This window comes from Cupressus sempervirens, chromosome 7 (assembly GCF_028749045.1).
Source record: "Cupressus sempervirens isolate cs-2001-9-10 chromosome 7, ASM2874904v1, whole genome shotgun sequence".
NCBI classification, from domain to species: Eukaryota; Viridiplantae; Streptophyta; class Pinopsida; order Cupressales; family Cupressaceae; genus Cupressus; species Cupressus sempervirens.
In genome coordinates, this window is record NC_143124.1 from 28,255,274 (window position 1) to 28,399,452 (window position 144,179).

The following is a 144,179-nucleotide window of genomic DNA, read 5'->3' on the forward strand; positions in this document are numbered from 1 at the left end:
ACTTCCAAAGGACTTGGGATTTGTGGATGAATAAGGATGATATGATTGGTTTAGATGTATAGATGGGTGAAAAGTCATCAAGGATGAGTGTCTTTGTTGATCTTGAGGTATTATAGGAGAGCTAGGAGTGGAAAGTGTAGGAGATGAAGGAACATAAGGTCCCAATATAGATGGAAGGTTTGAAAGCTTTCACTCTAATGGATGAGGACCAAGGATAGAATTAGGATATGCAAATGGATAGTGAAAAGGGATATCAACAACTTTAGAGTGAGCAAAATGGTCAAATCCATCAATAGACTCATGAGTACCTCTGATAGGAACAACATTTTTAATAGAAGCACTTGAAGCTTGAGCACAATTTTGAAGTTGATGTGGAGAAGTAGAACATGAGGGGATGCTTTGATCTTGACAAGTAGCTTTGGATAGCATATGAAGAGAACTATTCTCATCATTTTCAGAAAGCTCAAGGGAGATAATGGAAGTGGTATCTTCATCATACTTTGGGGATGGAAAAGACATAGGATACGGAGGGGTGAAATTTTGAAGATGAAAGGTGCTTGATCTTGATCTTTCTTGACATTTATAGCTTTTTCTTTTTGAGAGTCCTCTTGACATGGAGCCACTTCTAAGGACAAGGAAGAATGAAGAGTGAATGGAGTAGTGCTTGGATTAGGCATAGTAGTGCATGAAGGTTGAGGATGTTTAGAATTAGTAGCATGGAAAAGGTTTGCAGCCAAGTGAAGGTTAGTGATGGGGACACAACCCAAGAAAAAAATGGACACAACAGAAAGGGAAAATTATATTAACTAAGAAAATAAGCTATTACAAATAGTACAGAGAAAAAAAACTTCAAAGCATGCCCTAAGGGCTTACAATAGCATAAATCTGGAGATAAATTCTCCTTACAGTACCTCCTCTCAAACTCCACTCTGAACTGCCTTTTACAATGCCAGAAATCTCCTTAAATAGACCCTGGAGGGTTAAGGACTAGGAGTACATTCTAGAAAGTGCTACTAGGCATCCACCGACAAAATAGAAGGTTCCAGAAGCTGCGTTAGAAGTCAATGCAAATCTAGAAGAATCCAGAAACGGTAATCGAACTTTCGGGAGGCATAACTTTTGAACCGTAGCTCCGATTGACAAACCGTTTACATTTTCGGAAAGCTCTTGAAGCACTCTATAGCCCTATGGACAAGATTTGCTCGTCCCCCATTTTTTGACCCTTTTCAAGGTCATTTAATACCCCAAACCTGACTTTGAAGCATTCTTAGGAGGTCTCCAAAACTCGAAAAATTGTAATAACTTTCAAACTGTGGGGCCTATTGACCTGATTCTTTTTCTGGAATGCTCTAAATTATGATTACATTCATCTGGCCAATTCAAACCTTCTAGTTTACCAAAATGATGGCCCAAATACATGCTCCTATTTTTTTGAGATTTTCAAACGCACTGATAGTGGAACTGTGAGAGTTGGAACCTTTATTTGACCCAAATGGGTATCCAAAAATGAAAGCACATCAAACAGAAACTAAGTCTAAGTGCATTTTTTTTTTTTTTGGTGACATAGGATTGCCCTTATACCTATGGATGCTCCTGCATCAGTTAGCTTGAGTTTCTTTTAGAGGTAGCCCTTGAGGATACACGTAGTCAATGTGGAAAGCATTAGGTTCTTTGTTTGATGGAGGAATGTTGGAAAGCTTTGAAGTGTTGGGAGATGCATGAGTGTTGGAAGAAGTGGAGGTATCAAGGAAACCATCACTAGACATAGGTTCATTAATATGATCTTTCTCAAGAAAAGTATCCTCATCACATGAGTCATTCGAGGTATCAATAATTTCATTATCAAGAAGATCTTGGATTTTATGTTTCAGCTCAATGCAATATGAAGTACTATGCTCATTATGTCAATGATAAGCACAATAGATATCCAAGAATGGGTTTCCATATGAGCTAGACTTAGGTAACCTGATGAGCTTGGTGCTAAGAAGTTTTTGCAAAGTGTCATCATAAGAATCTTCCAAGGGAGAAAAAGTTCTATTAAAAGTATGTCTAGAGTCCTTTTGTTTTTTCTCAAGTGAATGGTATGCATCCATGTCTTCATCATTATCTTGGTTAAAGATAGGTCCATCATGAAATTTTGGCATGGGCTCAAAGGAGGTATCACTTGTTCTCTAAAGAGGTCTTTAGATCTAGAAGATGAAGACATTTGATGTCTTGAAATAGAGCATGTAGACCTAGAAGAAGAGGATGATCTCAAAGAAGGTGACTCACATGCATGTAAAGACCTTAAGGAAGATTCATGTAATGATGCAATCTTCTCCTCTAACCTTTTCTCAAGTTTAGACTTCATTTTTGTCATGCGCTTAGAGAGATGAAGGTAAGAAAGATCATTTGTCTCTTCTAGTTCTTTGTATTATGCATATAGATCTTGAAACTCTTTAGTGACATGGAGGATATCATGATCATCTAGATTTGGTTGAGATTTGGTAGCATGAGCTTTGAATTCCATTGTGGTAGATGGATAATCAAGCATGAAGGAGACTAGAGGAAGCTAATAAGGTGACACGAGATAACTTGATGTCCAAACTAGAGAGGTAGATTATTCACTTGCCAATATAGTAAAGATAGAATAAAGTGACTTGTCAAGAAAGTGTCCAAGTTACTTATAACACTAGTGACTCAAGTCAAGAGCTAGGCAAGAAGCCAAATAGCAAAGTAGATAGAGCAAGTGGGGTAACAAGTGAACAACTTTCCCAACCCAAGAGTGTAGTCAAGAAATCAAGGTAACCATTTTAGCAAAAGGATAACTAGCAAGCATGCATAGACCATGAAGACAAAAAGACCAAGAGCACTAAGACCAAAGAGCCACTTTAAGCATGTTTAAGCACTAGAGACATAACAAATCATAGCCAAATGATGAAACTCCCCTTAGCAAGCAACACAAGAAAATGTTTGCATTTGATGTTTTGACTTAGTTGACAAAGTTTGACAATAGTTGATAGCATAGAAAATAGTGACACATGGAGTAGTCTTCAAACAATCAAGCAAGGGACAAAGCAACCTTGCATGATACAAGCATATTTGAGGTCTCAAAATAATTCCCTAGAATTATTGTCATGTGTATGTTCAAAATATTTTCACAGGTATACCACATTCGAGAACACATCAAGCAATATCTACCTAAAGGACATGGTTCATTACTCAACAACTTGGCCCATGCTTGATGCTCCTTTGCCTCACACCAAGTGGTTGCCCACAAGAGATATTGGCTTTGTCATGGAAATGCCATAAGCATAACCAAGGGAACACAGATGGTGAGTGTAAAATCTTGGGGTGATCCGGGTATTCCACTAGGATCGATCCTTGCACCAAAAAGTTGAGCAGCTAAAAAAAGGTAGTTACTAACTTAGAGTGTTTAGATAGGGCTCTCATTCATAGTGTTCCTCTTGCTCCCAATTACGGGACACCTCACCTTGCGATGAGTGATCGATCTCGCAACCACAAGAGTACCTTAAGCATTCTTTCCTAGTGATCTCACTATGGTTGAAATCCCATAAGCGATCACACTAGGTGAAGATGAACACTATGTCTACCAAAGTTTTGTGTTCTTGGTAGCCTTGAGTTTATAGTGGGTTGGAAGAACTAGGTAATCGACTTCTCCCCACTTGGGTCATTCCTCTCAGGTTGTCCAAGAGAAAGCCCTCTAAAGGATCCTAACTACCACAAAATGGATCCACTCTCAAGGGTCAAGATTTTTGATTCACCTCAAAGGTGAAGAGCATACTCTCCTACCTTGATTGCTTCTCCCAAACACACCAAGAAGATTTAGTTACCTCTTACTCTTGAAACCAAATGGTAAGTCAAGATTTCTGATTCACCACAAGGGTGAAGAGCATACTCTCCTATCACCAAAAGATTCCAATCGTAAGTTTTAATGTGCCTAAAAAAAATAACTAGTATATGCCACACATGTAAAAATTAAAGAACAAGCAAAATTGGGTTTTTATGCGTTGGGTAGCCCTGCAAAATCATTAGTAGCCCTTGTACATTTGAAGCTTTGACATGCGTTCTTTTTATGCAATGTTTCAATTTTTTCACAAAGATGGCAACCTGCAATCACAACTTGTTAGCACCACAAGTTATTGTGAAATAACATTAAAAAATTGCAATGCAAACTAATCACAAATGCTCTCATTTTTACTCTTTGCTTTTGACCTAGTCAACAAGATTAAACTTTTTGGCTATGATTTCGGATCCAAAAATAGAAATGAAAATAAGAGACCCCTAATAAAAATTAGAGAGCTTTCCAAAAATGCAAGAAATTCAAAAAAACCTCTTCATTTGTGCCCTAGGGTTCCATTTTGTCAAAATAGGCTAGATTTATCAAATCGAGTTTTTGATCCCTAATACAACCTCAAAAGTCAAAACACAAAGAAAGCACCCCTCTTAGAATTCAAAACCCTTTCTAAAAATGTAAGTTTTTCTAAAAAATGCACTAATTTTCAATCAACAACGGATTTTTATGAAAAATAAAGAAAAAATCATAACTCCTGCAAATGATGTCAAAATTCTCTAAAACTTGGATTGAGACATGTTGGACACATACCCAACTTGTAAAAAACATTTCAGAACCAAACTCCAAGTGGTTCAAAAGATATGATCAAATCTTTAAACTAACTAGATTTTTGGCCTTCAAACCAATCTACTTATGGGTTGGCCTTAAAACCAAAGTGATAATTCTACAAAAGCACTTGATTAGATCCAATATGCTGCTATAAAAAATCAAAGATAAGAAATGAAAGAAAATGGAGCTAGAAACTTGATTCAAGCCACACGATGGGTGCCAAAAATGTATATTAGAAAAGGTGCACTTCTCTAAACCATTCTATTCTCCATAGATTGGAAAACTTGAATGTCGACTTAGAGCTCCCTAGTCATGGAGTGCAAGGGGCTTACAAATGAGCATATAAGAGCTCTCAGCTGAGCCTTAGAAACACAACCCTTGCTAGTAAACCACAAAATGGGAGATTCTTTAGACAAGAGCAAGAGTGCTAGTGTCAAAGAGCTCTTGGATCATGCAATGCAAAAATGAAACTATATTAGGATGAGATGTGCAATGCAAGCTATGCTAAAATGAGACGGGAATGTTACAAATCCAACTATTAAGCTATGTGATCTAACTATTTGCAAAGAAACTGCACTAACATGCAATATGATCTTAAGACTAATATGAAGTGGATGAAAGAATGAGACAAGAAATGAGAAGTTCTACACAAAGCTCCAAAAAAACCTGTTAGAAAACCTGCAACATAACAATATTCAAAATGAGGATGGATCGTTTGAGGGGGAAAGCTCTCTCCCTTTTAAAGCTGTATGGACGGTGGAGATCAAGATGAAGATGGTGGATGATCAATGGTGGAATTCAAAAAGAGGAGTGATCCATGTGCACACACAAATTAACCAATAGAATATAAGTTGACTTGTCATATAAGACAAAAGTCACAAAGCCTTTTCTTTTAATTGCAAAATAGAAAAAGGACTTTATGTGTGCACTTTAAGTGGGTTAGAAGAATGGGGTCTTTTATTTAATTAAAAGGGGACATGTTCTTTTAATCAAATAATGAACTTAGGATAGCATAGTCAAACTATAGGTTATAATTAAATAAATTGATTATTAGCAATTTGGTCTAGGTAAATGATTAAATTTATTTAGCCAAAATGTTGAAAAGGGGGCTAATAGTCTAGATGACCATTTTTAGGTGAATACAATAATAAGTATCACTCCAAAGCCAATCGTTGTGTCATGAGAGGACATGTCTCATGTCCATTCATGACATGATTGTTGGTATAACAAATAGTTAACATAAAATATAAACCTATTTAGCAAACAAAACACGATCAAGACAAAATCATCATCAATATGGACATAGATAGACCATCTTGCTCAATTTTATTATGTCTTAATGGAATGACTTAATCATTTCCTAGTCGATGTTATGCAAGATAACATTAGTCATTCATTAAGAGAAAATATAACTAGAAGTACAAATTTTTACATACTTAGTTTGATACGAATAGTTTCAATAATTGCTTGTGTGAATAGAAGGTATGCTAATTCTTGTATTTGATGGAAGCTATAATATATATAAGGGACACTTAGATAAAAGGGTTTAACACATATAACATTAGAAACATAATTAATATCAAAAAATACAATACCAATTGAAAAATCTTGGTACTAAGGGTTCTATTAGAAGTTCATGGTTTTTGTATAAACATGAATAATTGTTGAGGTTGACTATTATAGCCCTAGACTTGTTGGATAAGGTTGATTAAGAAAAAAATTCATAATTGAGGAAAGTAAGCATGGTTGTGGTGTCTTACGTGATTTTGATTTGTTTGTTTACATAATTAATATTGAAAAATATGATACCAATTAAAGAATCTTGGTATTAAGGGTTTAACTTGTTTATGGTGGTTGGAATGCACAATATATAATTCTCATTTTTTTTTCACAAATAACATTAGAAACATATTTAATATTGAAAAAATACAATACCAATTGAAAAATCTTGGTTTGTATAAACATGAGTAATTATTGATGTAGACTAACTATTAAGCAAAGTGTCAATTTGAGAAAGCATGGTTGGGATGTCTTACATATTGTGATATTGCTGTCATGATTTGATTGTGTAGCTTGAGTCAAACTCATCAACTCATATTTCATGAGTCGTGATATTCACATGAATCCAACTCTTATTAAGACTAAATGGAGCACAACACTCATTGGATCTAGGTGATGCTCATAGACGTGAAGCAACGAGACTTCCCAGGATGGGTGACATCTTGGGAAGTCCTGGCACTTCACCTCTCTGAGCATTGGTTTGAGATGGTTGGGATGTCTTACATATTGTGATTTTGCTGCTACTAGGATTTAACTGTGTAGCATGAGTCAAACTCATTCACCCATATCATGAATAGTGATTCACATGAATCCATCTCTCATAAGACTACATGGAACACATAGCACTCATTGGATCTAGGTGGTGCTCACAGATGTGAAGCACAGAGACTTCCTAGGATAAGTGACCTCCTATGAAGTCCTGGCACTTCACCTCCCTGAGCATTGGTTTGAGATGGTTGGGATGTCTTACATATTGTGATTTTGCTGCTACCAGGATTTAACCATGTAGCACGAGTCAAACTCATTCACCCATATCATGAATAGTGATTCACATGAATCCATCTCTCATAAGACTAAATGGAACACACAACACTCATTGGATCCAGGTGGTGCTCACAGATGTGAAGCACAGAGACTTCCTAGGATAGGTGACCTCCTGTGAAGGCTTGGCTCATTGGATCTAGGTGGTGCTCACAGATGTGAAGCACAGAGACTTCCTAGTATAAGTGACCTCCTGCGAAGGCCTGACGCTTTACTCTAATGAGCACTACTCATGAAATATGGGTCAACAAATTTGACTAAAAAACTACACATTTAAATCCTAATAGCAATATTATAATTATGTGGAAAAATATCTCCTACTTATCAATGCCTTATTTTTTTGTTGACATAGAATGTACCTAGGAACTTTGAGACTTGTTTAACTTGTCTATGTTGGTTGGAATGCAAAATTACATAATTCTCATTTATTTTTTCACAAATAACATCGAAAACAGATTAAATATTGAAAATATAATAATAACAATTGAAAAATCTAGGTAAGCACATGTAGGATTCATAATTGAGGAGAGGTAGCATGGTTTCATAATTTTTATTTGTTTGCCCACATTGTTTAGCACAATGTAGCTAGGAACTTTGATGTAAAAAGACTCATTGAATGCAAAAATTACATAATTTTCATTTATTTTTTCATAAAGTCAATTTTGCGTTTTGCGTTTTAGTTGTTCTTTGGTACCAAAAAAAAAACATAATCATCATACAATAAATTTTTGGGAGCTTTGATCTAAGCTCTAGAAAAATTGTTTGTGAGTGAGCACACTATTTACATTGACAATTATTTTTATAATCCCTATTCTATTTTTATTTTTGTTAAAAATTGGAAACTGGAAAAAAAATTGATTTTTATAATTTTTCAATTTCTTCTTCCAAAAAAAGCATAAATTTGTTTTCTTACAATCCATAAAAAATTATATATATTTGTTTCTTCCCCTGTCAAACATGTTTTATTTGTTTGCCCACATTGTTTAGCACAATAATTACATAATTTTCATTTATTTTTTCATAAAGTCAATTTTGCGTTTTGCGTTTTAGTTGTTCTTCGGTACAAAAAAAATAAAAATAATCATCATATAATAAATTTTTGGGAGCTTTAGAAACAAATTAAGAACCATGTTCTAAATCTGATGTCAAAGAAGAAGAGAAGAGCACCAAATTTGATGTCAAATTTTAACGAAAAATACTGTTGTTCTTTTCTAGTACTTATAAAATACATGTTTTTAAACAATAACATGCATTATTATTAGCAATGACAATAATACTCCTAAAGAAGGATTGAAATTGTCATTGTTAAGACATACCTTTAAGTTGAACAATTAAGAGATCAAGTGTATGAAAGTATCGAACCATGTGCTCTTCGCCTACTACATGATTTAGGTGGCCAAAATAAATGAATTTCTCATCACACTTCAGGATCCTTAACATCAAATCTCTAGGTTCTTTTGATCTAAGCACACTATTTACATTGACAATTATTTTTATAATCCCTATTCTATTTTTATTTTTGTTAAAAATTGGAAACTGGAAAAAAAAATTGATCTTTATAATTTTTCAATTTCTTCTTCCAAAAAAAGCATAAATTTGTTTTCTTACGATCCATATAAAATTATATATTTGTTTCTTCCCCTGTCAAACATGTTTTATTTGCTTCTTTCCCTGTTTCTCCCCAAGACGCCCCCTTTCATAGAAAAGCTTGAACAAATTGCCATACATTCTCGATCAGTGAAATTTTTACATCAGTGAACTTCGATCACGAGCAGTGTTTATAAACCAACAGGGATTGCATTATTGCGGCAGACATCAATTGATATAGACAGTCAGAGAGACTCGAGAGAGGGCGCTACACAAAAGATTGTCAAGTACAGGGGAAAAATGTATGGACAAAAATAACGAGATTCGCAAATTGGGCGCGCATCTGAGTCCCTGGAGGATGTGCTATGTTCTCAATTATATTCAGCGGATGCGAAATAGATACTTTTTAATGTCTAGCACTCTTTGGGATGTCTGGAGCTCCTAATACTTGCAATAATCTGAGGGTACACATCATCTGAGGTGATTATATATGACAGAGTATAGCACAGAGGTGTAGTAGCTTTTATTAGATTTTCAAACAGGGTTATAACATCCAGCAATATTTACAAACAATCTGACCTCATCAGTTAGAGAATGATGGAACACTAAGGGTGATCCCAAATTATTAAAATTATCGTCGTCGGGTGTCTCATAAAAGCATTTTCTTATTCAATCTGGTCCACTTTGGATACTGTGGAATCATTCAAAAATAAAAAATAAGTTCACTTATCGTAAGATCCTGTAGGGTGATTAGAAATGTACAACAGTTTTTTCTTGTTTCTACAGACTGGAAAATTCAGATTAATTAATATCAGGGTAGTATCCCATCAATTTTTACAAAATGCGATCACCAGTTGCAAACTGCTGCTGAGCTAGCCAGTAAATTGGAGGTTTATAAACGCCAGGGAATGTATATATATGGCAGACATCACTATTGACAGCCAATACCTTAAAAGGCACTGTTGGATGCGCACCTGGAACCCTGGAGAATGTAAGTAAGATACTTCTAGTAGTTTTTGTAAAGTCTAGAGCTCCGAAAACATTTCAAAATCTGAGGGTGTCGACTCCTACGGCCCTGCTGCAGAAGCCACTGTGTTCCAGAGCTTCTTACCGGCTTCTTGTCGCCCAGACTCAAACCACTTCAACCCACACAATACCTTAAAAGGCACTACACTGAAGATTACTAGAACACCCATTTGGAGAATGCTGTTGAGCTAACGAATTACCGACGAACTGGTGGCGTTTATAAACGCCAGGGGATGTATTTTTGTGGCAGACATCAATAGATATTGACAGTCAATGCCTTAAAAGAGGTGCTACACTAAAGCTGTTAGAACGCAAAATAATATGGACAAAAATAGAATGAAATGTACAAGTTGGATGCGCACCTGGAACCCTGGAGAATGTGAGTAAGATAATTCTAGTAGTTTTTGTAAAATCTAGAGCTCCGAAAACATTTCAAAATCTGAGGGTCTCGTCTCCTACGGCCCTGCTGCAGAAGCCACTGTGTTCCAGAGCTTCTTACTGGCTGCTTGTTGCCCAGACTCAAACCACTTCAACCCACACACCTCATGTTCATGCCCTCTGTATGTATCCACAATGTTTCTTTAACGAATATGACAATATTTCTTAAAAGCACCCCCGGCAATATCTGTACTGGTTCTAGTGGTCTTTGGAGTGTCTGGAGCACCAAATACTTGCCAAAATCTGAGGGTCTCATCCCCTGCTGCAGAAGCCACTGTATACCCATCTGGACTCTGAGAAACATAGAGCTTGTTATTATTAGCTGCTAATTAAAAAACAAACAAGCGGGAGAAAGAGTTGGAAAGCTTTTCATCTGAGTCTTGATTGAATAATGAATTTTCATAGAAGCTTCCTTTAATATTCAATCTGATGAGAGTGCAAAGATTTGATTGAGTGAATAAACAATAAATGTATCAAGGAAGCTTCTAATTAAAAGAGAGCTTTTTCCAGAAGCATGGCAAATCAATGTGCAACTGTAGTTACCTGTGCTAGATATAGAACTCTAGAAGTGTGGGCAGTAAGATCAGCCATTTTCACCATGGATGGATACTTCCACAATGTGAGCTGATTTTGGCTATAGCCATGAGAGCTGAGCAGCTCCCTCTGGTGCTTACTCCACAAGAGGGCACACACCTGAGAGCCAGTATCCACGGAATTAAGGCAGGAACCAGTGTGGGTATTCCACATTTTAATGCACCTATCCGCAGTTCCTCCTCCAGATGCCAAAAGATTGCTCTGAAATGGGCACCAGGCCAATGCCTTTACTGCAGCATTGTGAGCATCCAAACGGTGAGTGGCCATGCTCCTCCTTTGATCCCAAATGTGAAGCAGATTGTCATTTCCTCCACTGGCCAGTTGTTGCCCTGACTCAGACCACTTCAACCCACACACCTCCTGCTCATGCCCATTGTATGTATCCACAATGTGCTCCCGTATCCGTACATCATGGTTCAAAATCTTGGCATCTAGACCTCCAGACGTGAGAATTGAATGTTGGCCCTGATTCCACGCTAGGGATCCCACTCTTGCAGTGTGCCCTTTCAATGTCCTCAGCTGCCGATTGCTCTCCGTGTCCCATATCTGCACATTGCAGTTACTCATACCCACCGCAATGTGTCTCCCGTCACATGCCCAATTAACACTTGTTACGGGGCCTTCCTCCTCAGTCATGCTCATCAGCTCTGAAATAAGGCCCGTGGAGGCATCCCACAGATACACTGTGTCCCCTAGCGCTATGGCTAATACGTTTTTCTCACCCCAGTCCATGAGATTCAAGTAGTAATCATCCACAATCTCTGGAGCATCCAGAGTCCTCTCCGGGCACTGTGACAACATAGATCTTATCAGAAACCCCTCTAAGAGAAGATGAAAATTAAACCACTGTATTGAGACTAACGTATGAGGGTTTAAGAAATAATAAAAACACTGACACTATTTCTGCATAATGAATTGGTTTAGCAAATAGTAAAAACGCACATAATGGTTTTGCCTAATGAGTTCGCCTCCAACAAGCAACTCTACTACCATTATAAATTTTATAGAGTATCAAATCAGCGTCCCCCATTTTCTAGGCAACTTATAAAACCATATGGTTTGAAAATATACGCGGACAACAATTAAAGCTTTGAGCCACTGTACATTCAGGAAATAGTTTGTCTTAAGCAAATCCAGGGCCTAGTTTACAACTTTTACGATATCTAACTAGGCAATAGCTAGGCAACCTATAAAACCATATGGTTTGAAAATATACGCAGACACCATTTTGAAGTATAGAGTCACTGAACATTCAGGGATTAGTATGTGCTTAAGCAAATCCAGGGCCCGGTTTACAACTTTAACCAAATCTGGGGCTTGGTTTACAACTTTTACCATATGCAAACCTCCAAAACCGTGGATATCGTTCGACTTCTCAAATCATCTAGGGCTTGGTTTAGAATTTTTATCATTGTAAACCCCAAAATCATTTTGAAACCATTGTATACCACTGGTTTGCAACTTTTAAAGATAGAATGAGAATAAGCCTTGCACTAACTTAAAGAATTGAACTGTCGAACCTAATGAATGAGAAATTTTATGGTTTAGAAATTTTATCATTGTAAACCCCAAAATCATTTTGAAACCATTGTATACCACTGGTTTGCAACTTTTAAAGATAGAATGAGAATAAGCCTTGCACTAACTTAAAGAATTGAACTGTCGAGCCTAATGAATGAGAAATTTTATGGTTTAGAATTTTTATCACTGTAAACCCCAAAATCAATTTGTAACCATTGTATACCACTGGTTTGCAACTCTTAGAGATAGAATGAGAAGAAGCCTTGCACTAACTTAAAGAATTGAACTGTCGAGCCCAGTGAATGTCTTTATCCTAAGCAAATGCAAAACTTAATAAAGCTAGCATGAAAACTGCAAATAATAAAGCTAGCATGAAAACAGCAAATAATAAAGCTAGCATGATCTCTCAAGCCCCGTCAGAGAACGATTTTGGTTATGCAAGCTTGAAAACCATGATAACCCCAGAGGATGTTGCTGCGAATACTGAGCATGACTACAAATAATAAAACTAGAATAGAAATCCTTGCATTACCTAAAAAATTCACTAAAAACTGGACAGGACTCTGTAAAGAATAAACCTTAACCAACTGTACAAATCACCATTACAGTCCAACTTCAACAGGACAATGAACAATTACTAAAACCAGCAAACGGAAACATGATTTCTGGATCCATAATGGTTTATCATAGGTTTCTGGATCTTGATTGTGTTGAAAAAAATTAAGTCGACATTTCAGGTAACACCATAAACCATCACGAGAGAGCTCAAGACGGTTTACAGAATGTGATCCAAAACATTAACAATTTTTTTGGCACAGTCAAGATCGAGATGCATACGATAATCTCAACTGTGTTAGAAAAGTTTGAATCAATATTTTAGGTCACCCACTGTGAACCATCAGCAAGGCAAAAGAGAGTTCAAGATGATTCTAAACCTTAACTAAAAAATATTAACAAAGTCAAGATCCAGAAGGATATGATAAATATAACCATGATAGTAAATGGTAAATTGTAAGGTCCAACAATCTCTTGTACCTGCGGAATATATCGATGTGTTCTGGATTTGGGCTGAAAAGGAGGAGGAGGAGCAGACGAGTAAAGGGTACTGATGGCTTCTTGTGCTGGAGGGGGTTTGTTTTGAAAAGCGAGAATCCTGGATTTGGGAAACATTGTTGCGGAGAGATGTTTCCTGTAAGCTTCTCTAGAGGCATATGGACTATCAGGGCAAGTATTGTTTTCTTTTTCCTCGTCATTTAGGGATACCCGAGCCACATCCAAATCGCTGGAAGTCCGATCTGGAATAAATCTATCACTCTGCACATTAACGACAACCATTAGTTCTACTCCTGAACCCTAAAATCATTAACATTTCTCATTAGAAAACATTTATACTCACATTGTGCCTGATCAGGTGACTTCCCGTATTAGAATTTTCTTGCATCGGATGCCTCTGCCTTTCCTCAATCCTCCTGAAAGCCTTCTTTGGGGATTCCATAGCCATCCTATCCTGCAAAACTAAACAAACCTACAACCGAAAAGGAAAAAGAAAGAGAGAGAGAATAAATACAGACCTATACAAAAAGGAAAGAATGAAAGATTTTTAATAGAGTCCGCAAGGCAAAAGTATGCGACCCCTGAACACCCCAGAATAGGGTATACAAGTAAGAATGAGCTGATATCCTGCCGGAGAAGCTGTTTCACAACCCAGCACTTGTAAGCACTCGCAACAAATAACTCTTCGAGTCACGAGTTTTAAGGAGGGTTACACATGACATATATACACGACCTCGCAAACGGTCACAAAAATGGAAATTATTTTTTATTCTGTTTTAAATCCGGAGATGCATACGTTTAGGCCCAACGGTCATCTTTGATTCTTCCACATAGTTGGTCGGCTTGTCGATTTTATATATATTTTAAGTTTATTATTCAGAGCTAAAAGATTTTCACAATATTATTATTTTAATTTTAATTTTTTTTTATAATAGTAGGTTTAATTAAAATAGGAATCCAGTTCTCATAATAGCATATGATTATTGTTGATTAAGTTATTTATGCTAATTGTAAATGGTTTAATTTGGTACTAATAAGAAGTTTTTGTAGATGAGTGATTTCAATGGTATTTTTATTATCTTTCATTTGTGTCTATATCAATAATTTGGAATATATTATAAACATTTGATGCGTTCTTTTTATGATGAGGTTAGAGTCGTATTATAGATATCGTGATATGGTGATATCAATATTTACTTATCATATTCCTCGATATGTTAGCAATGTAGAGAGTAGATTTGAAGTTGTTTCATAATCTTGATCTATTTTATAGAAGAGCATATACGATTATTTACTTTAAAAGATCTTTGTAAAAAATATCATTTATCAAGTATTTATTCTAATACAAATGTGAAGTTATCTTAAACTTTAAATGTAATTTTATAGTCACTAATTATAGTAAATACCTTGAATATGGATGAATTCATTTTGATTCAAGTGATGTGGGTTCTTATGTAGATTAAATGCCTACTAGAAACAAATGGTGTCCCAAGGACTGTAAAGGTTGGAAAGGAAACAATAGAGTACACCTTGGTTATTAAAAATCAACATGGAATTTCAAAAATATTGTAAGATTGCAACCATAATGTGCATAACAATTTTCACTCCCCCAAAAGAAAACAAGAAACATGAACTTTCTAGTACATTCACTAATACATTTCCCCCTAATTTTTTACCTCAATTTTCGACCAAAGGCCATATTGGCCTATGAATGTTTTATTTTATTTTTTGTCCAATTTGGTCAAAATTTAGACCAAATCAGGGTTTCCCAATTTGGTCAAAGTTTCTACCATATCAGGTTTAATAATAGCAAGCAAAAAAGAAAGCTAACATCAAAACATTTTATTTTTCATAGGTCATGTTTGTTCAATGAGCTCTAGAACCACCACATCTCTCATCCCAACCAGTGTACTCAGTTGAAGCAATAGAAGGGTGAATTCACTAAGGCCCGATAGAATTGTAGGAGATGGGATAGGAAGAGATGCTTGCACTGGTGGATTTGTATCTGCATATAGTTCTGGCTCTCAAACTTGTAGGATGCAATGACACTATAGTTGGGATGCTTCTTTTCATGGCAACTATAGTTGATTAATCTTGCCCTACCCCTACCCTATAGGTTCAGTCTAGTGGCCATCAATTTTTTGACTCCATCTGAACTACCATGGCAATAACATACCCAAGAGTTCCTTTTGCCCCACCCCTAAAATAGATTAATTGATTATTGAAAATTATAGGGTAGGGGGACCATACCACACCATGGCCCTATCATTTTTTAGACAACTTTGGGCAGCGATAATCATTCTAGTTCATCGATACTTCCTACCCCAAATCTAGTCTTATAAGAGCACATGAGACATTTGAGGTAAGAGCCAACCATTTTCCATCGACCAATCCACTTAGATTTATGTTTATTGCATTTGAGGTAGTGGTTTTCATTTTGCATTGGAGATTTTCCTATTTATGGTTGCATTTATCATATGGTTTGTAGGTTATATTTCTCGTATGGTTGCCATTGCAGATGTTTGTTTTGAATTTGTTCATGATAGTCCATAGCCAATGTGTCGCCAATTTTATATAAATCTAACATGAGTGATGCCCATGGTCTATCTCCATCTGGCGCAAAAGATCTCCCCACACGAATTGTAAGCTTAGACGGTAATCTTTGAAATCATGACAATCTCTGTAAATAATTTATGTGAACTAGATTCACTTTATGACAACCTACACCTATTCTCATTCACATTCACTCATCTCCGATTACAAACTCAAAATATTGATTACATCAGTAGTACATTTCCTCTTGTTTTTCCACCAAAACTTTTGACCAAAGGCCATATTGGCCTATGATTTCATTTAAAAAAAAAAAAATCATCTCTGTGTTGGTTGAAATTTTGACCAAACTAGGGTTTTATGCTTGAGGTTGTCAAAATTTTGACCAACTCGGGTTCATAACAAAAAAAGAGAAAATTTCAGCTTCGCAGTAGAGATGGCAACAGGATGGGGACCAACCAACGATAGAGGGATCATGCAAGCATGAGAAACTCACCATATTCAGAGCCCTTACAATTGATGCTTTCTCCACCATTGGTCCTTCTGAAGCTCTTGTCTTTGCTATAGGCATAGTTAGGTCAATGGTTGGATTTGGATCTCCTCCTAAGATCTGCTGGGAGCCCCGGCTTTGGGACAGGACTAGAGCTAGGAATATAGCTTTTAGTTCCTTGAGTCGATCATTACTTGCATCTACCTACCTGAGCCCTTCTATCAGTACCTCAATCACCTATGGCCATTCTCTCTATTCATGTGAAGTTACTCGAGCAACCAAAGGTTGTGATGATAAGTGTTTAAGTCAATAACGATGAGTTCTAGGTATGGAGTTATGTTTATAATGCCTAAGTCAAAATCAGAGTCAATCTTCTCCATTTTTTCATTATTTCCTTGGTACAATTCTAACAAATATTGAATCCCTTGCTTCTTATAGCCTTCCCCCTATGTGATGAATTCAATCCATTATTATACATGGATTGCCCCATAAATGTGGGAGCTTTTTGAGGTAAAACATTTGAAGTTGAGATCGAATAGGGTTGTTTTCTCATATGACTTTCTCTTGTTTCTCGATCATGGAGGAGGGACAAAAAAAGTGGTATGGAACTTAGGAACAGAGATGGGGATAGGAGCTCCCACTGCCTAGGCTGAGCCAGGTCCAGTTTGACCAGTCGAATCAAGAAGTCTCCTACTGTCTGGGGTTCGAGCATATGGGGTTATGGATGATTCTATGGGTGAACAAGAGACTATACATTTCTTTTACATTCTCTTCATTTGGAGCCATCAGATGCCCAATTTGGTTAAAAAATATAGGCAATTACAACAAGTTTTCCCTTGCATCCCAATTTAGCAATACACACATTCCCTTTTGATTTACTAGAGAGATTTGATTTCTGCCTACTTTTTGATGAGATTTAAAAGATTCCTATTATTTGAGAATCTACATGATAAATTTTAAGCCATGATTTTCCAACCCAAGGATAATGCATATAATGAAAATATAGCTCTTAATTAAGTAAGGTTCAACGTGCAAATTTAAGGTTTTGTTTCACAATGGCTCTGTTGGGATCTTTATTGTCATATAAGGATCGAACATCAGAGTTCCAATCTTTGATGGAAAAGCTGAAGAAAACTCAAATCCTTGATGGAAATGAATATGCCAGGGCCTCTACAGCTGCAAATTCTATTGGCTCATATTTCAAGAAATGGGCTTCCAAAATTGGACTTGGTATTCATGAGACTTCTCAAAAGATCGCCAGGCTTGCCAAGAGTAAGTAATATTGGCCTATTTGAAAATATAATAATTTGTAGTGGCTATTAATGCTTTCTTTTTGGGGTCTATATCTATCCTGGATCATCTTCAGACATGTCAGACTTGTAGTTATATTTACTTAATTTTGTTTGGTTGGAGTCAACTCTAGATGTGCAGTAGGGGCTTGGAATGCCATTTTGGATTAGGGTACCGGAGAAAATGATTAACAGTATGACAATCTTATATGTTCATATAATTTCTAGGGATGGTGGTAGTAAATATTTAAGAGTATGATAGTCTTATATGTTCATATGAGTTCCAAGAGATGTTAGTAATGGGATGGGTCCTCAGCAGGGAAAATTGAACAGGTTTTTAGTTCTGTATTCGCTTCTAGGTTTGATTGTGTATTTTTTTTAACATCAACGTTTCGGATCATACTCTATGATCCATCATCAGGATGATAAAGAGAGCTAAGAAACAGAATGATTTTCAAAGAACATTTTTTTTTGTATATGTCAAGTTCAAAAATAATAAATGCAAGATTTTCATTGTCCATATAAAAGTAATTTGGTGAGACCATGTAGACTTAGTTTACATCAACATTTTGTAATCCATCTTCTCGTGTTCAATCTTCTTCACATCTACATATTTTCATGATGAAAAATTACGTAGTTATATGGTATAGCTAAAGTCTATTGATTACATCCAGATATATTTTAGAAGAGGAACAACAAAATTTAAACATTTCTAGTAATATTCGTCATTTCTCTTAATTCCACCTTTGGAATAAGAATTTAGCAGATGTATATGGGGTTTTTTCTTCTAGAAGGGATATTGTTTTTCATTGTAGGAGGCCTACTCCAATCCTCATTGCAAGACTCTTTGTTTTAACCACTTAAATCATCTATAGCATGAAAGATGATGATCCCCTAAGGTTTATCTATCTCTTCTTGGCAGAATCTATTCTATCTTGCTTCTTTAGGTTTCTTTTTGGGAGAAAACATTTTGTATGTGGGTATTTAACATGGCTTATTAGAACCATCCTTTTCATCCACCTATGCTATGTGTAATGGAAATGCTAATTTAAATAAATAAAATATTAATGCATGAGTTTAAAAATAAAGTAGGAACTCCCATTGTGCAGATTGTTAGATCCCATCAGTGAATAGTTTACAAATATCACACATATATATGAGTAATCTAGAAAACTGAAAGTGACAAATGCTTCTTTATTCTTTAAGTATTAAAAGCCATTTCAATTTCCCTCGGTGTCATACTTAGGATATCCTCTTGGCCAAACTACTAAGAAAGATTGCAAAAAAATCCCACCACCATTTATCCATCCTCAAGCATTTCTCTATGGATGTGCATACATGACATACTACAATATTTATAGTTGTGTCTATGGAAAGGTACTTTTCCAGCTAGTGAGATTGTACAACATGAGCATCGAAGTTCACAACTCACATCCCTAATTCCTACACTGCTTGGTTGAGCAGAACTAGTATATCCAGAGTTGTTGCCAAGCACTGAAAATCTCTTCATAGTAGTTGTAGCTCATTTTTCTCTCTCTATCACTTGTGCCTTCAATAATTCTTGTAGAAAACAAATATACATTTTTAGAACCCATCAACCTTTATGTCATTCACAAATTTTAAGTCTCAAGATGATTTGATGACATTTGACAACAACCTCTTGAAATGCCTGTGAATTCATGTTAGGCAATGTCTTTCCTTTCTGAAGAAGGTAGGAAACACCATCTTGTCCATAATACACAATTGTAGAAGTTGCTTGTTCATTCAATGATTTTTCCTATAGTAGAAATATCACCCTTAACTAAGAAAAGACAAAAATAATATATCATAAGAGTAATATTTCACTATAAAATAGAGTAAGCAGGACTAAGTATAAAGTTCAATTCTTTCCTAGCTTGTTTTATTCAGTACTAAGTGTAAGTCTAGATTATGAAAAATGTGTTCATTAATGTTGGAGATAATAATGAGCCCTCTTTGCTTCAGAAGTTAAAAAGGGAGGGCAGTCTAAAAATTTCCATCCAGTCCTTAATGGAATAAAAGGCTAATAGAAATGAAATTATATTTGACCACAAGGCCAATGTACCTATTCCTTCTCTTTTTCTTTATGCAATCTCTTCATCTCCTTTGCTTTAGCTTTCCTCTTGGCATCTTTGTCAACCTATAAATGTAATAGGTTAGAGAGGATTCTATCTAGAAAATCAGATCATAGAGAATATTAAAAGACAATCCATAATATTGGTACAAGATGGTGTAATCTATTTTCCAATTGTGATTAATAAAAGACTTATAGGCATGTAGAAACTTGGAGAATTTCAACATAGCATAACTCAATGAGGTTTTTTGAATGCTAAATGAAAATAGAATCAATAAAACTTAAAAACAAAAATCTAAGGCATCACTAAAATCATCAAAGCCAAAGGGATACAATTTAACCAACATTGGAAGTGTATCGACTTATTGCTTAGCAATATTAAGGCATGAAGAAAAATAAAAAATGTAGTTGAGTGGCTAAAGAAAAATAGGAAGAAGACCTTGCAATAATATCATTGTTACCAAAGAGATCTTCATATGACTACAACCACATGTATAGTGGGTGCATAACAAATTCAGCAATGCACTATCCCCAAGAGAGACTTAGTCTTTAACTCAAAGAATTTTAATCTAAGTTCAAGGACCAAATTGACCCATGGAATGCATTCCAAGGTGAGAAAACATAGGAAAATAGAGTAGTGTAAACCTGAGATGTTGAAGTAGGACTCCAAACCGACCTCCACGCTAGTCAACATATCTAACCTCTCAATGGGCCAAACCCCTGAAGGTAACCTTCACTAATAACCTCTAGTGACACATCTTATATGTTTCTGTCTTATACATATGTATCATTGGTTAATATATATCTAGTTTTGGGCAACTCTAGTCTATATCAACAAGATTATAATCTTTGGATCCTCTATGCTCCTTTCCATCCATATGGTTGTTTTTTTTTAAAAACCATCTTTTCTAAGTGATCTTCACCTAGAGTCTTTTTTGTTTTACTCTTCATAAGTTTATTTTTATTGAAAAAGAAAATAGAATATTTTCCTTTCCACCACAAAGAGGTCAACAAAATAAAGCCATCATATGATGACTAGAGTTATGTAGAAATTTCAAACAAGTAGGATCAAAGACCATTGAACTTATGGGAAGAACAAAAACTAAAGTTGCATTGACATGATTAGCTATAAAGAATGCTCCAAGAAGGAACCAATCATCTTTGAGTAAAAGAAGCATGTTTCTGTGTTTCCTTGAAAAATGTAGTTATGGTTTTTCAGAGGTCTACTAGACAATTTTTGAAGCTGGTGCATTTCACATTAAACAAAACTCTAGCTGTTGGAAATGATTGAAAAGATCATGAATGAAGAATAGTGGAACTGGTAAAGAATGTTTTCAATCATTGTTTTGTCATTGATGTCAAACTTGCTATTTGCAGGAATGAAAATTTCTTAAGTGATCTAAATACTATCAATTGGTTGATTGAGAAGGAGGAGGCAATCAATAAGATGTAACTAGAGCACCTAGAGAAAGGTTGAAGTTATGATGTTGTAATGAAGTATAAGGATCAGCTAAGCCATTAATGAAATAGTGTATTGATGACATACTCTAAGACACAAGGAATGGACACACTAAGGCACATCAAAGATGTAAGGTTTAACTAAGTCATTTGTAATGCATAACTAAGTTCATTTGTGAGAGCCGAGCAAGCTAGTTAGTGTCGAGAAAATTCTCAGTTGAAGCCGAGCAAGTTCAACTTCAGTGTGTGCCGAGAAATTCTTTAGGTGCTGAGAAAGATCATTCAAGTGCCGAGTAACACAAGATTGTTCAAGTGCCGAGTAACTCAAGAAATTTCTTCAAGTGTCAAGCATCAGTAAATGTAGTAGAAGCCGAGTAACTCGGTTAATTTCGAGCATCAGTAAACTAATGATGCCAAGTTGCTGCATTATTTGTTAAATCAAAAGATTCACCAAATCAGTAATGATAAGTTTTTTACATTGAATTTTGTGAATTAGTTGGATGATAAGGATGATGAGTAGATGTCATAGAATTTTATGTAAACCATGCAAACCAATTCAAGGCCAATGCTGATGGACTTATCATGAAGTTTCTGGAAGAAACAATTTGGAGGGAAAATAATATCGTTCTCTCAGATCAAATCAAATTGATGAGTGGGAAGATTTGAGTGAGAAATGTAGAACAAAAATTCTTTATAAGGAGTTATAGTCAGAAGATCAAAGTGTGGTAGTGGTCGTGGTCATGTGAAGAAGCCAAAAGAAGGTTAGTGTGAAGTGTCAAGAAGATGACACAATGAGGAGTAAGCACAGAGCATCAAGACTCTGAGTTGATCAAGTGACCATAGAGTGCATTGGCATAACGAGTGGAAGAACTCAAGGAGACAGATCTTGAAGGGTGAACAAGTTGTCAGCATTGCAAGGAAGAAAATCCAAGCAAAGAAAAGAACTGAAGATAGATCTAAAATTTGCAAGGTTAGAGTTGCAATCTTTATTAGGTCAAAACCTTTCTAATACTTTCTTACCATTGTATTAGACATTGAAATCCTAAATTTCTAGGTTAGCTTAGTAGCTAGGTGGATAAGCCTCAAGAAAAGGATAGAAGATCCTCAAGAGAAGGATAAGAGATCCTCAGGAGAAGGATAAGAGATCCTCAGGAGGAGGATAGGAGATCCTTAGAGAGGGATAAAAGATCCTTTTGAGAAGGTGACTGTAAATCCCATGGACTTGGGTGGGCCTAACAACTCTATGTAAGTCCTTTAATAGGGTGACATTCTAAGTTGAATGTTCTTAAGTCCTCTAACATGGCACACTCCTAACAGGGTGTAGAAATCCTTTAACAGGGTCACATTTGACTATGTGTAAAGCCTTTAACAGGGAAAACCATTAGAAGTGGTTGAAATCAATTGCGCAATTTTTTTGTGGGTGTCATCCCCACCCCAGTTTTACCTTCTTATTCCTGCAAGGTTTCTGGGTCACCAAAATCCTTTGTGTTATGATGTGATGCATGTTTACTTTTCATGATTGTTTAATGTTTAATTGCATGCATGATAATTTCAATTATATGCCATTAAGGATTTTACAAAAAAATTGTATTGGAAATTATTGGACCTTGAATAACTAATTCACCCCCCCTCTCAATTATTCTAAAAGAATTCCAACACCAGCATCTTAAAATTCATTTAAATTGATCTGCAAAATTCACATTACCGGCTTTGTTGCTTGGGCAGCTTCAGTTTCTACTGCCAATGGACTTGGCACATTGGCCAAATGCCAATCCCACATATCAGGATATGCAACCATGAAATGTCAAAATAGATTTCTTATATCCTTGTCTGATGCTAATACATATGGTGTCTAACCTCTCTCATCTTTAATGCAATGGTCATTGCCTTACTCCAATAGCTCAAGAACATGTGATGTGTTACTAGACTTTACTGCTTCATGGAGTGGGGTTAATTGGTTTACCATTGTTGTGTTACTGACATTACTAACATCAAAAATGCATAAACCATCCAAATGTTCTGTCTCAGAAGAAAATCCAAGAATTATTTCCTTTTGTATTTTCTTCTTGTTTTTTATTTTAATTTCAATTACCACTTTCTAAATTCTCTTTCTCTCTATCTGAGCTTGTAGTTGGTTCTTGTGGTTGTTTGGGAACTTGGTTCTTTGCTCTTTCAGGGAGGTGTACAAATGTCAATTAACTGTAGATCTTGTTTGCTTCTTTCAGTGTTGGTCTATGTGTGATAAAGGGTATATGTCTAACACAAGTATCACAATAACTCAAAGGTGGGTTTTCACCAACGAAAAAGATCCAACCATTGCTTGAAGGAGCATGAATATATATGCTCAATACTAAGTCCAAGTAACATTTCCACATAGGAAGAAACTCTAGAATTTCTTGTAAAGAAACAATCATATAAGAAGATTACTTTGCAATATTTTACCAGAGAAGTGACAAAAACATAAAAAGAAAACTATTACAATTTAACAAAATAGAAATTGTTGATTCAATAATCACATAAAAGTGATGGGAGGTTTCTTGATATGCAAGCAACAAGAAACAATATTTTTGTTGGTTTTATTCTAAATGGACTTCTTGCAAGTTTGATTCTCCATGCGATTGTTTTGTATAAACTTGCTTGGCCATTTCCCGTTAATTTAGTTTAAGTGCATTGGTTTGTAGCAAAAGGAGTGGCATGGTTAGCTGAATTCTAGGAGTTGATATTGAATTTAAACTTGCTTGAACTACCTAAGAATAGTGACTATGCTAGTTAATAATTGAAAATCTTCAAGCTTATGGAGGGAGGCAATGATTGCCAAGATTTCACACATATTACTGATGATTGTTATAGTAATATCAAATATGGTTGCTCCATTCACATGGAATGTTAGTAATGTTCTGATGTATGAAGATGCAAACCCCATCAATAACCACCTAGAACACACTTAAAATACTTAAAGCAATCCTTTAGTATAGAAAAAAAGATGAATTCAACATCATACAAACAAAACCAGATTTAAAAAAAAAATCCAAACTTGCAATATCATTTGACAACAATATGCCAAGCCTATTGGTTTCATATTACATCATTCCAATCTAATTTGGGCTTGAATCATAGACCTACAATAATGGTGTATTTGCAGCAACCAATGGCTTCCAAATGCTTTCCTTCAAGCTCCCCAATCTCCACCATCAAATCTGTAAATAAATTAAATCACCCTCCTCTATTTCCTTCATCACCTTCCATTTTATCTCATTTACCACAATTTAAGTTCCACTTGCTTCACATTCAATTTTGAATTTGGATTTCAATTTGGAATCTCCATTCAGAGTTTGACTTCTTACAAAACCTCTTACAACATGCTAAAATTAGTTGTCCATGGAAGGCTACCTTGTCATGGTAAATTGATGTTGTATTAAATAGAGGAGATTAAAGCTCCTTATCTAGATTTACAAAGAGAATGTTTCTAAAAGAAACAATTTGAACTAAAGATAGAAATAAAAACTACCTAATAAACTAAAGAGTAACTAAGCTGACTGTTAAAGAAACATTACATTATTTTAATACCCTCCCCTAATGGTCATCGTTTAATTGTTGTCTTTTGATCACAAATTCTTAAGGACACTCTATTACTATTGACCCTCTTTAGATTTGCAAAGTTGTAATTGCCAAGAACCCATTCTATTGAAGTTGGTTGTGATAAAGATTATCTTGATCTCTTATTTGTCTATGTTTGATCTACTGCTCATATACCTCTGGTGCCTTTTTTGGTTTCAGATTTTGTGCTTGTAAATGATAGGATCTCAGATAGAAATAATATAATTCTTAGACAATTTGTATTTTATACTTGTACTTGATCTTTTTTGTGTGCAGCAGGTCTGCAACTTTCGTTGGTCTTCAATGCTAGATGAAAATAATCTTTATATTGAATGTCAAGTACTGATTAGGTGGTATTTGATAATCTGCAATATATATGTATGTATGTATGTATGTATGTATGTATGTATGACTGTTGATCCTGGGACTACAAGTATGATTGTTATTGATATTGCTTTGTCCCATCAATGAGTGAATATATATAACACATGAGGGGTCATGTCCCTATAGGGGCATGACCATTGGTCAATAATCCAACCAGTGCATAAGACTAATCTTCCAATGACTAATCATGTCCAATAATATCATTTAATACAACACTTCATATATATCAATGGTAAGATGAAATGGAGCTTGATACGTGATCAGTGATAACACAGATGTCTCAATATCAATACAACATGATATGACTCGGTGACAGTAACAAGTAAAGCTCGATCTAAATCATAAACATGTCTTCTCTAAGAATTTTTTGCAAAACTTCTTAGAAACATACTCCACAAGAAGAAATTGAGAATTGCTTGGAAAAGCCATCTGATTCTAATTTGCCTTCAACAACAATGGTTGGTTCTATGAGGGCACCCCTTTGCCTAATTTTTGAATAGCAACAGAAACTGGCAGGTCTCTGTATAGAGAATTTCTCTAGTTCTCAAAGATTTGATGGAACTCCCACCAAAACCAAAGGGAAGGTTGTGGAAAGGTTGATGATTCAAAGTTACCTTCTTTTACATCACCACAAAAGAATGGATCTATACCATCCTCAACTACAAATGTGAATAAAAGAAATAGGTTTAGCTAGGCACAAAGACATGAAACCAATATCACTAATGGGAGGCTGTCTCCACTTCCATGGAACAATCGTAGTGAAATATCTGGAGACACAAATTTTACTCCTCAGTCTTTAAATAATGCATTTGGAATTGAGGAAAACCATGCAAATGGGAATGCAATTCAATCTAGTAGAGGGTTTGTTGTTGGCAATGGAGGTTCTAATAATGCAACTCCTTACCCTATAAAAACTAGAGGGAAGGTATCATCGAATCATTTAGACTACGATTCTATTAGTAGTACACCTACAAAAAGTGTCTCAAGAGCACTCAACAATGGAGCTTCTATTGGCATGGCCACCAACATTTTTAGATTTCCTACTTCTCAGAACTCGGCTAGAAGAATTGGTCATGCATGTAAAACTCTTGTTGTGGCATCAGCAACACCTACAGTGGTAAATACAGTTGAAGTGCCACATTTTGAACTCAAAGAAGATCCTTCATTTTGGATGGATCACAATGTGTAGGTGATGAATCTATTTTTTCTTCTTCCCATTAAGCAGAGTCTTTAGGTTGAAAAGTGAAACTTTATTTTCAACTTACATCTCTAGCTATTTGTAATTCTAGTTTTATTTCTTTCTGTAGGTTTTACTTCGAATAAAACCTCTTAAATAGTGAAAAAGTAGCTTCTCAAGGGTATAGTTGGTGTTTGAAGCAAGAGAGTGCCCAAAGTATTACTTTTCTTGGTCGTCTTGAAACATGTTTCACATTTGATCATGTTGTTTGTGAAACAACAACACAGGCATACTACATACAGATATAATCACATATCTGATTGGACATCTTATGATTACAATCTCATTTGAAAATTGTTCTGATCATAAGAGATGCTATTTAAAGTGCTTGGTTTTCCAATGGTGGAAAATTGCATGTCAGTTTACAATAACTGTATGTTTGCTTATGGTCAAGTGTGTTTTGGATCTTCTCAATGTTTATGACTCACAATTGTATGCCATTATTTTTGACACATAGTTATGTGATATTTTATCAGATGGTATTTTAATGTTGTATAACACATATTCATGTAATTTTCTTTCATTCATGCTAACTTATGAGATATTTTTGTGTAGACAGGAAGTGGAAAAACACATAAAATGCTTGGTGATATAAATGAATTAGACTAGAGACCAAGTGGAAATTGTGGAGTGACTCCTCAAATTTTTGAGTACTTATTTGCAAGGATTAGAGTTGTAATCTTTTTTGTTCTTTAATTTTCAACATTTTAATTTTTTTATTTAATTTGTATAGTTGTGTGAATGCCTAGCATAATTGCTTTCCATGTGAATGTAGGAAGAAGAAATCCATGTGCACAAGAAGTTGAGATATGTTTGCAAATGCTCTTTTCTTGAAATTTATAATAAATAGATAATAGACCTATTGGAGCCTTCATCAATTAATTTACAAGTAAACCACCAATTTATAATGTTTTAACGAGTTTTCTTCTGTTAAATGCTAACATTTTTAGAAATTATTCCTCTTCAAAGAAGCATCTACTTTTTTGGACATCATTTATCGCTTTTACGACATTCAATGCCATGCTTTTATTGAAGTTTCATTAGCTAGTCCACAAAAGAAATGGTTGAGTTCTGGTTCACCCAACCAAATAAATTTTCTTCTTTAAACAATATGTTTTGCATTTGTGATCATGTTCCATAGGACTCTATTTTCTAACATGCAAAAATTATTTTTCTTTGTACAGTTGCAAGAAGATGTTAGAAAAGGTGTACACATTGATAATCTTATAGAGATTGAAGTTAAAAGTGTATAGGATTTTGTTCAGCTTTTGTTTTTGGTACACTATATATTTCATTGTAAATTTAACCTAATCAAATTTTGGTTATGATAATAGTTTAATCAGTTTGCAACTTACTCTAAATATTGTTATGATTTCTTTATGATTGATAGGGAGCATCAAATAGAAAGGTTGCATCAACTAATATGAATTGTGAGAGTAGTTATACTAATGACCAATCTTTTTGTAGCATGTGGCAATCATTTGATGAAGACTAATCATTGAAAAACTACTAATGCTTGTTTGTAGGACGTTGTTGAAGACCTTGTGTGTTTGTCAAAACCATGTGTGTGGATTTCCTAGATTAGATAATACTTCATTTGGTGCATAAAATGAACTTTTTCTTTTCTTCTTGGCATGTTTATGATGTTTAAAACCCTTGGGGTTACATGGATGTATCCTCTCCCCTCGCCATTTGTAGATCTTGGGTGTAAGAGAAATCCATGTTACTTCTATAGGAAGCCTGCCTTAAACCAAGGTACTCGATATTAGGTATGCCAGGGGACGACTTTAGAGCGCTAATGGGCCAAAAGCCAAGTCAGCATTCTAGCCACTATATAAAACTTGATTATGGTGAAAGCCATGTCGGTAGTATTGCTGAGTGATAGCTCTCCTCCAATACCCTTGTGGTGCACCAAGCCCCGATTCTCAGGGTTGGGAGACCTTCTGAGGAAGTTTATCATTCACTTGCTAAATAGAATGCCCTTACTAAAAACCATGTTTTAGTGGCCAAAATCCTTTCTATCCACTAGCTCAAGGGGTCACCTATGCCTGTTAAGACATCCTACATTCTCACAGTCCTTAGTAGAGATAACAGTCCCTTGGGAAGTCATGCCTCTTGGGAAGCGGATCTTGGTAGCCTTGAGAAGTGAGTGCACTATAAGGGGGAGCCTGTGGTACCAAGATCCTAGGTTTTCTACTCTAGATAAGCATGGATAAACTTAGGTTCAAGTAGGAATTCAATGGATACAGTTGTAAAGCCTAGGTTGTGGTGTGTTTGTTCACTTTTAACAATAGCTATTCTTGTCTTAATGTGTCTTGTGTGTGTGTAAAAAATTAATCAAGATAAAAGTGAAGATTCAAATTTATACCTTGTCAAAACATCAAACATTATCAAAATGTTGCAACTCTTGTCAAAACTTTTTAAACTTTGGTCCAATACATTCAAGGCTTAGAAAACATGGTAACTTGTGATCCTAAATGTGCTTGGCATAATGTAGGTTTCATCCTTGCATATATTCCACTTGCATTCACCCTAGTTTAAGCCTCATACTTGCATCATATAGGCTTCATCTTACATTTTTTATTCCCCACTTAGTATCCTTCATCATTCATATTGCATTCATTAGGGTTTAGTGTGCATCCCTTAGTCTTTGCATTTCCACCTCAAAATCTGCACTTTGCATTTTGCCTCTTGCATCTTTGCATACTGAACCCTCATCTTTGCATGATTTAACCATCATTCTAGGTGTTCTAATAATCATTTTGAACCTTCATTATGGTCTTAGCATTGTCCTCTACTATCTAGCTCACTATGACATCAAGATGGAAATCACAACACCTAAAATTGCCTTAGTTTCAACCTAGCTTCCCAACTGCACTCTAAAACTATCAACTATGCCCAAACTAGCCCCAACTGCACCATATGTGGAGTTGGTACTATTTTAGTTCACTTGGTAGTATGAGAACCCAGTTTGGGCTTCTAGACAACATTTAGAGGCTTCAGAGGTGTCCATAAGTGCTTGGATAGGTCTGCTTGCATTAACATGACCTAATCTACATTCTACACATCCTTGTCTTCATTTACTTCAATTAGGACATCAATCCCTAGGTTTTGACCTTTATTGTGCATCTCCTAATCCATTAGAACACCATCCCTAGCATCCTAGCTTCCTAGCATAGAAACTTGACAACCATCCTACTCAAAATCAACAACCACTCAATCTAGTCTCCTAAATGTGCCCTAAAACTACCAACTACACCCAAATTAGGCCCAACTACACCATAGGCATAGTTGGCACTATTGGAGTGTACTTGGTGTTGTCAAAGCACAGTTGGGCACCTCTATGACCATTTTAGGCCTTGAAACTACATTTTAGGACCCTAAAACTACATGTAGATGCCACTATAGGTCCTCATTCTACATCTCACCCAAAATGACATCTTGCACCCAAAACCTAATTTTACATATTAGGAAATGTCCATATTGTGTATTCAATTAGCATAACCACCATTTTGAGTCACCTAAATGTGATTTAGAACCTAAAATATTTGAATTTAGTCAAAAAATCTAAACAAAAGTGTGGACCCTAGAGTATTTCTTTGTGTCAAATAGATAATGGATCTTGACTGTGGTCATCTTATCATTTTCTTTGGTCAAATTCTATCCATGTGAAGATAGATTTAAATTTTTTATTTTGATCTTATCACTTTTTGTCTTTTTTTGGTCAAGATCCAAAATCTATTGTCATAACATTAAACTCTTAGGTTAATACCTTGTAAAGATTTCACCTAAGTTCAAAACCTTGTATATACCCTTATCATTAGCATATTCACATTCATAGTCTCCATAAACATCATTTTGACTTACCCTAGTGGTATATCCCCCTCACCTTGCATTTTTCAAAAACCCTAGCATCATTTCCAATATCAAACCCTATCAACTTGTCTATCAACCAATTTGTCTCCTTGGTCACTTATCCTCATTTTGCATAACCCAAACATCATTATCAACCTTAGGACACCATCCCTTGCATATTCCACCTTGCATGCACCAACCTCTAGCATCATTACCAAGTCCTTGGTCCAACCCTAATCTCCATCTTGCATAGCATAGGGTCATTTTCATCTCCTTTAGTCAACCTTCAAAGTGTCATTCACATTTGCATTTGCATAGTTTCCCTAGGAAATTTTCAACTTGCATATCAAAACCCTAGTTCATTTGGCACTTTCCTAGGTTTCATAACATCCCTAAACACCTAAAAATCAAAAAAACACTCATATCTTGCATACCCACATCCTAAGTATTAAGTTTTGACCTATTTTACCAATTGCACCCCTATGTTACCAACTGCACACTTCAAGTGCATAGTTGATAGTTTTAGAGTGTAGTTGGTAGTTTAGAGCACACTTGGTAATTAGAGGTTTCATTCTAGATTCTAGAACCCTAATCTACACTTCCATAGCCTTCATAACATCCCAAAACCCTAGAAAACACTCAAAACCACCCATATCATTCATTTTTTGCATTTTAGGCACCTTGGCATCTTTGTTTACCAACTGCATACCTTCTGCTTACCAACTACTTACCTTCAAGGCCCTAGGTGCACCAAGGGAACACTTGGTACTATTTTAGTGTAGTTGTTAGTTTAGGTGCACACTTGGGAGGCAGACAGTCCATTTACATTTTTCTCCACTGCATTTGTATCCTTAGGTATCATGCCAACACTCCCTAGGACACAGTCAACTTAGAGACCCAAAGAACTTTATCAACCCCTATTTTCTGTGGCACCAACCCAACCAAAACCTCATCCAAGAAAAAAGAATAGCAAGAAAACCCAATAAACATTTGACAAAGACCAAATTGAGGCATTACAACCTTTACTTGCAAACCCCTTAAACATGTATTTGCAAGATCACCATAATCAAGAGATGATGCAAAAAATCGTAAACAATGCATCTACCATGAGGTTTCCTTCAAAAAACTCCCCTACACATGAGATGGTTGAATGGAGTCCAAAATTTGAACCTATATTCATGCTGATATCACCTAGAGGTGGAAGTGTACCAACCACACCTGAGGATGAGCAAACACACTCCTTTGAATTTAGCAAACCCAACACAAGTACCTTCAACTCTAGTACATTGAACACACAACAAGGTATTGTACAACTAAGTGATGACTCTAATGTTGATTATGGAATCATTGATGAAGAAATTGCTAGGGCATGTGAAGAAATTTTTTTTTGCAAGAACTTCAAACTTTTGGTTTCCCAAGAAATTGTCAAGTTTAACCCAACCTTGGAGGGACCTAAGTCCAAACATCAAACCAACACAAAAATTGAAAACATACAACCCATGATTGATTTTGACTTAGATGAGGGAAAACAACCTTTGGAGTTTTCAAACACAATAAAGGAACCTATAAGGTTCCATCAAGAATCAACCATCAAAATCCTCCAAACTACATTTGAACACATCAACATTAATCCCTTGTTTGATGAACCACAACCAATGAAGGGAAACACGAATCTTCCTAAGTATCCCAAGTGGACATTAAGACTTGATCTCAATCACATGATACAACAACAAGATGTGCCTAAAGACACTTCTACTCTGATGATGCCAAACATACCTCATTTGGAGGAAAATCAACAAAGTACACCTTTGCTCCTAACTTTGCCAAGTGTTATTATGTCCAATGTTATGGAGCCTCCCAAAAGTACAACATGTGAAACAACAACTACAGTAATCCCTATTGATGCACAAAGAAAAGTCTTATTGACATTACGCCTATTCCCAAAAGAAATGCACCTCATTTTCAAGTCAATATGATGTCCCAAATAGAAACCTCTAACACACAAAGGTGCCAAAGCAACAATACCAACATGGTGATCAATTCTCAAGGACATAACCAACTACCTCGACAACATCAACCTGCAATAGTGCAAGGACTTAATGTTTCCAAAAGACATTCAACATATCAACATCAACATCAACCACAATAGCAACAACCACAAGTGGTACAAGCATCTAACATCCCTAACACACAATCTAACATAAAACCACTTGACTTTCATGCAATGTATCGACAACAAATCCAACAAAAACAAGGCATGTTTGCTAAACAACAAGAGCAACTCAAACAATAGTTGGAATACCAAAGATGCCTTGAGCAAAAAATTGTACCAACAACATTTGTTACAACAACAACATGTGCCACAACAACCTCAACAGATTCCTCTACAACAAAAATCACATACATGATCTCACATACAACCAATAGAGGTATCACAACAACCACCACAACAAATGGCACAACAAAAACACATGGCACATCAATCATAGTCAATACTGCAACAAGTGCCACATCAAATACTACAACAAGTACCCCAAAATGTATCACAATAGGGACCCTTTTCTCTTCGAGGTACTAACATACCTCCATCACCTAGTGACACATCACCAAACTCATCAGACACAAAAATATCAGAACTGAGTAGACATAGTTCTCGCCATAGCAAACAGTCTACTCATAGGCACAAAAGACTTGAAGGGAAAATTATTACGCAAAACCTTAACGAAGAATTGCTACAACAATTCAAATAGCTTTCCAAACAAATTGAGGCATTGGGAGTCCAAAAGAAATAGGCTCTATATATAGAGAGGGACCTACCTCCTAATCCATTTGATAAAATTCTGTATATGCCTCCATTCCCAAAACACTTTGAGGCTCCAAGGTTCAAAAAATACTGAGGAAAAGGAAACCCTATTGATCACATCTAAGAATTCTATGCTTCTTGTATTGAACTAAGTGATGAGTCCACCTACCTCATGAGATTGTTCCTCATTCTCTTGGTGGGCCTGCACTTGAATGGTACTCCAAACTTCCTTGTACTATCAAATCTTGGTCGGAGTTGGTAGACAAATTCATCTCCCACTTTGCCTTTAACATTACAAATGAGGTAACACTCTCTGATTCGTGTTCAACTAAACAAAAGATAGGAGAACCATTTATCACATTCTTACTATGTTGGAGAAGCTTAGTCAATCAATGTTCACTAGACATTATTGAAGAACAACACGTTAACCTATTCATTGAAAACTTAGTCCCCGACTTAATGTACAAACTCAAAATCAAAATTCCAAGCATCATTTCTAAACTAATGAAAAAAGGGGCTAGTATTGAAGATGCTCTTATCCATAACGAAATCCTCAAGAAAAAAAAGGAAAACACAAAAACCAATTCATCTAATGAAAAGGCAAAGTTTTTCTCCAAAAACAAGAATGTGACTCATGATGGCATTGTGGATGCCCATACAATTAGCACAATACAACCTCAACTAACTTTGAAAGGTGCAAACCCTGCAAATTGACAAAATCCCAATCAAACATCACCTCCATAATAGAAAACTGAGACTTCCACATAGGATGGAACTCGAAAGCATCCTAAAATAAAAGATAGAAAATTCACACCATTTGGGATACCTCTTGAAATTGCAATTCAACAATTATTCAGTATTAACTTCCTATAGTTACCCCTAATCAAATATGAGCCACTAACTAAAGCTTCTTGGTGAGATGACAAAAAGTTCTATGATTACCATCGCACTAAAGGACATAAAACCTGATCATGATTCCAACTAAAGCATGCAATACACGATCTCATTGATGATGGTGTAATCACAATTGATCCATCACTACTAGCATCCAACTCTGATCACACTATCTTCAAAGATCCTTTGGGTAATCACAAAAAAGAGAAACCCTCCAGTTCAAACTCTAACTCACAAGGTAATGTGAACTACATGTGCACTAGATATGACTACACCATTAACTGTTTTAATGAGTTAGATTCCCACATATCCACATTCACCTTAAAGGTTGAAGACCATAATTGTGCTATCACTACATGTCATACTAAGATCACTCTACCTAGAGCCCCATCTAGACCTACTACTTCTACTAGACCTGCACCCCCTAATAGACCTACTACTCCTACTTCATTTGATGATAGCCTTGTTGAATAGCTCAACAAGACCCCTACACAAATATCCATCTTGGACCTACTATGTGCATCTCCACAACATCAGAATATCTTGGATCAAGCCCTTAAAGAGTCAATAGTCCCAGATAACATCAATGTTGCTGAGTTCCAAGCCATGGTGGGGAATCTATCTGCATCACAACATATCACCTTTTCACCTCGAGATATTCTTAGGATAGATCCAACCACAATGATCCTCTTCACTTGGAAGTCCTTTTCCATAATGTTAGGGCCAAATGTCTCTTAATAGATGGAGGAGCAGGGCTAAATATTTATACACTTAAAGTAGTCAAAGGTTTAGGTTTATTCTAAAAATGATGTGTATCCCTCTTGAAGGATCACAATCAAAGCCTATGATGATGGTGAATGCTATGGGGGTAATCATCTTACCTATCAGAGTTGGTCCAGCTACTAAGAACACTTTATTCTAAGTCCTAGATATAGAAATGAACTGCAACATGATACTAGGCCACCCATGGATCCATGCTATGAAAGTAGTGCCTTCTACATACCACTAGTGCTTAAAATTCTCCTATAATAATGTAGAGGTTATCATTCCTATTGATCTAGCTCCCTTTCAATTCTATGCTAATCTTAGAGGAACCACCGCATACTAGGTCTTAAAAAACCATGAAGCAAATCCACTCGAGTCCTCCAAGTATGTTGATCCTTCCACACTCACAACCACATTCAAAGGAAAGATCAAAATCCAAGACCAATTTTGTAGTAAGTACTCCATGGCACATGCCTTTTACATTGGGAAACTTCCTTTATCTCCCAAGTCATATGGTAAACCTTAGCTTATATAGAACAAGCCTAAGTTTGCATTTCAAAAGAAACCTTCTCTGTCTTTCACTAGTGGAGGTGGACTACATGAAGAACATGTGTATGAAAATACCTCTACATGGATTGAAAAGGCTAAAGTAGAACAAGAACTTACTCCTATATCCCTTGAGAAGTATGGACCTAGATTCACCATCATGCAAAAAAATGGATATGATAGATCTAGTGGCCTAGGATCTCAAAAGTAGGGCATTGTTTAACCCATCACTACATCAGGATGACCTCGTAGCTTGGGACTTGGATTCAAAATACTGAGTCATCCTCATCTAAGGATGTGAATGCTTCAAATGATAACAAGGCATCTGAGAACACCCAACCCGGACCCACCCAATCTGTATCCAACATTGATGATCCTCCTACCTCCCTTGGTCTTGATCATATGTTTGCTAACCCCAATAGTCTATTGGTGGAAGATAAACATGTAAATACACCTATCACTCAAACCAATTCTTCACCTTCGATTGAAACATTCTAGGATCCAAGCCCTCTTACTTTTGAACATGATCCTAATGATATCACTGAAGTGAATATCCATACATATGCCTTGGACCAAAGCTTATTCAACATTGATGATTGCATTTCCATAGTTTTCCTTGAGCTTATTGATTGGGATCAACAAGAACAACCAACATTTGACCAGTTTGAAAATGATGACGCCATTGTAGAATTCTTTGAGCTCCATGAAGATTTACCACAAGGTGATCACAAGTCTAGATTTTCCATTGATCTAAACATTATGGCATATTTTGGGGAGTCAACTCCATCTTCAAGTCACAAAATTGAGAAAATAGAAAAAAAAAGACAAAAGTAGGTCTCTTGGTGAAAACTAAAAGGCACCATTAGACCATGAAAAAGTTAAAATAAAGGACATATTCGAGGGTGAAAACCTCTTTGAGGCACCCAAGGATGGAATATTGGACACACTCCCATTGAAGGAAAGATCAATGTTACTTGTGGAAATGACAAAAGAGATAAATCTGGGAACCCCGAACAATCCCAAGGTCATACATTTTATAGCCTCATTATCATTAGAGGGAAAAGATGAATTTCTCAGATTCTTTCTAGAGAGGCAAATCAATTTTGCTTGGTCTTATGTAGACATGCCCAGATTAGGTCCTGAACTAGTCCTTCATCACTTACCACTAAAACTAGGAGTGAAACAAGTAAAACAAAATTTGAGAAAGATGCATCCTCAAGTGGCCCTCCTTGTTAAAGCTAAATTGAAGAAATTATTGGATGCTAGCTTCACAAGACCCATTGACTATGCTGAATGGATATCTAATCTAGTATCAGTAAGAAAAAAATCTAGGGGCATCAAGATATGCAATGACTTCTGTGATCTTAACAAGGCATGTTCCAAGGATGATTTTCCTTTACCAAATATAGATATCATTGTAGACATGACAACTGGGTATGAGATGTTATCACTAATGGATGGCTTTTCTAGCTACAATTAGATAAGAATAGCCCCTGAAGATCAACACAAAACAACTTTTACATGCCCTTAAGGAACATAGTGCTGGAATATTATGCCATTTGTTCTTAAAAATGCCAGGGCAACATATCAAAGAGCAATGACTACCATCTTCCATGATTTCATGCACATCCTCATGGAAGACTATGTTGATGACTTACTTTGCTAATCCTATAAAAGAAAGGATCATTTGGGCCCTCCTAGATGAAATATTCAATAGAATGGAAAGCTATAAGCTCCATCTAAATCGAAAAAAGTGTGTATTCTGGGTTGTTTCTAGAAAATTCCTAGGATACATTGTTTCTCAATGAGACATTGAAGTAGATCTCGAGAAAGTAAAAGCAATAATTGACATGCCTCCTCCAAAAAATCTAAAAGCCTTAAGAGGACTACAAGGAACATTATAGTCTATCAGTAGATTCATTGCACAACTGGTAGATAAGTGTCACTCCTTTCAACACCTCTTATGTAAGGGAGTATCCTTTCAATGGAACAAGTAGTGTCAAGAATCCTTCCAATAGCTCAAAGAGTATCTTCTACATCCACCAATTTTAATGGCTCCTATTCTAGGAAAACTATTCATTCTCTACATATCTACTATAGACACCACATTAGGAGCTCTCTTGGCACAAAATGATGAACAAGGAAGAGAGCGAGCCATATATTACATCAACAGAGCACTTGTGGGCTATTAACTAAATTATTCACTCATTGAATGAGCTTATGTTGCTATTGTCTTTGTAGCCTAAAAGCTAAGACATTAAATGCTACATAAGAAAAAAATGCTTGTTTCTAAGATTTACCCAGTAAAGTATCTCCTAAGCAAGGCCGCTCTCACAAGATGCTTAGCCAAATGGGTCATGATCCTTAGTGAATTTGACATAGAATATGTAGACATAAAGGCAATCAAAGGGCAAGTGATAGAAGATCAGTTAGTCAAAGTAGCTATGAATGATGATCATCCCATGTTGATAGACTTTCCAGATGAAGCCATATTTAACATGGATATAGCTAATGAATGGAAGCTTCACTTTGATGGATCACATACACAAAATAGTTCAAGAGCTGGCATTATGTTTATGACTCACCAAGGAGACATAATCTCCAAGTCATATAGGATAGCATTCCATTGTACCAACAACATAGTGGAATATGAGGCAATGATTATAGGACTCAAGATAGCTATCCAATGGAACATTCAACATTTACAAATTTTTGGTGATTCCTAGTTGGTCATCCACCAAGTCAATGATGACTATGAAACCAAAGATGATAAGTTAATGCCATAGAAGTAGATGGAAAACTTCCTTAAGTCTAAATTTGTCACTATCTCTTTCTATCAACTACCAATAATACACAACAAACAAGTTGATGCTATGGCTACCATTGCTTTTATGATTGATATACCTCAAAATGTGGAATGTTGTGAATTCCTTATGGAGAAACTTTTGATTCCAACATTCAAGCTCCCTCAATCTGAGTTTCGTTGTGAACTTGTTGGTCCCAATTCTCCTTGGTATCAAGAAATTTATGATTATCTACATGCCCAAATCCTACCACCCAACTTATCCAAAAATGGCGGTCAAGCCTTTATCCATCAAGCTGCTAGATACATCATCATTAGTGACACCCTTTACAAAAAATCCTTTGACCAAAACATGCATAGATGCCTTGACTCACAAGAAGCTAAAACTATCTTACACGAGGTTCACAAAGGTATATGTGGAGCCCATTTCAATGGTCTAAGTCCAGCCAAGAAACTTATTAGAGCTACATATTATTGGCCAACCATGGAACAAGATGCCCATGATTTTGCCAAAACCTATCATAAATGTCAGATACATAGCAATCTAATCCATGCACCAACACAAGAATTGTAGCCAGTCATATCTCCATAGCCCTTTTCCTAATGAGAATTTGATCTTATTGGAGCTATTTCTCCTCCATCCTTTGATGGTCATAAATTCATTATCATAGCAAAAAAATATTTTACCAAGTGGGTTGAAGCTATCCCTTTGACTTTCACTACTAGAAAGTAGATTTCAAGGTTTATTTTAAACTACATCATATGTCGATATGGAGTACCCTTAGCTATTATTACTAACCATGGTATTTCATTTCAAAAGAAGGATGTGGACAAGCTCTATGAGAAGTACAACATCTACAATGGATATTCTAGTATTTATGATCCACAGGTCAATGGCCAAGTCAAAAGCATCTAATAAGATCATTATTAAGATTTTGTAGAAGACTATCAATGATTTTCGTCAAGACTGCCACCTTTAATTAAATCTAGCTCTGTGGGCCTATGAAATGAGTGTGCATGCTCCCACTGGTGCAACACCATACTCTCTTGTCTATGGAACTAAGGCCATACTTCCCATATAAGTTGAAATTCCATCATTGAGAGTGTCCCTACAAGATGTTGTTGATGATGAAAACTATCACATATCCAGACTCCATGACCTAGAAATGCTTGATGAATAGAGATAAGCTACCTTAATACATCTCCAAGCTCACTAAAATTGACTCAAATAGAGCTATAACAAGAAAGTTCAAGGTCATCATTTTGAGATCAGTGATTTAGTCCTAAAGATGAACTACAAGACTTAGAAACATAGAGAAAAACAAGGCAAATTTGAACTGAATTGGGAAGGATCTTATGTCGTTACTACATCATTTGGGTCTGGAGTATATCAACTTGCAACTCCAGAGGGTGAACCACTACCCATGTCCATCAACAACATGCATCTTTGCAAGTATTACACTTGATCCTACCTAGAAGTCTTGAAAAAATATCAAAAAACTTAAAAAAAAAAAGTCTTGAAAAAATATTGAGAAAAAAGCGAAAAATCATGAAAAAGGAAAAAGAAAAAAAGTGAAAAAAGTCATGAAAAAATGGATGCCTCGATGAAAACTTGACAAATAGGCATCTTGGCACAAAAATTTGAGAAAAGAGAAAAATTCCATCCAAAAGTCAAAACCTAGCAAACAAGCACTTTGGGAAAGTATCATGGTGAAAACTTGGCAAACAGGCACCATGTGTAATCAGTTGTTGCTCCTCAATCTATCAGAATTCCATCTAGTTTTCTCCCCTTTTTCTATTCCTTCATCACATCCTTCATCTTGCAAGACATCACTGGCTCCTCAACCATGACTCATGAACTGGTTAATATCCATTGTTATCTTACCTACTGCATCACCAGTCTTTACATACTCTGTCATTGGCCTTTGTACATAGTTTGCATCTTGTCTAGGAGCATTTTACCTACATGGTGCATGAGTTTGAACTTGAACTAGGTGCATATCTCTAAATTTTTTTAATCCATTGGACCTATCACATAATGGATTGGAGCTAACACTTGTATATGCTTTTATGATCCTAAAAAAATCATAAAACATTCAAATACAATCCTAAAAGAATCCTAAAAATTGAAATACAATCCTAAAAAAATCCTAAAAATTCAAATATGATCCTAAAAAAATTATAAAAACCATAAAATTTCCTAAAAAAAGCACTAAAAAGCATAAAATGTCTTGAAAAAATCCATAAAAATCATAAAATGTCCTAAAGTAAACACTAAAAATTGTAAAAAGTCCTTAAGAAACCAGTCACACAAAAATATCAAATATCCCCAAAAATCCTAAAAATCACAAAACCCATCAAAAATTTGTAATAAACCTTGTAAATAACCATCCATTTTTCATAAAAACTCACACTTTTGCACATTGAAACTCAAAGCACTACAGTTTGATGACAATCACACTATCTGAGCAATGTGACCCGATAATCAATCCAAGTTGTCATTATGAACCTATCAATTGAATCAAAAATCAAAACCATGACATGATTAACCTATCAAACACTATCTTAAGACTTAAAAAACTAAAAAAAAAGTAATAATGGACAAGAATAGTTGTTGTCTCACACTGTTTAGTGAGTGTTTTATTTTTGCTTTGTTTTTCTTCAATCATGATCCTATGCTAATAGATGATATAAACTGATCTATGAGAGTGGCTAGGATGTCTCATTGTCATCTTTTATTTTCTATCTATTTAAATGTACCTTTCAGATTCTAGGGCATGTATATATGCCTTAGGAAGGACAAGGTCATTTTTTGTCTACATCATGCTTGTTTATGCAAAAGGTTTGTATTTTGCGCTCTGGCCCTTTATGCCATGATGCATTGCATTCCATTTTCCATATCAAAATAAAGCTCCATTTGAGATGTAGTGCACTTTACAAAAGAAAAAGTCTTCTCATCATACCAACAATTCCTCATCTCAAACTCCTCCATCTTTGGTGTCTTCTTCATCTGTCGCCTTGGTCTCGTACTCTGATACATCAAAAGCATTATTGTCCTACATTCCTACACATGTCAAAAGTCAAAAATGATCCAAATAAATATATCTTTACATTAAAATGGCATTTATATTATCTTCACATTTCATTTGCATTCATTTTACATGTCATTTGCATTCATTTTACATATCATTTGCATTCATTTCATATCATTTTACATTTCATTTACATTCATTTCATATCATTCACATTTCAGTAAGCATTCATACATGAGAAAAACATGTGGCAAAAATAAAGATGGCATTTCCTAAGCATAGCATGTGATAAACCAATGCACGATGTCATCATATAAAAGCCCACATAAAAAAAATAAATGCATCCATATAAAACATATAAAACATATGCATAAACCATCTCATAAAGTCATCATAACATAGTTGCATCTCATAAGTGTCTCAAAAGAATTAGAGTATGTGATCATGGTCTGCATCAATACTAATCACTCATAGGTGTGAACCATGAAAGAGCATAATATAAAACCAAAGGGAAAAATAGAGAATCCCCTCTATACACGAGCATGTTAGTGTCACCCAGTGTTGTCCCTAGCCTCGTGACCTCTATCCGACCTTGAGGACAATCCCTCTGCTATCTGTGGTGGCCTCATTTGTCCTATGTGTCTGATGGGAGTGAGATCTTGATGCACAAAAAATCTCTACTCTCTACCTTGGTGGTACTAGTCTCTCATACTGATCCCACAAGTACCATCCCTCCATGTGTACCCTACTCATCATCATCACCATCTCTCAGAAGTTCACATCTTTGATGCTACTAATAAACTCCTGAGACTCCTGCACTACCATCTTTTCCCTACACACTGCGACATCTCTCACATCCATAGCCCTATCCCTCTCTCCTATCACTATGTCCCTCTCTGTTACAACGTAGTCCAACTGACTCAATAGACCTCTAATCACCTCCATTAGCTCTAACTTGCTCTACCTTACCTGTATCGGTACTAGTGTCCTATCGGTATAGTCCACGGGATCCCCCTCCATATCCATTGTAGCTGCACTTACACCTACATCATCCTCATCACCTCCCTCACCACCATCATCCCTGCCACCACCTCCAACACCATCCCCACCCTCACTATCTCCACCCTCGTCATCATCATCTCCCTCATCCTCTCCCTTAGCATCCTCCTCATCATCTCCCTCATCCTCTCCCTCAGCATCCCCATCATCACCCCTCGCATCCTCCTCAACATCCTCTCTATCCTCATCTCCATCCTCCCATCATCATCCTCATCTCCCCCCTCCTCATCATTGTTCTCATCTCCTCCCTCCTCATTATTCCCCCTCATCCTACTCTACCTGAGACCTCACTCATGGTACTAGTATTGTTGTATTTGTCAAAGGCCCAGGACGATGCTATGTAAACCATTTGTCATATGCTATATCTACTACATCTATTGTCACTCCCCATATCCTTAGCCATAACTCCTCTATTGATGCATATGCCACTTGTGTCCTGATGGGTGCTCCCCACTCTTGGACCTTTGTTTTGGATCAGGAAAATAATGCTAGATTGATTCGTACATTCTGTATCTCACCAAACTATCTTTGTACCCACTTTGGTAGGCACATCTCTATCACCAGTGCCCAATCAATGTGTTCCCTATAAGATAGTGCTCCTACCTGTAGTATAATAGGTGAATATCATCATCATCCCATTTGGGGCAATCTCTATAAGGTCTCTAGATGAACTGTGTCATAGTGTCTAGTTGACGTTAGAAATACTTTGCATATCCTAGTTGTCCCCATGCTAGTATGCCTCTATCTATGTATGCATATGGCATGTCGTCTACTAACTCTCTCTCAACAAGTGGCCAAAATATTGCAATGTGCTTACAAGCCTAGATCTATAACAATGTGCATCTGGTACTAAATATCAAACCACCTCTGTAGGCTGTCTAATGTAGATAGTAATATAACATCCTTAACATGCATGGGCCTTAGGAAAACATTGTCCCCTCCATGATCATCCACTCAAACACCCGACCCCATTTGACAAGAAATCCATGTCCTCACCTATCCAGTATCAATAGCCCACCGATCACCCAAAAAATCACTGCTATCAACTGCTCATAGTGTGCCACTAATAGGTCCCATCCAATATCATAATCATAGATGCCTAGCTCTGCATCTCCACATCCAAACAATGGGTGTAATGCTACTTGTCTAGTTGTTGGGTCATACACTACTAACTCCCTATGAATTGGTATCCTTAGGATGCACCATGCATCCTCAAGGGTCACTATAGCCTCTCCCATTGGTAGATGGAATGAACTCATCTCTGAGTGCCATCTCTCAGTGAATGTTGTTAGCAGGGCTGTGTTGCCCCTCACCTCCAGCATAAAAGTAAAATGATATAACCCCAAGCCAACCAAGATCCCCTACTCACCAACTATCATCTAGTTAAGTAACACAAGACTCTATGGCCTATGTCCCCTCATCTATAATAGGGGTAGCTCCTCCTACATAATCATATAGCTTATGTCAACCTTCTATGGTTTTTTATCTAGTTTGCCCTACTTTTGAGCCAAGTTTGACCTAGTTTGACTTTTTTATAAGCATGTTTGACTAAGTTGACTTATGTTTTGGAACTCTTTCTAGGGTTTTCAACATGTTTACCAAGTTTGGGGTCATTTTGAGCTCATTTGCATCATTTTTACCCTATCCCTATTCATTTGTCAGCCTTTCTCCTCTTCTAAGCTAAGTTTGACTAGGTTTGACTTTTTTCTAACCATCTTAACCTTAGTTAAACTATGTTTTTAACTCTTCCTAGGGTTTTGAATATGTGCTTCAAGTTTTGGGTCATTTCAAGTTTGTTTGTACCCTTTCAACCCCTTTGCACTATTCTCTGTCAGCATTTACCTAAGTTTGACCTACATCTTTCCTAAGTTTGACCATTTTAACCACATTTTACTACATCTTAACACATTTTTTATTCCCCCCTAGGGTTATACTAGTCCACCCCAATTTTTAGGTCAATCCAAGCTTATCTGGACCTCGTTCAGACCCTTGGAGCATCCTAGGGTGTAGTTGGGGCTCCCAACTATGCCCATGGTGCACCTAGTCATACCAAGTGTACTTAGTGTGCACTTGGGCATGCTAAGTGTGCTCACTATGTAGTTGGATGCATTATGAGCACAACTGGGATGTTTGGATGCCCTAACCTAGCCCTGAGACCCCCATTTGACCTCACTTGACCTTGAATGAATTGTAGGTGCCTAAAAAGCATGGAAAAGCATGAAAAGGCATAAAAAACACAAAGACGACCTTAATGTACTCACTAAAGGTCCTGCATCTACTTGTTGTTGAAAGGTCTGCACTTGTTCACCACAAAGTTTCTTCTTGGGTAGCCAGTCCATTCTCCTTGCTCCAAAGCTCTTTTCTCCCAAAAGTGAAGGTGAAAATGTCTTTCAAAACCCTTTGCAAGCCTTTTTATAGTGTGTTTCTACCTAGATGGATGTACAAGAGGCCTTTTTTGTGTTGGTTACGATGCTCTTTTACACTCTAGAGCCCTTAACTTTCACATTTTAGCTTTGATTTTTGATCCATTAGTTGTTATGGTTTTTTTTTCTCGTTGTTGATGAAATCAACCTATCATATGCCTATGTTGGTCAATATCTTGAGGGGTAATAAATATATACCACCATTACTAGGGCATGTTTTCATGACTTTTTCATTAGCATTTTTTGACACAATGCTCTAAATCATATTTTTATCCAAGAGGGGCAAAATGTGGACACCCAAAAATGGTTTGCATCTATGGTTTTATCACTTCTTCATACCAATTGATCCCATTTTCTTATTCCACTAATTCTGATCTTTTGGCCCGCTTGATTATATCTCAACAATGTTTTTCATCATTCGTATCCTCTTTTACATCAATTTCATGTCATTTTGAAACCATTTCAAATCAACTCAGAATCACCTAGAATAAGTCCTAATCAACTTGAAACATGTCAAACATCCCAATTCTATCATGACGTGTCCAATCTTAGGTATTACTATGACTTTCAGTGCCTTGGAAACCTATCAATCTATCAAATCTTATCAATCTAACCTTAGTACTTTTATGGCTCTTAGCGCTAGGTCAAACTATCATTCACATCATCCGATCTTTGACATTGTCGAGTCTCTCAATGTTAGATCATAGCATTTTCAACCATTTAATAACATTGGTAGCATCTATCGATGTTAGTATGATCAATCCTATCAACCAATCTTGATCCTGTAGCATTTTACAATGCCAGTTAAATGTTATATATCTTTAATTCATGTCATGTGTCCTTGGCATGCTATCAATTTCAATCAATCGATCAATTTGACCATGGGTTTTCTCTACTCATCATCATCTTAGTCAATCTCCACTATTGTCACATTTCATCAAAGGATACTATCACACTTATTTAATCAAATTGGCCAATCATTTACTAACTCTCTTTATAGGATTAAATAACCCATAATTTAATCCAATGTCATTACTAATTATTCTTCAACTAACCTCCTCAATTAATAGATATTTTATTAATTAATTGGTTCATCATTCAGAAACCATGGAAATTCTTAATTTCCTAAATCACATTTTCCACCATTAATTCCATTTTCACTAATTTATATTTGTGTGGAATAAGGGATTTTTAATTCAAATATTCCACAAAATATTGACATCATCATGACACATGGGTGTGATACCTTGGGGATTCTCCTTTGACACTTGGCTAAGATATGTCATAATCTAATATTCTTATTTTGTTATGCACATCCATATTTGGCTTCCATTGTCACAGAATCTTTGATTTATGTAGGTTTGAGGTGTCATATGATGTGTCATAGATTCTCTTCCATCTTTAGCCCAATTTGACTTCCAAGCATCATACAATCCAACATTTTGCATCTTGTGTCATATGCATCATGGATTCTCCAAGGAATCTCTCTCCATGTCACATATCCAAGGTGACAATTCCAATGCTCTCATCCTTCATGTTGACTACAAAATGAGCATTCTTCCTCTCATTTATGGTCCCTAGTTTTTGGTCTTTTTCTCCATCTCTCATGAAAAAATCACATCTTCTAGTATTCTCATAGCATCATCACTATCTTAGGCTTTTGCTTCAACATTGTGTGCGCTATAGGCAATTTGGAACTACATCATATGGAGAAGAAAGAAGGACATGGGAGGTACAAATGGAAGAGGGTGTTTCTAACCTTGTGTTTCTACCTTGCTATCAATTTGGCTTTCATGGTAAACTAGAGGGTGTCAATATATGTTTAGTGAGTTTGTGATTTTCTCATAGTATGTTAGACATTAGCCCAATTTTTGGTCCTATAACACCAATATGTAGAGATGCTGATCTGTAGAGATGATAATCTACTGAGATAATAGAATGTCTTTGCAGACAACATTGCATCCTAATAGAGATGACAATGTATGGGTTTTGATAGTGAGTGATGAGTTTTTGTGAAATATGAAAGTGGAATAGGGAGGTGGGTCCCACTGGGTGTGCCAAAATGTATGCATGAAAATCTAATCTATTAGGAGCATGTGTAAACAAGCAAACATTAGTTTTAACATGTGCATATGAAAGATTAGAAATAAATTGAAATACAACTAAAAAAAGCTTGAGTTTAACAACTTATGCAACCTCAAAGTAGCTCAACAAGGCTGCCCATAAGAGGCCTTGTTGGTGTTCTTAAGTGTTTAAGGGATGTGGATGTGCTCCCCAAAATATAACTATGAATCCCAATGATATGAAAATGCAATAATGAATGTAAAACTATGTTAAATGATCAAGAATACCTCAAAACATGGCTATGGAAAGAACCATTCTTGAGAGGATTCAAAGAGGTGAGTGATAGATGTAAGAAATCAAAACTAAGTTGACAATACAAATGATAATGAGCTAACAATATTAAGACTAGAATGTAATCAACTATCAAAGGTTAGCTGTACACATTAAAATCTCTAAAAGCTTTACAGCTAAACTAGCATGATAACAATGCAAATGAGGGAGATGAAAAAAACTTGAGACAAGGGCTCTATTTATAGATTTGAGAGAGGCCTTGGGGAGTTGGCATCTATCCGACATCCACATAGGTGCCATAAGGGAGACACATAGGCTAAGGATACAAGCCATGCAAAGGTCACTACAAGCCTTTTTAGTGAAAGTGGTGGCTCAAGGTTTGCTCACACATGTGTGAGAAACCTTGGATAGAAGAAAAAGGGGACAAATGTGTAAGAGGTTTGGAAGGTGTGAATAATAAAATAGAAGCTTTGAGTTTCTCACACATGTCTGAGCAAACACTTAGGAGCTAAAAGGTGTTTATGATAATTAATAGATAGGCTTAGAAGGATGAGAGTGATGGGTGTAGGCTACGTTTAGGAAGGGATTATGATTAAATTAAACAAGATTTAACTTAATCACAAGATTATAGAATTTTAATAAAGTGGAGGGAATTAAATAAATTAAAATTTATTTAAAGAGGATTTATTTAGCACTATGCATTAAATGAATTTAATACATTAGAGGGGATGTATTTAAATTAAATTTAAATACATAGGAAAATGAACATATTTAATTGAATAAGTAGACGAATATGAAAAATATAATTAATTAATTATAATGTCATAGGAAATATTAAATAAATTGATATAGTGTTTAGGAAAATTTTAAATTTCTACAGGTTCAACATAACTTAGTAATTATTTTGTAACCAAAATAATTCGTAAAATTGTACGGTTCTATTTGCTGCTATAGTCTATTCTTCACTATTAAATACCTGCACTATTAATCTTAGTATAACTTGCACCCTACTATCCATACAAATCTGTACATTGGAACACATCATCATGACAGTGTCACAAAGCTTCCCTCAACTATGCATAAGCTAACTCTCAATGCATCATCCTTATTTATAAGATCTTTACTCTGAACTACTGCAAGTAGTCTTAGACATTTTTTTGTCTCTAAACACATACATGAAATGCTAAACATATGTTGCTATAAATGACAACCATTATGACATATAACCAACCATATTTGCAATAAGTTACTATGGCTTGGTTGACTCTAGCATCACTCAAAATTTTTACTCTTTTACTCTATTGCTTGGTCATGCTTTACATGAATGATATATCTTGGCTTGTACTGTAAAGACTTGAAAATTAACATTGTTGGATATAATCATTTAATTCTATGTTGTCTTTGATGTTACGCAAAATTCAAGTATATATCAAGTAATTAGTGTATGCCGAGCTCACTTGGGAGTCAAAGGATGTTGCATTATATGCCAAGCATTTCAATGTTAACCAAGTTCAGAGTGAGTGTTAACCAAGCTCACTCAACTACCAAAGGGAGTTTGTAGTAAGACAATGTCTACTGAGCTCACTTGACAACAAAAGAAAAGTTGGCATGGAACCAGTGTTAATCAAGATCACTTAGTTACCAAAGGAAGTCTAAATGAAAATTATTTCTAAAGTTGGGTCTGCTAACAAAGGATTTTCCTATATCAGCTTAGTTGGTTAGTTCTAGCTCACTCATGGGATGAATTTCATTTATTTGAAATTGTATTCAAGCCAATCTAACAAGGCAATACATATAAATATAAGGTCTAGTTGAGGATTGAATTGAGAAAGAGAAGAAGTAGAAGCATGTGATTGAAAAGATAAATTAAGGGAGTGAATTAGGAGTTGACCGAGCTGCAAAGAACATTATGTTCAAAGAGGATCAAGTAATCAAGCTAGAATAGAGATCTAAAATCAACAAATATAGTTGCATCATAAATTAGGTCATATCATTATTAAACCTTAATAATTATAGTAGTGAATCAAATCTCCTAGCAAAGTTAGCTTAACAACTATTTACCAAGTCCCACAACAAGGTGGCATTTGTAGATTGAAGTGTCTAAAGACCTCTAACAAGGCCACTCCTAACAAGTTGGACTAAATCCTTTAATAGGGTCACACCTAATAGTGTTTTCTATAAACTTTAATAGGGTTGGTTCCTAACAGGGCTCACTTCAAAAGAGTGAGAAATAGTAACTAGTTGCAATTGGTGGTTTTTTCCAAATTAGGTTTCCACATTAAATCTCGGTGTCTCTTGTGTTCATCTTATTTTCTTTATTATTGTACAATTAAGTTAATTAAAGATAATCACACTTAATATAATAAGATCAGCATGTTTAGTGTTAACAAAGTAACAATGCATATATTTAGTATTAACTGAGTGTTTACCAAGTGACAAACATTCTTAGTGTAAATCGAGTTACAACAATATTTCGATTTCAGTAGAGTTCTATTTTGTTTTGTATTGATGTCTTAAGGGATCTAGGATTTATTTTTGTACTAACTAATTTAACCCTCCCCTCTTAGTAACTCCTTTTACATTTCCAATAAAAATGATATAAAAAATCACTTTGGCTTATCAAAGTCTATCTAATCAAATGTCCATTGTGACTTTTTTTTCATAACTCAGCCTTTCCTCTAGGTGCATTTTCATGAGAAATATTTAAAATCCTCTTCATCAATCAAATAGATATGACATTTAGATTAGATAGAAATATTTCTCTTTTTGAAATATGGCTAGATAAGATGAGTTAGGGTTTTCATTTATGGCAACATATATCTTAGGATGTAATGACAATATATATTGTTGAAGATTCTACAGTCAGAGATAGAAAATTGTCAAAGTATGAAACAATTTTATTGACAACATAGAGATTATTTTTGGTATAGCGAAGGCTATAGAGATATTTGGCATGTGAAAAGTTAAGGGAATGTATATCATAGTGTTATGATGATGTACCTAATTTTGTAGGTAAGTACAGGTAGTACATGCTAATACCAATAAAGATAGTGTGTACAGTAGAACATAATACAATAGGAAAAGAGGTATAAAGTGTTAAGGAATTATTTAGGTCATGGAATAATTACTTACATTTATAGGGAAAATATCTTAGATGTTTACCCTAGGTGAGTGTAACATGTTTTTGCATCAAGCTGACTACACAAAGAGTTTTATGAAATAAAATGGTATAAGTAAAGAGTTACTTTATGCAAAGTATGTAAGATGTGCGATATGTGATATATCTGAGAATGTGAAGTAAATGATGTATATGTGAACTATGTATATGAAATTCAAAGTTATATGAGAGATCTATGATGCAAATTTTGATGACATATCAGGCTAAAAAAAGTACAACAATCAACTATAGAGAGGTTTTTGTAGCTATCTCATTTGTATAAAGGCATTATACTATATAATTGCATGATAGGGCAGTGAGCTCTTCTTTCATATAGTTGTAATTGTTATACCAAATCCTAACAAGGTTGAGGATTTTAATAGGCCCTAGTCCTATAACAAGAACCAAGACACTATATGTAATTCATAGACTCCTAATAGGGTAAATATCCGTAACAAGATTCTTTTTTTAGTGAATCATTTTGTAGGTACCATCCCCACCAAGGTTTTCCCTTGGCCAAGGTTTCCCTAGTTAATAGATAATGGTGTTATGAGTTCTCTTTGTGTATGGTTTTATTTAATATTCAATATTGTTGGTTTAATTTCATATGGATGTTGTAAAGTAATTAATAATATCTAGTTGTAGGAAAAAGTTCATAGAATACTGATTCACCCCCCTCCTCTCAGTATTATCTATTTCTAACAATTGGTATCAAAGCTTAGTTACTTAGAAGAGGCTTAATAACTTGATTAATATCCTTATGGATATGGAATAGATAAAGAAAAATATTGAAGAAGCCCTTGAGAAAATTGATCTTCTTACAGAAGAAAGGGACAACTTGAAAGATATGTATGAAGATGCAAAAGATTACAATGTTGTACTAAAAGATAAGATTGATCATCATAAAAATATAAAGGAATCAAAAGTGAAGACTAATGATAGTGATAAAGTAGTAACCCTGAAGAAAGGAAATGAGATGTTGAAACATGAGTTGAAAATTGTTGAACTAGAGTCTTAAGAAGGATGACAATAATATTGAACCAGATTTGAAATTTAAGAATGTAGACCTAAGATCCCATCTAACTCAAGTAATATCCAAATTAGGTTCCATAAGAAAAGGGCATGTAGAATAAGAAAAGTACAATACCATTATGAAAGGATAATTAACACAAGCTAAAAATAGTTAGAGAATCTTTGCTCCAATAGTGAGAAAATTGATGAACAACTATTTTTTTAGAGATATTCTTATGATAATAAATGTATTGACTATTTTATTAGAGAGAAATGAGCCAAGAAAATTGAAGATAGGAAGGAATCAGATCCAGTTGTTGAAATCCCCAAGCCTAAAAAAGCTGATTAGAGTAGGATTGAATCAAGAATATATAGAGAAGTATCTAAATAAGTTGAGCAAGTTGATCTATCTAAGAAACATGAAGAATCTAAGAAAATAGAGCAAGTTGGATCACCTAAGGAGGCTAGAGATGAATTCAAAGGTAGATGTTTTATATGAAATGAAGTTGGTCATATGAAGAGAGATTGAATGGGTAAAATCTTTCAAACCTATTATTAATTTCTATCGTTATAATTGTCATGGATTTGGACATAAAGTAGTATATTGTAAGAAACCTAAGTTTGATAATAATGGAAATAGTAGAATGTTTAGGAATACTGACCTTGTAGGTAATGAAAGAAGGAAATCACAAAGTAGATCCAATGATGGAGATAGATCTAATGGAGAAAGGAACTATGTTGTATATTACAAATGTAACAATCTTGGAGACACTAAAAGGAATTGTAGAGCACCAGATAATTAGAATGGAACCAATTAGAGAAGGAATGCACTTGTATGTTAGTTATGCAATAACTTTGGACACACAACAAGATTTTGTAGAATGGATAGAATAAATTTCAATAGAAATCCTAATTAAAAAAGGAACAACAACATAAATGATAGAAGAAATGATAATGATAGCAATAATAGTTAGAAGGAAACACTCAAAGAGCATGCTAAAGAACTTAGAAGGAAGCACTCAAAGAGCATGTTGAAGAATTCAAGGAAGTATTTCTGAGAGAAAATAATTTAGAAAGTTCACATATAGTTTTAGAAGAATAATTCTTTAATGCACTTGAAGAAATAATGAAATCAAACATAGTGTGTAATTGAACTTATTAAGCACCTTTTATCAAAATAGAGCATAAAAAATATTGGGACTCAAAATTGAAGCCACAATTTTGAGTACCATTGAAAAAATTAAGCCTTATAAGTACTTTTTAATGCAAGTGTACATGACTATACTTGTGAGGCCTAAGAGGTGTTCAATGTTTCTAAAACCTTGCATTCAGTATATCTATGTGTTCCATGATGATAAACTACCATTCTGAGTCATTTGGTGAAGTCCCATTTTGAGCAATGTCCAAATCTGCATTTTTGCCTATGTTAAATAGTGACAAAAGGTTGTGTTTGCATTTGAATATCTCACAACTAGTAATATTTCATGAATCACTACTTTGAAAGTATCTAATATCTATACGAGAGAGCCTATGTTTTAGATTTGATTCATTTTGAATCTGTTTGACTAGGTTTTGAATCCCTCAAAGTTGGTTGTTTATCAATGTCATGCTAATGTGAATTGTTCTAAATTTTTGGAAGCCCTATTTGACTTGCTATAACTTTGACCCAGTTGACCAAAATGAAAAAATTCCTTTTGCATGATATTTTAGAAGTTAGAGACTTACCATGCTTCAACTTTGAGCTTGTGACAAATCCATTTGATCAGTTTTCAAATGTGATTCCAAATGCAAATTGTAACTTTTTACTTCATAAAGTCTAGATTGGTCAGTATCCTTGTTCAAGATGTTGTAACTTGAGATCCATCATAGGTAAGATCAAATGGATTGTATTAATATCTTTTCCTCTAAAAATACTTTAAGTGTGCCAATTTTTAAGTCTTGACATATCCATCTGTACACTTTCACAAGTCCATTTTGTTTGCAAAAACTGCTTTGCTACCAGTGTTTCTAGTCCACAAATTTGAATAGCCCACTTTGACTACTTGCCATTTGTGTCCTATTATTTTTCATGAGCCCTAATTGTATATTCATATTTTCCTCATGATAGTGAATCCATGTCGTAGTTTTCATTCCCCCAAATGTCAGTTTGCCCAGTTTTAAGAGCCAAAACAAAAGGTGTTTTATGGTTTTTTGACATATTGTATTGTAGGAAGTTCTAAAAGGGCAAGTTTGATAGTCAATATCTTTTGACTAAGAATTTTTCATGAGATGAGATTCAATAGGGTAAGAGCATGTGGAATAGAGAGTCATTGTGTTAGATTTTATAACCTGCCAGGTGATTTTGTCAGTTTTTAAGGCTAATCAAAGAACCTCCTAGCACAAAGTCAACAAATTACAAGAAAGTGATAAAATAAATTTTTGTTGGAAATTCAGTGATGGATTTTGTTTTGGATTTGTAACAGATGTTCTATAGATCAATTTGAAAGTTTAAGTGGTTGGAAACATTTTTTTATAGCCAGACCCCATTTGGAGCCTGGTTATTTCCACCACATTAATAAAAATAAGTGACAAAAAGATGTCATCTTCCCTGTCAGTATCTATATTATGAGAAGAAGATTTGTTTACCTCTTGGAAGGTATGCAATTCAAAGATATCTTGACTTCCTTCCAAATGTAGTTCCCTTTGCAAGTAAACTCGAAGGTAGAGGTCGGAAGATTATACAAATCGATGTACTAATTTTAAACTAAAAAAATGAAGGTGCAATTATAGTTGTTGCACAAGACGGTGATGAAAAATAATTTTAAAACGGTGGATGAAGTTGTTGTGGGTGCTCTCGATATTATATGATAACTTGTAGTTAACTTAGTCACTTGACCATGCCATTTCTTTGAAGTTAAAACATCAGGAGAGGCTGGAGTTGGAATGCAGAAAGTATTAAGAAGTAAAAATTTTCATATGAGAATATGAAGCATCTATTGTAGGCATGAATCCTCCAAGTCCCATGTGGAGTTTGGTATGCTAATGAAGAGACATTTTAGCAAAAAAAAACAAAAAGGGGAAACCACCATTTGCAAAACATAAATAGGGCACAAGGAGCTCCCCAATTTGAAGAAGGCAGGTGCAAAATGACATTGAGGCAACATGTGAAGATTTCACACTCTCCACATCCAATTTTGTGGCAAAAAAGCTCCACATGCATTGAAAGTTGGAAGACTATGTGGGAAAAGGATAGAGGACATTGCAATTTTTTAAGCTAGTTTGGACATTTTTTTGGTTTTGTTAGGCCAAGATTTTAATGATATGTGTCTCAAATACTGCACCATATTCATGTTTCTCACCATGTATAAGCTTCATAGCATGTCTCCCAACAAAGTTATAGAGTGGATGGCAATATTTTGAAGCAAAGAGATCTTGTATATTGTGAAAGTTTTTGAGGATATGTGACAAGAGATTTTTATTGAAGGAATTGAACTTGGAATTCACGTACATGACCCATACATTAAGTTCACATAAAGCAAAGAAAAAGAAATGAAGTAGAGCCAATGTGTCTAGATAATCTAGGTTTCTTTGTATATACTTAATATATTTTCTCCCACATTCTTTGCTTGAGAGAAGTTTCTTTTGTTTAAATATTGAATCACAAAAACATTAAGTGTTTAATAAGACACTGGCTTTTGTAAGCCGCAGGTTGTGAGTGGAGCCCACTACTAGGCTGGAGGTGACCACAAAGCATATTTTGAACAAATATCCTGACAAGAGGTATGATGTGGAAAAGTGCCAAAATACTTGAGGATTCTTGTGATCACCATGTCACCACCAGAAAATAGGATGGTCTTGTTGGTAGCGCCATGGTGACCTCCTAAAAAGTTGAGAAATCTAGTAGATGGAGTTGTGGGGCATACCAAGACAAGTGGCATCGTGTGAATGACAAGTGACATAGAGGAAAAATGCCAAAAAACTTGAGGATTCCGGTGGTCGCCATGTTGCCACTAGAAAATGGGAGGTTACACTAACAAGTGACATGGCGACCACCCAAAAAACCTATAAATTTGACAAGAGTTGGTAAAGGCTGTGGGACTTAGCAGTGGTCAGAGGACCAATAGCATGATGCCAAGTGGCACTATTGAAGTTGCCAAGGGAGATATAAGGGAAATTTTAAAAATAATATCTTTTCTAGTTTGAATGATTAAATTGAGAATTTGAAAATTTTGCTTAAAATGTTATTTTCCATAGTTTGGACTATAGAATTTTAATTTTTTTTTTCAAATTCATCCATTTAAAATGATAGTTCATGGTTGGGAGCCTAAAAATTCAAATGGCCACCAGGGGGCATTTTTCATCCAAAATATGCACTCCAATATACTGTTGGAACTGGAACAAGATGAATTTTCCAAATATGAGGTTAGATTTTGCACAAATGTTCACTAGTTTAGTATATAGGTAGATTTGTATTCTCTAGAGCATTCTTAGTAGAGTAGGCATAATTCATCATTGAGCATCAAAATCAATTGGAAGGAAAATATTGAAGTTTATTGAAGCCTAAGTGAATTTTGAAAAAGTTTTTCTTACCTCTAGAGGTCATTTTAACTAATTTTTTCCTTTTCCTTGATTTGAGATCTGACATCAAAAGCAGTTATTGTTCCATCAAGTATTTGAGATATTGTATGCTTTTGGGAGGCCAAAGGGTAGATAAGATAAGATAAGATAAGATAAATTTATTAATGTCCAACAAAAGACCACAACATGGGTCTATGGGACTGGAAGCTTACAACAAGGAAAAAGCAGACAAACGAAGCACCAAACGATGTCCAAAAAAGAAAGAACAAGCACAACAAAAGAAGAAGAAAGCAAGAAACATCATGGAAAAGATTAGGTATTTGTCTTCACAGGGAAAAAGTCCAATAGTGACTGATCTGTGTGGCTACCAGAAGCCCTGTGATGAAGCTGAGTGCTACAAGAGGAGTGTCGCTTGCAAAAAGGTCCCTTGCAAGGTCTCACTGATCTAGAATTAAGGGTCTCACCGATATAGTTAGGGAAACTGTATGGTTGCTTCACACCCTGAGATAGAGTTAAGGGTGAGAAGAAGTTCATAATAAGATGTGCCTGGGTCTGACTCCTAGGAAATGAAAGCTATAAAGTATGGTCATGAAGCTATAAGGACTCGTAGAGATAGAGTGCAATGCAACGCTGATCGGTGTACCTAAAGAAATTTGAGAGGGATCTGTAATCTCTAAATAGATAGTAAAATCTCCCTCTAATCTCGTAGTATATGGGGCATTTGAAAAGAAAATGAATCTTAGATTCTTCCTCTGCTAAGGTACAAAGTGTACACACTCAATCCTCTCTAGCAATATGGTGATCGACCTGAATCCAGAGTTTGTGCAAGCCCACCCTAAAGGAGCTAAGGGAGATATGCAGGGTGTGAGTCCAGTATCTATGTAAGTACTTAGGGTGTACAATCATCCCATCTTGAATAACTAAGAAGTGCTTAGCGTAGAAAGCCATCCTTGGATGTAGTCCCCCTAGAGGATCCACCTAGGTCCATGTGATATACTTCTTGTAAATGTCAAGTCTAACATGCCCGTTCAACTCCTACCGAGAAGGGAGTAGATGAGCAGGGGCATCCAATGAGAATTGGTAGGGAGGAAGATGATCAATGTCGATCACCACTAAACTTAGTAGGATAGTAGCCTGAGCATACCAACCATAGGCTCTAGTGGCAGGATCAATGTCATCAATAGCAATTGAGGAGCAGTAGGCTAAATAAGGGTATCTGTGTTGGCCTTCCTCTGAGTCAGCAAAGCCACAAAGACGGTGGAGAAACTAGATCAAGTAAAAAATGGTTGCAAGTCTAAATGGGTGAGCACCAAACTCGGCCAAAATAATACTGTGGGGGGTAGAATCGTGACATCTGATAATCCAATAGAGGAGCATAATCTGGGTATGCTCGATCATGGCCCAATTTGAGTCTAAAAGAGAAGGACCCCAAACCATCGAACCATAGAGCACTGTGGATCTTACTAAGGAATCTAGGAGGGATAACTTAGACAATGTATCCTAAAAGTGGTGTCTGAAGTACTATCTTTCAAGCATGGCAAGGGAACCCATCCCTTTACTGATCCGAGGCTAAATAGCTGATCTCAAGCTAAAATGAGATCAAGAAAACTTAACCCCAAGGTATGTGTAAGATGATGTAATCTCAACTTCCTGACCTTGGAAGTGAAAATGGAGATGTGAAGTCTTCAGACTATTGAAGACCATAACCTGAGTCTTCTCAAGGTTCACAACTAGCTGTCTCATATCACAAAAAGATGCAAGTCTATCTAAAAGCCTTTGAAGACCCTCAAGAGAGGAAGCAAGAAGAACCACATCATTAGCAAAGAGAACGATGGAGATCAATACCTGGTGTAGATGACAACCATCATGTGGAAGCGAGGAGTCACTAAGAAAAGCCTTGAGTTCATCAATGTAGATCCCGAACAAGGTGGGTGAGAGAGGGAAGCCCTGCTTCACCCCAATGGTGCTCTAGATAGGATCAGAGAGGCCCTCTATGGTCCTGAGTCTACCAATCATAGTCTCATATAACCTCATAATAGACGTTAATAAGATCTTAGAAATACCAATATCTCTCAGTCTCTGAAAAAGGGCTACTCTGGGGATGGAATAAAAAGCCTTACAAAAATCCACAAAACAACAGTAGATTTTCTTCGAGTGATGTCAAGCCTCCTCGATAATAGCTTGTAGAGTAAAGATATGATCTATGGTCTGGTAGTCTATCCTGAATCCTGCTTGACCCTTAGCCCTGTAATTCCTCCTATCAAGCTCACTGGATAAAATAGTATTCAAAGTTGTAGCATAAAGTTTGGCAAATGTATTCCCAATCATGATGGTCCTATAGTTTCTAGGATCAGAGGTCAGCTAAGACTTATGGATCGGGTGAATAATGTGTCTCGACCAAGAGTCCAAAAAACCAAAACAAATCACTCTATTAAAGAGTGTAGAGAGATAAGGGCCCAAGATAGTGGTACCAAGTTTGAAGAGCTCTACTTGAAAACCCTCCTCATCAGCTGCCCTACTACATCTCATAAGTATGATGGCCTCATAAATTTTGGAGGTGGAGAATAAGTGACAATGCGGGAGTAGGCTGGGAAGGGGGGCGAGCTAACCCAGGATGTCATACAACATGGATATATGGGAAGCAAGGAGATGAAGGTTAGGGGTGGACTGGGGTTGGCTACATCTAGGGAACATGATGCACCAAAATAACTTGGGATACTGAATAAGTGTGTTTCGGAGGGATCTACCCTGTGAAGCAATAAATAATCACTTCTTATGATGAAGAAAGTGTTTGTAAGAGAGCTATAAATTGGTGAAAGCAGAGGAATGAGTATCAAAAGCCAAGTGCAAGGAGCAGTGAAAAGTTTTAAAGTCATCATCAAACCACTAATTCATGGGACAAGTATTTTGTCGAGCTGATCTGTAAGTGTTGGAAATGGAGCGATGAGGGATAGAGAGGAGAGACAACTCCCAAATTGTTGTAGCTAGTGAGTGAAACATGGTGGACACCTGACTGTGATTTGTGAAGCTAGTTGGGCAAAGGAATATTCTCAAATGGAAAATGAAGAGGTCTTGATCACTATCCTCAAAACAAAAATGAGTGTGGGAGCAGAATTGGGTAGGGTGAGTAGAGATGGGTGATAAAGGGTGGGAAGAAACATAGACCGAAATGCTAAGAAGGGCATAATCAGCCAAGGGAAGATAGGAGATAGTAAAATTTTGGTTGGAGGGGAGGAAGGAAGCAACAACAAGGATGTAATCCACCACACTCGCACCCCCACTATGAGGCCAACACGTAAAAAGCTCAGAACTCGAGAAACAAGAGAGGTCATTCAGAATCATCAAATTGGAGGACTCATAGAGTTGGAGAAGGTGGTGACCATAACAAGTTAGAGGTCCACTATGATCCTTGGATAAATGCTAAAGCCCCATACTAGTAAGATCCCTCTCAGTAGTACAAATCAAATCGGACCCAGAGTCATATTGGGGGGTCTAGAGATCTTTAGTTCATGCATTAAAATTTCCTAAGATGATGATGTCACCCATAGCTCCAAACTTGGAGATGCTCTCAAATAGGTCTAAAAAAGGGTTCCCATCCTCAACACTGTGAATGGCATAAGGTGAAGTAGTCAGCGGGAAGTAACAAACAACAATGAAGATATCTTTTTTACAGTGACTGGTACCTCCAACTCGGATCCACATAAATCTAGCATAAGGTTCAGAAAGAACCAATGTGGTATTACTAAATAGATCATCTCTAATCAAACAAGAAACTCCACCAGAACCATGCACACCACCCGAAGCTCATACCTCCTCTCTACAAATTGAAAGCCATCGACACCCTATGTAACCTGGAAGGGGCGAAGCAGGACTCTCATGAGTCTCAATAATAGCTTACAAATCAGCATCCCCAATTGCATCATGAAGTAAGCCTGGCAAAGACCATAGGGAACCATTGCCATTCCAACAGTTGACAAGCAAAGAGCCAATGGAGGGTTTAGACTTGCCAAACTGTTGGTGCTCAGACTGTCATTTGGCTTGGGTAGGTCTCTCATCCCAACCCTTGGGAGGTGAGTCACGAATAACTACCTTTAGATTCCTTATAATTGCCCATTTCCCATTACTCCTTTCTTCTACCACAAGACTCCTAGAGTGCTTTAGTTCAGCTACCTATGATTTTGTGAGGTCCTCATCAAGAAATATCTTTGTGGGAAGAAGGAAGAGCTTCTTCTTTGCCTTGAGAGCTTGTAGTTGACCACCCAGTGAGAGAAACCTAAGAAAAAGGGTGCCATCATGTCCGAACCATGCTCTGTCTAATGTAATATCTAAAATACCCAGTTGCTCATTAAGAAATGAGTAGCCTATGGGGAGAGGATCAATGGAGGATGAAGGAAGACCTATAACCCGAAGGTTGAGTTCCCTAAAGCACCTAACTTGATCTTTTGCCAACTTCTCTTGGACAATTTTTTCAACCACTAGCAGAGGCATAGTGCTGGAGTTTTTGCAAGTAGAGGCCCAAGTTTTAATTTGCTGCTCTGTTTCAGTCAAAAGAGATGATTGTTTTTTAACAACCTCGGTCTACTTATCCTTGAGGTTTCCAATGTCTCCGAAGTCTTCAATAATGGAGTTGATATCTTTTGTAATGCCTACCGTTTGTGTGGCAAAAGTTTTAGAAACGTCTTGGATGCGTGAAGAATTAGCTACAACCTGTTGGTTCAAGTCATTTAATGATTGAAATAGGGAGTGAATAGTATCTTGGAGAGTTTGATTCACTGATTTGAACTTTTTGAGCTGCACTAAAAGACCTTGGGAAACTATTGAGAGAGAAAGAGTTTTGACTTTCAGAGCTGCATTATCCTTCTCTAATAATGCCAAGTGATCAACTATCTGCTGTAATGTTGCTGGATTGGGTGGGGGGTCCATGATTCAAAACAATACTAAACAATATATGAATAAACAATACTAGGTTGTATTTGAATAAAATAAAGCATAAATGTTACTAGACATTCTGTCAAACAAATCATGTACAAACTATCTTGTGGAGTAGGTACGCACTGATTACAACTTCTCCATACTTTACTCTACTTTCACGTTCACTGCCATAACCTCCTTGCCTAACGTGAAGTTTAGACGCCCAAATACTGATGAAGACTAACTCCTATGAGCTATGAAGTGACCCACACAAGCAATCCCAAATGGTTCTCGTGAATCCTAAAGTAACCTACGACTCCAAAATTTCATACCAATCATTGGTCCAATCTAATATCCTTCTACTGGTGTTCAACAACCTGATGGTTCTCGTGAATCCTAAGAGGATGGCAAGCAACCTGACACTGAATTACTAGGTTCCACATGCACGATGCTTTTCTTTCTCCACAATAATGGCAAGGAAAAGACAAAAGCCCAATCACCACTGATTTGATTTACCAGTTGCAGAGAGAGATTAGAGAGATTCTTTCAACTTCTTAAGGAAGTTTTCCAAGTCGACACATGTCAAATATAAAGCATATCATTGAATTCATTCCTCTATATCATTCTCTTTCTTTCTTATTGTAAGGGTTCCAACTTTCACTATAAGACCATTGTAGGTTGAAAAATATTGGAAAGGTTTAGGAGTTGGAAATTGAAGTAGAAATGGTTTCTAGAATTGATGAAATTTGAATGGAAAGTATTTGGGATGTGTTGGTTCCAGAACATAAAGCTATGCTTTGGATGTGATACCCCCTTCCCATCCCATTAGTTTCTCATTTCCATCATTTTCTCTCTTGTATGACAACATATTTTTATTGTACAATCTAGTTTATTAGGTATGTTGTGAGTCAATTTCATCCATTTTCATGTATTAATTCAAGGAAATCAATACAAAGAATACTAGGTGTTGAGTTTCATTTTAGATCTTGTCTCCTTTATCAGTGATTTGCAATGTTTTATGATCTTTGAACAAAGAGTCTAGGTCATAGTTGTAGTACCTTAAGGTTGTATGTTGTTTAATTGTTGGTTATAATTCAAGGATTTATATAAATTATTTAGGGTTGCAAGTTTATTGCGGAGGATGTTAGGTAAGAATGAGATTTGGATTGAACATTGATATCTAATTTACAAGGTAAATGGATAGATCTAGAGTCTTGGCATAGGATAAGTGTCTTAGATGTCCAAAATGCATGAGAGAGATTTGTGTATTACCCAATGGATGAGGCACTGATTAGCTTTAGGATCATTAGTTTGTTGTCCATACTTGGTTTTCATCTACTTTCCCCACCCACAAAAAACCAAATCAAATTCAAATCATCTTTATGTTTTATGTTTGAAGATCTAGAACATGATGCTCTCACTCAACTTATGAATCACATTGTCTTGCACTTAGCTATTGTAGATCTATGTTATTGCATGAGTTAATAGGAGAAATAAGGGCTAAATGTTTTGTTAATAAATTCAAGAATATGTTTAGCACTGGTACCATATAAATTGAATTTTTGATCCACCCACCTTGGTTTTCGAAAGCCTAAATTAGAAGAGGGGTCTAGCCTTATAGTTGGCTCACTGCTTGAAATGGTATGTTTAAGATATGAGTTAGCTGCTCCTAGATGTATCTTGTTCTCATTGGGGTAATTTGGAACTGCATTTGTTTCAAAACACCAACAAGAAAGATGGAACATAAGTTAGAAGTCAAGTTGAGAGTTGGAAAGTTGATAGGAGGTAGTAATGACCCTCATAAAGCTTTGGTTAAGAGTGCAAGTCATTTGATGATCAAATAAAGGAGAATGCTAAATAAGTTTACTAATTAAGAGTAGCATTTTCAAAAAATTTAAAAGTTTGATTTAAAAAGTATTTTGAGTATCATTCAATCATGTGAAGAGTTAAGGAGCATTTCTGAGCAATTTGATAGCGAATTGAAGATGAAGTTGAAGCGTTGATATTGTGAAGTTGAAAGTACCCTAGTTTTGTGAAATTTAGGTATTTTGTGAAGTTTCCAAAGTATTTGAATCAATTAAAATGATGAATCCCATAGTCAATGATTTTAGTAAAAGGCCTATATATGTATTCAGGAAACATCTATTCATTTCCCAAGTAGATAATCTCTTAGGAGCATTTTTCTAGTTCTGGCATATGTTCTTCATGTGGAGGATGCCAATTCATATATCCATTATAAATTTGAGAGCATTGGAGACAATGATATACATAAGTATCTTGACTTAGTGTGTCATGGTGATTTGTCATTGAAGCAAGTGTTCACATACTTTGAAGAATTAAATATTGTGACCCACATGTTCTCACCAAACAATGGAGCAGAATTATTTCAAGTCACATTCATGAAGGAATGATTTAGATTGGAAAGGTACCTATCATGATTGATAATGATATGATTCATAGGTTAACTATTTTGTGTAATGAGGGCAACAACCTATAAAGTGAAAATAATTTAAAGAAGATGGTAGAGACAAATCTGAAGAATAAATTAGATGATAGAAACATGAGGATTGACCTAATTAAGTAGAAAGATGTTAGAGTGATGAACAAGATCATAGGATACAAGATGAACCACATTTCAAGATTGAACTCTATACTTTTTGGTTTCCTATAGGCAACATATATGATGACAGTTGAGAAGGAGAAAGTCAGTATGTGTGACATATTGAGACACTAGTTGTTGGATAATATTGAGAAGCTTAAGAAAAATAGAAGTATAGTATTTAGGTTTGAATCATTATTGATTTACCTATTCTTCTTGGTGAGGAGGAAATTCCATGGTATGCTAGATAGGGAAAGGGATAACATGAATCACTACTCCATGAGCGTGGTGACACACCATTATAGAAGAAAATTAGAGAAAAAAGATTATGAAAGACATTAGTAGAATGATGGGAGAATTTCAACTGTGATGAAGTAGAGGTATAGAATACCACCCTCACTAGTAGAAAAGTACAAGGAGGACATATGTTTCATGGTTAAAAAAGATGTGACTTGCATGGAGGTAGTTATTCCAAGAGTCAAGCTCATAGACCCCATGGGTTATGAATTGAGTGAATAAATCATTGTAGGGTATGTGAAGGTCATACTCAAGTTTGAGGTAGACAAGGACACTGCTATATGGGGTACTTGTGCTGAAAAGATTAGAGAAGTAGATAGAAAAATCTACAACAAAGAAATCAAGAAGAACGTTGAGAAGAAGATAAAATCTATTCTCAAGGTATCACAAATGACAAGGCATGAATTCAATGAGATTAAGGGTATAACCTTGGAGATAAAGGCTAGTAGACATTCTAAAGTATTGGTAGCTACTCCTATTGGCATTGCAACACCTTAAAAGGGATTAATAGTAGAAGGATCTACTTTACAGATACCTAGTATTCCTTATACTATAGTTTCTTAGGTACAACCTACTATTGTACAACCCTTGAAGAAAAATAATGAAGAGGAGGTACAAATTGTTGAAGAAAAATCATCTACTCCTTTGTCCATGAGAAATTCAGAGAGACTAACCAAGGTGAAATAAGAAGTTGAATCACTTAGTAAGAAAAGAACCAAGAAACTATATAGTCACCCTGGAAAGAAGAGAAAGACACTACGAATGGTTGAATCTGACAAATCTGAAGATGAAGAGGATAAAGCTACTAAATATGTAGTTGGTGAAGCAAGGACTACCATAAGAAATAAGCCTTGGAAGCCAAAGGTAGAGAACTTGAACATGCAATTTTTTAATGATAATAATCTCATTTAGTTGAATAAGTTTTATAGCATGTATAGTAATATGGATAGAATCTAGTTAGAAAATGTAGTAGTAAGAAAAAAATATTTGGTGAAGATATGAAAATAAGAGAAAACATGATCAAGAAACTTTGTGAAGTCAATGATGATGAAGAATTATAATATATTATTAAGGGATTTGAGCCCTTATTGTGATATAAAAGAAGACATATTCTTTTGGTGGGAGGAAGCCATGAAGAAGTAAACAAAGATGAAAGAAGCCACTATCAAATATATGACTTTTGTTCCAAAGAAAGAGAGCAAAGTCAGGGGGAGCCAACCTTATATCTTTAAATAGAGTACTCCACCATCAACAACAGTGGAAGCCAATGCCACTCAAATGGAAGATCTATCTTTGTAGTTCTCCATTAGAAAAGACACAATTCAAATTAGTACTACAAGTGTAATTGAAAAAATAGCAGAAGATCCTTTCAAGGATCTTGGGCTAAATATTGTTGACAATATTACAAATTACTCCAGTTTAGATGAGGATGAAGAGAAGATAAAGATCAAGCCTGTAGAGAAGAAGAGGAAAGTAGATGAAAGGAGAGAAGAAGAAAATAAAAAGAACCAAAGGATGGAAGATAAAAATGAACAAAAAGAAGAGGAGAAAAAGAAGAAAGAACAAGAAGAGAAGAAAATAAGGGATCAGGAAGAAAAAAAGAAGAAAGAAGAAGCAAAGAAGAAAAAGAAGGAAGAATAAGTTGTGAAGAAGAAGATGGTAGAGGAAGATAAGAAGAGAAAAGAGAAAGAAGCAAAGAAGAAGAAATAAGTAGAAGAGGAAACGAAGAAAAATGAAGAAGAAGAGGAATAAAAGAAAAAGGACAAAGATATCAAAAGAAAAGAAGAAGAGAAGAAGAAAGAGGATGAGGAACAAAGGAAGAATAAGGCAGATAAAGATGAGAAGCCATGTGCACCCAACACATCTCTCACCCTAGCTACTCTTATAGGTTAAGATGATGCAGGAGCATCCTAGGATTGCTGGCAATATTGTAGGATTGTGTGGTTTGACCTTGGGGTTGGTAGACTTGGAAAAAGAGTGGTGCTTGGTCACTATTGGGTGTAATATTTACTAAGGTTCTTAGTCATTGAAGGGACATAGTCATTGAAAGTGCTTGACATATACTATTGCATACTATTTCTTGACAATGCTTATGGGAGCTTGATGATGCTTGTGGTTTTGCTAATGCTCGATAGTGTGGCTTGTGTGATGGATTTCTTAAGGATTTGCTTGGGTGAGATCAATGCAATCCTAGGACTTAGTCACTGAATTTTATGGTATAGTTTTCATCACTAGGCATTTTTAAGGCACATGAAATGTCAATACAACCCTTACTAGAAATATAACCACAAGAATATGAATATGACATTATTCATATTTTTTTAGGAAGTAGATGTAAGCATTAAGAAACAAGTAGCCAAAATTACCATAATATCTTTTCTTCTTGAATTAGCAAGCAAACATAAGAAACATAGCATAAGCTTTAGGATGACCAAAATATTTCTTGCATGCAAGCAAACTAGATATGTGAGAGATTCAAATAGATAACATTCAACAAGTTTACAAACATCTAGAGATCTTCATTGATGCATACATGATAAGAAATGGTTAAATACTAAGCTAAATACGAGAGTAAACTAACAAGTATGAAATATTACAACCATGCTACTTAGTATATGTTATTTAATCTAACATGCAAAGATGAAATATGCTAAATGATCCAAATGTCTAGAATGCTCAAAAGAAATACATGAATGCATGCAGTAAAATAATAAAAGTTAAGCTAAAATGCAAGATTAAACTAACAAGGATGAAATAGTACAACCATACTAATTAATTTATGTTGTTTAATCTAACATGCAAAGATGGAAAATTCTAAAGGATAAAAAAACTTTAAATTCTTAAGATAATTGTAGAATGAAAATGAAAAGCATCATAAATCCACCAAGTGCATGCTAAAAGAATATTAGATAGAGGATATAAGATTTTATCAATGATAATGAAACTCTAGCCCTAAGAATGTAAGATCAAAGATAGAAGTTTTATTTCATTCTTCATAAGTGTTATTCCATCCATGAAAGAGAAAAATCTGAAAAATAAAATGAGGAGATGCAAATTATCAAAAAATTAAAAATTAAAATCTTGATGCCAAGAAGGCCCCATGGTGGGCACCAGAAATGTATGTACTAAAATGAGACAACACACACTTCAACATGGTCATTCTATGTCTGAATTCATCCAAGAATGAATATTAGATTATTCATCTTGAATGGTATGAACATGCCAACTTGTTTTCTTCTATCTAGCAAGAGTTTAAATTCTCTTGGAACCAAGATATCTTGTGACTAGAGACTGTACTAGAATGAGGATTCAAGAGAATGAATGCATGATCTATATTTTTGTATTTTCAATGTACATAATAATGTAGCCAATCTAAATGAATAGGTAAAGAAAGTATTAATATAGACAAGTAAATTAAATTCTTATTTAACATGGATGCAACTAAAATATAGAATGAGAGGAAAGAAATTAACATTCTAAGAAATCTGATGCACAAATAGTCTAGCAAGAATTCAACAAAATTTCATTAATCAAAATTTCACATTTCAAATGAGATGTAGAAACCCCCATTTTATAAGAATCCCAGATAGAATAACGATCAAGATTGAACTTGATGAATGGTTAGGATTAGTTCACAGTTGAGTTAAAAAGAGAAAGTTTGTATTTAAGAGGGAGTTAACTACTTAGTTAAGATCTAGTTAACTACTCCTTTTTCCTTTCTTTATTCATGTTAACTATTTTTTACTATTTTTCAACTAAAGAGATGATTTTAGAAAATTTTGAAAGTATTTGAATATTATCTCATCTTTAATTAATTTTATCAATTAATGAATATTCAAACAATTGATAATTTGAGATATTTAATTCAAAAAAAAAAAAAAAATCATTTCATGTGTAATTGGCAAAAAGGGTATTAATTTAATAAAAGTGTTAGAACTTTATATTAAAAATCAATTACTCAAAGGGGTTTAATACCTACTTTTAATTTTATATTAAGGAACTCATTGATGTTTTAAGATTATTGCAAATTATTAGTTTTATGCAATTGATGTTCAAATTGAGTAGAGAAATAAAACTACAAATGCCTAATGATACGTATTACATTAGCATTTCCATTGATTCATATAAAACTACCAATTTGGGATATTACACTAGAGTTCCCACTGATTCATATAAAACTACCAATTTGGGGTATTACAATAGCATTTCCACTAATTCGTGTGAACATTCCTGTGAGATTGAGAATGAGATGGAGAAAATAAACAAAATAATAGATATTATAGGTCATGTATCAAAAAGAAGATGTTTTAGGTGACATTATCACCTTTGCAGGATTGTGTTCCCATCAGGTTTACTATCATTTTTGTAGGCAAAGGATCATGATTCTGATTTATTTTTTAATGTCTCTCTGTGTGACTAATTACACCTCATCTCTTATTCATCACTGAAACCTACAAAAATGTCAAAAAACCTATCACAAATATTTCAAACATTCAAAAATATGAGATGAAATGTTAGTTTTCAAGCAAGAAAAATAATCAAAAGATGGTAGAATGACTCAAGAAAATTAAAATACACATTCAACTAAAAACCAAAACAACATATATGAATAGACAAAAAAACATTAAAAGAGAGTGTAAACCAAGTATGATAGGAATCCAAAATAGTTTTCTTGATCTTTGATTTTTTCCAAATTGATTGGATGTGTGCTCAATATGCTTGAATTCTTTAAATGGAGCAAGGTATGATCAATAATGGTGGGAAATAGAGGATTCAAGTGTGGATAGGTGTGGGGATTTTGGCATAATAAGGATGTAATGGATGATTTTTTTTTTTCAATGGGACATTGTAAATTTGTAATGGATTACTGATGATTTGCGAGAGGGGAAGGGTTCAATTTATAGGCCAAGGGGTGATGGAATGAATGAAAATATGAGAATTTGAGGGAGGGGTAGGATGCAAGGAGAGGGAAGCACATGAATTGTTCATCCTTGCAACCAATGGGATTGTGACACTTGTCAAGAGCTAAGAGAATGTAAGGAGAGGGAAAGTTTGGAGATAATGTGATCATTTTGGAGAATGTGATGGTATAAATGAGTTATTAGGGGGATGGACATGTAAGATATGTTTAAGAGGCATTTAAGGTTGACATTAAGGCTATTGGTTAGATATGTGAGTGATGAGACATGATGGTGGATGTAGGTTTGGCTTAGGATTTTTTAATCCTATGCTTAAAGTTGTGAAAATGATATGTGTAAGAGGCATTTAAGGTTGACATTAAGAATATTGGTTAGATATGTGAGTGATGAGACATGAGGGTGGATGTAGGTTTTTCTTAGGATTTTTTTAATCCCATGCTTAAAGTTGTAAAAATATTTAGGAGGTGATTAGGCTTGGATTAGGGGGTGGGTTAGGAGGCAAATGGTCTTGTTAGGAAGATGCAAGTCGATGGGTAGGTTGAGTGAGCTTAATTATCTAATTAAGATGGATTAGCATGGGTGAATGTGTTGAGTTGAGTCTAAGCTTCTAGGGTAGGACTGGGTTAAGGTTAAGGCTAAGGTTTGATGATTTGATTAAATGATTTAATTAATCAAAGGAGGAAAAATAGAATTAAATTAAATAGGCTTGTGCAATTATTTAATTTAATAGAAGAATGAGGGTTTAATTAATAGATGAGACCATACATTTTTATTTAATTATAAATTAGACCATAGTCATTTAATTGAATTAATCAACTAGGGGATACCCCAATTAATTAAATATTAAATACTCAATCAATAATGCTAGGAGATGACTACATAAGATTACATAATCATGCAGTCAAATTTAGGTTTCTACAGTATATAGAATTTATCTCACTTTTGTCATTGATGTTAAAGGGGAATAAATAGACAATAAAAATTCTATATTTTGAGAAGTGGAAAAAATAACTATAAGTATCAAAAGATGAGAAACTGTCATAGTTATTTTCCCAATGGGTAAATGATGAGAAACAAGGTGGTAACCTTAGAAAGGAAACAAGCTCAAAACAATAGGCCTTTCCAAACTCATCACCAAGACCCCAAATATAATAGACCACTAGATCAAGGTCAAGCCCCATCACTGCAAAATAGACCTATGGGTAATGCCCTGGCTGAAAATGCAAGAACAAATTTAGTAAGGACATTAGTTCCTATAAACAACCTTGTTCAAGAGAAATATTTTTGTCCTTCTTGCAATTATTCATATGATTATTGTATATGTTATATGTAAGAACCATCAAAGGATCAAGAAACATGACATAAATATAGTGCCATCCAATCTACTAATGTTTCTCACCTACAGTAGCAAGGTGATTATTCTTTTATGAACCATCAACTAGAGGAACATTCTCATGCTAACCATGATAACTATGATACTATAGCTCATGATATCAGAAGAAAAAGAAGAGCCATTGAGAATGATACACCTCCTCCATCAAAGCAGGCTTCAACTTTAGGTGTTTCCCCTCATACTCTAGTTATAAATGCATAATCAAATGTTGTTCCCCAATAGAAGCAAAACATAAGCAACAAGAGGACTACCAAACCTTAGGCTACTCAAAGCTATTCATTAGTTCTTGTAGGCCCCAAGGCTCTAGTAAAAGTAGTTGACACTCCTCTCAACATAATAGATCAAATAAAAAGGACTAGTGTTAGTGTTTGTATGTGGGATGTTATCACTATTCCACCATAGTTGGAGCTACTGCAACATGCATTACAGAGTACAGAGGTGTCAAATTAGTTAGCCACCTTTGATAATGCAACAATTTTGGTGCATCCAAAAAAAGAAGGAGACATAAGTAAGAAAAAAATGCCTCCTCCTTTTTTATGTCTCTTTGATTACAGGGAACAAAATAGTTCATAATTGCATGATAGATTCTGGAGCTAGTAGTTCTATGATGCCTAAATGTGTAGCTGAACTCCTTGTTATTATATATGAACCAATGGTTAGAGATGTACTTCAGTTAGATGGTAGATTTGTTAAAACAATTCATATCATAAAAAATGTGGCAATGGAATTACATGCATGTCTTGGTTGTATTGTCACTCAAGACATATCGATAGCTGAGTTTGATCCACATTTTTTCATCTATCTTTCAAGAGACTTCACTACATAGATAGGTGGTTATATTGCATAATATTGGTCCTATATTTTCTTTAGGATAAGATATGGAACAAAAAAGTCCATAAGGGTAGAACCTCTAGCCCTTAATCACATAGAGACCTACACACCTAGCCCTATAAATGTGAATTGTTCAATCCATGAGACAGATGATAAGGGCATGACACATGAACCTACTACTTCCCTAGTAGAGGTTCTTGATTATCTTTTAGATGAATGGACCACTTCTTTCCAATTTTATTGACCACAAGAAGTTGAAGAGACAATCCTTGGTACACATTGCATATTGGAGAAAGGTACTCCTATCCTAATCTCATAAGAAAAAAGAGGAAACCAATGGATTATGGAGCATGTTCTTTGATGGCTTGAAAAACAAGAATGGCTCAAGAGATGGTGTGATGCTTATCTCCCATAGTTTTGAGAAATTTTACTTCTCTTATAAACTCCACTTTAGTTGTACTAACAACATAGAAGAATATGAACAATTGATTAAAGGCCTCCAACTTGCAAAAAAGAGGGAGTTCAAATATTTAAAGGTCTTTAGAGATAGTGAGCTGGTTTTTAACCAAGTAAAGGGCTAGAACATCACAAATAACAATTTTCTAAAATCATACATGCATAGAGTTTGGGATCTGCTTGAGGGTTTCCAAGCATTCAATATCCAATGTATCCCTAGATGAGATACCAAACATGTTGATAGAATTGCACAAATAGGTGTTCACTATGGTGTACCAAAGCATGTTGAGGACAAAAGAGAGCATTACATTAGACTAGTTGTAAGACCTACCATTGCAAATAACCATGCCAATTGGCAGTTGTTTGAATCTAATGTGCAAATTATCAACATTCTGCAAAGTGAAGCAAAATTCTTTGATAGGAGTAAATCCAAGCTACAAAGACAATATGGCGATTAGATCATGAGCCTCAGCTCAAAAATTTACATTAGAAGAAATAGAGAAGAAAATATATTGCTCAGCCTATTTTAGATGAAGAAAAGACAGAATCAAATGACACTAGTCAATTCCAAGTGCTAAGTCACACAACACTTTCTGATCTTGGAAACTTGTGTGATAATGTCAAGAATAATGTAGATTTATTTGGATTAAAAAATTTAGATTTGATAAATTGAGTAGAGATGAAAAGAATCTAGTGGAGGAGGCATTGTATGCTATGATGTCCAAATTTAAGAACACTCCACTTGAGTTTGCCAACAATATACCCAAAAGTCTATATGATATTGTTGAGAAAAAGTGGAATTACTATTTAAATGTTGAGAAACAAATCAGAGAGTCAACATTAGCTCAAGTGATGCCAGAGCTAACAAAAGGATAGATTGCTAAGGCAGTGAAGAGATATGTAGCTAGGTTTACACCTAAATATAGAGCCTTTAGCATTTTACAAAGAAATATTGATGATGTGGTTAAAAAATCAACCCAAATATGTAAATTAATCTATGGGTTAACCACTGTGAAGTAAGGAGAGGTTGATCCCTTTGAAGAAAAATAGGATGATAAGAGTAAGGATAAGCAAGATAGCAAAAATGATGACAAAGATGATGATGATATGCAGGACGATGAGAGGACAAACAATACTATTGGGGAAGAACCTAAAAGGAAAAATGAGGACATGACAATAGATTATGATCAGAAAAAGAAATAGAGTGTGCAGGACACACAAGTGCCGAGTGTCAACCCCCCACATGACATAGTCAAGTCAACAGAGACAATTATTGTTAAGGATTTTTCTAATGCTTCACCTTAAAAAATAAATCCTTTAATTGTAGATGACTTGAAGAGGATATTGGATCAATCTAAAATCCATGCAAATTTATGTAAACAACCAATATTGGTGAGTGTAGATGAGCTCCAAAAGGTGGTAACTGATATCACAAGGGACAAGGTGAATACACAAGAATGACCTTCTACCATCCCTTTAGTTACCCATGTGCAAGATTTGATGCAAACACCAATAGATACATCTGCTAAGGTTGACACACTTGTAAAAGTTGACACTATCAAGAAGAAGCCAAATTGAAACAGAAGAGAAAGATAAAATAGGATAGATAGATGTATCTATACCTAAAGCACAAGATCAAGGTGTAAATGAAATAATTGTAATTAATCAAGGAAAACTTGAAGAAAGGAAGGATAGACCAAAGGAGAAGGAGCAAGAAGCCATAAAAGCATTGGTCACATTAATAACATTTGGCTCTCCTACAAAAGTCATTTAGGAGCTGAGCATTAAAGCTATACCACTTCATATTTTAGCACTAGGCTCTACGTCTTCCAAGGTTGCAAAGGTAATTCACTATGGAGATGTAACTCTAGATGAAGAGATAGTGATAACTAAATATGACTATACAACCATTACCTTGGACCAAATAGGCTTAATTCAAAAAGCCTTAGAAAGGAAGAAAAATCAAGAAATACTCAAAAAGGAGTATAAGCAGAGGCAAGCATTGCAGGAAATAAAAGACATTTTCTTAGATGCTTTCAATTTTTCTACACCTAAAGAATCAAAGTCAATATTAGAACAACTATCAGATATTGTGGATCTGGTGAATGATGAAGACCAAGATACAAATGCAAAACTTATGGAATGGTCAGAAAGAAAATTTCAAGGGAAAATCATTGAGAAAATATTTGGTGATATAGCACTAGCACAAGTACAATTGGAATTGAGATAGTGAAGAAGGTACTTGAGAACATATTCTTATTGTACACAAAACTATGTGATACAACACTCTTCACAAAAGAAACAAGCCACAAAATTTTGAGTCTGTCTGAGAAAATTGAAAATCTCTGGTATGCAACTACCTTAGAACCTAGCTCAAAGTGAGAAGCACTTTAATTTTTTGTTTTAATCATAAAGCCAACTAGCTATACTAACAACAGAAGAGGATAAGATAAGAACCAAGTTGATTAACAATCAAGCCTCCCTAACCCCTCATATGGAGATACTCCACAAGGAACTAGGCTATGTAGAAACCTTGATGAAGAAAGATTCTAATCTTTCTATGTTTGATGGACTAGTTCACCTTGCAGTAGAGATAGCAATCCAAAGCAAGTCACTTGATGTTGCATTTGATAATTGAGATGCTTCTCTAAAATTAATAGTGGAGGTCCACAAGTATTTTTTGGAGCAATACACCATCAGTGTATAAAACCTTTGACATAAGTGTCAAAAAGTGAGAGATAAATAAAAAAGAGGGAGATAAATTAGAAAGAGGGAGATAAAGGAGAAATCACAAAGAAAGCAAATAGAAGAGCAGAAACAAAGCATATTAGATAAAGAGTATCATTAAGAGACAGACTCACTCAGAATGGAGAACATTTTTTTTTATTTATAAAATAGGCACATTAATTTAAGGGGAGTTATAAATTTTGAGGTATATAGTCTATTACAAAATTTTGAAAAATTTGAAGTTTTGTATATGCCGAGTTGTGAATACATTATACTTGAGAAGAATAGATTTGTTATGTATAGTTAAGTTTTTTTGACACTCATGTCAAAGGGGGAGATTGTTGATCTTCGATTAGTTTTGACAATTGAGTCTCAAAACACTTAAGACATTTATTAAGTTCATGCCAAACTTGTAATATATGTTGAGTATAATATGTAAATATAGACTATGCAAAGTTGCAATGAGTGTTGAGTCACTTAAGTGCCAAGTAGACAATACATGTCAAGTGATTCAAGTGTTGAGAAAATAGTAGATGCTGAGCAATTTAGGTGCTGAGTCAGAGATAAAATTTCAATATGTGTTGAGCATCAATAACCTTAAGTGCCAAGTAACACAGATTTGACATATCTTTTTGTGATTGTACAAACAACTATGTAAACCATTTTTTAGGTGACGTAAAGACAAAATACGATCTTTTGAAGTTAAGGAAGAATCTGTATGTAGATTTCCTATGTAATTACATGTAGACAATCATAAAAGGGAAGGATTTAGAAAAAAGGATGAATCTCAGCCATAGATTCATACCTAACCCTAAGTCTTCTAGTCTTCTTAAGGAGGACAAAACCCTAAACTTTATTCAGAGTGAGTGTGTAAGGAATTGAAGGTAAAGAACAATGAAGTTTGCATGGAGACTTAGAAGGTGTAAGAGAGTGAATTGTAGAATTAGTTTGAGAAGAACAAAGGATAGAGGATACATCATTGACATATTAGATTATAAAGGATCATGAAGGACGCAGTACAAATTTGATCTTTAATTAGGCTACAAGAGCTAATCACAAGATCTATGCTGAAGCATCCTAATAGGTGATTTTAGTTAAATCTTTTAGGTAGAGTAGTCCTATCAGACTGTTGTAAATCCTTTAATAGGGTGACATTCCAAGTGGATGTTCTTAAGTCCTTCAGCTAGGCACACTTCTAAGAGGGTGTTGAAATCCTCTGACAAGGTGGGACTTAACAATCCTTGTAAGCCTTTAATAGTGTAGGCCTTTCATAGGGCAGATCATGCCTCATGGTCAACTCATTTAAACCTAATTGGTGACACTTTATTATTGTAGTAGTGAAGAATTATGGATTTCTTCCCCACCCCAATTTTACCTTCTCATTTGGAGGGTTTCTAGGTAATCATATCAGGTGTCAAATGTGTGATTACTTATGTGTTTATATGTTTTAGATATTTATACTTTGCATGTTATTTCAAGTTTATCTATTGAATGCATGAGATGGATGAGTAGTGAAAAGTTTTATGGGTTCATGTTTTAATTGTCGATTCAACAACCCCTACCCTCATGCTTAGTAGTTCACCTTTCCTACTTGTAATTCCATCAAGATCATAAAAAAAATTGTAAATCCAAACCTATCTCTAACCATGCTATAAACCTAAAGTTTTAATCATATCTCCAACTCTAACTATTAATCCTAATTAAAGCCCTAATAATTATCAAGTTACAAAAACAATATAAACATTACATGTAGCAATATTCATAATCATAAATCCTACTTTCACTTAATATTTATGATTTAATCATTAACCCTAATTATGGTCATAATGGTTAATGATAAAATAACTCTTACTCTAAACCCTAAATCTAACCATGATACTAATCATCATGTAAGCCCTAACTAACATATATCTTTATTGTTTAATAAATTTAGTTAAATATATTTTAATAAATAATAAAATTATAAAGATGATAGACATATAATGGAGAAGTTATCAATTTAAATAAACTATGCATTGACATGAAATGGGGTCAACCTTAATTTATAATATTATTGGTCTATTTATAAGAATCCAACCTTTTTAAATAATAACTTTGAATGAGAAAGATAATAAAAATGAATTATCAATAGGATGTCAGTAAGTTATGTTGATCCATATGTTTAAAATTGATGAAAGTTTAAAATTGCCATATAAACTCAAAAGAAATATTATGAATAAGTTTGACTTTCTTTATTTCTATGTTTTGTCAACAATTCTAATTGTTTACTTAAATAATAGTTATACATTTGAATTTTATTATTATATTATTTGAATCTTGTTATATTAAAATTTATAATTTTGCAATTATATGATAATAATAAATATATTTTAAAATATAATATTAAATATATCACAAAAATATATCATAGTGATCACATATATTGGAAGCTAAAATTTAAAAAACAAAACTTTTTAAAGAAAATATTTAATCGAAAAAAATGTATTTTAAATAAAATAGTAAATAAATAAGTCATAAAAGAACTGAGGGTTTTTAAAAGTTAAAGTTATCTTTAAAATGTGTATATTTATACAAACTTAAAAGTGATCCCATGAATTTGACTTTCTAGATAATATTAAATTAATGTAAACTTAGGAGAAATGATCACATGATGAAGAATTAAAATTACAAATTATTAAATGTAGTTTACATTAAAGTGTAACATTTTAAGAATTTATCTTGGGTGCAATAGCTAAGCTTTGAGGATTGTAGCATGTCCTTCTTACACTGATTTGTAGCCAATTGCAGAGGAAGGAATACCAAATTGCATCTTTAAAAAATAAAACAAGGAAAATCATTACTGACAAGATGCTTCTCGGTTCTCTTGTTACTAACTCCTTTAAGACCTTTTACTCAATCATGGGAAGGGATAACAATTTCCATGACCCCCTTCAATGCCACCTCCCAAACATGGTCATGGTAGGGGATAATGACTTTCTCCTTGGTTGTGTTTTTGATAAAGAGGTAAAAAGAGTTGAAATTTCTATGAATTCCTATGAATCCATAAGTCTGGATGGGTTCCATCTAACATTCTTTTAAGAATTTTGGGGCATTATTGGGTTTGATGTCTCTAAGGCTGCGAGAGACTTCTCCAAGACATTTAAAATTCCTTCATAGCATAAAAAAACCTTTATTGAGGTGCTCCCCTAAAAAAAACCTCATGACCATAAGTGACTTCAGACCCATCATTCTATGCACAAACATCTACAAAATAATCTCCAAAATTATGGTGAATAAGATTAGGCCAATATTGGATAAAATCATCAACCAAAGTTAGAAAGGTTTTGTTCAAGATTAACAAATTATGGATGTTTCTATCTCCATACATGAAATTATCCAGTCTATGGACAAAAGAAAAATGATGGTGTGACTCTCAAACTTGATGTTTTCAAAGCTTATGATAATGTTACTTGGTCCTTTCTTTACAAAGTTCTTGCTCATTTGGGATTCAATGATAAATTCATCACTATAATCAAATAGAGCATAGAAACCATTAGTTACTCTATTATTGTCAATGACACCGATGGTGAATTTTTCTAACTGAAAAAAGTTATGTCACAAGACGACTCCATCTCTCCTACCTATTCATCTTGATTGCAAAGGTCCAAGGTAGGAATATGCAAAACCTGGTGGATCAAATAAGTATCAAAGGTATCAAACCATCTTCAATCAGCCTCCACTGAATTATCTAATAGTTCATCATTGCTACTTTACTCTTTAGCAAATCCTTTGTGGTGGAGGCTTCACAATGGAAGCTTTTGTTTCATAGATATGTTTTCATTATTTGTGGATAAATTATTAACTTTGAAAAGAGAAAAAAATTTCTTCTTCAATATTTTTCATCAAAATCTTGGGTTGTCAATCAACTAACCTCCCCTCCACCTACTTGGAGCTCCCCCTTACTGTCAAAGAGCTCAAATCTTGTTTTTGGTCTATTATTCTAGAACACACTCAAAAGAAGCTCACAACTTGGAAAGGTAAACTTCTAAGTCATATGGGAAAGCTTTAGCTACTAAAATCCTCACTTTAAGGCATACTAATTTACTTTCTCTAACTCTTGAAAAATTTGGGAGTTATGGAAGACAAACTTGAAAATATTTAGTGCAATTTCCTCTAAAAGGGGATGAAAGACAAAAAAGAAGACATCCTTAGTGAATTGGGATACTATTTCCTCCCCTAAAAATTATGGCACCAAGTCGTAGACTAAGGAAAATTAGTAATCTGAACAAGGCACTAAACTACAAAGTGACCTAGAAACTTATCATAGGGAAGGAGAATTGGGGTAACATAATGGATGCTAGGTATCTAAACTAGGGCTCACTTTGTGAATTAGTCATGGAAGGAAACCTACTCTAGGGGTCCAAAATTTGGAAAATCTAAACAAGTGCAAAACCCTACTACCCAAAGGTGTCAAATGATAGCTTGGTAATAATAGAAATATTAAGTTTTTGCAAGACAACTAAACCAATGACCTTGATGCAAAGGGCCTAGGGTACCAACAAATAAACACCTCATGAAAGGTTCTAATCTTGAATCATCCAATGATTCTTGTTTCTTTTACTTTCCACCAATCAAAGCCTCCAATACTCTTCCCCCAACTTCCCTCCTAGGCATAGTTTGTGTGGTGTAGACTTGATCCCCCACTTTGGCACTAGTCCTACTAGCACTTATTTCTCTCTAGAGCCCTAATCCTCTCTTAGGATCTTGTTCTTTCACTCCATTGGAGTTCATTAATGTTTTAGGTACCCTCCATAACCTTCCTAACCTTATTCAATACTTATGGTCACAACAAAACAAAAAGAAAACCCCCTTTCTTTACACTACATTAATTAGGCCTAAAAGCTTCTAGGTCTAGTAAGCTTGTTTTGCACCAACACTTAAAATTATTCCAAACAACCTCATGAAAAAAATTAGGAATCTGAAAGATATCCCCTAGCACTCCAAGATTCCAAATTTTTAGAGCTTCAGAGAACTCAAAAACCTATTAAATCTTAAGCCCTATTTTCTAGTCCATTTTGTAGGCCTCTAGACCAGTTAGCACTACATAATGTCTATAGCTCTTAAAACCTCAAACCAACCTTCCATTCCACTTGTACACTAAAGGTACCATACTAGGGCTTTGATGAAACCCATCATGATCATGGGTATGCTCTGTACCAAGTTCACAAATTGTTCAGGCTCACATACTCCTAGTAGTCAGACTAGGGCATCACTCCATGGCTTGGAAACCAATCATAAAAATGAAAAAAAAACCCAAAAAACTATGTACACTTTCCAACCTATCAGCCCACCAAGTTTCATGCACTCTACTGTGGGTGATTAGGTTAGAGCAATTTTTGTATAAACAACCCTCTGAAGGTAGTTCTTAGGCCAGTTAAAAAGAAAATGATATAACTTGAAAACCTAATGAATTTAGTACAAGTTTGAATATGAAAAAGAACCAAGAAATACTAATCTACAAAATTCATAAAATTTATCTCTAGTTCCTTTCCATACACATCTGTACTACTCCATTAAGCAATGAAAACCTCAAGAAATTATTTGTACAGTAGTCCCACACATGGATAATATGATGGTAAATCTGCCATGCTTATATACTCAAGCATGGGTAGTTACAAACTCCAAAATTATAATTTTCAATTTTTTGCAAAAGATTGAAAAAGGTACTTAAGCAACTTTTGAGCAACTTTTTCTCCTTAGGACTTTTGGCTAAATGGGTCTACCTAGGACCATTCTAAAACCCTAGATATGATATAGGTAGGGCCTATTTAGGTAATGAAACACCTTATTTTCCCCTCCCTAATCATATTTGACCTATTGAGAAACATTTGGCTCAATGAACAACTTTTGAGAAACCTAGGACCTAGTGAGCAACTGGGCTCTTACATTTGGATTAGTTGAACTCCAAGTACTCTTGGAAATTATTAAGCACACAAACTAATCACTCTAAAAATAAAAATTAGAGAGGTATGATACACCATACTCCCTAGGACAAAGAACTCAATTCCCTTGAGTTAGGAAGTCTTCAATGGTGAACCCATGCTTCAGTATATCAACTTGAGTTATCCAGGTAGCTTCATCATCAGGTAGTCCCTTCTTTTTCACCAAATAGGTCTTATAGGTTCCCTTCCTAGTCTTCTTGATCAAATTAGAATCCATAATGCAATCTTTTCACAAAGGTTGCGGAGTTGTCAAGTCTTGAAGCTATTCTACTACTCCCAAATCTGTAATGGCTGATTGACCTATGTCAACATGAGGACCTTTTTAGGGAAAAATATTACATAAATTAAAAATAGGTGATATCCCTAAGTTAGGAGGGAGTTCAACTTCATAGCCATTGTTGCCAAACTTGAGTAGTATTTTCAGGGGTCTTATCTTCTTCATTAGCAACTTGGTTGGATGTCCCTTTGGTAGTCTCTCTTTCCTCAGACAATAAAGTACCAAATCCCCCACTTAATTGCAAGTCTCATTTTTTTGTCTTCCTTGGCTTTGTATTTGTCCACTTATTTTTTCAATGTCTTCTAAACTTGGTTATGTAGCTCTTTCATTTGTTCTATAAATGTCTCTCCTTATGTGCTCCTCTTTTCATGTAGAATGAGATCACTTAATTCTAGAATTACCCTAGGGTGAGTCCCATATACAATTTCAAATGGGTTCTTTCTAGTGCTCCTATTAATAGAGTCATTATAAGCATACTCTACCTGCCCTATGATATGATCCTGGATGACTAACAATGTTGTTTGGTAAAGAATCTTAATAAATTTCCTAAAGACCTATTCACCACCTATATTTTCTCATCAAATTAAGGATGATAGACTGAAGAAAATGATATATTAGTGCCTAGAATCTTCTAAAAGATCCTCCAAAATTTTCCAAAGAATTTACTATCCCTATCACTCATAATATTAAGTGGAAAACCATGGATTCTTACTATATCTCTGAAGAAAAACCTACTCTATGTGAAGCATCATTTGTTTTCTTGCATGAGATGAATTGTTTCATCTTGCTAAAATGGTCCATGATGACAAACATATTGTTATGCCTTCTAGGTTTTTTAGTGAGTCCTAAAACAAAGTCCATACTCAAGCACTCCCATGGCCTTTGTGGTATGGTGAGTGATTAGTATAATCCTAAATTACTTCTATGTCCTTTAGCCTTCTGACACACATGGCATTTCTCCACAAACCTTCTTACATTAGTCTACAATCTAGGCTAGTGGTAGTACCTAGAAACTTGTTCAAGTGTTTTTCTACCCCAAAATGTCCCCCTACACTTCCTTGATGTTTTTCTTTAATGATGTTCTCCCTCATGGAGAATCGAGGAATGCACAATAGGTGCCCCTTGAATAGTAAACCTTCCTACATCATGTAATTAGTAAAATCTACTTAAAAACCTTTCTTGAACTTGTCACATACCTTATAGGCTTCTTTGAAGTCCTTATCCTCCTTGTAGATCTCTCTTAGTTCTTCCATTCCAACTCATTGCAATTGGATCTCTTGGATGGATAGGACTCTCCTACAGAGAATCAATAACCTTTTTGGTCATACCTTTCTTGCACTTGATAACCAAGGTGCATGCTTTTAAATATTCCACCCACTTGAGGTGTCCTTCATTGATTTTCTCTTGCCCATTCAATAAGCTAAGGACATGATTTTCTGTATAAACCAAAAATAATTTTGGAAGGACTTAGTGCCTCCACTTCTTTAAGTCTCAGACCATTTCATATAATTCAAGGTCATAGGTAGAGTATCTATGGTTTGCCTCATTTAAATTTTTAGAGAAAAATGCCATAGGGTGTCCTTCTTGACTTAACACTACTCCAATAGCTAGCTTACTAGCATCACACTCCACCACAAAGAGTTTATTGAAATCTAAAAACCTTAGCGTAAGTAGGGCTACAATCATTTTTGTCAAAAGCTCAAATACTTTGTCTACTGCCTTTGTTCATTTGAATTGAAATTTGATGCCTCCCTTAATGGTGTTGAGGATAGGTGCACATACATGACTAAATCCTCTCACAAATTTCCTATAGTAATATTCTAAGCCATAAAAATTCCTAAAAAATCCTATTCTTTTAGGTGTTGGCTACTCCAATATGGACTTGACCTTATCAAGATCAATTTTAATACATCCATTCAAAACAACAAACCCAAGGTATACCGATTTCATTTTTAGAAACTCACGCTCTTTTTTATTGATCATTATCTTCTCTTGGTATAGCCTCCTCAAGACCATCTCCAAGTGATTCATATGCTCCTCTTTTGACCTTTGAAATATTAGAATGTTATCCAAATACACAAAAACAAAATTACCTATAAAATCTACTAGCACCTCATTCATTAGTCTCAGGAAGATACTTGGGGCAATTTGTTAGTATGAATGTTGATGATATCACATTGGAAGAGTATCCTAAGCATTGAAGAGTATTGATGTGTTGCATTTATGATTGGATTTTTCATTGATGTCAACATAGTAGTAATTTTTTAAAGAATGGAAGGATAGCAATCAGTAATATTATGATGCACAAAAGCTAGGGATGTTTTAGATGATGTGTAGTCAAGGACATGTTCTTGAGGTCATCCTGATGACATGGTTAAAATGACTAAGTTTGAGTCAGTGGTGTATAGAAGTTACACTTGATTTATTGGAATTAGTGTAGAAAAAAAGCATTAGAAAATAGAGTTTTGATGATCTATCACTATCTTTCATCTAAGATGTAATGAAGAGATACACAGTCACACAATGGTAGAAGATAATTGTGTGCTGACACCAATGTGTGCACAAGACATAGTTTCACACATGTGAAGTTTTCTATAGATTGTGAGCTGAAAATGCTATTGTAATTGTGAATTAAATAATTATTTTATTTTAATTAATTGAAAAATCCTCAAGGCTAACTCAAGGAATTATTATGAAGATACGGTATAAAGGAAAGTTGTTTTCCCTATTTTTAATGTATCTTTGAGATGAAGATCAAGTGAAATGAAAAGTATTAGTGTGTAGTGTGAGAAGGAGAAGAATGCTTACTAAATGCATGTAAGTGATCCAAGGGATCATTGGATGCACAGTTTGTGATCTAGTTACAAGATCAAAAGGAGTCAAAGTTTGGTTGACATGATAGAGATAGAGGAAGGAAGCACATTGTAGTACTATTATTTTGAAAGGAATAATACAGAGATCATTTGGAGAGTGGGTTCCTTGATCTTATCCTTGAAGCTATTTGAGAAGTAGGTCTAGTTTTTTTCCACAACTCCTAACAAGGTTGGCACAACTCCTAACAGGATTGGAATCTCCTAACAAGAATTCAAAGTATCCTAATAGGGACTCATATGTACTGAATATTGTAACAGACCCCTAATAGGGTCTATCCTCTAACAAGGAATATTTATATGAGTACATCATCTTGTGGGTACCATCCCCACTAACATTTTCCCTTTGTCAAGGGTTTCCCTAGTTAATATATCTAGTGTTAAGTTTGTATGAGTATAATTTTGTGGTTTTAGTTAACATTACTCATATGGTTAATATTGTTTAAAGTTAATGATTTCTATGGTAGTTGTAGAATTGATTCAACACCCCCCCTCCCCAACTCTTAGTTATATCAATGGACTATATATTCTAATAATTGGTATCAAAGCATCAGGTCCTTGAAGATAAGGCTTAACAACTTTGGGACATCGATGGTGAATATGTTCAAGAAGGATAGTCCAAGATTTCATGGGGCCAACTATGATAGTTGGAAATAAAATATGAAGATGCATCTATTATGCATGGGTCTAAGATATTGGCTTTTGATAAAATTTGTTGGTGTAAATAATTATTCACTATTTACACTTACTTATGTTTACTTAGTTTAATGCATTATTTTAATATTTATTTATTAGTCACCTAGGAGTATGTGCACTCTTGTGAGTTGTCATGTTGACAACATAGGAGTTCACACCTCTCTTATGCACATGGTGTCTACAACAAAAGAGTTAGTACACTAATTAAGCACATGTTGTCTACAACATCTATACTTGAGATACACCTTGTCATTCTTATCCTATCATCTATAATGATGGATAAGATGTGTGCTTAGTTATCATGCTTATCTTATCTACTAGCTCTATCTAGAGATGTTCTAGGTGCTTCCTGAGAGGTCTTTATATACAGGCACTCCTAGTGTGTACACCCATCATATACAATACAGAGCAATGTATGAGGACACACTCTAATATATTGATCATACTCCTTTTGGTCTATAGTTGTGCTTGTGTTCAAGTTCTATGATCTTGGGTGAATCTTTCCCTAAGGAAAATTCTTACATGGTATCAGAGCTCTTGGAGAATCTCTCTTCATATAGCCATTTGAGACCCTCTTCTTGCTTCAACACCTCAGCCTGAATCTAAAGTATCATAGACATTGGGAGCATTTAGAGCCAGAGCTAACCTCACCATTGTGTCTAGAATATTGATTCAGTATAATTTGACTATAATTTTTCCTACCCTAAGCATAGTCAAAATTGAGGCAATTTTTTTTTTTGCAAACTGGGACCTAAAGGATTGATTTGAAGAATTGGTATGATCATTTCAAATCTATACATTTAATTTTTAAATCTCCATTTTTAAAAATCTACATCTCTATTATTTTTTTAGAATTTTCATTATTTTTTGGAATTTTTTTGGCCATCGGGCCATAGGAGAGATTTTTGAAGGTGAAGATTGAAGCTTACTAGTGCAAATTAGATATTTGCATCACATTCAAAAGGTCAAAAAATCCCCAAATCAACTTTTGTTTCACCAAAATTGAATATTTGAGGTTAAATCTAGAGTCATTTGATTTTTGGAGGCATGATAGTGATTCAAAAAAAATAATACCAGCAACAATTTTCAAACAACAATATCTCCCTTATACAAACTCCTTTTTGCAAGCAAATTTTTTTGTTTTGGGGCAAAATTTTGGGATCTAGACATTGGTGTAGGTGATTTGAGATCTCTATTCCCAAATTTTTCTACAACTCACAAATTCTTATTTTTTCCACTTAAAATGCTTAGTACGGGCTGATCTGGACTCCAAATCAGGTTTCATTTTTTTTGAAAGTGAATTTTTTTGTCTACTTTCTAGATCTGTAATCATATTATAGGATCTATGGACATAAATTCTTCTTTCAAAAATAGGTCCTAAATTGGTAAGTGGCTACCAAGTGCCTAAATCATTCATTGGGGGGGGGGGGGGGGTTGATTCTTTGGGGGTTCATTGATTGATCTCATGGAGTCTTGTTAGATATGTCAGTCTGGTATTAGACCATAATTGACAACAAGGAACTATCACTAATGAGGTGCTTTGATAGTTGATCATCTAAGAGACCATCAAGAATTGCTTCCTTATCTCTATTCATTGCCACCACATTTTAATTGGACATATCTTTTGCAACTTCATCTACTGTATCATAGTATGGGTAAGGAATCTTTTTCTCCTCTTAGAATGGCAAGAATGAAAAGTTTTCCTCATGATCTTTGGATGGCTCTTTGGGAAGCATATGGAGATCCATGTGTTCCTCCATCTCTAGAGGAACATTTAACATTTTACATCTAATCACTCCAACTATGGTTTCTTCAACTCTAGATGTGATCGCACCTCTAGATGCTCCTGTTGCTCCTACTAATCCTGTTCCAACCATAGATGCTTTAGATTCATTGTAGTAGGATCCTTTATATCTTCCTACTTTACCTTCATGCGATGACTTCCTTCCCTCCCTTACAGGCTTGTTCATGGAGTCTCACATTGAATATGTGGGAGACATCCTCAATGATATTTGTCTTCTCTTTGAGGCAAAATTTTCATCTATTGCCATAGTGAAAAATTCATGTACTTCACCATAGTATGGTACACTTTATCTTCTAGGTGATAAATTCTTGCAAAAAATTAGCTCTATTCATAGAGTCACACACAGTGGATTTAGGAGACTTCTTTGATGATATATCACTTCTCTTTAATGAGGACAATTCATCTATAGTTTTTGCAAGGACTCACTCTGACCCTCGTGTCCATTCTCTACATGATCAATCTTTATAGTTGGTGTGATTGTGGATACTTATGTATGGTAGTTGTAGGAGGTCTCTCTCTCATTTGAGGAGACTATTGGTTCTTTAAAATAGGTTCTATAGCAATCCCTGCTAGATCTAAACTTCTTCTTAATATTTTTGGAAGGAGCCACCATCAATATTGACATAGGGACACTTGAGAAAGTTTTAGAGACACCTTTTATCATTGAGATTCTTTCTACATATAGGGGAAGCATTTCATCAGTACCCTTGCATTTGTTTCTTCCAAAGGGGAGGAACATCATTCAATAGTCATGAATTTTCTTCTACATTGGAGTATTTCTCACTGATAAAAAAACTACCGTTAGGGGGGGGACTACCTTGTCTCCTTCTTCTCCTTTTTGGGGGGGACTCTTTCCTCTTAAGGGGTTTTTTCCTTCTCCCACTTCTCTCTTGTATATACTCGATGTATGTCACAATGGGGGTGTCTTGATTACTCCATCCATCTATACATATTTCATCTCTCTTTTTGGGGGAGGGTTTTTCGCATGAGGTTTTCCCTCTTTCTCTACTTTATGAGAGATTGCATTTCATTATGTACATGGGTACCTAATATGGCCTAGTAGCTAGGACCCATTATACATTTCATCCTAGTTTTCATGAGCTTAAGTGCATTCCCCTAAGTTTCACTTAGGGGGGGGGGGGGGGGGGTGTTGGTGTAAATAATTATTCACTATTTACACATACTTAAGTTTACTTAGGTTAATGCATTATTTTAATGTTTATTTATTAGTCACCTAGGAGTATGTGCACTCTTGTGAGTTGTCATGTTGACAACATAGGAGTTCACACCTCTTTTATGCACATGGTGTCTACAACATACGAGTTAGCACACTAATTAAGCACATGGTGTCTACAACATCTCTACTTGAGATACACCTTATCATTCTTATCCTATCATCTAGAATGATGGAAAAGATGTGTGCTTACTTGTCATGCTTATCTTATCTCTTAGCTCTTTCTAGAGACATTCTAGGGGCTTCCTGCAAGGCCTTTATATATAGAGACTCCTAGTGTGTACACTCATCATATATAATATAGAGTAGTGTATGAGGACATACTATGATATATTGATCATACTCCTTTTTGGTCTACAATTATGCTTGTGTTCGAGTTCTATGATCTTGGTTGAATCTTTCCCTAAAGAAAATTCTTACATGGTATTAGAGCTATACCAAATTCTTACAAAATCTATGAAGGAAATTGTTGAAGAGTCAAAGTTAGAGGAATGGAGGGCCTACTGCCAGCTCTTCCAAAGAATGAATACAATCAGGTAAAGAGATTTCAAACTTCTAATGAAATTTGGAAAGCATTAGAAGTTAATTTTGAAGGTGATGATCATGCAAAAGGAATGGGATTACAAAATTGGATTTGTGCATTTCAAGATGCTAAGATGATGGAAGATGAATTTGTGAGAATTTATGTAGGAAGAATATCAAAAATTGTTGTAGGAATCTAGTCTCTTGGTGGAACTAAAGAAGATGATGAGCTTATATGGAAGATCTTGAAAAATTTAACACCACCATTCAAGAAGATAGCTCAGATGATTCAACTAGTAATGCCTTGCACCAAATATTTCATAAAGGAAACATTACTTGGAAGATTAGAATATATAGAGGTAGAAATGAGATAGTCTGGAGAATTAGCTAGAGTTGAGACAACTTTTAGTACTCTAAACATTCAACCTAATCTATCAAGAAGTTCAAGCACAAGAGGAGACTTTTCTAGTATTAGAAAATCTAAAGAAGATAAGAAGATTGAAGAAGGAATAGCCCTTTTGGTAAGAAGATAGAAATATGGTAAGAAAATATTTAAATGTTGGACTTGTGATGAATATCATCATTATGCATCTAGATATCCTAAAAGAGAGAAAAAAAATTAGAGGAAAGTTTAAGCCTAGAAGAGATAAGGATAAAAATTGTTTATATGCTGATGAGGACAAAGAATCTGATGAAAGAGATTAGAGTGAAAGTGATGATGAATTAGGATTTGTGGCTATCAAGGAAGATGATCTTGATAGAGAAATTAGAGAAGAGAGAGGTCTACTTACGCAAGTTGAGAAGATATTAGATTGGATAATTGATAATGGATGTTCACATCACATGAGTGGTGATATGAACAAGTTTATTAAGTTTAGAAATCATGATGGAGGTATTGTTAGAGTTAGTAACAATGCAACTTGTCATATTATAGGGATTGGATCTATTACTCTTAATGCTAAAACTAACATTGATGATGTTTACTTTGTTGATGATTTAAAATATAATTTTTTAAGTGTTGGATAGTTGGTAGAAAAGGGATATATGTTGTGGTTCATAGAGAAGACTTGCACTATCAAAGATAAAGATGGTAAGCTACTTAGTACTAGAGCCAAATCTAGAAGTAATGTATTTTAGTTGATTTCTACTAAAATAACATGCTTGGTTGGAAAGGTTGACAACAGTTGGTTATGGCATAGAAGGTTCTATCATATAAACTTTGATAATATTGTGAAAGTTAGCAATACATTTGCAGTGAGAGATTTCCTAAGATAATTAAACCTATTGATGTTATCTGGAAGGAATTTATTTTGGCTAAATAGAGGAAAGTGTCTTTTCCTAGTAAGATGTTCTCTACTAAAAACAAACTAGATATTGTTCACATAGATCTAAGTGGTCCTACAAGAACCAAATGATTCTATGGTGAAAGATACCTTATTATTTTTGTTGATGATTTCACTAGGATAATGTGGCTAGCATTTCTCAAAGGGAAGTCTGAAGCTCTTGAGAAATTTAAGATATTTAATAATAGAGTTGAAAATGAATCTAGTGTCAAGATGAAATGTTTGAGATGAGATAGAGGAGGAGAGTTCATGTCTAGAGAGTTCACTATGTTATATGAAGAGAATGGAATCAAAAGACAATTATCTTCACCAAGAACATCTCAATAGAATGGGATTGTTGAAAGAAGGAACAAGTTAGTAGTAGAACTAGCAAGAATGATGTTTTGAGAATCATGTCTCAAAGACATTTTGGAGAGAAGTAGTTAACACTATAGTATATACTCTAAAAAAAGTACAAATCAAAAAAGTTATGAGAAAGAAATCCTATGAGTAATGGTTTGGTCATTCACCATTAGTCGAGTATTTTAGAATATTTGGAAGTAAGTGTTACATAAAAAGAGATGATGATTGTTGATATTATGGTCAAGTTTATTTGTTAATGAATCATGCTTAATCAAATGGTTAGTAGCTGCTAAGCTTATCTTGTAGTTTAAAGTGTTAACTAAGTAATCTAGGTTTTATTGAGTTAGACTATAGTTGCTACCAAGTTCCAAAATTAGTATTCAGTTTATACCAAGTAGTATCTATTGAGTTGATAACTAATAGTGCAAACCAAGCTTCATAGTATTAACCAAGTAGCACAATGTCAACCATGGTCTCTAGAATCTATCAAGTTCATAGTATCAATGATGTGAATCTAGTGTTGATTGAGCTAGGAAGTGTCAACCAAGTGATTTAGTTTATACCAAGCTTATAGTGTTAGTATTGACTAAGCCATGTAGTGTTAACCAAGTGATTCATTTTATATATTGAGTTTTGTAGTATTCACCAAGTCACTAGTGCTAATCAAGTTTAGATGAGTTGGAATTGATTAGTATGAACTAAAATTCTATGTCTACTGAGAGCATGATGATGTCAAGTGTTGACATTATTTTTTGAGTGTTAGAACCTCACCAAGTTTGTCTTCAGAATTTGAGTACCAATAGTTGAGCTAACTTTGTGTATTTCAGTGAAACTTGTGTTGTAGATGACTTTGATGAATTGTAGTTTGGATTGATATATATGTAATGTATTGTATCACATCCAAATATAATAAGAATGTGAATAGAAAGCAATCATATGAGCATAAGTGTGAATTAAGAAGGGTACAAGCAATATAAGGAGCAACAAAGATTTATCTATAACAACATGGTTATCTTTACACTTCAAAGTAATCTCAACTAACAAATCAGAGTTGCAAATTAGAGATCAGCCACTAGTTCATTCTAATAGGTGTATCAGTTAAATCCTTTCACAAAGTAGGCTTAACAATCTTTTGCAAATATCTTTACTGAGTGCATACTTCATTGCATGTTTTGTAAATCCTTTAACAAGGTGAACCTAGAAATCCTTATTACTCCTAATAGGGAAAATCATAAGAAGTGATCAATTATAAGCCTTAACTAACCAACTTTATACTATAGTACTAAGCTTTTGGGTACCATTGCCACCCCAATTTTACTTTCTATTTGGAAGGTTTCTAGGTTACCATATCCTGTGTCAAAGTGTTATGAATGTTTTAATGCTTTTAGTATTTCATCCATGCAATTAGATCAAAATATAATTGAAGGACTAATTGGTGAAATAAGAATAAGTTATATTAGTTTGTGATTCACACCTACTTTCTTAGTAGCCTAGCCTATTCTACATTTCCAATAGATGATATTGGTAAGTTTGATCCTAGAAGCAATAAAGGTAAGTTTCTTGGTTACTCATTGAAAAATAAAGCATATAGATGTTTCATCTATAGAACTAAGATAATAGTTGAGTGTGAAAATGTAAGGATTGATGAAGATTTTGGTACTAAAGAGAAGATGGTTGATTATAATTCAAATGAAGAAGAGGATAATTCTAGAATTGTTAGACATAATGCTGAAGTTATTTTTGAGACTAACAATGAATTTAAGAATGATTTATCTATTTTTCATAGAGGAGAACATAGATCTAAACCTTGAGAAGCTATTAGAGTTGATATATCAACTCCTACTTATAGCAAAAATATGGCAAAGAATCACCCTCTAGAGTAGATAATTGGGAGCAAGGATAAGGGTGTAATGACAAGGAATAGAGTGAATGAGGAATTCTATCTAATTTCTCAAGTGGAACCAAAGAGCATAGATGAGGCATGTAAGGATGGTCACTAGATGCAAGCAATGAAAGAAGAATTAGATTAGATTGTGAAGAATGAGAAATAGGAGTTAGTTCCTAGACCTAAAGACAAAAATGTTATAGACACCAAGTGGGTACTAAAAAAAAAAGATGAATGAGCAAGGAGAAGTTATGAGAAACAAGGCTAGACTTGTTTGCAAAGGTTACTCACAACAAGAATTCATAGATTATGAAGAAACTTATGCACTTGTGGCAAGAATGGAAGTAGTGAGGATGTTCTTGGCTTATGCAACAAGCAAGAATTTCAAGGTTTATCAGATGGAGGTCAAGTCAACTATGCTAAATGAAGAACTTGAAGAAGAAATCTACATTGAGCAACCTGATGGATTTCCTTTGATAGAAGAAAAAGAGTTTGTATGCAGATTGAAGAAAGCACTATATGGTTTGAAGCAAGCACCTAAAACTTGGTGTGTAAGGTTGGAGAGATATTTGTCTAAACTCTGATTTATTAAAGGTACGTAAAATAGTATTTTGTATTAATGAAAATTGATGATGGTTTGTTTATCATTATAGTATTTTTTGGATGACATAATATTTGGAGGAAATGATAAAGAAAGTGATCATTTTTCTAAAGAGATGAAAAATAAATTTCAAATGAGCACGATAGGAGAAATGCAATTTTTCCTAGGATTGTAGATTACACAGAACAAGGATGGGATATTTATTTCACAAGCCAAGTATCTAAAATACTTGTTGAAAATATTTGGTTTAGAAAGTTGCAAACCTGTTGGTACACCCATAATAACTAGTCACAAGTTATCTAGTAAAGATAAGACACTTACAGTTGAGCAAAAAAAATATAGATATATGATTGGAGGATTACAATATCTAACTCACACTAGATGAGATATAGTAAATGTGGTTAGGATTATAGCAAGATTCCAAGTTAATCTAAAAGAGTATCATTATTTAGTAGTAAAGAGGATATTCATATATTTGAAAGGTATACCTAATTATGGAACTTGGTATGATAGATCAAGTGACTTCACTTTGTGTACATATACTAATGCAGATTGGGCAAGCAATATGGATGATAGAAAGAGCACTAGTGGTGGAACATTCTCTCTTGGAGGAAGATTGATTTCTTGGTTGATCAAGAAACAAGATTGTATATCTTAGAGTATAGTTGAGGTAGGGTATGCTATAGTAGCAAATAACTGTAATCGAGTTATGTGGATGAAACAAATTTTGAATGATGTTGGGATTGAGTTTATAGAACCTATTATCATTTACTATGATAATACAAGTATAGTGAGTATGTCTAAGAATCCTATATTTCATTCGAAGACAAGGCACATATCCATAAAGTATCATGTTTTGAGAGAGAAGACAATAGAGAAAGAGATAAGGTTGGAGTATGTAAATTCTAAAGATCAAATTGAAGATATCTTTATGAAACCTTTGCCTAAAGATACTTTTGAGTACCTAAGAGGTGTACTAGGGGCTATGCCCCTATCTACTTCAGAGTAGATGATGTGAGGAGTGCATTAGTCTAGTGGTATAGAGAAATATGATTAGAATAGATTGAATGATAATGCTTCCTGTATAGGGGAGTATCTTGAATGAACTGAGTCATTGAGAACTCTTGGTATTTGATATTTTGTATTGAATAGTGTCATTAGATGCTTGATTTGATTGAATAGTTGGAAGAAATATATTCTAACAATTGGTATTTTGTACTTGTATTGACACCTTTGACATTGATGTCAATGGGGGAGGAGAATATGTGCATAAAAGCATCTCCTACATAAAGGGGGAGAGAAAATGTGAGAGAAGCATTTGTTGAGTTGTCAATGGGGGAGTGTTATTTCTTTAGGGAGATTTCAAAAGATTTAGAAAGATTGATCTGAGTGCATAGAAGGAAATGTAAGTGCATAGAAGAATATCTCTATGGGAAAGATATGCAACTAGAAAAGTGTTGTAAGTTGTTCACCATGAACAACTCATGACTAGCAGCCAGAAGATTTTAGATTGATGAAGAAAATTGAGAAGATGATAGGAGCAATAGCAATAGACTAAAATTTCGTATTTTTGGAACTTAGATAATTTTCATCTATGTTTCCATCAATGCCAATGGGGGAGATTGTTAGCATGAATGTTGATGATACTACATTGGGGGAGTATCCTAAGCATTGAAGAGTATTGATATGTTTCATTCATGACTACATTTTTCATTGATGTCAATATAATAGTAATTCTATAAAGATTAGAAGAATAGCAGTCAATAGTCTTATGATGCATAGTAGAGGACATGTTCTTGAGGTTGTCCTGATGATGTGGTTAAGAGGACTAAGTCTGAGTTAATGGTGTATGGAAGTTACACTTGATTTATTGGAAGCAGTGTAGAAATAGAGAATTGGAAAATAAAGTTTTGATGATCTATCGCTATCTTTCATCTAAAATGTAATGAAGAGATGCATAGTTACACAGTAATAGAGGACAATCATTTGGTGACACCAACATCTAAGAAGGACATGGTTTCACACATGTGAAGTTTTGTATAGATTGTAAGCTGAAAATGCTATTGTAATTGTGAATTAATTAATTATGTTATTTTAATTAATTGGGTAAGCTTCAAGGCCAACATAAGGTATTATTATGAAGATACGATATAAATTAAAGTTGTTTTCCTTATTTGTGATGTATCTTGGAGAAGAAGATCAAGTGGAATGTGAAGTATTAGTGCACAATGGAAGAAGGAGAAGAATTCTTACTAAATACATGTAAGCGATCCATGGGATCATTAGATGCACAATTTGTGATCTAGTTGGTGTTGAGCTGTCATTATGCATGATGCTAAATGACATGAATTCTTGTGAACTCCTCTCTTGAAAAGATGATCTTGTGAATCAACTCCAAGGTTTCGGGTGATCTTGCGACCTACTAGAATCTGTTTAGTTGAAGATAAATATGACTATTCACAAGGAGGCCTTTGCTGGTTCGTTTTGATTTTGGATGACATGAAGTATTTGCACACTGCTTTAAAATAAAAAATGCAAGAAAGAACAATGTTTTTTGTATTTTTATGTTTTTTGTGAATGCAATCTAACAATGCAACTAGTATGAAGCCCTATTCTAACAAAGGGGGTTAGTAAAGAAAATAACAAAAACTTTAAAGAAAATAACATGAAATTGAAATCTTAATGGACATAAGCTATGGAAAATGACACATTTGCGAGTTAAGCTTTCAAAGAAATCAATGGGTAACAAATGAAAGAAGGAGTATCACTTCTTAAATTCCACTAATGCAATCATTAGTGAGAAACCTAGTGATCATATGATGTTTCACCCTTCATCAAATCACAAGGCCATAGAAAGTGTGCTCATGCGAGACAAAAAGTTGTGCAAGCACAATTTGATAGTTTCTTCTTAAGTTAGATACGTTATGCAAACACCAAAATTAATAAATCACACAACCAAAAACAAAGAAATAAACTTTTGGCTCAATCACAATTCCATGAACATATATCCATAAAAAAATGACACATTTAGGCAAGAATGACTACACTCCAAATGCGAGCACAAAAAGTATAATTTTATTGAAAAATAATGGTGGCCCCAATTACATATTAAAATGGATTATTTATAAGAAAAATCTCTCCTCAATCTGTGTTGAGAGTTGGAGATATTTTCATGCAATAAAATGCTTTTAATTCAATAAAACAAATTAATTATCTGCAAACTAACAATCTAACTGGTGCTAAGTAGGACTCCATCAATTTTATATTTATTAATTGGATGCATGAGCCTTTACATGTTAAAAAACAAAAAATTTATGAGAGGAGAGAGAATAAGAAAGCCTTTAGTCAAAGTGGAAGTGTCTTATACTACCAAAAATGGAAACTAATCCTTCACTAGGCATTTGTCGAAGTTAAACTACCATAAAAATGTGTTTCCAATGCATGGAAAGCTCTATTTTTAGGACTTGCAGTTAACCTTTAGTGCACCTCTAGAAAAGCTGACCTACATACTTGTGGACCTACACACCTATGAACCTACAGAGCTATGCACCTCAAAAAGGCCCAAAATCTCAAAATTTTACTGAGTGTCAAAATTGAAATTCTAGGTTCTAGGTTTTGTTCCCCTTCATCCCAAAGCTATGTCGGGATGCTTGCCCTTGAATTTATCTATTATCTCAGTAATATTTTCCGCATCTAATAAATCTAAAACCTCATATTTATCTTTGATCTTCTGTCTATAGTTGTCTACCTCAATTCGAGTCTCATCAATGTCCCCAAGTGTGGTATCACTAGTACATTTGAGGCCATTTTTTGACCATTATTGGTCAAAATTTTGACCAAATTCAGGTCAAAATTTTTCTAGTCGAAACTTCGACCAACCTACTGGTTGGTTAAAATTTTAACCAATACATTGGTCGAAAACCTTCAAAGCCATGATGCAAGTTCTGTCAGGAATTGGTTGAAATTTCAACCAATGAAGGTAGAAATTTTGACCAATGAAGGTAGAAAATTTTGACCAAAGAAGGTAGAAATTTTGACAAATGAAGGTAGAAAGTTTTGACCAATGAAGGTAGAAATTTTGACCAATGAAGGTAGAAAACACCCAGGCATTGGTAGAAATTTCAATCAATCAAGGTAGAAATTTCTACCAATGCCTGGGTGTAATTTTTTTTCAAGAATTCTATAAAACAGTTCACATGCCTTGCATATGATATGACATTTTGCATGCATCATGTACTCTCACTCAGTTGATGATGGATTATGAAGAGTGATCTAGAATGATGATGCTAAAAAACACACACAACCAAATCCAAAATAAACTTGCATTACAAATGGATTGTGGAAATTTGATATTGTTAATTTTACATGCAAGTCTACTAGGACAATCACAACTTAAACATATATTTATTTATATGTTTAAGTTGTGATTGTCCTAGTAGACATGCATGAAAAATTAATAATAATAGATTCCCACAATTCATTTGTAAGGAAAATTCATTTTGGATTTGATTGTGTGTATTTTTTAGCATCATCATTTCAGATCACACTCTGTAATCCATCATCAACCAGATGAGAGAGTGCAGGATACATGCAAAATGTCAAATCACACACAAGGCATGTGAACTATTTTATAGAATGCCTAAAAAACATCGACAGTAACTAATCAAACTATCATAAACACTGACAGTAACTAATATGCTTCTTCATTAATATGCTGGATACAATAAGTGAACTTGGCAACTATGCACAACAAGTTATATGCTAAAAGGAAATCATTTAGGAGATACAAAATTTGAAAAACCATATGTTAAGATTCTACAATTTATATCATTGCCTAAGTTTGACAGTTGAGAATAAGTTCGTCATCCTCCCTACAATATGTTTCAATGGCCTACACATCCACAAAAGTTTCAGTGTCTCAAATTTGTAGAATAGAATTCTTTGGTAGCAAATGGACATGATTGACAATAAATCATCATATAAAAAGACTCCCATGTTGTGACACAGATGAATAAATTCATTGCAAAAAGTTCATATATCCATGACTTCCCCATCTATCAATCTTCAAGCAATGCCAAAGTAGGTCAGTGTGAATTTTCCTAGACTACAATGGGAAACTTCAATCATGGTTATTGTGATTGAATTATTCATTTTTCATAAGTATATAAATAAATTTTTAGTTCAATTACAACTTATTACTATTAAATTAGATGCTACAATCACATTGAGAAGGGCAAGCCAAATGGCGAGGGACACCAACTACAACATCTATGTTTACTGGAAATGCTTGACTATGCAACATCTATGTTTACTAGAAATGCTTGTCCTACAAATGCACCACTAGATACCTCTCCCATGGAAAGTATTTCAAGAGCCTCTTTATATTTTGACTTTTTAATTAAATTTTGACCTTTTGCATGAAGCACTAGTTGCATCATAACAACGTTGTTCAAGGAAAAAAATTTGTTAATTCAATATGGTTCACAAGAAAAGACTTATCTAAGTTTATACAATTAGGATGAAAAACATTAGTAAGGGACATTGATTTCAAGCACAACAAATATATTGTTGATAGAAATGGTAGGGAAACTAACATTTGTATTTGTGCAAAGTACAATTAATTATGTTATGTATCACCACATGGGTACCATATGCAAAAGAAACATTAAAAGCCATCATAAAATACTACCTTTGATTAGTCTTTGAAACAGATGATATCTTTTCCCCATGCTGATTCTTGAGTTTGATGCAAGGCTAGTGGTTCAATGCAAGGCAGATACATGCTGTATCCACAATGCATACAAATACAACAAAATAAATATTAGCATACCTATATTTGTATCGATTTCATAGAGGCAAATAATAGGGTAACTAAATCATCTAGTAATTTAGCAAAAGAAAAGTACCAACCTTTTAATTTCACAAAGGGTAAAATTATCCTAACAATTTATCTTGGTGAGCTTCCTAACAATTTACAAGCAACTGGTTGCCTGTCATATTATTATATATATTGGTATTCATTCAATTTCAATATGATACAATATAATCACTACCTACTTACAATACACATCATAATTCAGAAAGGGTAAAATTATCCTAACAATTTATCTTGGTGAGCTTCCTAACAATTTGCAAGCAACTAGTTTCTTGTCATATTATGATATATATTAGTATTCATTCAATTTCAATATGATACAATATAATCCCTACCTATGTAAAATACACATCATAATTTAGAAAGGGTAGAGGGCCTAAGAAAATTGAAGAAACTAGGATCTTTTCCCACCATCTACATTTGAATAAGTTAATAAATCAATGGCAGTAAGTCGGGCATGTTTTCTTGTTGGCACAAACACTAGAGCTGGTTTTCCTCCTTTTGCATGCTGAATTATTGATGTGTAAGTTGGCTTGATCATTGCCTGCATCCAAGCTTCAAAGTTGGCTATATCAACACCCTAGATATAAATCTCTAATGGTACAAGACAAACACTAGGGGGGAAATTAAAAAGGCCATGTGCAGTAGCTCCAATCCACTCACCAAGATCTTTAGCATTTGCAAGTGAAGTGGAAAGAGAAACAAAGCAAAAAATAATTTTCAATTTGACTTGAAATATACCTCATTCTAGAAACAATTACTTCCAATATGGGACCACCCTCTCCACTAATTAAATGAAGTATATCAATAATAAATAAGCTGACTTGCTGCACTTGCTTATGTTGTTTCCATCTACAAGGAAGAGAATCCCATTCCTCATGTGTACTTATAACAATCTGACCTTTCACAAGTAACTTCAAATCAGACATAGTCTCACTTGTCAGTTCAACTACTTTCCATCCCAGATCTTTCCCAAACTTTTGCTCCCATTCACAATATTTTTCCTTTGCAAGTGCAGCTACAAGAGCAATGTAAATAGGTTGAAATGTATTGTCTCCATCTTTTTGATGCAGTCATGGCAAAGAAAGCTCAACACAAATAGTCTTACCACTTCTAGTGGGTGTTGCAACCAAAAAATTATCATCTAAGTTATATAGGACTATAAATACCTGTGTTTGAATAGGATTGAAGTGCCTAAACTGCTGATACAGAGCTTTGTATGAAGGATTTCTTAATGCAAATATAGGAAGTGGTTGCAAATCTAATAATTTAGTTGGAGATGGATATTTCTCTAGTAGAATAAGATGTCTAAATGAAATTGGCAAAACAATTTGTGATCCTAGCCATTTGTCAGATACAACATGAATTAAATACTGGGGTGGACGAGGTTCATGTATTGGGACAGTGAAGCTAAGGTTATGAATCTTTAAACACGTATATAACATGTGTGTTTATATTCAGGAAAATGCTAAGTTTTAAACATATATAACATTTCCCAATAGGTCTTCAAGAAGCTCACTATTATGAACAATTATACATTAATTAGAGACATTAATGATTAATCGCTATGGGATATCCAATTACATTAGGAAAAGATGATTAGAAATCTTATGTTTTAAGTAATTCTGCTTGTTTTCTAACCTGTTATTGTTAAAACACTTAATGTAGTGCATTTTTATACTATTTAAAGAACAATAAGACATAGTCCTATAACTAAGATTTACTTTTTGAAGAAGAAATGTTGAAGCATGTGCCAAAAAATCTAGTTGTCCATGTGTAGGGGGCATTTTTTCTTTCTTTCTTCCCCATGCCTACACTAAACTTGGGCATCATGTCCTAATTCACATTAATATACACTTTACAGTTGATCCAGAGATTGATTGATGAATGAGAGGGTCTCTGCAAGGCCCTTCAAATACTGGTTTTGTAGCTTCAAATGTTGATCTAACAATACTGTGAATGACTTCTATTTCCATTGTAGTCTGTATCAAATTATCAGACTCCCTTATATTTGTGATAGTAGGAATTAAGAATGCATTTGAAGGACATGAGGAACACATTATAGGAGTCACCAAAGGTTTTATACATCCATCCTAAGAGAGAAAGTTTGAAACCAGGCCAATATTTTTTTTATAAAAATTGAGCATACAACTGAAGCTTGTGTAGGGACTAAACACAATTCTAACATAACTGTGTAATACTTTCATTATTTTTTGCTAATTTAATCTGAGGTTAATCTTCATTGTATGATTTACTATTATTTGAAATGTATTCTTCCATGGGTAGGTAGTAATTAGGAATCTGGTTGTAAGATGATCGTCATAATATTGGATGACATATGGGTTTCAGTACTCTTGATGGTTAAATATGAAGATAATGGAACAACTTCTCTAGAGTTATGGAGGATTCTAGTAAGGATTCATACATGTAAGGGATGCTAGGAATTAGTTATGTATGGTGATGGATACTTTTTATCATCAGACTCAAACTAATGCCCAAATAACATATGGGATTCTCTATGTGGAAGCTTGGAATCTAATGTCCCTAAAAATTAATGTTTGAATTTTGATAATTTGTTTGATCTCCACCCCAACATGAACTTTCAATTTGATTTATCTAACACAAATATCATGTATTAAGGTTATATAATATATAAGCATACTTTATCCATGTTTCCATGCTCATATTTTAAGTTTCTCTACTTTTAATACAGTTGTCCTCACTGCAATCCCCTGTTGTCCCCTGCTCTAGGATTAAAATCCATACTAGAAATCCATTTTCTTGTTCCCTCATCCCCCCTTCGTGGAACCCTATGGTGAGATAGGTTTGGACCCAAAGTATATTCCTTTGTTCTCAATCTAGGCTATGGAATTTTTTTTATTAAGATGGTTAAATAATATCTAATTCTTGGCATCTCTGAATACGGTTGTGTTTTTCTATAAAGTTATTTTCCATTTAATTATATTAGTTTCCAACAATAGACTATGAGGAAGTTACAGGGTGACTTCTAAGATGATTTTATGTTGAAAAAGTGGAGTGCTACTTTGGACTGGAACCTTTAATAACACTTTCTATTCCAGTAATGATGTTAGCTTATGTGCATCACTAGGATTTGAGACCTTCTTTGTGCTATAAATTGAGGCATATGGCCATTAGAAGACTGCCCTTTTTCTAATATGTTTGTCAGGCTTATTGCTTAGCTATTGACTTGTGCTGAATCTGTTTAGTCTTTTTGGCTAGTTGTTTTTTGGGACTTAAATAGTAGTAGAGAGTAAGCATTGGGTTAGTTTTAGAGAACTACTGATCGGCTACTGCATATTGCTATAGGTTATTTGCAATTGGTTGCATGCTATTGTTGATTAATGTAGCCTAGCATGTTTTGTAAATAAGAATCCAACAGTTTCAGTGTGGTGAGTTCTTTATAAACTTTTTTTTTTAAGAACTAGACAATGGTTGCATTCGTTAGAGAATTTACACAATATTATCAATCTATTGAATTAAAATTCAAATATAAAGGGAAAGACATGGTGCCTTAAGTCATTTTTGATTAATCAATATGAGTGGTCACTCCTAGGGGATGGAGAGGACTCTCCACAAGGGACAAATTGTATAGGTAACCAATTGCTCTCTAGTAAAAGGCATTCCTATTGGGTAAGCTTCATGTTTCATAATAACATTCATATAATATTAGATAGCCATAATGTGCTATTTAGTAATTTGTCTCCAGGATTACTATTGGATAGGGTATTTCAATGCATCATATAGTTGGAAATAAGTTCTAAGCTTGTATGAACATCCTTTACTACCATCCACAGATGTACAGAGAAGAAAAAGAAAACATTACAAAGAAATTGCTAGAGATGGATCACATCAGGCCAAGTTCTAGCTCTTTTGAATAATATGTGGTGCTTCTAAAGAGAAAAGATGGCATGTGAGATGTGTATAGAACATAAAACCTTGAGTGGGAAAATCATCAAGAATAGGTATTTGTCTACCATCAAGAATAGGTATATGTCTCTCACGATGAATGGCTTATCAATGAGTTGCATGGAGCAATTATCGATGAGTTGCATGGAGCAATCTATTTTTTAAAGATTGATCTCAAGTTAGGATATTGTTAAATCCATGTGTGCAACAAGGATGTACACAAGACACATTTAGATTTTGTTTTGGGTAATATGAGTTTTGGTCATGGCTTATGACTGATAAATGCTCTAACAACTTTCTTGTCATGTACCCATTGCCAATCAATAATCAAGTAAGATTTTTTTTTTTTTTTTTGTTGATATATTGTTTTACACATAACATAGCAATGCCATCTAAAGAATTTATATATAGCTCTTGGAATAGTAGAGCAATAGGATATTTCTAAAGAAGTGGGCTAGTGCTAGGTTGGGGTTATAAATTTTCTCTACTTGTGCCTTGTTATTAGTGCTCAAATTTTTTAGGTGGATCAATAAAAAATCCAAACCATTTTGGATTGGCCTCTTACTAATTTAATTGACATGGTTAAGGGGATGCTTTGGCCTTTATAGTTAATGTAGGAGGTTTTTTAGGGTTTGACTCTCAACCAAAAACTCCCATAACTAATGTGATTAGAAAGTGAAAATTCTCATGGGAGTGACATTTCCCAAGAGGTCTTCAAGATGCTCATGGAGGTAACAAATTCATGCTCTATATTATGATTACCATCCAAATTTCTCACAACCATTTGTTGTTTAGTGTGATGCATTAGAAGAGATAACTAATATGATTCTAGAAAATTGAAAGACTTTAAAAAGGGGTTCTCCATATATGACAAAGAGATGCTCATTATCATTCATAATGAGAAAGAAGAAGAGAAAAAAATAGTGCTTCCCTAATAAAAAAGTGTTTATAGAGAAAGAAGAAGAAAAAATACCCAAGATCTGGTGTTGCTCTTGAGAATGGTGATGTTAACTTCAAAGGCTTCAGATAAAACAACTCCTCTTCTTAACTGATAACTCTTTGTGTGTGATATCTTCTTACCTATTGCCAATGGACATTACATTGTAAGAAGACTCTAGTCAAAGATAATATTTCATGAATATCACCATGTGTTTCTACACATTTTGCCAATTGATGATGTAATAATGCCTACAATACTTCACCATATAACACCAATCTTTCCTTTTGTGCCATAAAATCTCAAGATTTTCAATCTGTGTGCATTATCCCTCTAAAAGGTTTCTCTTTGATTGTATGAAATTCGATAATCTGTAGTTTTAGCTAGAGCTACTATTGTTTTTTTATTGTACTTTTGATAGACCCATAAGGGAAAATAGGACAGTGCAAAGAGAGCTACTAGATTACTACATGTAATTTGCCAAAAAACATAAACCTACCGAATCCACTTCATTTCTGAGTTTCCAAATATCAATATTATCTCTTGTATAACAATTTATATGGACCATAACTATTTAATTACTTTTAAATTTGGATGTTGTTTGTGAAAAGAGGATTTAATATAATACCAAGATAGTGAAATGAGTAAATAGTTGAAACTTGACTGACATTGTAGCATAATGGAAATATGTGTTGCTCATACATACCAGCATAAGCAAAGAAAAGGCAAAATAAAGTAGCAACAATAGATATTGGAATGGAGGCAAAGATTGCTCCAAATTTTCCTAGAATGACAAAACCCCAAAATCAGCTCTGTAAATTATCAGGTTTAAAATATAATACCCAAATACTATAGAGAATAGAGAGCCTAGCTGACTATGATTATCACCAAGAATATGGAAGAATATCATAAATCCTATTGCTATTTGTATCACCCTGTGACTTCCAACTCATGTCAATGCCAAAAGACCACCATTCTCATTGCATGTAGATAACACATAATTTAGAGTTATGAATTAGTCCTTATTCATGAGGGCCAAGGAGTAGGTGAAAGTGCCAGGCTTCTTACACTGATACTGTGGACCCATTTAGAGTTCCAAACATCCCATCCAACAAGAGTCCAATTCCCTGCAAAAATACTTGTTAGATCTTTTCCCTAACCTTCCTCTAATAATACTAATGTCCAAACACAAGGAAAATAGGAATGAGAGAAGTAAAGAAGAAAAATTCCACTCCTCACCTGCCAACCTATACCTCATCTTAGAATAGATGGAGGAGGAGCTATGGCACTTGCATACCTTGACACAACATAAAATGCACCACTAGACTGCCAATTCAAAGCACAACAATCAATACACTTTGCAACATATGGATAATTAACAAAGTAGTCAGCAACTACAAAAACAATTAAATATGAAGACTGGAATTTGGAATTTGACAAGCTAACCTCAACGAGTGAGACAAAAGCAACAACCATCACTGCAAATGCTTGTCCTGCATCAAATATGGGTGTTAACCATTGGAATGGATAGGGAATCCTTATCCTACAGAATAAGAAGAATGAGTGAAAATTGTTTTCAAAAATGTGATTAAACATGACAAATTTGTAAGTCATCAAATCATCTCATGGTTTTGCAAATAAGAAAAAAACTCATTGCTATCTACTAGGATAGAGAACATGCTATAATAACACTATTAACAAGTAAAGCAATGAAACATGTATATAAAATATATTAATAATGCAATTGCACTAGTATTAGAAGTACTTCACAAGACAAAATGAATAAGAATAGCAATTGTTTAAAGTAATAAAAAAAAAAACAAATAATGTGGCATTTCCTAGAGAAACTACAAATTTTATTCTGGTACAACAGAAAGTGATGGATAAATTGATAATAGACTGAACACACATGAAAAATATTGACTTGCAAAATAATAAAATAAAAACCCCTCTAAAGAAAATTATGTGCACAAAACTAAATAACCACATGCACTTGAGAGCACTGAAAGTGATCTAGTTACTAAAAACAGTAAAAAATAAAAGAATGTATATAAAAAGCTTAGCTAAAATAGGAAATAACATACAACATCGATATATGAACAACAAAATCATTAAAAATTGACAAAGTAACTTATCATCTAAGTTTAGTACAAGGGTTATAGGTGGCCTTTGCCTTGCTTGTTTGGGTAACAATATGGGTTGATATGGAGAAACCACTTTCGAGAGATCAAAAAAACTTTTGATGAATAAATATGGGTCAAAATCATCAAGTTCATCAAAGGTGCTTGAGTCATTGCCATCATTAACACCATATTCTAAAGACTTTGTCTATTGCATTGCGAGGAATAAGCATGCCCCATCTGAGTTAAGGAAATCTTCAATAGATACAATGCCATATGTATCATCAAATGTTGCATTTTTATCCACAAGAGGCCATACAATGCAATTTTCAGTGACATAAAATGCTTGTGATTGAATAAATTCATCTTCAGGAAAGCTTGTTATATATGTGAAAGAATCTTGCACTATTGCAGTTGCATCAGTATACACCTTGAACATAGATGTGTCTTTAAATACATCTAGAGATGAATACAAAGTAGAGGAAGTCATATAGTTCTCTTTAGATGTAGCATTATCATTGTCTTGTATGTTGTCTACTATATCAATTCACTTATCATCAGCCTCGCAGTCATCAACTACAAAAAGAAAAGTGTTAATGAGTTCAATATTCAATGCCCTGCCCATTTCTTCTAAAATATTTAGATATTTAAATCATTCCATGAAATCTAAGAATTTAAATAAAAAAAGTGAAAGAATCTAAAATAATGAAAATTTGAAAAAGATGTATGTGAAACTTGGTACAAAAGATTGGAAAAATGGATTTCTTTGGAACGAAATAAACAAAATTGACAAAAACAAGAGCTATTAGAAATCCCTGAAAAATGGATTAGAAAATGTTGCAATAGCAGAGCGGAAAATATGATAAGTAATGTTTTATGTTTTGTGTGTGTTTTAAATTTAAATGTTTTCAATAATGTCCTACATGTGGTGGCATACCTGGAGTAGCAATTCGATGAGCTCTCCAGATATAGCCACCTAGGACCAGGTGTGTGGATTTTAAAATTAGAATAGTTGTTTTAATTCATAGTTGTGCTAAATAATTAAAGAGAATTCCATCAAATACTGGTGACAGATAATAGGTAGTTACAAGAATACCCATGATTGCTGCATGGTATTGATGGTAAAGCATCTTTCAGATTCCTATTCTTAGCAGTTACAAGAATATCCATGATTGCTGCATGGTATTGATGGTAAAGCATCTTTCAGATTCCTATTCTTAGATGGAAAAGAGAACGTTTTTATTACTACTGGACAGCAAGGCCAATCAGACTTTGGTTATTAAAAAGCCAATCTTTTATGTAAAAAATGATTCGAACTTGGGGAGGAATGGGAAGTTTTATGTCTCCTTTGGTCTCCTGTGTTTTTTTTCCAAGATTATGGTTCTACTGTTATGCTTCATATATTTCTCATGGCAATCAGTTTAGGGAATAACAATTGCAGAAAAATGTACTCTGATGTGGGGTCAATATCTCAGGTTTGAACTGTTGGATTTCTCTCAAATTTTTATATGTTGTTTGAAACCTAGTTATGCCAAATATCAACGGTTGGATTGAGTAAATATTTTCTAGTTTGAAATTTATTCATGTCTGAGTGCAGGTCTATCTGAAGGAAGCAAGAAGATATTTTGGGGGATTTTATTTTCAAAGTTTTGTTTATTGAATCTAATTTTAGTGTGTGATCCTGAAGGTTGTAGATGCCCCTTGAAGCAACTTAGTTGAGTGACTGATTCCTCCTGAGTTTTCCAAGGTGTGGCTCTGCATCAGAAAAAGGCAACCAATTTCGATGGTAAAGAAGAGAAGTAAAGCATGTCACACAACTATCATACAAGAAGAAACAAAAAGAAAGAATTTCATGGTCATGGCTACGTAATAAAATATTCCTCTTGACCCTTCAAATTTCTATTTTACTGATTAATCATTATCATAGATCTATGGTATATGTCCACAATGTCTACCTATTTGTAGATTTGGTCCATAACTCGAGGACTACCCAAGTTTGACATCAGTTATCCACAATGCACACAATCATTTATCCAAGTTAAGACAATGCCAAAAAATATGTAAAAAGATAAGGCTTTGTAAAATATAACACATTTGACATGTCACCATTTAAGGTTTTGTATAGTATGATCCTCTCTTGTTGAATTATTGATAAAATGCTATCCATGATTTCAATAAAAGGAATGAAGAAAGACATTGACTAAAGAAGATCCACAAAGTGTGATAGGATGAAATCCTAACAAGATCAAACTTTGGTTAGAACCTATGTTTTGGGGTTATTACAAGTGGTAGATATGTTAGGCAATTTTTTTAAGTTGTAACTATTTAATTTTATATAATGAATATAAACATTGACAATGAAATTGAAAACAATTATACTTAGTTGATTAGATAGTTAGCTTTTGATTCAGCCGAAATGCTATGTACAAAAGTAAACTTGGTGTAATATAGGTTAAAACAAGATGTAAATGATTGGTTTACTTTTGAATGATAATCTTATAAGCTTAAGTATCTCAAGCTAACTTCAATGTCAATCTTAAACCATGAGCCAATTTTGAGGTGCACTGCACATACCCTTGAGCAATAAAAAGCTGCAAAATACCTCCCATGTCTTGCACTAGAAGAAAGTACTAAGGAAAGATGTTATCTTGGTTCCTAAAAAAAAATTTTTAGTGGCAGAGATACACAATTCTATACCTGTAGAAGGATCACTTCAAAATGCATGGAAAGGACTAGAAATATAGCAACCCCCAGCACTAAACTAGTCAAAGTAGTTCAGGTGCAGATTATGAGCTCATTAATTAATTTTAGTTTTGAGAGGTAAATGGAGATTTTTTGGGTTCTTAACTTTTACGTTGATATTTATTTGTATTTTATGTAAAAAGAGTCACGTACGATGTTTGTTATACCATTCTCTTAGTTCAATTTTTTTTAAAAATTATGTGAAAATTATATCTTTCACATGGATAAAGGTACAAGTGATAAGTTAAATTAAGTCATTAGGCCTTAGAAATATATTAATGATTTTGGATGTATGTGGTTGTGCACAGGCATATGACAACTATGCCTCAACCAAGGGATCATCTAAACTTATCTAGTAGGTATTCATGGCTTGAACTTGCGTCTACACCTACATCAAAATATATCTTGCCTCTTTATGAACTTTCACATAAGCTATCTAGTAGCACTAGAGTTTGCATTTTTAACCAATTTTGGGGAAAGGGACTTCAGGGAGATTACTTCGAATAGCTACAGTTTCATGTTTTTTCAGTAATTACAAATTTCTATTTTGCAGAAGTCACATATTTTGCATGCAAACATTCCACACATCATCTGAGTTCAGATGTTTTTAGATTCCTCCACTTGTTTCAGATTCTATTCAGTTTCATCTTTCATAGGCTTGCAAAATATTACCACAATCTTTGAAGTAAGGCTCAGAACATGCATATATGCATATCCACAAAATGGAACAATGAACCTTCTAAAACTGATGCAAGAGTATTTGTATCCCTATTATGATATCATCCATTCTTTTCACATTATTGTGTAGTTATATTACCATTGTATTGAGTTATATTTAACAAACAATGTGCCTTAAAACATTTTCCATCGGCATGTCATCTAATTATTTTTAGTTTCTATTATTTAAATATTGATCAAAACAAAAATTAATAATAGCATTGTGATACACATATTCCATAGGTATTTATCTAAGTGCCAACTAAAAAAATTCTTTAAGTTAATAATAACTAACCTTATTATAATAAGCAAGGTTATCAAAGGGGAAGGTTTCTAACATACCACCACTGGCACAATTAGCTGAGGCTTCATCATTAGGTATATGATGAACATGTGAAAATTGGGTCTCAACCACATATTGATGTGTTGTATTCATGCATAACTGTACAAAAAGATAATAGTTTTCTTATTTACAAATAGGAAATGGATCCAAAATGACAACTCATGCATTTATTTCTATTAGCAGATTTAGAAATGTTATCATGCAGATTGATGTGTTGTATTCATGCATATTTCCCATGTCTTGCACTAGAAGAAAGTACTAAGGAAAGATGTTATCTTGGTTCCTAAAACAACATTTTTAGTGGCAGAGAAACAAAATTCTATACCTGTAGAAGGATCACTTCAAAATGCATGGAAAGGACTAGAAATATAACAACCCCCAGAACTAAACTAGTCAAAGCAGTTCAGGTGCAGATTATGAGCTCATTAATTAATTTTAGTTTTAAGAGGTAAATGGAGATTTTTTGGGTTCTTAACTTTTACATTGATATTTATTTGTATTTTATGTAAAAAGAGTCACGTACGATGTCTGTTATACCATTCTCTTAGTTCAATTTTTTTTTAAAATTATGTGAAAATTACATCTTTCACATGGATAAAGGTACAAGTGATAAGTTAAATTAAGCCATTAGGCCTTAGAAATATATTAATAATTTTGGATGTATGTGGTTGTGCATAGGCATATGGCAACTATGCCTCAACCAAGGCATCATCTAAACTTATCTTGTAGGTATTCGTGGCTTGAACTTGCATCTACACCTATATCAAAATATATCTTGCCTCTTTATGAACTTTCACATAAGCTATCTAGTAGCACTAGAGTTTGCATTTTTAACCAATTTTGGGGAAAGGGACTTCAGGGAGATTACTTCCAATAGCTACAGTTTCATGTTTTTCCAGTAATTACAGATTTTTTTGTTTTGCAGAAGTCACATATTTTGCATGCAAACATTCCACACATCAGCTGAGTTTAGATGTTTTTAGATTCCTCCACTTGTTTCAAATTCTATTCAGTTTCATCTTTCATGAGGCTTGCAAAATATTACCACAATCTTTGAAGTAAGGCTCATAACATGCATATATGCATATCCACAAAATGGAACAATGAACCTTCTAAAACTGAAGCAAGAGTATTTGTATCCCTATTATGATATTATCCATTCTTTTCACATTATCGTGTAGTTATATTACCATTGTATTGAGTTATATTTAACAAACAATGTGCCTTAAAACATTTTCCATCGGCATGTCATCTAATTATTTTTAGTTTTTATTATTTAAATATTGATCAAAACAAAAATTAATAATAGCATTGTGATACACATATTCCATAGGTATTTATCTAAGTGCCAACTAAAAAAATTCTTTAAGTTAATAATAACTAACCTTATTATAATAAGGAAGGTTATCAAAGGGGAAGGTTTCTAACATACCACCACTGGCACAATTAGCTGAGGCTTCATCATTAGGTATATGACGAACATGTGAAAATTGGATCTCAACCACATATTGATGTGTTGTATTCATGCATAACTGTACAAAAAGATAATAGTTTTCTTATTTACAAATAGGAAATGGATCCAAAATGACAACTCATGCATTTATTTCTATTAGCAGATTTAGAAATGTTATCATGCAGATTGATGTGTTGTATTCATGCATATTTCCCATGTCTTGCACTAGAAGAAAGTACTAAGGAAAGATGTTATCTTGGTTCCTAAAACAACATTTTTAGTGGCAGAGAAACAAAATATTATACCTGTAGAAGGATCACTTCAAAATGCATGGAAAGGACTAGAAATATAACAACCCCCAGCACTAAACTAGTCAAAGCAGTTCAGGTGCAGATTATGAGCTCATTAATTAATTTTAGTTTTAAGAGGTAAATAGAGATTTTTTGGGTTCTTAACTTTTACATTGATATTTATTTGTATTTTATGTAAAAAGAGTCACATACGATGTCTGTTATACCATTCTCTTAGTTCAATTTTTTTTTTAAATTATGTGAAAATTACATCTTTCACATGGATAAAGGTACAAGTGATAAGTTAAATTAAGCCATTAGGCCTTAGAAATATATTAATGATTTTGGATGTATGTGGTTGTGCATAGGCATATGGCAACTATGCCTCAACCAAGGCATCATCTAAACTTATCTAGTAGGTATTCGTGGCTTGAACTTGCATCTACACCTACATCAAAATATATCTTGCCTCTTTATGAACTTTCACATAAGCTATCTAGTAGCACTAGAGTTTGCATTTTTAACCAATTTTGGGGAAAGGGACTTCAGGGAGATTACTTCCAATAGCTACAGTTTCATGTTTTTCCAGTAATTACAGATTTCTGTTTTGCAGAAGTCACATATTTTGCATGCAAACATTCCACACATCAGTTGAGTTTAGATGTTTTTAGATTCCTCCACTTGTTTCAAATTCTATTCAGTTTCATCTTTCATGAGGCTTGCAAAATATTACCACAATCTTTGAAGTAAGGCTCATAACATGCATACATGCATATCCACAAAATGGAACAATGAACCTTCTAAAACTGAAGGAAGAGTATTTGTATCCCTATTATGATATTATCCATTCTTTTCACATTATCGTGTAGTTATATTACCATTGTATTGAGTTATATTTAACAAACAATGTGCCTTAAAACATTTTCCATCGGCATGTCATCTAATTATTTTTAGTTTTTATTATTTAAATATTGATCAAAACAAAAATTAATAATAGCATTATGATACACATATTCCATAGGTATTTATCTAAGTACCAACTAAAAAAATGCTTTAAGTTAATAATAACCGACCTTATTATAATAAAGAAGGTTATCAAAGGGGAATGTTTCTAACATACCACCATTGGTACAATTAGCTAAGGCTTCATCATTAGGCATATGATGAACATGTGAAAATTGGGTCTCAACCATAGATTGATGTGTTGTATTCATGCATAATTGTACAAAAAGATAATAGTTTTCTTATTTACAAATAGGAAATGGATCCAAAATGACAACTCGTGCATTTATTTCTATTAGCAGATTTAGAGAAAAAACAAATTAAGTTTAGCAATATTCACAACTTTTTGTCAAAATGTAATGTTCACTTTGAATGTAGATATATATGAAAAGACAATCCTAACCTAAGGTGACCTTCAATGTTTTTTCTTCTCAATGGCTACCGCTAAGCCACAACATCTAACTATTAATTAGCAAAAAGCATAGGCAAAATTCGAATATAATAATAATCTATTCTAGTCTATAATAATGTTTTATTTAGCTGTTAGAAAAGTCAAATTCCTAATTTTATTTTCTTAAACTTTCAAACTCAAAAAGCATTTAGGAGAAGCTTGCCCATAAATAGAACTGTCATTACAACATTTTGAAACTTAGCAGCATTCTCTGAGAATGAGAATGTATTATAGCCTCTCCTCAAATATTAAAGTTGTAGTTCTAAGACAATTATTTGACAATCCCAACTATATCAACTGAATCTAAAACATATTACTTCTGAAGTCTTTGTTTAGAAACCTTACATAATCAAATGACTCTCAAGATATTGACAGTTTATGGCACATTAATCAAGAAGAAAATAGTTCTACAAGCAATGCAATCAAGCATTATACAACCTTTTGATCATCGCAAGAGTCATTTGCCATAGAAAATGTGAGTCATAGATCTTGAGTTTGATAGTCATCACCAACTGACTCTCTTGTATAGTTGGTATTGTTGACTCATTTTCCTCCAACATATTTTGACTGGCCATTGCATGACTTGGTGAAATCCAAACTGAAACATAATTAGGATACTAGTCTAGGATTTTGACAACTTCAGCTGGTATTACTTAATGGCAATGAGATGGAAGGACGAGTCCTTGAGGCTTTGTAGGTCATTTAATGATGGATCCATCATCTCACAACACACTAGACCAATCAATCTTAAAAAATTGGACGATTTGTGTTTTAGTAGTTCTAGGCATATCAATGCATGAATCAATGGAAGTGGCTATATTAAAAGGCATTTCAAATAGCTAGTTATTCCCTCTTTGTAATTGGGTGTGAAAAGAAGGAAATGATGATGATAGAAGTGTACTCCATAATGAGTAGGGTTTGTGTCATGGTAAGTGCTTAGTCATTGTAGTCAAATTTATTGCAGTACACCTTAGGAATGTCCCCCTTGGTCAACTAGTGCTAGAAGAGGAGGTCCTACCCTCCTCAATAATTGGTCCTAAAGGGCACTACTTGGTCATAATGTGGCAGGTTTTGGCCCTAAGTTTGACATCCTAAGCACTCAAGAAGAGACCTACCTTAAGAGATTTGGTACAAATGCCCTCAACCCTCCTCAGGTTACTGCCAAAAAAACCCACTCTAGTTCAATAAGCTTCTTTATGATCAACATTATATGATTCTTAGGTTTAGAAACAATTGTAGGCTAGTGCTTATAGTCAAAATGATGAAGACAGATTTCAGTGTGTCTCTGTCAAATTACTCTAATAGAATAAATTAATCTATGTAATAAAGTTAACAAGATAGAATGTAGAAAAAGTATTATTTAGACAACAACATGCAAGAAGGTAGGTATGAGCAATTAATTTAATATTTCTCACTTATTATGGAGATGCTGAAAAGATTAAAGAGGTGTAAAAGTAAATGAAATCATAGTAGCATGCCATTTACATAGCAATGGTTAAATTAAAAAATGTAAATGGAATTCAATTAATCCATAATTGAAATAGCTACGATTGGGGAGAAAAAATATAATACTATATACAACTGAAAAAATAAGGGCATTCAGATAAATTCCATGGGAAAATTCCACTCTGAAGGGCCTCAAAGATGTAGAATAAGAAAATGTAGAAACTACTGTAAACTTATTTTTTCTAGAAAGTTCAGAATTATGTCTAGAATTGTTATTTGGATGATTGTGTTACTTCTTTGATCATTTGTTTATCCTTGAGAAGCAGTAGGTCCCATTGCTCCTAATTGTAACAAATGAGGTAAGTTTTTCCAATTTTAGTACATGGTGAACCATTTTCTCTTTTGCCAAAATTGTCCAACTCTAATGACTGGATGGAGTGGAATCTGTGAATTATTCATTTCATTGACCACTATATCAATGATTTGATTAGTAGTCATTTTCATGGCATTGGTCATTGTTTGGTCTTGTGCTCTATAGTGGCTTAAGAACATCTGATATTTACACGAGTGGTAGGATTTATGGATAAGGTAATTCTACTTTGAGCACTAGAGGCAACTTGTGGTAGGGTGCCTGCATTATCACTTGTCTTCTTATTGATGGCCGAGGTCACTATTTTCCATTTGGACCATTGACCTACTCTTTTTGAAGATGCAACCATAAATTGTGTCCACCTAAAACTAATGAGTGCTATAAAGCTAATCAAACTATTGCTTCTATTTCCCACTATTATATTCTATAAAATTTTGTGAACCTGCTATCTTTGTCAAATGCATACAAATTTTTTTTTTTCTTATCTAGTTCCCTTTTAATGTGGGGTTAGGCCTCTTCCAACATGACATGTAGTGCTACATCAATGGATGTAATTGTTCGAGTAAGCTTTTTGAAATGGATTGTATCTTATGAAAATACAAAATTCTTTTGAATGTAGCTGCATGTTAGTGTGAATAAGGTTATTTTCTATCTAGCTCTTTCTTAGCTCTTTTCATGCTAGGTTAAGGTTACTTAGGGTATCTTCATCAAATGTATACAAAAAAGTTTACTTTCTTAGCTAGTTCCCTTTTAATGTGGGGTTAGGCCTCTTCCAGCATGACACATAGTGCTATGTAATCAATGGATGCAATTGTTCAAGTAATTTTTTAAAAATTATTCATATTTGTTGAATCATTTCTTCAATCTTCTGTTGTGCATCAATATCAAAAGGATCAACATTAAGAAGTGGTTGCGACATACAAAGCCCTTATAGAATTAGAAAAGAAAAAAGAGGTAGGACCTTAAACAAGCAAAACTTTGTATGTCTCAAGCTGAAGGTTAGAATTAATATAAGTACTGTAGCATTGTCCCCCTCCAAAAACTAGCACTTTATTCTCCCATCCTAAACTAAATGAAAAAGGAAATAAATAACTAGTATAATAAGATTAAATTTTAGATACAAGTTTGAAACATGTGTAATCCCTATGAAAAATTAGTCATGACCATACTTGTTGGATTTGATTGTAGAACAGATGTGGCATGCTGAGTTTGAACCCAGACTTGGAGTCAACATCTTGATTTGATAGACACTTGGTAGAATGAAGAAACCATGAAATATAGAGGATTTTTAGTGAATGAAATGCTTTTTCTATTCACACTTCTCCTAATCAGATTTGAGAGAGAGATATATTTATGTAACAATATATTTTGTAAGCCATTATTGTGCACCATAGCCTAGGGGCATCATAATCAACCCTAGATCCCAAAAGATCATACATCCAAGCTTTGATCTTTCCATCATTGGCTGTAGAGAAAATGAACTGTATGAAAAGAAAAGAATTACAACCATCCTACCTTCCACATTATCAAGTACTGAAAGAAATGGTGAATGACTTGAAATTGGGTGGAAATCAAACACCAAAACAAGTAGTGGTGAAAATATTCTTAAATATTCAATTGCCATGTCAATACATCAGGTTTTGAGAAATGAAGTACCTGGATACTTTCTTTGTGGTAAGGACAAACTGAATGTACAAGTGCTTCATGGCCTTCAAATGTATATTATTTTTGACTAGCTATTGCATCCCATACCTACAGCATAGAGAGGAAGGTTACCTCTAATCTCACATAAATTGGATGACTATAAGTAATTGAGATTTGATAAAAATATATATGGACAATATGCTTGGAAAAGGAAACACCTACAAGACCAATGCAAGTGTATTAATAAATCAATGGAAAGAATCCTAACCCAAGCAAACATAATAATATTTACAAAGGGTATTTAGTGAATATGCACTAAGGTCAAATTTTCTACACACTTCCCTTGAGAATACAAATAATAGATTCACTTACCAAGTACTTGCCCATCTGGGCTCCAGATACAATGGTTCATTGATACAACTAGATCTTTTAATAGGGCTGCCTAAGACAACATAATAGAAAGAACATATATAATTATTACCTAAATAAATACAACACTATCCTCTTGAGTAAATATTAAATATATTTGCATGTTCCTTATTAAAAAATGAAAATGAAAATTCAAGCTTATTAAACTATGCCTACATGCATTGGCATTGAGTAGGGAAAATTGTCCCAAACTTTAAAGGTCCTTTGAGCTAACTTTTCCCTAGATGCTACCTCCCAAATTGCAATACCACCAAGATTTTCCAACTGAGAGATCAAATCAAAAATCAAAATCTCCAAAAAAAACCAAAAAATATTCTTTACTTACAAAACCAAAGCCACATCTTCGTAATTGAAGGAAGAATTGTACTTTATGTGGAATTATGTAATAAGATTGTTTGCTACTAAGGATGAAAATCCATGCTTATGACATTTGAAACTTGATTGAAGGTTTTTGCCACCATTTTGGGAAGATCGTCTTGAGAGTACATGCTATGAGTACTCAGATAGCTCACCTTAAAAGAAAAAAGTAATGCTGAGTTTCAGTATTTAGAAGATAAGTTCTTTGTATCACTATTAGTGAACATGCTAGAGAAAAAGAATAACCTAGAAAAAATATTCTACACACACCTCATCAGATTGTCCAGTTCGAAGAGGTTTCATAAGATGCTTAGAATCAAAATAATAATAATCAACTATAGGACCATTTGAAAGTGGAGTTCTAGGCTATTTAAGGATAGCAACTAATGCAATTAAACAAATTAGAAAATGGAATTTTCTATGTATTGGAATATCCAATAAAAAAAATCAGATAATCTTACACTTCTTACAAGATCTAAAAAAGACAATGTTATCCAATATAGCTCATAAGAAATAAAAATTCTTTCACATGCCACTGAGCTTGTGAAATGTGTCTCCTTATTAAAAAGTATATATATTTTATGCTTCTAGCAGCCATGTCTCGAGATATGGTCAAGTAAATTCACCTATATTTTGAGGTGGTGTACGAGATGCAGACCTAGGAGCTACTACACAGTGTGGAATAGAAGGATTTTGACTCACCATCCATCCCAAAGAACTAGTAGAAGGAGCCCTTGTGGGTTGAAATGGCTGCAATCATATTGCAAAGGAACTTGTCTTGTTAACAATAACACCAAAATGAAAAAAATCACTAAATAAAAAGTTATAAAAGAATTGATAAAATATAAGACTTAAATGAGTGATATACCAACTAATTCACATTGTGGGGAGCAATAGGAAAGGTTGCTCCTTTTGGGAGTGCCCCAACAAGAGGGTTATTTGAAGGAATTGGTGCTCAAGTTTCATTAGTAGGTGCACATGTATGATCTACATATAATTTCTTTCTATCGGGATTAGGTAGAGGGTTCTTACAAAGTTGATGCTGCCAATTAAGACTGAACATAGAAAATCCAATACCAAACTTTAGAATATAATAACCTTAACTAAAACCCTATTTTACATTAACACTTTAAGATTATATCACATTCAACAAGTATTACTCAACCTTCTCACACCACTTTCATTAACTTAAACATTGCAAATTCCTAAACCAAGTTAGCTAGCTACAAAATACCTTTGATTTATGAGAGTTCCAAGATGAGATGCTTTGAGGCCATGAAATTGGAGCTTGTCACAAAAGTGAGGATTGGCCTCTATCAATTTCTTAAGTTCTATCAACATAATGTTTCTTACAGACTTGGACTCCCCATATTTATATAGCTTCTTATTTTCCCTACATGAATCACAATCTCAGTATTTAAATGATGTGCTTAACATAACACAACTCCTATTAAAGCTCCCAAAAAAATAAATAGAAAATTAAACTTTGCTTGTCAATCATTACAATATGAATGCTTTTGTTAAAAAAGGGCTTCAACAAAATGCAGTTGTATATCCCTACATGAGAATTTTAGTTCCCAATAATACATAATAATCTATCATAATTTGTATTTATGGGGAAACAATCAATTTCTCAAACTCATTATAGTAATGGACAATTTTAAAGTATAGGTGAGAAAATGAAGAATTAAATATTGAAAAAATGACATGGGACCTGAAGTTCTCCAGAGTAAGAAGCTGTATAATCTCCTTGAATAGCTCTTCATTGAAAGAAGAAAATACTTTGAGATCCTTCACTAGTATGTCCATAGCCTTAGCCCAATCTTGTCTAAACACACACAATCTTGAATTAGTTTTTCATAACCAATCATAATCGTCGTCTTTCAAAAATTCTTGGATATCTAAATCCCAGTTAAACAAAAGTTAAGAAATCCTTAATATGGTTCCCACAAAGACATCTATAAAAATATACAACATTTCCAAAAAAAAATTTATGCACCTAAATTATTTATTGTTTACAAGGAGCATAGATTTCTACAAGACTAAAATTTAGGTCATCATTCTAATACTATTAATCTTAATAAACAAATGCAAACTATAAGTATCTACAAAGGAACTTTAAAAACTTGTCAAGTGCCTCTAGATATTTCTATTTTCTAATCTCAAAGAAAAATTTCATGGAGTATCGATTATCATCCAACTTGGTAAACCCAGAAAGGTAACTTTCTACCTCATCCCAATCCCCTACTTGCACTTGATCCTCAAAGTACTTCATGTTGAAAAAATACCCAGATTCTTGCTCTAATCTACAAATATCCACAAACCCAAAACATCATAAGCCAACAAAATTTGATTCAAAAAAAAAAAAAAAAGAACATCCATTAAAAGAAAGATGGGTATCTTCTATTTTCCATAAGCTTACTTGTGTATAGTTTACTTGAACTTCTCCTCATCAAAAAAATGTAAGATTAGAAACACCAGTTCCCTGCTCAAAGAAGTCATGTTTGTTGCCCCTGCCTCCAATGCAAAAATCCCAATAGACCACACAGAACTGCAAAAATTACTAGAGAGTCCAAACTTCCCAAAACATGTGCTAGAAAATAATGCAAAAACAAACTAGAGCTAAACTTGCCTCAACGCGCTGCAAAAAGCCATCTGAAAACACACAGAACCCAAATGAACCCACACACGTAACAAACATACAAGCAAAAAATGTTTCTTTTTTTACCATGTAAGCCCTGTGTTGGTCGAAAATTCAATCAACACAAGGCTTACATGTAAAAAAAAAATTTTTTTGCCTTAACATTCCAACCAACCTAAACTTATTTAGTTGATGGTCAAAAAGTTTGGTAGAAAAATAAGGTTAGATATAGTAGTGTATCCAACTCTAATAAGGCATGTAATATTTCCATTACTTTATTACTATCCACAATCTTCTCAATCCAATCATCAATTAAATCCAATTCTTACATTGTATAAACATCTACCAAAATCTTATATCTTTGCCCCTTTGTAGCCTGCAAAACTTGTAACTCTTTGCTCTAGGCATGCACTTCATCCATGATACTAAAATTCTACTTCAAAATCACTACCATCTTATTTACATTCTCCTACATAGCATGCATTAACTTTAGATTTCCCTGGATGATTAAAATACCCTTTTCTTCAAAAAATTCCTGCCATTGTTGATAGGCTTTGAAAAATGGGTCTAGATGCACACCCCTCCCTTCTTTGAGTACATCATTTTGGGTCTCCTCAAGGTCATCGGGATCTAGGGGACTAACCACTTTAGCTAGATATCCTCTCAGGATTTCATTTTGCCTTCAAAGTGTCCTGAGTTTGACCACTTCCTAGTCCATGCTTTTGAAAACTTTCTTTATTCCCAAGGTCACCATTAATTTGGCCATATCTAATGTGGGCCTCCCAAGCATGACCTCTTTGATCTAATAATCTTGTGGATCCAAGATTTTTGCATCTGTATCAGGAGGATGGATGGCCACTTGAGTAAACAAATCCTAATCTCGAGTGCTATTGACAAATGCTAATGGTCTCAATTCATGTGACAGGGACTCAAGTTCATTCAAGACCTCAGCCAATTCAAGGATATCCTCCTCATTTGCATGGAATTGTGGCTTCATGCTTCTCATCATTTCTTTTCTCAACCACCTTGGAATATTTTTACTTGAAGGCCTACCTTGAGAGGATGAAGGAGTATGTTCAGCTACCTCCTTTCCCTTATCACTACTCCTGAACTTCTTTCTCTTTATGGGGGCTCTCCTTCTATGGCCTCCATATCTATGGATCTTGGAGCTTGCACCTTAGTGTCTTGGGAGGCTTTTTGAGAATATTCTACTATATATCCCTCTTTTAACACTTTATTAGTTGTCATTTACTATGACTCCTCTTCTAGTTCCTTATAAACCTATTCTTCTTCAAAACTTGGAGGTAGTGGAGTAACTAAGTGTTTATCCATAACTATGACTTGTGATGGGGATGGGGGAATAAGATCAGGACCCTATGGCTCTGGCGAGATCTTTGTCCAGTCCTCTTATTGAGGTTCACCTATAGGGGTATCCCTAATCTTATCCCCAAACAATTCTATTCCCATGGACATGAAGTCAAAATTTGACATTTTAAACACATCATCACCCTCTACATCCTGCTCATCCACCCATTGTTGTACTTCATCTCTCTTGCAAGGGTTCCTCTGGGGAAAATGGTGGTGTTATCATGGAACTTCTCCTCTTTCTTATTCTATGGCTCTAGCTAGCCAAGTTCTTCTCTATATGGACACATTCTCCTCCTCTCCTTCTTCTTCTTCTTCTTCTTCTGCTCCCTCAAGAATAGGTTTCAGGATAGATGGAAATGGAACCATCCTTCTAATCACTCTTTGCCTCTTCTTCATTAGGATCTTGATCTTCTTTTGCTTCTTGTAGGTAGAAGGGGATGTTGGTTCTTCCTGTGAAGATGGGGAGACTTGTTGGATTTCACCCTCTTTAGTCTAGCTAGGCATAATTGACAACAATTGAGGATCTAGCTGGTCTTGAGAAGCCTCAATGTCTTCTAATCCCTGCACATCTTCTCCCTACTACTAAGGAGGTTCCTAGACTTCACCCTCTTCTATGTTGGCCCTCTGAGGAGAACTCCTCTTTCTTTTACCTTTTCCTTTCCTCTCAAGAGGGTGATAGTATTTAATTGGCTTGTCTAGTTGGTATATTGTCTCTAGCCTTATTTGTGACTAGAATACAAAGGGAGGAATGGTAACCTTCTTTCCTCTACCTTTATTAGGATAGGATTGTGCATGAAAAATCATGATGTTAGGTATTGGATCAAGTTGGAATGGTTTCTAGATCTAATCTTGTGTCATCCTAATGACATGCCTTTCCCTATGGTTTATATCATCTCTTTCCTCCCTGTCCACCTCAGTGTTCATTATGGGCCTCTCCTCAATCTTATCTATGTTGAATAGGGGGTCCAAAAGCTCCCCCAACTCTTGTTTCAGTATCTCCTCTAGAATTTGAACCTTCAAAGCCTTTTTAGCCAAATACAAAGTCATCCTACAATAGTCCTCAATACAAACATCACAGTCATTTGTTGCATTCATCTAGTGGTCCTCAATGGCCTCTTCATGGTGAAGTTCCTTGCTAACCAAATTCTCAACTTTTCCAATATTGTCAAAATAAGGCCTAGGAGAATTTTACTTCTCAAGGGGATATTGTTTCCACTCCCATTCAAAGGATGGAATATCCTATTTCCTCTTGACTTGATATGATCCTATGACCTGGGGCCATGTCCAACATGGTCTTCGTTGTCTCCTTACCCTGTCATATGTAGATTCAATTTTCCATGCAATTTCCAATAGGACCAGTCTATCATAAGGATATCTAAGGAGCTTCTTTGGGTTTATAGTCGCACCAACTACCCTTAGATATGTGAAGATTTTAAACTGAATTTAGTAGGCCTCAAGAGCCATTATCTATACAACTACATCATCAAATACTTGTTTCATATAGTCTCCCTCAATAAATTAGATGATAGCAAATATGAATGCATCATTCATGATTCTATTTTCTTTGCTCTATCCCAAGAGATTCTTGTTCACTAATTGAGGGTAGATGATGTATGACTAAGCATTGGGATCTAGTATGTTGTCCTTCTTGTACAATCTAGGATAGTTTGTTGCCCTTGCCACTAGCAAATATACCCAAATGCCAAGTCATGTAGAACTTCTTCTTATCCTTGATTGCCTCCAATTATTCACACAAGTTCTCACTCATTGTGAAGGCCCACTCAAGTGGCATCCTTGCTATTTTGATAGTCTTAATAAAATTAACCATGAAAACATTCAAGTACCCAATTGCTGGCAGACCCATTAGTCTACTCAAAAGAATGATAGAATATCGAATATCTTCATTCATGTACCCCTTTGTCATATCCAATTTTCTTGTTAAATTTTTGAGAGGAGTCTTCTTAATGATATAGGAAGATTGAATGATGTTTGTTGCCTCTTTTAGGTGTTCCCTATAACACCTTTCAGCTATCTCATAAGTAAGTCTGATGAATTGATCAGCCCTAGGGAGATGGAAGACCCTCTCAATGTTATCAATTTGGAGATCAAGAAAAACTTCTCTGATCATGTTCTTCACTACCCTTTCCTCAAGAACAAAATGTTGTCCAAGTGTCATTTAAAGTTTTGAGGATTGTACTGATGTTGGGTGCGAAGCTGCATTCACCAACCCCAATTGGATTAAAGCAGAAATCATTTATGATCTCTCTATAGGCTTGTTGCAAATTCTAAGAAATTCCCCCAAGTTGGTGTGTCCTGAATCAGTGTCCTTAATCTCTGCATAACCATCCTGGAATCTTGATTTTGATGGGAAACCTTGGAACTTGAACACCATAGGCTTTGATGTCATTTTCTTGCTAAATGATGATGCCATTATATTTGCATGAAAAAATGAAGCCATTCATTAGTTCAAAAATCAAGGATGCCTAGTCCTATTCTAAACAAAATCTAAAAGTTAAAAGTGCAAAAACATCCAATTCTCCCTTTTAAAAGAAAGTTTTAAATATATAAGGCGCACATCTGCACACAAAATTAGATGCACAAGGACATGACCCTCTTTTATCCTTTCTTTTGCATTTTTAATTGTCATAGATGTGCACCTGTGCACCACATTAGGTGCATAAGTGCACAACCCTTTATTTTCTATGTTATGAAGTGTTTGGGGGTGCATTGGTGTGGACTAGATTAGGTGCACAACTATGCACCCTACTTTAGGTTTTTTTACATTTGTTTTGCACAATTTGGTGCACACTTGTGCACCATGTTAGATGTGAAAATGCACACTAAATTTAGTCGATAAAGTTATGTTTTAAGTTTTTTAAGACTTTTATGTTTGTGAGTATGAGAGGGTGCATAGGTGTGCAACTTCACACCGCACTTGTTTTGTTTGATGCAAGGAAGACAAGGGGTGCACCATACTTTGGTGTGTGGTTTGTGGAATAGGAGCTCAACGAAGCTACAGTACTGGAGTTTATGGGTAGAGCATGGAAGACAATAATAAAAAATGATGAGGATAAAGGGAGGGGGCAAGGGTTTATATAGCCCCTCCCTCTTTAGTGGTGTGCAAGATGGACAATGGCATGGGTGTACAGGTGTGCACTTTGTGCATTACCGAAGGGGTGTCATGCTTTTTTCAAATTGTGCACCAGTGCAGGTACGCTAGTTTGCCCCCCTCTTTTTTTTTGACTTTTTACGTTTTAAATTTTTGACTAGGACCTAGGACGTGAACTTAGGGATAGGTAGGACCTCAAAATAGGTTCAAATCAGGAAACAAAAGTTTAGTGGGTCCCTATTTCGATTAGAAAATGGGGTGTGCATCGTGGAACCACAAAAAATAGCCTTGAAAAAGGAAGAAATGACAAAGTCATTTCTTCATCAAACATTTTTTCAACATATGTCAAACACCAATTGAATTCTGAATGCCTTGAGCATATTTTGAATGACTTTGCACTAAAATTTCAAGATTCAAAACCTCCAAGCTCAGTGTATGATTTGTGTATTCATTCCTTTCAACATCTTAGGATGTAGTCTACCAAATTTTTCCAACAACATGGAAACAATCCTCCACCCTTCCTAGCTCATCCATTAATAATCTTCATGAAGGTTATTTATCGATCACTTGCTTGACCAGATGAGGGAATCACTTTGAGGGCTCTTGGTGGGCTGTCACTTTCTTTTAATTTTTTGACAAATTTGAATAATCACCCCATGTAGTTCATAATGTCACTACATGATGAAGAAATGTTTTAGTACAAGATACTTTGTTTTAAAAATGTATCTTTTTCCATTTCAGATCCTTTTGAATCCTTTAGTCTTAACACCAGTCTTTTTATTTTTTATTTCTTTTATTCTTTTGTATCTTGACTATGCTTAGACTATTTAGCTAGGACATCAGTGTCATTTCTTGGATTTGATCTTTTGTAAACATCCCTTGCATTCCTCTTTTAGAACTTTTAGAAACTCTTATGCCAAACAGTTATCTTAGCAATCCTTTGAGAAGACCCCTCCTATTTGAACCAATTGGAGTTTGAATCATCCCTTGCTATCTTAAACCTCATTTCAAAAACACCTAAGATAATAATTTTTTAAATTCACAAACTGTTGAGAGCTTATTGGTTTAGAGTCTTGAGTTTAAGACTAAAAGTCTCCCTATTTCTGCAAGCAACGTCCATTCCTCATTTGACATAAGACATACAATTGTTTGAATATTTTGACAAAGAAATACCTATTTTGGAACCAAAAAAATGGTTAGTAAAATATCTCAAGATAAAATCTCAAGTGCACCTTACCCCTTGGGACTGATATGACTTTGAAAGTAAACATGCGACTAAAAAAAAATTGACAACTAAAAACAAACACACTTGCAATAAATAAACACACTTGCAGAAATAAAACCTAACTAATTGCAAAAATAAAATCTAAGTGTAGAAATAAAACTTAACTATATTTTTATTTATTTATTGGGGTCTTTTAGGCCTCAAAATAATGTGTCAAAAATTTCCCATTTACTGGCAAGGGAAGAAATTCCCCCTGTAAGGAACTAAGCCTAAAAATGTTTTCTTCAAGGATTTCCATGATCTGATAAGGACTAGACCACAAGCATTGAAACTTGGTATGGCTGGCTAGTTTTTCCTTTGCCTTATCCTAGAGTAGAACAAGGTTGGAAATCCTAAAGGATTTTATCATGGTTCTCTTGTTGAACCATCTCTTGATGACAGCTTGATGTTTAGCCATGTGCTCCAATGCAACTGTCTATTTTTTGTCCATCTCTACAAGATTCATCAGTCTAATTTGTACTTTGTTACCATCTTTAGTGTACCCACTCATGAATTCCAAAATAGGAATCCTAAGGTTAAGTGGGAACACTAGTTCATATCCATAGACAAGAAAATATGGAGAAATCTCCAAAGCATTTTTGACTCTTACTTGATATGTCTATAGAGCATATTTGAGTTGCATATGTCAATCTCTAGGGTTCTCTTTCAATAATCATCTTATGACCATAATCAAGTTCTTATTCATAGATTCTACTACTCCATTTCCCTGTGGGTAATAATTTAAAGAGAACTTGATAATAACCTTATTCTCAAATGCCCATTGAGTCAAGAATATTGATGCAAAGGAAAATCCATTATCACATACTAGGGTGAATGGCATCCCAAATCTAGTAACAATGTGTTACTCCCAGAAATCTATCACCACCTTGGTGCTACAATTTCTATAAGTTTCTACTTCTATCAATCTCGTATAATAATCGTTGGCCGTAAGAATGTAGGTCTATCTAGTTGATGATGGTGGGTTAACTGGACCAATGAAATCTAACCCCCACTTTATGAAAGGGTGTACCTCATATAAAAGTTGTAGCAACATCACCAGGTGTCTTTCTCTGTTAGCACTAGTTTGGTAGACATGATAAGAGCACACATGCTCAAAAGTGTCCTTGAATAATGTGAGCCAAAAATAACCCAATCTCAAAATCATATGAGTCATTGCTTCCAATAAACCGTGCCTTGTACCATATTTTTTGTGAAATTATTTTAAGACTTCCTTCACTTCTTCACATCCTAAGCATTTTAAGTAGATCCCTTCATAGTTCCTTTTGTACAACTTGTTGTCTTGTAGCATATAAGACTTGCACTTCATTTTAAGTCCTCTACATTATGAGCTATTCATCCAATTGGGGCACTGATTCTGTAGGAGATAGTAAACAATATCCTAGTACAAGACATTTGTTACCACACCTTGACTAATGTCAACTTGAGATATTATCATTTTCTTTTGATTTTTGGTATCTATTTCTTTCTCAAACTCAAATTTCTTCTCATCACCAATCTAGTTATTATCTATCATCCTTGACAATCCTTGACTTATGAATAATTTCATAGTTTGGATTTCTAGGTTATACTCTTGAAGTAACACCATCCATTTACCTTGCCTTTCACCAAGTTAATTTTTTGTCAACAATGTCTTCACTGCTAGGTCAGGTATGATAGTATACACCTAACTCCTTAGTATGAAATGGTGGAACTTCTTTACTACTTTAACCAAGGAAAAAGACTATTTGTCAAGATTAGAATAATTTGACTTAGCATTTCTTAGTGGGTAACTCATAAAAGCAATATGTCTTTCATCTTCCTTCTCCTCTTTCTGGGTCAAGATCCCTACACACAAATTCTCTAAAGTGAAGGAATATATCTTAAAGGGAAGGTTGTAATCAAGGCTTACCAATACTGGAGCCATGTAAATGGCTACCTTAATATCCTCAAACAATTTCTTTACTTTAAAGACCCATTTTGTTTTAGCTCCCTTCTTGAGAAAATCATTAAGAGGATGCACAATCTCTGCAAATTTGCTTATGAATTTTTGAACAAAATTTATCTTTCCAAAGAAGGACTTGAGTTCCTTCTGACTATTAAGGGGTGATAATTTCAAAATGGATTCAACTCTATTAGGATCTATGGAGATACCATCTTCAAAAGTGACTTGACCAAGAAGTTTTTTGTTAGTGACCCCAAATGAACACTTTGTGGGATTGAGAGATATGTCATATTTATGACACTTATTGAACACCTGTCTTAGATCAACAATGTGAGTAGTTCGATCTTTTGAAAAGACAATCAAGTCATCCATGTAGATAACTATACATCTATTAATCAATCCCTTAAACACCTCATCTATGGCTTGCTGAAATGTGGCCCCCACATTAATCAATCCAAATGGCATTCTCTTGTAAGAGAAGGTTCCCCATTTGGTCATAAAGGTAATCTTTAGTCTATCTTCTTCTTCTACCATTACTTGATTATAACCCAAATATCCATCCAAGAAAGATGACATTTTCAAACCATTCACAATTTTTAAGAGTTCATCCAGCGAGGGTAATGGGTAATTGTCCTTCTGAGATGCGAAGTTCAAATTGCAAAAATCTATACAAAGTTGAATCTCTCTAGTCTTCTTCCATACATGAACTAAATTAGCCACCCATGTAGAGTGATGCATAGGGAAAATAATTTTCACATCCAACAATTTCTTGACTTTGTTCATTATCAGAGGTTCAAGGATGGGATTGATAGGTCTTTGCTTTTGTCAAAATGGTTTGGCATCAGGTTTGAGTGGAATATCATATGTCTCCAAATATTCATAGCTTTAGGTAATGAAATCCTTATATTCAGTGAGCAATTTGAGCATGTCTTTCCTTTCTTGTAAACTACATGCTTTCTCAATCCTTACCATCTTGGGATCATCCTCTATTCCTAAATTTTATGAATCACATTCATCAGTCCACTTTTCTTTAGTGGTTCTTTTATTACACATAGATTCATCATGATCAAAGATGCACTCTAACTCAATTATCCCCTTCGGAATAGTATTAGTTTTCAAGTTCAAGATTCTACATTCATCTTGAGTTGTGATATCCTTAGGCGTGTCATCTAGGGTGTTATCTATTTCTTGTCTCTTAGTGGCCGATGTACATGATAAACTCTAGTATATGTTGATCATCCTAAAAAACTTGGACGTTCATGATATTGTTAGGAATAGATGGAGCAACAACTAATTGAACTAAAAATTGTTTCAATTTTGTTCCTTCAATTAGCTGCAATGTGCTTGCTGAAATAACAAGGGCATCAACTACCATGTTTTCCTTCTTGGTATAGACTTTATTTCCAAAGCTTCAAAATCATCTAATAGATCCCATACCCTTTTCCTATATGCAAGAAATCTCTTATTGTTACAAGAATATAGTCATTTCACTTGTCAGATAACCAACTAAGAATCTCTTCGATGATGAGAGCTTGAACTCCTTTCTCCAATGCAAAGAGAATTCCTCAAATTAATGCTTCTTATTCTACCATATTGTTAGTATATCTAAATTGCAATTGATATATTGCATAGAAAGACTTACCTTTTGGGCCAATTAGCTCAATACTTGCACTGGCTCCTAATTTGCATTTAGAACCATCAAAATGAAGCATCCAAATTAGGCTTTCCTTGGGTTTTCTAACTTTTTTCTTATTTTTCCTCAATTTCTTTTTACCTAAGCTTTAAAGGATTGTTTCTTAGGAACCCATTGTAATTTTCTCGGAGGTAGACTTGATGATTCTCCACTATGAAGTCCTAATAGAGGAGGTGTGGGTTTTTCTTATTTGTCTTTAATTTCCCCCACTAGTTCTTTAATTCCTCCAACTTTAGGGAGAGGATGAATGACTAATGAAGTCCATCCCTAGCCTTTTATGTACTATCTTCTTCTTTGTACTTTGATCATTCTAGGTGGAGGAGAAGATAAACCTCTACCATCTGAAGAGGTATCACTATATGATGCATTTAGATCTTTAGTTCCCCCTTCAATCTCTTAAACAACATTATATGTTTTTTTAGGACTTTGGTTTTTTGTAGGTCCATTTTGTGGCTCATTGACTTTCTTTACTCCACCATTTGTGTTAATACCTTAGCAACTACTTCTTGACATGATGAAAATTCAAACTCTAAATGGCTAACTTTATGCAATCAAAAAAATCTTAGAAAGAGGAGGATATTGGGATCAACTTCCTCTCCTAGACATTGTAAATTATCCATCATATGGTTTATCAATTATGTTATGACCTCATCCTTTAGGGTTAAAACCATCGAGTCCATATCTTGATCATCTAGCTTTTTAGTCGAAGCTATATCAAAAACCATCACCTTGTAGGAGCCTAAATCTATTTGTAAAAAGGCTACCTCATTAGGAGCATGTAATCTATAATCATCTTTTTTAACTTTGGCCCCACATATATTTTAATTTGATTGTTCAAACCTTTCCATAGTAACCAAAGCTGAGTGAAATTTGTGGAAAATCATCCTGTTAGACACTTCGTCCATTCTCTACTAAGGAGTAATCCATATGTCTTCAAGATATCAACCAAATGTATATCAATGATGTCTTGGATTCATGGGTCTACTATTAACTATATCTGCACATTCTTCAATACCCCTATGACTTTCACCTCTATTTTGTCCAACTATATCATTATCTAGTTGGTAGGTTGAGAGTGACCCATAGCTTTTATGCTATGGATAATGGCATGAAATTGCATGAAGCTCTTGAATCAATAAGGAAATTATGAAGATTCTTCCTGTATATTCTGATATTGAGCAAAAATTGGGGTACCTCTATCTTGTCTTTTTAAACATAGTGGGTAGTGCCTCCATAGTGTTAAATTGTTGAGATACTGCCTTTTGAGGGGAAGGGGTAGTATTCACATTGTGGGAAGTCTTTGTATGATCCAGAGTCTTCATGAGCACCCCCTATTTTTGTGGGGAATTTTGCAACATGTCAAACATGGACATATTGGCCTTTGTTCATTTCAAGTCCTCCACTACACTGTATTTTTAGCAGACCAAGCAAGATTTTTCAATATTGTTAGTACATTCTCTTGGTTCTAGTTCTATTGTCCTCCAAGTGGTGGTTTAATTAGTGCTAGATTTTTTCTCACCCTTGGATCAAGAGGAGTTGGTTGTAGTGCTAGAGGAATTCCATCTGTCAAAAGTTCCTTTCTACTTCTCAAATTGTATGTATTCTGATTGTCATTGCAAAAAGTGAACATCTCTCGATGCTAAAGGTTAGGTTCTTTGTCGAATGAAAATGAGAACTCTTTAGTGGCTGATTGTGCCACCTACACATTCGGCGTGGAGTCATAGGATTCTAACAACATAATATTAAATTGGATAGGGGGAGTATTATCAATTACTTGTGAGCTTTGATTCATCTCTTGATTTCCATTATAGTACGAACCATCATTGTTTGATGCATTGTGACTATCATCATACTGATTGATATTTGGATACTCAATATTGTTATTGTTATTGTTATTATCTATAGGAATACTTTGATTATTCAGATGAGTGTTCCACTATTAGTTCTACCTTTGAAAAACTATTATTTCAATCAGGAGGATTGAATTTGTTTCCTCCATTGTTGTTTCCATTGAAGTTCTTGTTGTAATTTTGGTCATAATTGTTGTTTTAAGGACTAGTGTTGTTTCTCTAGAAGTTTTTATTCTATCCTTGCGACAACCTAAGATGATTCGATTCATTTTTCATTTGTGACATAGTCTTTTTCATTTGATCAAATTCAGAGATAAAGTTATTTACTTTAGCAGGGACTGTTGCCTTTTGTTCGAAGAAGGAAACCTTTAGAGGTTCATACCCTAGATATGTTAGAGTGAGATTATGTAGAGCAGTTGCTTATTGTAATGGAACTGGATTCATAGGTATGAATTGACTAGGCATGGTGGGTACTCTGACTAGGTATGTTGGCATTTTTGTGATGGCTTGGGCTAGAAGCATCAATCCTCCTCCATTAGGATTGGCTTGCTTAGTAAAAGTTATTGCTTCTGCAAAGACCTTTCCAATGTACCAATATCTACTATAGGAAGCCTTCATAGAAAGATAGTAGTAAGAGGGTCCATAGCATTTAGATAAATTTGAATAGCTACTTCAATTGGTATAGTATATGGTGTTTCCAACTTGCAATATGCCATATGGAAGTGATGATTGAAGTGTGAAATTTTCTAAGCTGGATCCCTTTTATTTGATATGAATTGTTGATGTATCATTGCTAGGTTGACAAAAGTTTTAAATTCTTCTAGGAATAATGTTTCAAAGGTGTCCCAATCTACAATACATCCAGGTGGCAAATTGACATTCCAATTGTAGGCAACTTCCCCTAGAGAGTAGGGGAATAAATGAAGGACCACATCCTCATTCACAATCCATTTTTATTTGCAAATTTATTTGAATACTTTATTATGGTCTTCAGTAGTTCATGTTTCTCCATAAATGAACCTTGGAAAAAACTTTTTGAGATTCTTAGGGAGGTTATGGAGTGCACACACCAAATTTATTTGTGAATCTATAGCATTTGTGAAAAGGCCATCGGAGGATTTAGCAGACCCAAGGGTGGTTGTTGAGGTGGAACTGTTGGAGTATGTAGTAGTTCACTAGGTGGTTGGAGTGGAAACGGAGTTGAAGAAGATGATGAAAGTTCGAATGAAAGTGGTTGAATTTGAGGTATTCTATTATCATTGTGTGGTTTGTGAAATTGGTTAATGTCAAGAAATTCATGTGCACTTGGTGAAGATCTTAACGCTCATTGAAATGGGGATCTTGGATCAAAAGCCTCCAGTTTGCATCAACTTTGAAAAATGTGCACCTCTGTAGAAGTAAACTTTCTCACAAAATGAAATGTACCACAAAGTTGTGCATACCCGCACAGTTGTGGATTTGTGGACCTATGGAGTTACACACCTATGCACCTAAATTTCTTAGAAAATTTAGAAAATTTTCTAAACTTGTGGAAAGCATGGATTTTTTGCAAGAGTACAAAATTGTGAGACTTTGGTGGAAAATTTTCCACTTTTTTTGAGAATTAAAAGTGTGGCCCTCCTTCTTGCACCATTCCTATTGAGCTATCATTATGCATGATACTAAATGACAAGAATTCTTGTGAAGTCTCTCTTGAAATGCTGATCTTGTGAATCAACTCCAAGATTTTGGATGATCTTGCGACTTACTAGAATCCATTTGGTTGAAGATAACTATGACTATTCACAAGGCAAGCTTTGGTGGTTTGTCTTGATTTCAGATGAGATGAAGAATTTGCACACTGCTTTAAAATAAAACACGTAAGAAAGAACTATGTTTTTGTATTTTTATGTTTTTTGCGAATGCAATCTAACAATGCAACTAGTATGGTGCCCTATTCTAACAAAGGGGTTTAGTAAAGAAAATACCAAAAAAATTAAAGCAAATAACATAAAATTGAAATCTTAATGGACATAAGCTATGGAAAATAACACGTCTACAAGTTAAGATTTCAAAGAAATTGGTGGCAACCAATGAAAGAAGGAGCAACACTTCCTCGATTCCATTGATGCTATTATCCATGAGAAACTTAGTGATCATATGATGTTTCACCCTTCATCAAATTGCAAGGCCATAGAAAGTGCACTCATGTGAGACAAAAAGTTATGTAAGCACAATTCAATGATTTCTTCTTAAGCTAGATACATCAGCAGAATTTATCAAAATCGTAGCAAACACCAAAATTAATGATCACACAACCAGAAAAAAAGAAACAAAATTTTGGCTCAATCACAATTCCATGAACATACATCCACAAAACAATGACACATTTAGGCAAGAATGACTACACTCCAAATATGAGCACCAAAAGCATAATTTTATTGCAAAATAATGGTGGCCCCAATTACATGTTACAATGGAGTATTTATAAGAAATTGTCTCCTCAATTTGTGTTGAGAGTGAGAGATATCTTCATGCAATAAAATGCTTTTAATTTAATAAAACAAACTAATTATATACAAACTAACAATCTAACTAGTGCTACGTAGGACTCCATCCAACTTATATTTATTAATTGGATGCATGAACCTTCACATGTTAAAAAATAAATAATTTATGAGAGGAGAAAGAATAAGAAAGCCTTTAGTCAAAGTGGAAGTGTCTAAAAGTGCCAAAAATGGAAGCTGATCCTTCATTGGGCATTTGTTGAAGTTAAACTACCATCAAAATGTGTTTTCGATGCATTGAAAGCTCTATTTTTAGGATTGGTAGTTAATCATAGGTGCACCTCTAGAAAAGTGGATCTATGCACTTGTGAACCTATGCACCTACGACCCTGTAGAGGTGCAGACCTACAGAGCTACATACCTCAAAAGGGTCCAAAATCTCAAAATTTTATTGAGTGTGAAAATCAAAATTCTGGCTTCTGGTTTTTGTTCCTCTTCATCCCAAAGCTATGTCTAGATTTTTGCCCTTGAATTTCTCTATTATCTTAGTAATATTTTCTACATCCAGTAAATCTAAAACCTCATATTTATCTTTGACCTTCTATTTATAGTTGTCTACCTCAATTTGAGTCTCAGCAAAATCCTTGAGTTTGGTATCCAACTCTAATAAGGCTTCCTCTATTTTACTCTTGAATCTCTCCACTACTACCTCTACCAGCAATAACTTCTCCCATTCTTTGTCCTTAAAAATCTCTAGGTATGGATCTCTATAATGCCTCTTTGCTTCCAAAATTTTCTCTTTGGCTTGGTCCTTGAGTTGGTGAATCTCTGCATGTAATATTTCCATTACTTTATTACTATCTGCAATCTTCCTAATCTAATCATCAATTAAACCCAATTCTTTCACTGTATACACATCTACCAAAATCTAATATCTTTGCCCCTTTATAGGCTACAAAACTTGAGAGTCTTTTCTCCAGGCATGCAATTCATCCATGATACTAAAATCCTTCTTCAAAATTGCTACCATCTTATTTACATTCTCCTACATAATGTGCAGTAACTTTAGATTTCCCTAGATGATTAAAGTACCCTTTTCTTCAAAACTTTCCCTCCACTATTGATAGGCTTTCAAAAATGGGTCCAAATGCATGCCACTCCCTTCTCTAAGTACATCATTAAGGGTCTCCTTGGGGTGAATCAAGATCTAGGAGACCAATTACTTCAGCTAGATATCCTCTCAAGATTTCATTTTTGCATTCAAAGTGTTCTAAGTTCAACCCCTTACTGGTCCATACTTTTGAAAATTTCCTTTATTCCCAGGGTCACCACTAATCTGACCATATCTAATGTGGGCCTTGTTGGCTCTTGATTTAATAATTTTATAAATAACCAAGAAACTAGACCAATACGTCTAAAGTTAGCAAGTTCCTATGATGGATGCACTTGGCTGTAGTCTTGGGCCAAATATAAGGATAATTCCTTTTTCTTCTTTAGGCTCTGTTAGACCTAGGTAGGTGGACCTCAGATTCTTTATATGGTACCAGTGTAAAGGCATACAACTAAATCTAGAAAATAGATAAAATCCCTTAATCTTATATGTTTATGCAAGCATTCATGGGTGAAATAGCTAATGATAAAGCTTATGAACCTAATAAGCCAAGTGAGGGAAACTCTTATAATTCTTAAACATAAAGGGAAAGATATTCAATTGATAATTTGGATCTCAACATAACCCAAGTATGCAAAAATAGAGAACATGTAACCTCTAAGCTGACTAGTCCCTTATCCATTGGGTATTAACTAAACCTTAACATACAGATGGATATCCTAATATACTCATATATTTAGACATATGATCTATCTATTTAACTTGCAAAAAAACATCAGTCTTCATAGAAAACTCTCATACTTATGGTGAAATCCTTCTGGTGTAACCTGCAACCCTGCCAATTTAAACAAAAATTTACATGGATATTTGTTCCAATAGCAAATTCATCCTGACATACAGCCTTAAGCGATAAGTTCAAGATCTTAGTTCTTAAATAGAAAAGATTACAAATAATAGAAGAAGGAGATGAGAATCAGAATGAAACTAAAAGAAATGAAGCTTCTTGTATTAATTTCCTTGAAAACAATACATCATCTATATGCCAAAATTAAATAAATACAAAATGCATGATCGTAAATTATGAAATACTTCAAAAGAAATATAATATGCTATTCATAACAAAAGGACACTCAGAAAATGGTATCACAACTATGAGAAAAATTGAGCACGAAATTGGAATCATGACTGGTCTCACAATTCTTAGAAATTCTCCCAAGAATTGTGACCCTTACAAAGAGCAGAAAAGGAAGATATTTCAAGAAATGCCCTCTGAAATTGACATGTGTCCCCTTGAAATGTCTTCAATCTGAAGTTGTTGAAACCAAACTTCATTCAATTGCCTACAATCAAAAACCATAAATGATGCCAAAATATCTTATATATCCCCTTTTAATCTGCAAAATAACTTGTGAAGGAAATATTTGAAATACTTCATAAACTGTTCTATGGCTTTTAAAATATGATCCAACTTGTCACCTCTGCCTTTTGCCAACAAAACCAACTCGTGGTGTTGCTAAAAATATAATTCCTTCCAATTTCTTTTAAAAACAATCAAATCACTCTCAAAGTTGCTGATAAAGCCAAATATGATGAAATCATAGCCAAATTTGATTGCAATTTCATCTACAACTTTAAAACTGTAGTTTTCACTGAGAAGCCCCAAAAATTAGAAAACCTCCTACAACCACTTCTAGCAAACACCTATACAAAATCTAATAGCAAAAATGGAAAATTTTCTCTTTACTAGTTTTGTCGATATATTGTACTACCCATTTCACACAAAAATTGTTCCCCTGAGACCATGTCAAAAATCTAGCTCCCAATCTAGATAGAGCATTAAAAATTGAAAATTTTCAAAAATTACATAGTATAAACTATTTAACATTATTAAATCATTCAAATCTTTCAATTAAAACAAATTTTGGGTTGATTTTTTCTTTCTAAATGTTGATTTTTATATTCAAATCATTCACCCTTTTCCTCCAATCCCACAATGCCAAGTGTCAAATTTTCATTTGACCATCATATTTGGTGGGCCCCACATTTCCCTTTATAACATTTGAAAATTATGAATACATCGTATTATCTTACCATTGAAATCTTCTTTCTCTGATCATAAAACTCACATATATATATATATATATATATATATATATATTCTTTAAACCAACCTCTCATAGCATCGTTCATTACAAATTTGACCCTTCTAACTATATGATGACTCCAAATTTTGTAGCATCGTAAGACTTCCTCCCAGGCCTCCTGAGCTCATGATAGTCAGAACATTGGGGAACTACAAAATATACCACGGTCCCATGACAATCATCGGATCAAGGCCCCTTATTTTTCCACCTATGACTCTATGACAACATTGTATCATCACACAACTTTATGGTTGGTCGCCCAATCATGCGATAGGGGTCAAAAATTTGTTGACCTTCTATGTCCACTGGCCATATGGGGCCCTCCAACAAGCATCCACATCATCCACAAATAGGTTTCTTTAGTTATTTGATTATCATGCTTTCAGGGTTATAAACTTTAATGTTTACCACCACCCATCCAATGTCGGACAAATCAGATACAAAGAAACGTAGACCTGTACACCCCTGTAGCTGATCCTCTTGTCACCATGGATATTCTAAGGCACCCTATTGCTTTCTCCAACATGTGGAGCTCTCTCAGGCATCTTTAAATGTCCAACTATGAGATCTCTACCCCAATTCCCCTACTATCATCGTCAAATGTTGGATCCCTTTGCATTCATGGTCTTTTCTTTGTGTGGATGCCTTCATTGAATGTTGCATGCTTACCTACTCCTAAGTAGACTTCTAGAGTGTGTAGATCCCTGCACTTAACCCCATGTATGGTCATTTTTTATGCATGGATGGTCATTTCTTCATTACCTGTTGCAAAAAAATGTGAATCCTCCTCCTTTAGAAACTATGGGTGGCCCCTATTTGTCTTTGGACAACTCAAAGCATTATTTCCATGCTTTGTTAAAGTATTTTAAGTCACACTTACATCTTGTTTTATTTGGAATGCTTCCTTTGCATTAGATGTGATGTTGGGTGGGGAGTAGCCCCTACCTCCATGGTACATTCCTTGTCTCATAGCAAAACTATTTTAACATAATAATAACTTCAGTTTAGCTCAAGGGTCTATATATTTGCATAAATTTTTTTTGCCTACCATAGACAACCCTGGCTCTCCATCTCTGATCATCTTTACTTTTTCTATGGTATTCTCCCCTTCATGAATGAGAGATTTCTTCACTTCCTCTAGGATGGCTCTTCCCCTTCAGCATGGAGCAAAGAGGTATGGGTTCTTCCTTTGTTGCCTATTGTGAGCTCTTTTATATGCCTCCAACCTTCAAAGTGAAGAGAATTTGTTGGAGGAAGTCAAAAAGAATAAGAGCCACATTTTTCTCTAATATTTCCTTGATGCCATAGATGATTTATGCCTGTAGATCTACATATTCTTCCAAAACATGGATTTCCTAATGGTGGATGTTTCAATTCATCTACATGTTTCCTCTTCCACCATGGAATTAATCTACCATAGGCTACCCTTTCTCCTTAAATATTTGAGACTCCATTTTTATTGTTTTGTAAATATAATTCTCAATTTTAAGAGCGATATATAATTCTCATATCTAGGGGAAAACACAAAAGTTGAACTTAGTGTTGTAGTTTGTCACATAAACCTCTAACTATACACAAATGCTAATATTTTTAAATGAATTTATCTTTAAAACTAGATAGTAGAAAATTGTTTCAATCACTTTTTTAGGCAACATTGGAAAAGCTATTACTATCAAAACTCTGAGCAACTGATGAAATCAATTGGGCCCCAAAGTGGGTCCAGCTATTTTTTTTTCAATTTTGAACAATTGATATTGCAAACTGATCCATAAATCATCATGAACTATCTAGAATCAAATTTGATCACAAATTTTCCACTGAGAACTTATTTTAATCATTTCCACACCACTATGAAATTTGTGTCTGGAGGCCAGCCAGCTGGCCTTAAAAACTAATTCAATCAAGTAACTAGGCCACGAAAATTGGCATGATTGTCCAATCCTACACGCTCTACCATACTACAAATTCTGAGCCCATGATGAATTCCTAGTCAAAAGATTTTTATTTCTGAACATCCATACTTCAATTATCCTATAGGCAAACAATGTTAAAGAACATAAACTAGGCTCGGGTTCAGCATTATAAACTAGGTTATTGATCACTTGGGGTTCTAAAAAATAGGGTATAGGTTGTTCTCTATTCAAAGAATAAGAATCTATACTTAGGGCTTATGAAAAATAACAAGAAGAATTTGGCAAATTTCTAAAAATAGGCACTTGGAGATTTCTAACTGGGAAATGTGTCAAAAAGTAATTTTTTGGTAAACGAATGGATATAAGAAAGTATGCAGATGGATTCATCATGACTTGGGAATTGAAATAATTCAAGGATTTTTAGGACACAACACAATAGTACAATCAGTTTAGGCTTACCGATCATGGGATTAAAGTTCTAACATGCCAAACAGGGGTACAGATCAATAAGGATTCCTAATTACCAATGAAACTTTATAAATTGCAAACAAAATCATGTTTGAAAATTGACCAAACAAATTTTTCATAAGACCAAATCTAGAGTGTAGAAATTATTTGACATGCAGAATATGATTCAAAAGGAATTTTCTTATTTGGGTCAACTAGTCAAAAGTTATAACTTGTCAAATAGGGCTACCTAGAATTATGAATAATGTGCAGATTTATAACAAAGGTAACTGACCCACTTTGAGACATTCAAAACCTAGCCAGAATATCTCAAAATGACTTTAAAATTGGAACATAGGTTCTTTGATATGCATAATAAAAATCCTCAAAGTGGAGAGTCATGAAATATAACTAGGTAAAAGATGTTCAAAGGAAAATTGGGCCTATTGTCGCTATTTGACACTTAGGCAGAAAATGCAAAACCAAAGACTGCTCAAAATGAAACTTCACCGAATGACTCAGAATGTCAATTTATCTTCATAGAACACATGAATAGGGTGAATTTAAGGTGTCAAAAACATAAAATACCATATAGGTCTTAAAATGATAGTTGGGCACACAAGCATGAAAAACATTCATGGGGGTTCATAATGAGTCAAAATTTGGAATGAGCACTCAAAATGAGAATGCAATTTTGAGTGCCAACGGGCCTTCCAAGAATGACCTCTTTGATCTAATAATGTTGTGGATCCAAGATTTCTACATCTACATTAGGAGGAGGGATGGCCACTTGAGCAAATAAGTCCTAATCTTGAGTGTTGTTGACAAATGCCAATGGTCTCGCTTCATGTGATGGGGACTCAGGTTTATTCAAGACGTTAGCCAATTCAAGGATATCCTCCTCATATATATGGAATTGTGGCTTCATGCTTCTCATCATTTCTTTTCTCAGCCACCTTGGAATTTGTTCACTTGAAGGCCTACCTTGGGAGGATGAAGGAGTATGTTTAGCTACCTGCTTTCCCTTATCACTCCTCCCTAGAGTTCTTTCTCTTTGTGAGGGCTCTCCTTCTATGGCCTCTATCTCTATGGATCCTATAGCTTGCGACTTAGTGTCTTGGGAGGCTTGTTGAGAATATTCTACTATTTCTCTCTCTTTTGACACTTCATTAGTTGCCATTTTCTGTAGCTCCTCTTCTAGTTCCTTCTGAATCTATTCTTCTTTAGAACTTGGAGGTAGAGGAGTAATCAAGCCTTTATCCACCATCGTGAGTTGTGGTGGGGGTTGGGGATTAAGACTAGGACCCTATGATTCTAGCAACATTGGTGTCCAATCCTCCTATTGGGGTTCTCTTGTAGGGATATCCCTAATCTTATCCCTTACCAATTCTATTCCCACAGGCATGAAGTCAAAATATGACATTTTAAAAACATCATCACCATCCACATCTTGCTCATCCACCCATTACTGTACTTCATCTTTTGAAGAAGAACCTTGCAAAGCTACCTCTGGGGCAGATGGCAGTGTTATAATGGAACTTCTCCTCTTTTCTTGTTTTGGAGCTCTAGCTAGCCAAGTTCTTCTCTATATGGGCACATCCTCCTTCTCTCCTTCCTCTTCTTCTTCTTCTACTCCCTTTAGAACAGGTTCTAGGACAAATGGTAAAGGAACCATCCTTCTAATCACCCTTTACCTCTTCTTCATTAGGATCTTAATCTTCTTCTACTTCTTAGAGGTAGAAGGGGATATTGGTCTGCCTATGAAGGTAGAGAGACTTTTTGTATTTCACCCTCTTCAATTTGGCTAGGCATAATTGGTAGCAATTGAGGATCTGGCTAGTCTTAAGAAGCCCTAGTATCTTTTGATCCTTGCACATCTCTCCTTGCTACTAAGGAGGTTCCTACACTTCACCCTCTTCTATATCAGCCCTTTGAGGATAACTCCTATTTCTTTTTCCTTTTATTTTCCTCTTTAGAGGGCAATAGTATCCAACTAGCATGTCTAGTTGGTATACTATCTCTAGCCTTATTGGTGATTGGGCCACAAAGGTAGGAATGGTAATCTTCTTTCCTCTACCTTTATCAAGGTAGGTTTGTGCATGAAAAATTAGGGTGTTAGGTATTGGATCAAGTTGGAATGGTGTCTTGATCCAATCCTATGTCATCCTAATGACATGCCTTGCCTTATGGTTTATATCATCACTTTACTCCCTATCCACCTCAACATTCATTATGGGCCTCTCTCCAATGTTATTAGTGTTGAATAGGGGATCCAATAGCTCCCCCAAGTCTTGCTTTAGTATCTCCTCTATAATTTGAACCTTCAAAGCCTTTTTAGCCAAATATGAAGTCATCCTAGAATAGTCCCTAGTATAGACATTGTAGTCATTTTTTACATTCATCTAGTGGTCCTGAATGACCTCTTCATGATGAAATTCCCTACTAGCGAGACTCTCAACTTTGCTAATATTGTCAAAATAAGGTCTAGGAGAATTGTACTTCTCAAGGGGATTATTGTTCCCACTCCCATCAAAGGATGGAATATCCTATTTCCTCTTCACCTAATATGGTCCTATGACTAGGGACCATGTCCAACATCATCTGCATTGTCTCCTTACCCTATCATATGCAAATTCAATCTACCGTGCAATCTCTAATAGGACTAGTCTATCAAAAGGATATCTAGGGAGCTTCTTTGGATTTAAAGTGGCACTAGCTATCCTTAAATATGTGAAGGTTTTAAACTGAATGTAGTAGGCCCTAGGAGTAGTTATCTGTGCAACTACATCATTAGATAATCATTTCACATAGTCTCCCTCAATAAATCAGATGATGGCAAAAATGAATGCATCATTCACAATTCTATATTCTTTGCTCTATCTGAAGAGATTCTCCTTTACTAGTTGAGGGTGGATGATGTATGACCAAGCATTGGGATCCATTATGCTACCCTTGCCACTAGTAGATATACCAAATATGAAGTCATGTAGAACTTCTTCTTGTCCTTGACTGCCTCCAATTGTTCACACAAGTTCTCACTCAATGTGGTGGCCTAGCCAAGTGGCATCCTTGTCATCTTGATAGTCTCAATAAAATTAACCATGATAACATTCAAGTTCATAGCTACTGGCAGACCCATTACAATACTAAGAAGAATGATAGAGTATCCAATATCTTCCTTAATGTACCCCTTTGTCATATCTACCTTTCTTGTTATCTTCCTAAGAGGAGTCTTCTTAATGAGATAGGAACATTAAATGATGTCTGTCACCTCTTTTAGGTGTTCCCTATACCACCTTTCAGCTACCTCATAAGTGAGTTTGATGAATTGATCCTCCCTAGGGAGATGGAAGACCCTCTCAATGTTGTTAGGTCAGAGAGCAAGAAAAATTTCTCTAGTCACACTATTCACTACGCTTTCTTTAGAACAAAATGTTTTTCAAGTGTCATTATAAGTTTTGAGGATTGTAATAATGTTGGGTGCAAAGATACATTCACCAACCCTAATTGGATTAAAGTAGAAATCATTTCCAATCTCTTTGTAGGCTTGTTGGAAATTTTGAGAAATTTCCCTAAGTTGGTGTGTCCTAAATTTGTGCCCTTAATCTCTACATAATCATTCTAGAATCTTGATTTTGAAGGGACACCTTGGAACTTGAACACCATAGGCTTTGGTGCCATTTTCTTGTCAAATGATGATGCCATTATATCTACATGACAAAATGAAGTTGTCCATTAGTTCAAAAATCAAGGATGCTTAGTCTTATACTGAAAAAAATCTAAAAGTTAAAAGTGTGAAAACATCTAATTCTCCCTTTAAATTTTTTTAAAAAATATATAAGTCATGCACCTGTGCACCACATTAGGTGTGCAAGGGTGCAACCCTTTTTATCCTTTCTTTTGCATTTTTAATTGTCATAGGTGCACACCTGTGCACCACATTAGGTGCACAAGTGTGGACTTCTTTATTTTTTGTGTTATGAAGTATCTAGGGGTGCACTGGTGCACACTAGATTAGGTACATTACTGTGCACCTTACTTTAGGTTTTTTTACATTTGTTTTGTGCAATTTGGTGGACAATGTTAGATGCATAAATGTGCACCAAATTCAGTGGTTGAAGTTGGGTTTTAAGTTTTTTGAGATTTTTATGTTTGCAAGTATGAGGAGGTGCACAAGTGCACACCATATTAGGTGTGAAAGTACACACCACACTCATTTTGTTTGACGTGAGGAAGAGGAGGGGTAGAAAAAACTTTGGTGTATGGTTTGCAAAATAGGAGTTTGATGAAGCTATGGTGCTAGAGTTTAAGGGCAGAGCACAGAAGACAATAATTAAAAAAATGATGAGGATAAAGGGAGGGGGTGAGGGTTTATATATCCCCACCCTCTTCAGTGGTGCACAAGATGTGCAACTATATGGGTGTGCAGATGTGCACTTTGTGCATTAGCATAGGAGTATCATGCTTTTTTCAAATTGTGCACCAGTGTAGGTGTACTGGTCCACCCCCCTCTTTATTTTTTTTGAATTTTTATCTTTTAACTTTTTGACTCTTCAAATTTTTGACTAGGACCTAGGACATGAACTTAGGGATAGGTAGGATCTCAAAATATGTTCAAATAGTGAAACAAAAGTTAGGGGGTCCACATTTCAATTAGGAAATGGGGCATGTGTTGTGAAACCACAACAATTGCAAGATCAGAAGAAGCAAAAGTTTGGTTAATAAGATAGATATAGAGGAAGCAAGTGCATTTTAGTTCTATTATTCTTCAAGGAATAGTACAAAGATCATTTAGACAATGGGTTCTTTGATCTTGTCCTTGAAGTTTCTTAGGTAGTGGGTCCAACTGTCTTTCACAACTCCTAACACTATTTGAATCTCCTAACAGGGATTCAAACTCTCCTAATCGGGACCCATATGTATTGAATGTTACAACACACTCCTAACAACATCTATCCTCTAACAAGGAATATTTGTATTAGTATATCATCTTGTGGGTACCATCCCCACTAGGATTTTCCTTCTTATCAAGGGTTTCCCTAGTTAACATACCTAGTGTTAATTGTGTATGAGTATCTTGTTGTGGTTTTAGTTAACATTACTCATATGGTCAAGATATTTTAAAGTTAATGACTGCTATGATAGTTATATAACTAATTGCCCCCCCTCTTCAGTTATATCAGTGGACTATATATTCTGGCACATTTGTCAAGCCAAAAGGCATTACTAGCCACTTATAAAGCCCTTTATTTTTCTTAAAGGTTGTCTTCCATTAACCACTAGGTCTCACTCTAATTTGATGGTACCTTGACCTCAAATCTACCTTGGAGAAGTAGCAATAGCCTCCCAAATTGTCTAACAAATCCTCCATTCTTGGCATAGGGAACCTATATCTGATGGCGATCTTATTGATTTCCTTGGATTCAATACACATCCTCCATTTTCTATCCTTCTTAGGTGCAAGGATAGTCGATACAGTACAAGGGCTCAAGCTCTTCCTTGTTAGGCCTTTTTCAAATAAATCTTCTATTTTCTTTGCAATTTCAACATTCTGACTTAGTGTCATCTTGTAGGCTACCTTGTTAGGTATATTTGCCCCTTGTATCAAATATATTTTATGTCTTACTTTGCTCATAAGTGGCAATGTGTTAGGTAGCCCATTGTAGACACTACTTCATGGTACCTTTCCAACAATAGCTGCACCTCTTGAGATACTTGAACTTTCTCTTTAGTCTCTCCTCTAGGCCTTACTACTACTGCACAACATACTCCTTTCTCCTTCTTCATAGCCTTTAGGAAATTCTTCCCACTCAATAATATCATGCTTTCCCCCATATGTTTCTCCTCCTTAGACTTAGTCAAAGTGTCCATTTGAAATTTCTTGCCTTGCTTGATAATCACATAACTATTCTACTTCCCATCATGTATAGCTTTCACATCATACTGCCATGGACACCTTAACAAGAGTTGAAAAGAATCCATTTGAATTATGTCACATAACACCTTTTTCTTGTATTCCCCTATCTCAAATTCCAAAAATATTTTATCATCCACTAGTATTTGTTGACCCTTGTTCAAAAAAGACACCTTGTAGGGAGTAGTGTGAGGTATCCTCTTGAGGTTCAACCTATCCACCATCTCAGTGAACACTATGTTCTCAATGGAGCCAAAGTTCACTATCACTCTACAAATCTTTCCATGTGACCTAAAAGTTGTTTTAAATAGACTTTTCCTTTGAGGTGGCTCTACTATATTAGGTACTTTCAACAAGGTCCTTCCCAATATCAAATTTTCACAATCTAACACTGGTCCTACTTTGGAAATAGGTGATGTGAAACTTTGAGTGTCATCTTCTTGCACTAATTGTGTTCTCCTCTCTCCCATGGATGATGAGGAAGACTTCTTAGGACATCTTCCCATAGTATGGCCCACTTGGTTACACTTGTAACATTTGCCAATAAAAACAATACTTCCCTCTTCCTTGGGACTAGAACCTACCCCTGGGTGCTCCTCTTCCTCTATATCCACATCTTTGAAAAGTATTGATGTTTTGGATACCTCCATAGTTATCATTGGTTTGGGTTTCTTTTGGCCTACATGGTCCTAGACCTTTGTCAAA

The 144,179-nt window shown here is 34.7% G+C and overlaps 1 protein-coding gene and 2 pseudogenes across 2 annotated transcripts; all 3 read right to left on the reverse strand.

The window, feature by feature from the left end:
* Positions 1 to 9,313: 9,313 nt before the first annotated feature.
* Positions 9,314 to 14,138, reverse strand: LOC149545258 (cell division cycle 20.2, cofactor of APC complex-like). Of its 2 annotated transcripts, XR_016353554.1 has the most exons (5): positions 13,788 to 14,094; positions 13,427 to 13,705; positions 10,820 to 11,659; positions 10,201 to 10,569; positions 9,686 to 10,045 (listed from the first exon to the last, which is right to left on the reverse strand). XR_016353554.1 is itself a non-coding variant. In XM_089790614.1 (4 exons), exons 1-4 carry the CDS (start codon positions 13,890 to 13,892, stop codon positions 10,420 to 10,422), a joined length of 1,374 nt encoding a protein of 457 aa, XP_089646740.1. In that variant the 5' UTR covers positions 13,893 to 14,138; the 3' UTR covers positions 9,314 to 10,419. The 2 variants fall into 2 exon arrangements, 1 of the variants encoding a protein (XP_089646740.1); XM_089790614.1 differs by having other exon boundaries at positions 9,314 to 10,569; positions 13,788 to 14,138.
* Positions 14,139 to 19,073: 4,935 nt separating this feature from the next.
* On the reverse strand, positions 19,074 to 23,737 carry LOC149545259 (uncharacterized; annotated as a pseudogene).
* A 17,448-nt stretch (positions 23,738 to 41,185) lies between these two features.
* On the reverse strand, positions 41,186 to 118,094 carry LOC149545260 (protein TOPLESS-RELATED PROTEIN 2-like; annotated as a pseudogene).
* Positions 118,095 to 144,179: the final 26,085 nt, after the last annotated feature.

Excerpts from the sequence above, each read along its gene's own strand:
- LOC149545258 (XM_089790614.1), bottom strand. The coding sequence starts at position 13,892 with ATGGCTATGGAATCCCCAAAGAAGGCTTTCAGGAGGATTGAGGAAAGG. Across the intron at positions 13,706-13,787 it reads GTCACCTGATCAGGCACAAT|AGTGATAGATTTATTCCAGA; the intron begins GTGAGTATAAAT and ends GTTAATGTGCAG. Across the intron at positions 10,570-10,819 it reads GAGTTCTATATCTAGCACAG|AGTCCAGATGGGTATACAGT; the intron begins GTAACTACAGTT and ends TATGTTTCTCAG.